At 36.8% G+C, this 130,365-nt stretch overlaps 2 protein-coding genes and 2 non-coding genes across 7 annotated transcripts; all 4 read left to right on the top strand.

Moving 5' to 3' along the window:
• The first annotated feature begins 41,502 nt into the window (after nucleotides 1-41,502).
• PIK3CA (phosphatidylinositol-4,5-bisphosphate 3-kinase catalytic subunit alpha) lies at nucleotides 41,503-128,763 on the top strand. Of its 4 annotated transcripts, XM_088838930.1 has the most exons (23): nucleotides 41,503-41,812; nucleotides 86,728-86,791; nucleotides 90,237-90,378; nucleotides 97,604-98,031; nucleotides 98,534-98,743; nucleotides 100,725-100,975; nucleotides 102,871-103,116; nucleotides 103,864-103,949; nucleotides 107,813-107,918; nucleotides 108,385-108,537; nucleotides 108,636-108,770; nucleotides 115,563-115,687; nucleotides 116,588-116,669; nucleotides 117,433-117,597; nucleotides 117,818-117,921; nucleotides 119,328-119,499; nucleotides 121,266-121,372; nucleotides 121,897-122,018; nucleotides 122,832-122,910; nucleotides 125,961-126,131; nucleotides 126,715-126,832; nucleotides 126,938-127,089; nucleotides 128,207-128,763. In XM_088838930.1, exons 4-23 carry the CDS (start codon nucleotides 97,680-97,682, stop codon nucleotides 128,475-128,477), a joined length of 3,207 nt encoding a protein of 1,068 aa, XP_088695056.1. In that variant the 5' UTR covers nucleotides 41,503-41,812; nucleotides 86,728-86,791; nucleotides 90,237-90,378; nucleotides 97,604-97,679; the 3' UTR covers nucleotides 128,478-128,763. The 4 variants fall into 4 exon arrangements, with proteins under 4 accessions (XP_088695056.1, XP_088695054.1, XP_088695051.1 ...); XM_088838928.1 differs by lacking the exon at nucleotides 90,237-90,378; XM_088838925.1 differs by lacking the exons at nucleotides 86,728-86,791; nucleotides 90,237-90,378.
• LOC148778806 (T-complex protein 1 subunit alpha-like) lies at nucleotides 57,554-86,720 on the top strand. Its single transcript, XM_088838968.1, is given in 2 exon segments — nucleotides 57,554-81,450; nucleotides 81,452-86,720. Coding segments are annotated over 2 exon segments (639 nt in total). The 5' UTR covers nucleotides 57,554-81,223; the 3' UTR covers nucleotides 81,864-86,720.
• LOC148778808 (small nucleolar RNA SNORA20) lies at nucleotides 80,193-80,274 on the top strand. Its single transcript, XR_016038495.1, has one exon. It is a non-coding gene; the product is annotated as a small nucleolar RNA SNORA20 (small nucleolar RNA).
• On the top strand, nucleotides 83,955-84,064 carry LOC148778807 (U6 spliceosomal RNA). The gene has a single exon (XR_016038455.1). It is a non-coding gene; the product is annotated as a U6 spliceosomal RNA (small nuclear RNA).
• Nucleotides 128,764-130,365: the final 1,602 nt, after the last annotated feature.

Raw genomic sequence — 130,365 nt, 5'->3', positions numbered from 1 at the left:
AAAGCTGATCGCCGAAGAATTGATGCTTTTGAACTGTGGTCTTGGAGAACACTCTTGAGAGTCCCTTGGACTGCAAGGAGATCCAACCAGTCCATTCTAAAGGAGATCAATCCTGGGTGTTCATTGGAAGGACTGATGCTAAAGCTGAAACTGCAATACTTTGGCCACCTCATGCGACGAGTTGACTCACTGGAAAAGACTCTGATGCTGGGAGGAATTGGGGGCGGGAGGAGACGGGGACGACAGAGAATGAGATGGATGGATGGCATCACCAACTGGATGGGTATGAGTTTGAGTGAACTCCGGGGGTTGGTGATGGACAGGGAGGCCTGGCATACTGTGATTCATGGGGTCGCAGAGAGTTGGACAGGACTGAGCGACTGAACTGAACTGAGAGACCTTCTCTGACACACCACCACTCCCCACCCCACTCTCAACTTCACCAGCATGACTAGGAAGAGATTGGCTAAGGCTGTAATGTCACGTCCTCTCATAGTCAACCTCAGCACATTCAGGGTTGACAATGAGAGACGAGCTGAGCCAAGTATTAACATTAAAATTCTGTTAACTTGTAAGTTTTTCCTTAGGAATGTTTGGGGGAAAATATTCGTAACCTAAATTTTGACCATTTTTAAGTGTTTAGTTCCGGGCCATGAAGTACATTGACAACACTGTGTGCTTATTTTTTAAGCATTACAGTAAGTCCTCTATATATGAGCCTTCAAGTTGAGAGCTTTCAAAGATGCCAACAGAGATTCCATCAGCCTCAGGTTTGGGTGAAACTGTAGCTTGTGCTCCATCTCCTACTGCCGAGGATCTTTCAGCTCTTCCATCTCCCACCTCCTCTCCCTCCTTTAGTCAGTAACCCTTCTTGTCTGTTCACCGGATGCCAGGCCCTGTATGGATGCTATGATAGTGTACTGCCTTACTTTTCAAGGTACTGTACTGCAAGATGTAAAATGTTTTCTTTATTCTTTGTGTTTATTTTTATGTATTATTAGAAAAGTATTATAAACCTATTACAGTACAGTACTATATAGCTGACCGTGTTCTTTGGGTACCTAGGCTAACTTTGTTGGACTTACAAACTTGCTGTCAGAATGGAACTTGTTCATATGTAGGGGACTTACTGTAATTAAAATGTCAAGAAGACGTATTTATAGCAAGATGTATCCTCAGTTCAGTTCAGTCACTCAGTCGTGTCCAACTCTTTGAGACCCCATGAATCACAGCACTCCAGACCTCCGTGTCCATCACCAACTCCCGGAGTTCACTCAAACTCACATCCATCGAGTCAGTGATACCATCCAGCCATCTCATTCTCTGTTGTCCCCTTCTCCTCCCGGCCCCAATCCCTCCCAGCATCAGAGTCTTTTCCAGTGTGTCAACTCTTCGCATGAGGCAGCCAAAGTATTGGAGTTTCAGCTTTAGCATCAGTCCTTCCAATGAACACCCAGGACTGATCTCCCTTAGAATGGACTGGTTGGATCTCCTTGCAGTCCAAGGGACTCTCAAGAGTCTTCTCCAGAACCACAGTTCAAAAGCATCAATTCTTCGGCGATCAGCTTTCTTCACAGTCCAACTCTCACATCCATACATGACCACGGGGAAAACCATAGCCTTGACTAGATGGACCTTTGTTGGCAAAGTAATGTCTCTGCTTTTTAATATGCTATCTAGGTTGGTCATAACTTTCCTTCCAAGGAGTAAGTGTCTTTCAATTTCATGGCTTCAATCAGCATCTGCAGTGATTTTGGAGCCCAAAAAAATAAAGTCTGAGACTGTTTCCACTGTTTCTCCATCTATTTCCCATAAAGTGATGGGACCAGATGCCATGATCTTCGTTTTCTGAATGTTGAGCTTTAAGCCAACTTTTTCACTCTCCTCTTTCACTTTCATCAAGAGGCTTTTGAGTTCCTCTTCACTTTCTGCCATAAGGCTGGTGTCATCAGCATATCTGAGATTATTGATATTTCTCCCAGCAATCTTGATTCCAGCTTGTGCTTCTTCCAGCCCAGTGTTTCTCATGATGTGCTCTGCATATATGTTAAATAAGCAGGGTGACAATATACAGCCTTGACGCACTCCTTTTCCTATTTGGAACCAGTCTGTTGTTCCATGTCCAGTTCTAACTGTTGCTTCCTGACTTGCATATAGGTTTCTCAAGAGGCAGGTCAGGTGGTCTGGTATTCCCATCTCTTTCAGAATGTTCCACAGTTTATTGTGATCCACACAGTCAAAGGCTTTGGCATAGTCAATAAAGCAGAAATAGACGTTTTTCTGGAACTCTCTTGCTTTTTCCATGATCCAGCGGATGTTGGTCATGAAGATCTTTTTTGTACAGTTCTTCTGTGTATTCTTGCCCCCTCTTCTTAATATCTTCTGCTTCTGTTAGGTCCATACCATTTCAGTCCTTTATCGAGCTCATCTTTGCATGAAATGTTCCCTTGGTATCTCTCATTTTCTTGAAGAGATCTCTAGTCTTTCCTATTCTGTTGTTTTCCTCTATTTCTTTGCATTGATTGCTGAGGAAGGCTTTCTTATCTCTCCTTGCTATTCTTTGGAACTCTGCATTCAGATGCTTATATCTTTCCTTTTCGCTTTTGCTTTTCGCTTCTCTTCTTTTCATAGCTATTTGTAAGGCCTCCCCAGACAGCCATTTTGCTTTTTTGCATTTCTTTTCCAAACCATTCAGTATTACAGTAACCCAAGCCTATGCCCCAACCAGTAACACTGAATAAGTTGAAGTTGAAAGGTTCTATGAAGATCTACAAGAACTTTTAGAACTAACACCCAAAAAAGATGTCCTTTTTATTATAGGGGACTGCAATGCAAAAGTAGGAAGTCAAGAAACACCTGGAGTAACAGGCAACTTTGGCCTTGGAGCACGAAATGAAGCAGGGCAAAGGCTAATAGAGTTTTGCCAAGAGAACGCAGTGGTCATAGCAAACACCCTCTTCCAACAACACAAGAGAAGACTCTACACATGAACATCACCAGATGGTCAACACCAAAATAAAATTGATTATATTCTTTGCAGCCAAAGATGGAGAAGCTCTATACAGTTTAGCAAAAACAAGACCAGGAGCTGACTGTGGCTCAGATCATGAACTCCTTATTGCCAAATTCAGACTTAAATTGAAGAAAATAGGGAAAACCACTAGACCATTCAGATATGACCTAAATCAAATCCCTTATGATTATACAGTGGATGTGAGAAATAGATTTAAGGGACTAGATCTGATAGATAGAGTGCCTGATGAACTATGGATGGAGGTTCGTGACGTTGTACAGGAGACAGGGATCAAGACCATCCCCATGGAAAAGATGTACCCTAGTCGCAGGCAAATACTGCAGGAAATTAAGGCAGTTTCTTTGGCTTAAACACACCATCCAATACTACCAAGGACAAACCAAATTGACTATTTTTAGAAATGACTTAATAAATACAATAGTTGCTTAGCAATCACTCAAAGCTAGTGTATGCAGGCCCTTTGAGGAAAATAACTCATCATTCCTAGGTAGACAACTAACAGTTTTTCTGAATCAATTTTCTGTTTATGCATACATACTTTGAGCTTCTCCAGTGGCTCAGCAGTGAAGAATCTGCCTGCAATGCAGGAGATATGGTTTGATCCCTGAGTGGGGAAGATCCCCTGGGCATGGCAACCTATGCCAGTATTCTCACCTGGCAAATCCCATAATAAAGATTGCATTAAATCTGTAAATTGCATGGGGTAGTATTGTCATTTTAACAATATTGATTCTTTCAATCCATGGACACAGTATATCTTTCCATCTGTTTGTGTTGTCTTCAATTTCTTCCATCACCATCATAGTTAGTTCTGAGTACAAACAAGTCTTTTATTTCATTAGGTAGATTTATGCCTAAGCATTTTATAGTTTGTTTGTTTTTTTTTCAGTAAAAACATTCACAAGCGATCATTTTTACCCTCTTGTTAAACATACTAAGCAAAAAGGCATTTTTTTTTTAGGTGAAATGCTTTCAATAAATGCTGCAGTATTAACTAATAAATTCAGAAAATAAGCACCTTCCAACTTTATATGTGATAGATTTCACCACATTTATTAATCTTTTCAGTTGCTATTCTGTTCACTAAAAACTCTATATCTTGTTGAAAACATTTTTGTACTTTGCAGATAAACATGAATTCACAAACATTGTAAACAAAAATCAGTGAGAGGTTAGATCAATGTTTGTCTTCAACATGTTTGAGGACAAGTTTTGAGCATATAAAAAGGTGTTCTTCAACAGTTTATTTTTAAAAGTTCAATTGTTTCAGCTGGATACCAATTTTTGAGGCAAAACATATTTTAGCAGAATCTACAGTACCAAATCATCATCAAACTTTCTCCTATTCTGTAGCATAATTGTCCACAAGAATTCTGAAATTAATTCCAAGGCAACTTTAATTATTTCATCTTTGTTTACAATTTTTAGTGGTTTTTCTTTACAATTTGTGTGGTTGTTTTCTAAAAACCCCTAAAGGATGGATTATTTTCTGTAGTTATTCAGACTTTATCCCCCTAAATCACACTAAGGTTCAAGCTATTTTTCACCTTCCTAAAAATAAGACATGCTTGAAGAAGCATCAGTGCAAGGTCCTATACTGCTCACCAAACAAGCATGAGCTACTCCACATTTCCTCAGACACTTGCAGTTAAATGAGCCCTTGTGACTGACTTTGGGCTGGGAAAGAAAATAATGTATGTCATTTCTAACTCAAATCTTTTAAGAGCCAGTATGTGATCCTCCAATTTGGAAGCCAGGTTTTGAGAGAACAGTCACAATACAGAAGCAAACTAGATTCTTGAGTCCCTGTTTGGGACAGAGCTAACATGGAAAGTCAGTGGACCCACAATTGACTGATCAAGTGAAAAATAGCCACAGTACTGTTAAGCCACTAAGATTTTGAGGTTAATTTGCTACCATGCATAACCTAGCATCCGAGTACATTCTACGATTTTTGATTACTGCTGAGTCTCACTACTATGATTGCAGTAATGCTCTTATTTTCTGCCAATGAGGTGGTCTTCAGGGACAATACCACTTACTCATAACCTTTGATCAGTTCAGTTATTTTCTTTATTTGAGTGAGAATAATTTACATATTCATAATTTTTTTTTTTTACTTTACAATATTGTATTGGTTTTGCCATACATTGACATGAATCCACCCCGGGTGTACATGTGTTCCCCATCTTGAACCCCCCTCTCACCTCCTTCCCCATACCATCCCTCTGGTTCATCCCAGTGCACCAGCCACGAGCATCTTGTATCATGCATCGAACCTGGACTGGAGATTCGTTTCACATATGATAATATACATGTTTCAATGCCATTCTCCCAAATCATCCCACCCTCGCCCTCTCCCACAGAGTCCAAAAGACTGTTCTATACATCTATGTCTCTTTTGCTGTCTTGTATACAGGGTTATCATTACCATCTTTCTAAATTCCATATATATGTGTTAGTATACTGTACTGGTATTTTTCTTGCTGGCTTACTTCACTCTGTATACATTTTCATAAGTTTTGAGCTTATACATCAAATTTTATTTTGCCAGTTCCAATGGCTGACCCTAATTAAAAATATTATTTTAAAGGTATAATATTACATTTTTATCAAGAAAAAGAGAGGCACTAGAGTAATTTTTAAAGCAGAATTTATTTATATGACAAGGGAACTGACCGCCGTGGAAAGTAAAACTAAGTAAAGTTTCATATTTATAAACAAAAGATTTAATTATGGGAAATTACATTAGAAAGTTGAGCTGATTTGTGAGAAAATTTTTTTCTATAATTAAACGTACATTAATGAACAAATACACAAACAAATGCATGCAAGGATTTGAAAAGAGACCACCTTTTCAAAATAGTATATGTATGAACATCTGCAGGCTGACTGAGAAATCACATGGTCTAGATCTAGGGGGCCAGGGTATGGATGATAGAGAGGAACTGGGTTTACAGCAAAAATGTACACAATTAGGAGGGGGCAAATAGACAAGTTTTCCCTAATGATACAAAAGTCCAAATTTCCCAATAATTACCAGTATATAAAAATATTAAAACATAAAAAATTAAACCTATGTAAAGCATAAAACTGGTAAAAGACAAAACAACACAAAATAACTATTGATTTTTCTTGTGGACTTCTGTGACAAAACATTTCGATAAAAAATATTCATAATTTCCCTCCAAAATCTTCACATAAATTTAATGCTTCAGAAAAATGGGACATGTTAATTCTTTGGTTTCAAGTATCCATAGTTCACTTATATATATATATATATATATATATATATATAAACTCAGAAATAGAATTACCTCAATTTGAGATGCATTACTCCAAGTTCCCTGAGATTATCCTTATATTATGCTGGTACATCTGAACAGTTTCAATTTTGATGGATTATGTTGATTTCTCATTTCAATGCTTTCACTTACTGATATTTTGGTTTTTAGCCATCAGTTTACATTAAGGGGTACCAGTCCAGGGTGCTATAATAAAATATCATAGCCTGGATAGATTAAACAACAGTCCTCTCTCACCGCCTCTCTCAAATCACTCACTCTGAGAAATCCAGCTGCCATGTTATAAGGATACCCAGGCAGCCCTGTGGAGAGACATGATGAAAAGTTAATACCATCTGCCAACATTCAGGAACCAAGACCATCAGCCTTAGCGAACAGCCGCATGATAAGCTATCTTGGAAATGGATCTTGCAGCCCCCATCAAGCCCCCCTTCAAACAACTGCAACCCCAGCTGATATCTTAACTTAGCCTTATGAGAGACCCTGGGCCAAAACCACCCAGCTACACTCCTCCTAGTTTCCTGACCCTCAGAGATAATAAATTCCTGGTATTTTAAGCAACTAAGTTTTGAGGTAATTTGTTAATACAGAATAGATCATTTTTTTATCTGCTTCCCTCTTTCTTTTGACTGTAGGAATCCTAGATTCAAATATGAGGCTCACCTCCAAAATTTATACAGGACATTCAACATTTTTGTGTTCTAACATTATTTTCTTATTTTTATTTTTCTCTTCTCTCAATTTCCTCTTCTTTTTATTTAATTTTATTACAATATTTGCTAAAGCCACCTCAAGTAGCTTTTATGAGAATGACGTAAAGTATTTTTTAATGACAAAATGAAGAAAAATAACCAAAAGAAGATAACAAGATATAAGCAAAAAAGTAAACATTCCATGTTACACCTCAGTTTGAAGCTTTCTTCAACATGGAAGAAGCAAAGTTATTATCTAGACTTTCTTAAAGGATTTGATATAAGTTCTAAGTAGGAAAAAAATAAAAATATTAATCAGAAGTATAAGCTATATGAAATGAACTTTTATGTTTTATCCTCTGAGTAGTAATTACAAATCACTAGTCCATAAAGATAATTTCAACAATCTGCAAGAAAATAGGAAAAAGGAGAGCAATGCAGTCAATTTTCCATTAAATTAATTTAACTTAAATTTGACTGTATTGAGATTATGTTCCTTCTGTGCTGTGCTGTGCTTAGTCTTTCAGTCATGTCCAGTTCTTTTCAACTCACAGATTGTAGCCTGCCAGGCTCCTCCAATCGTGGGCTTCTCCAGGCAAGAATACCAGAGTGGGTTGCCACTCCCTCAGCCTGGATGTTCCTTCTAACCTTGATGTATTTTCTTTTAGGATACAATAATGATGGTGTATTGTGGTTTTTTTAACGTTCTTAATCACACGATTTCCCCATTTCTCCCAACGTGTATGTGTTTTTGTTTGTTTATGTCTTATTAAGTGTTCCCTGTGCATGAAACAACTACATGCAGAAACCACTGCTCCTAGAGAAGTACTGAGGGTTGGTGGGAGAGATGGCAGGGCAATGTGTGAGGGAGAAAAGCATTCATATTTTCAGTATACCCTTGTTTTTATAACATGAACTCCAGAAGATAAAGATCAACCAACATGTATCTCAGGCCCTCTCTCAGCCTCAATCTGGTTGAGTTTCAATGTTCCAAAGCAGTAGACAATTTCCTACCTTTGCCCGTCTGGCCTGTGAAGAGAGTATAAAAATTATGCAACTCTTTTCTCCACTTAACTTTGTCTTTAGTCTGAAGAATGTCTTCAGAAAATATATGTACTGTTTCATTATGCTAGGCATAATGAAACAAATTCCATTTAAAATGGGGCTTTCTGGTGGCTCAGTGGTAAAGAATCTGCCTGTCAATGCAGGAGACATGGGTTTGTCTCCTGATCCAGGAAGGTCCCACATTCTGTGGAACAGCTAAGCCCATTGCCACAACTATTGAGCCTGTGTACTCAAGAGCCCGCAAGCCACAGTAAAGCCCGTGCGCCTAGAGCTGGCACTCTGCAACAAGAGAAGGCACAACGATGAGAAGACCGCACACCACAACTAGAGAGTAGCCCCTCTCGCTGCAACTAAAGAAGAGCCCGTGCAGCAATGAAGACCCAGCCCAGCTAAAAATAAATAAACACATAAATACTTTAAGAATTTCATTAAAAATGGTCTAAATTCATGGCAGGATTTTATACATGTGTCATCTTCTAATTAGTAGATACAAAAATATAATTTCTATGAAATGGACATCATAAATTTTTTATGTTTTTAACAAGGGTCCATTGCAATACTGGGGAACTGGTGCTAGATGATTGTTTTTGGATAGGTTAGAGGAGTGGCTTGAAAGCAGAAAATAGAATAGAAAGAGTGAAGTGCTTGGATCTTCTTTCCCATAATTCAAGCTTCTGGGAAAAATTCTTAACAGTGATAGACTCTCATTCTGACACATAACATTTTATTTTCTTCATAAGGTTAAGCGGTTCCTTGCTGCTATCCCCAAATGAAATAAAAATTGCCACAATTTTGAAGGTGAAATTCTTCCTTTTTAGATTATCTGAAGAATGTGTTTATTAAATCTTATATCTTATTTATGAAATAATATAAATTTATTAATTTTAAACTTATTAATTCAATTTATTAATTAATAAAGTTATGAGATAATTTCTGACTAATAATAATGACTAATTTCTGTAAATCACTCTAGAAAATCAGCTTTTTTTCATAAAAAAAGAGCTCAAGTGTGCACAAGTAATACAAGTAGATATAAGTAGATGCAACTACAGCCTGCAATTGGTCATACAGGAGTCAAGCTATTCTGTATCTCCTGTGTGTTTTGAATATTTAAACATGCCTCCATTACTTAGTATACCATCCATTTCATTTTTATCTCCCCCAGCTTTAGGTTTCTTTATGACAAACTGTATATTGTGAACATATATCTTTCCTAATACCAGATACTGAATCCTTTTAATGATAGAAACACGTGTTCGAACTTAATCTAGCAGGTTTTTTTTTTAATTGTGAGAGGATGAGGTTATGTCTGAAACAATTCTGCTACCTTTTAGCAGATAGACTTAAAAGAAGAATGGCAACCAGCTAACTTTATTTCTCCAAAAATTCTTTCACTATAATCTCCCACCCTTCAGGAATTGTTTTCCAGTCAAGGTTTGCATTCCCCTCAAATCTGGAGTCTAAACAAAGCTCAGCAAAGTAAATAGCAAAAAAAATATTACTGCATCTTAAAGACTGAAAGACCAAAAAAAAAAATAAAAATTCTAAACTCAAGGCTTGAATTTATAAAAGAAGAAAGTAAGGCCCATGTGTCTTGATTAACATCACACAACCACTTCCAAAAGAAGCCAGAATTAGAATCCAAGTCTCCTGGCACTAGCTTAGAGTTTCTCTGTACAGGAATTCATGGTACAATTGGATAGAAAACTGGGGAAAGGGAAGGCGATAATATATTTTAATAAATCATTCCCATTCTAATTTGGTACCTCTCAGAGGAAACTCTAAGGGGCCCTAAGCCTGGAAGGGCAGGAAGTCCTCCTTCCGGAGTCTCTTCCATCACAGCAAGCGCTGGCTTCAAAAACAACTTAATTTTACATTTGGCTTGAAAAATCTAAAAATGACGTCATGACTGACGTACCCAGCCAACTTTTCCTTCAGGGCCATAAGTTTTCTAAAAGTGAAATAAAAACCAAAGCAGTATTTTCCTTTGCACAGAAAGAAAAAGAAAAGGGAGGGGGTGGAGGGAGAGAGAAAAAGAAAGGGGAGGGGGTGGAGGGAGAGAGAATGGCACTACAGTAGGCATGTGACAAAGCCAGTGAATCAATTAAATGGCATTTTCTGACCTTAATTTACTTAGTCTTACTTTAAATATCAAGAAATAAGGCCTATATCATTTTAAACCTTAAAAATCATCTTTAGGAAAGCATTAATGAAATTTAAGCAGCTAGTACTTGAACCCAGGAGAGAGCAACATGGGACAGAGAATATTCCAATTTGCACCACATTCTGTTGCACTACCTTATAGTGTTTTGAAGTTTTAAAATTATGTTACATTTTATACCTGCAATTACTTGAATTTTGTATCAGGTTCTTTCACTGACTTAGCTTTAATCCCACTATTGGTGGGATTGCATACTGGGACAGCCACTACATCAAACAGCATGGAGTACCTTCAAAAAATTAAAAACAGAACCACTGTATGATCCAGCAATTCCACTTCTGGGAATATGTCCAAAGAAAACAAAAACACTAACTCAAAAAGATATCTGCAACCCCACCTTCATAGCAGCATCATTAACAATAGCCAAGACATGGAAACAACCTCAGTGTCCACTGATAGATGAATGGATGTCTTACATATATACACTATGGAATATTATCCAGTCATAAGGGTGGGGGGGATAATTGTCCAGTTTGTGACAAAATGGATGGACCATGAAGGTGTCATACTAAGTAAAATAAGTCAAAGACAAATACTGTACAAGCTTACTTATATGTGGTATCTCCAAAAAACAAATGAAAACCCAAACTCCTAGAAAAAGAGATCGGACTTTAATTTAAACCATAGGTGGAGGTTAATGGGGAAGGGAAATTGGAAGAAGGTGGTCAAAATGTACAAACTTCCAGTTATAAATAAGTACTAAGTGTGTAATATAATACACAACAGGATGACTTTAGCTAACATTGCTGTTCAATATATGACAGTTGTTTAGATAGTAAATTCTAAGAGTTCTCATCACAAGCAGACATTTTTCCTTTTTTCTTTTCTTCTTTCTTTCCTTTTTATTGATTCTGTACAAGAAGACAGCTCACTGAACCTATTGTGGTACTTATTTTACAATATATGTAGTTTAAACCATCATGCTGTATGCCTTAAACTTATACACTGATGTATGTCAATTATTTTTTCAATAATTTGGGGGAAAGAAACATTACAACATCAACTTTATTACACTAGATGGCAGCATATAATTAGAAGGGCCAAATAAAAAACATTTGAGTATCACACAAATATCAAAGCACCAGAATGAGTGGAGACATAGTGGTAATATTTGAGAAAGAAAAACAAAACCTGGCTGACTCATAAACATTTTTCAAGATTTATCATTTACTTATTCCTTCATTCAAAAAACATTAAAAAATTATTAAACAAATACTTATACTACAACAAGTTACTGCTGGAGGACTTGCTCTCTGCTGATTTTATAATTCTTAGAAACCAAAGAGGATTTACTTTGTTGCTCTTGCACAAAGACTCCCTATGTACTACAACTTTGATACATAGAATGTTCTCAGATTTTACTTCAGTTCCTTGCTAGTTTCCAGTCACAACATGAGCTCTCTTATGGCTGTAGTCTTTCATATGTTGTTCTCTTCATCTGGAATTATGCCCAACTCCCCACCACACATACACACACACACCCCTTTGAAGTGTTTTCTCTTTTCCTAACCTTCAGTGACCATCATACACATATCAGAGTTCACTCTTCTAAGTCCCCCCAGCATTCTCAGAACGTCTTTAATAGTGGGGAGTTCTGTGTTATACTTGACTGTCTCCACCACTAGACTGTGTGTTTTATATAGTCTCCCACCATCCAGCACAACTTCTCTCAGACTTCTGTAAAATTTCATTGAGTAATTTAGCTGTGGTACAGGGAATCAAACTTCTATGTTAGAGGTCTGCTTATGACTTACAAATGTAGATGCCAATATCTTATAATTCAGTGTGGTAGCAGATGGATAAGACTTTGTAAAAGTGGTCTATACACCAGAATTCCCTCCAAAATAGATTCAAGTTTCATGATGATGCATTGTTACATAATCCTAATACAGGCACATGTCTGAGATATTGTGGCTTCAGTTCTAGACCAGTGCAATAAAGCAAGTATCACAATAAAATGAGTCATCTGAAATTTTTAGTTTTCCAGCACATGTGAAATTTAGTTTACACATAATGCAATATTATGAGGGCAATAGCATTATGCCTGAAAAAGCAATATGCATATCTTGGGACTTCCCTGGCAGTCTAGGGGCTAAGACTCCACACTCTCAGTGGAGGGGGCCTGGGTTCAATCCCTGGTCAGGGAACTAGATCCCACATGCTGCAATTAAGAGTTCACATGTCACAACTAAAGCTTCCACATAAAGATTCCACATGATGCAATAAAAATATCCCTCATGTTGCAACTAAAAATCCTGCATGCCAATCAAAGATAGAAGATCCCACAATTAATACCTGGCATAGCCAAATATATAAGAAAATATTTTTAAGTAATATTCATAACTTAATTTTAAAATTATTTATTCCTAAAAATTGCTAACCATCATCTGATCCTTCAATGAGTAGTAATCTTTCTGCTGGTGGAGGGTCTTGCCCTGATTTTTTTTTTTTTTTTATAATTTATGTCTGTGCTGGGTCTTCATTGCTGTGCATAGGCTTTCTCTAGTTGCGGCATCCAGGGGCTACTCTCTAGTTAGAGTGCACAGCCTTCTCGTAGCAATGGCTTCTCTTGTTGCGGGGCACAGTCTCTAGGGCACTTGGGCTTCAGTATTTGTGGTCCGTGGGCTCAGTAGTGGCATTTTCCACTACTAGTCTCTAGCGCATAGGCTCAGTATTTGTGGTGCAGGGGCTTAGTTGCTCTGCGACATGTGGGAGCTTCTCAGACCGGGGATCGAACCTGTGTCTCTGACACTGGCAGGGTGATTCCTTACCACTGAGCTACCAGGGAAGCCCCTTGTCCTGATGTTTTGATGGCTGCTACTGATCAAGGTGGTGATAGCTGAAAGTTTCTGTGGTTGTGGCAGTTTCTTAAGACAACAATGAAGTTTGCCACATCTATTGACTCTTCCTTTCACAAATAATTTCTCTGCAGCAGACAATGCTATTTGATAGCATTTTTCCCACAGTAGAACGTCTTTAAAAATTGGACAATCCTTTCAAACCCTGCCACCGCTTTATCAACTAAAGTTATGCAATATCCTAAATCTTTTGTTGTTATTTCAACAATCTTCACAGCATTTTCACTAGGGAGTAGACTCTGTCTCAAGAAGCCACTTTCTTTGCTTATCCATAAAAGGCAGTTCCTCATCCTTTAAGTTTTATCATGACATTGTAGAAATGCAGTCCCATGTTTTGGCTCTACCTCCAATTCAGTTCTCTTGCTATTTTCATCACATCTGTAATTAATTCCTCCTTTGAGGTCCAGGGTTCCTCCTGGACCCCTCAAAGTCATTCATAAGAGTCGGAATCAACTTTTTCCAAACTCCTACTAACGTTGATATTTTGATCTCTTCTGATGAATCACAAATGTTCATAATGGCATCTAGAATGATGAATCTTTCCCAGAAGATTTTCCATTTATTTTGTTCAGATCCATCCCAGGAATCACTATCTATGGCAGCTATAGACTTTATAAAATATATTTCTTAAATAATAGGATTTGAAAGCTGAAATTACTCCTTGATCCAAGGGCTGCAGAACAGATGTTGTGTTAACAGGTATGGAAACACTACTCTCTTGTATATCTCCACTGGAGTGCTTGGGTGATCAAGTGCATTGCCAATGAGCAGCAATATTTTGAAAGAATTTTTTTTTTTCTGAACAGCTTGTCTAAAAAGTAGGTTTTAAATATTCAGCAAACCGTGTCATAAACAGATCTGCAGTCATGCAGGCTTTGTTGTTCTACTTATAGAGCACAGGCAGAGTAGATTTAGCATAATTTTTAAGGGCCCTAGGATTTGGGGAATGGTAAATGAGCATTAGCTTCAATTTAACGTTATCAACTACATAGTCCCTAACAAGAGACTCATCCTGTCATTTGATGCTTTGAAGCCCGACACTGACTTCTCCTCTTATGCCTTGAAAGTCCTAGCTGGCATCACCTTTCAATGTAAGGCTGTGTGATCTATGAACCAACCTCTTCTAGTTTCGGACTTTTTTTCCGCAGCTTCCTCACCTCTCTCAGCCTTCACAGAATTGAAGAGAGCTGGGCCTTACTCTGGATTAACCTTTGGCTTAAGGGAATGTTGTGGCTGTTTTGATCTTCTGTCCATACTGTTCAAACTTTCCCCATATTAGCAATAAGACTGTTTTCCTTTCTAATTATTCATGTGTTCACTGGAGTAGCACTTTTAATTTCCTTCAAGAACCTTTTTTGCAACTTGGCTAACTGGCACAAGAGGCCTAGCTTTTGACTTAACATGAGAGACGTGCAACTATTCCTTTCATTAGAGACCTTGGTAGGGTTATTAACTGACTTAATTTCAACATTATTGTGTCTCAGAGAATAGAGATGCCTAAGGATTTTTTGGGCTCCAAAATCACTGCAGATGCTGATTGCAGCCAGGAAATTAAAAGACGCTTACTCCTTGGAAGGAAAGTTATGACCAACCTAGATAGCATATCAAAAAGCAGAGACATTACTTTGCCAACAAAGGTCCGTCTAGTCAAGGCTATGGTTTTTCCCGTGGTCATGTATGGATGTGAGAGTTGGACTGTGAAGAAAGCTGATCGCCGAAGAATTGATGCTTTTGAACTGTGGTTCTGGAGAAGACTCTTGAGAGTCCCTTGGACTGCAAGGAGATCCAACCAGTCCATTCTAAAGGAGATCAATCCTGGGTGTTCATTGGAAGGACTGATGCTAAAGCTGAAACACCAATACTTTGGCCACCCCATGAGACATGTTGACTCACTGGAAAAGAGTCTGATGCTAGGAGGGATTGGGGGGTGGGAGGAGACGGGGACGACAGAGAATAAGATGGCTGGATGGCATCACCAACTCGATGGACATGAGTTTGAGTGAACTCTGGGAGTTGGTTATGGACAGGGAGGCCTGGCGTGCTGTGCTTCGTGGGGTTGCAAAGAGTCAGACACGACTGAGCGACTGAACTGAACTGAAGGAGAGAGAACGGAGAAGGCAATGGCAAGCCACTCCAGTACTCTTGCCTGGAAAATCCCACGGATGGAGGAGCCTGGTAGGCTGCAGTCCATGGGGTCGCTAGGGGTCGGACACGACTGAGCGACTTCACTTTCACTTTTCACTTTCACACATTGGAGAAGGAAATGGCAACCCACTCCAGTGTTCTTGCCTGGAGAATCCCAGGGACGGGGGAGCCTGGTGGGCTTCCGTCTATGGGGTCACACAGAGTCGGACACGACTGAAGTGACTTAGCAGCAGCAGCAAGGAGAGAGAGAGAGTGGCTAGAAAATGGTCAGTGCATGGAACAGTCAGAATACACACAATATTTATCCATTAAGTTTGCCATCTTATACAGGCATTTTGGTTTGTGGTCCTCCAAAGCAATTACTATAACATCAAAGATCACAGATTACGGATCACTGCAACAAATATATTAATAATAAAAATAAAATTTCAAATATTGTAAGGATTACCAAAATAACACAGAGACACAGAGTAGACCATTGCTGTTGGAAAAACAGTGCTAAGAGACTTGCTCAACACATGGTGTCACAAACCTTCAATTTGTGAAACAAACAAAAAAACATAATGTCTGAAAAGTGCAATAAAATGAGATATACCTGTAATAAAGAGAAATATAAAGTGGAGAAGGAGAAGCAGAGAAGGAACAAAAAGAATGAGAATAAAGAGAAGTAGGGGAAGCAGATGGAGAAGGAGAGGATGAAAGACAAGGAGGAACTCCCCTTGGTGGTCCAGTGGTTAAGACTGCACTTCCAATGCAAAGTAGGCAGGTTTAATCCCTGGTTTGGGAGCTAAGATCCCGCATGCCTTGTGGCATGACCCCCCCCCCCAAATAAAGGGAACACAGTGCCAGACATTATTCTAAGCAATTTATCTCATTAAATCTTTATAACAACCCCAAGTGGAAAGTGGTAGTCACACAGTCATGTCCAACTCTTTGTGACCCCATGGACTGAAGCCAGCCAGTTTCCTCCGTCCATGGGATCCTCCAGGAAAGAATACTGGAGTGGGTTGCCATTCTCTTCTCTAACAACCCCAAGGTAGGGTCTACTGCGTGTGTGTGTGCATGCTCAGTCGCTCATTCACGGCCAACTCCTTGTGACCCTATGGACTGCTATGATCCATGGAATTTTCCTGGCAAGAATACTGGAGTGGGTTTCCATTTCCTCTTCCAGGGATCTTCCTGACTCAGGGATTGAACTGGTCTCTCTTGTGTTCCCTGCATTGGAAGGGAGATTCCTTAACCCAGGCATCATTTGGAAAGGTCAGAGTCTATTATTATTCCCATTTTACAAAAGAGCCTCTTACCACTTGAAAAGCATACTCAAAATGACAAACAGTAGACAAGGTGATGGGGTCTACAGTGATTCCACTGACCTTTAGCTTTGTTTGAAAGCTACCATCAGATAGAAGTTACACATATCTACTAATTACACAAGCAACATGTAGATGTCCTTAACACAGCTGTATAGCACCCTGGTTTGTCTATCATGCAGATTTAGGAACAGAAGAATTCAATTCAAGTGAAATAGTATAGAGGCATCATTGAGTACTTCTAACATACTATGTTAGAAATCTTTGTGAGAGATGGTGTGGATTAAGGAACTTGAGTATTGATGATATGATGAGCAAAACAAACTTCTCTAAAATATATTCATACATCTTTTCTCTTATAGGCTATTTAGTTTTTTTTCCTTTTTCTTTACTTTTGATTCCTACAGCAGACATTGTGGTGGTGGTTTAGTCACTAAATCATATCTGACTCTTGTGACCCCATAGACTGTAGCATGCCAGGCTCCTCTGTCCATGGGATTCTCCAAGCAAGAATACTGGAGTTGCCATTTCCTCTCCAGGGGATCCACCCAGCCCAGGAATCAAACCCTTTGGCACTTTGTCACCAATGCTGAATCCAGAAAATAAAACTCAAAGGCATTAGAGACAATGAGGGACTTCCCAGGTGGCATGAGTGGTAAAGAACCCACCTGCCAATAAGGAGACATAAGACATGCCAGTTCAATCCCTCGGTCCAGAAGACCCCCTGGAGGAGGGCATGTCAACCCATTCCAGTATTCTTACCTGGAGAATCCCTATGGACAGAGGAGCCTGGCGGGCTATAGTCCACAAGGTCGCAAAGAGTTGGACACCACTGAAGTGACTGAGCAGAGACAATGAAGTGAGAAAGAAAAAAAAAAGCAAATAAAATTTACTAATGTCCTGTGAAATTACAGAAGATAAGGCATTTGAAACAAGAATAGGATGCAATAAAAAGGAACATTCAGAGACAAGATATGTTAGTTATCTATTGCTGCATGGACTGTAGCCCACAAGGCTCCTCCATCCATGGGATCTTCCAGGCAAGAATACTGGAGTGGGTTGCCATTACTTTCTCCAGGGGATCTTCCCAACCCAGGGATCAAACCCTGGTCTCCAGCATTGCAGGCAGACACTTTACCATCTGAGCCACCAGGGAAGCCCGCATGACAAATTACCCCCAAGCTAAGCAACTTACAAGAAACCTTTACTATCTTACACAATTTCTGTGGGTCTGGGAGCAAATTAGTTGCATGGTTCTAATACCAAGCAGGGCTCTGTGGAGCTTCTGGGCACAAAGCCTTTCTGTACTCCTCTATTTCTTTGATCACATGAAACAGCCTTCATTCAGCCTCCATGACCTTCCCTGAGTTCCAGTGGGCAGATTCAAGCACTTGTTAATTGAGGGAGGGGATACGAGACCAGGGACAAACATTCAAGAGCAGCCCTGGGGGGAGGACCTGTTTCCCCATCAACAGATACACACAACAATGTCTTTGAGCTATTTTGCAGATACTGAAACCCCTTGTAGGTGGGAGAAGTTGAAATGGTGTGCCCACAAGCATGTAGACCCCAGACTAGTTGGAACTGAAGGTTGATGATGTCGACTCTTACTTACCTCACCACCAACCCATCAGGAGAATGCCCATGAGCTGATCACACCCTTCTTTGAACATTTACTATAAACCTTCTCACAATCTTCTTCAAGTTGGGACACACAATTTTGAAGGCATTAGCCGGCTGTGGCCCCCTTTGCCTGGCCAAGCAATAAAGCTATCCTTTTCTACTTCACCCAAAACTCTGTCCCAAAATTCAATGTGGCCCTGGTACACAGAGAAGCTGAGCTTTTGGCATCAGTTTTGGCTCAGAGTCTCTCACGAGATTGTAGTCTAACTATCAGCTAGGGTTGCAGTTTTCTGAAGACTTGACTGGGGCTAAAGGATCCTCTTGCACATGATTTATTACACAGCTGTTGGCAGGAGCCTTTAGTTTCTCAGTCCATAGAATTCTCCATAACACTATTGTGTGTCCTCACAAATGGCCACTGGCTTCCTCTAGAGCAAGTAATCCAAAGAAAGAACAATAAGAAAGCTACATTGCCCTTTATGAACTGGCATCCAAAAGTCACACATTTTCACCTGCACCTTTTTTCCTATTCATTAGAAGCATGTCACAAAGTCCCGCACACACTCAAAGGGAGGATTGTTACACATTAATTTTAGATGGCTGCATTAAGGAATTTGTGGAAATACTTTAACCCACCACAAAAGAAGAAAAATAACTCTAGGAAATTATAAACATGATCAAAGCATGACCATCAGAATAAAAATTTAGTATCCAAGTTAAAAGGTTGAGAATAGTTGACAAAAAGTCAGGGATGGTTCAGTTCAGTTCAGTTCAGTCGCTCAGTCGTGTCCGACTCTCCGCGACCCCATGAATCACAGCACGCCAGGCCTCCCTGTCCATCACCAACTCCCGGAGTACACTCAAACTCATGTCCACAGAGTCGGTGATGCCATCCAGCCATCTCATTCTCCGTCGTCCCCTTCTCCTCCCGCCCCCAACCTTTCCCAGCATCAGAGTCTTTTCCAGTGAGTCAACTCGTCTCATGAGGTGGCCAAAGTATTGGAGTTTCAGCTACTCTCAAAAAAAAAAAAATGGAAAAAAACATAATAAAGCTTTAATCCAGATGCTCAAATTCCCAACTAACTGGAATTTCAGGAAGAGGAAACAAAAAAAGTAAAAGGGGAGATAATTAAAATTTTTCCCATAATTGAAGGACACACATTTCTAACTTTATGAAAGAACTTCCCCACTGCCTAGCACAAAGCATGAAAAACGGCCAAACCAAACCATGATAACACTAGATATAAAGAGAAGATTCCAAAAGCTCCCACAGTGGATTTTTTTTTTTTTTTTAGTTACAAGTTTCCAAGCACCACCAATGTGGTAATCAAATTTCAGTTTTGATTATTTGCATAGGACCAAAAGTCTTTGTATCTATTTAGCTCCCCAAGTGTTTTTTAAATATTAGTCAAATTTAGGGCTTCCCTGGTGGATCAGGGGTGAAGAATCCGCCAGCCAGTGCATGAGACATGGGTTCAATCCTTCATCGTGGAAGATTCCACAAGCCTCAGAGCAACTAAACCCATGCGCCACAACTATTTAGCCTGTGCTCTAGCGCCTGGGAACCACAACTACTGAAGCCTGGTGCCCTAGAGTCTGTGCTCAGCAACAAGAGAAGACACTGCGATGAGAAGCCTGCACACCACAACTGCAGACGAGCCTCCCCACCCTGCTCTCTGCAACTAGAGAAAAGCTCCCACAGCAACGAAGACTCAGCAGAGCCAAAAAAATTAATAATAATAAGTAAATTATTTTTTAAAATTAGTCAAGTTTGGAAATCACTGGTTTAAAGCGTTTTGAGGAGAGTGAGATAAATATTTTCATATTGAAGTATTATTTTTCTCTAAAGTAGTTGGATATATTTTCCCATTATTCTTCTATAAATGAATCCAGTTTTTTGTGGGTGGTAGAATTATCCTCATTTTGTAGTATCATGGTGGAAAGAGGGGGAAAATAATTTCTAAAGCACACGTACAACTAAATTTTAGTTCCATGTAATCTTTTTAAATTTACACACTAGGAATGGAAACCTCTTTTCTAACAGCATTAAAAAGAATAAAAGGAAATGACTTAAACTAAACTACAGCAAAATAGCCTTTAGAGTAAGGAAGTTTCCTGACATTGAGATTTATCAAACACTAACTCGGGTTTCTAGGGATGTAATTAAATATTCACCTTGGAGAGTTGTTAGAAAATGCTTCCATCTGTCTGAGTTTAGAGGATAAACCTGAAGAGAAGAAGATGACCAGGAAAACTAAATAAATTTGTTTACTCAATAAGTTTTTGTTGAACTGCCTCTAAGTGCCTGGTACTATGCTAAATGTTGGGGGGTATTTTTAAGACAGCATTTTTCAAATTTATTTGATTATAGAATACTCCGATGAAAATGTGCAGATAGATCTCCACCAGGAGGAACTTCTAACACATAATGCTTACTTGTATAAAAAGAAGACAAAGAGTCTCACAGATTAATTGCTGCAAGAAAATAAAAAAATAATATTTATTCACAAAATTAATCAAGCTTAAAACAGTTTTCATTTCATATTCTTATTATCAAATGATACACATTTATAAATTACATTTACATAAAATTATCAACTATACTCTTTCAGAACTTGCAATTCATCAGTGTGATCAGTACAAGATAAACACACAAATCTGGTCTTTTCTATAACCAGTTAGAAATATATCTTGTACTGATCACTTTGATAAATGGAGATTGGAAGTTCCAGTATTGTAAAATATCAGTTCCTCTCAATTTAACCTATAAATTCAATGCAATTTTATTGCATATGGATGAGCAGGTGACTTTATACAATATGGAAAACTGATTATAAGTTCATCAAGAAGAATAAATGCATCAAAATAGACACAAATGGATGACTCATTGATCATAGAAGTTAAAGTTCTATTCTTCCAAAGTCCCACCTAAAAATGACATTAAATGAATTCTTGAAAAAGATTATAAATAAAATTCCAGGAAAAAGGAGGGCAATAGGGAAAGTGACAATGGCAAATGTTACCAGCAAATTTTTGCAAGATGGAAAACAAATAGAGATGATAACAGAGAAGAGGATACCGTAAGTTAAGATGCCTCCCAAAGAGAAGCGTGTCAGTTTACCTTACTGAACTCCTGACAGGCTCAAAATATGGATGAATCAGACACTGGTTGTGGGGATGAAAGTCAGGGATGAAAATAGAGAAACTGGTTAAAAGTTTGTATGCTGAATAACTAGAATAGCAGGTTCTCTACGTCTGTGTCTCTACTTCTGCTTTGTAAATAGGACTGTCTATACCAATTTTCCAGATTTCACATATATGCATTAATATACAGTATTTGTTTTTTCTCATTCTGATTTACTTCAGCCAGTAAGACAGCCTCAAATTCCATCCACACCTTGACAAATGACCCAGTTTCGCTCCTTTTATGGCTGAGTAATATTCCATTGTATATATGTACCAAATCTTTTCTATCCATTTCTCTGCTGATGGACATTTAGGTTATTTCAATGCCCTAGCTATTGTAAATTGTTCTGCAATGAACACTGGTATGCATGTGTCATTTTGAATTATGGTTTTCTCTGGGTATATGTCCCATAGTGGGATTGTTGAGTCATATAGTAGTTCTATTTTTAGCTTTTTAAGAAACTTCCATATTGTTCTTCATAGTGGTTGCACCAATTTATGTTCCTGCCAACAGTGCAAGAAGGTTCCCTTTTCTCCACAACCTCTCCAGCATTTATTGTTTGTAGATTTCAGGAGGAAGAGAAGTATGGGATGAATTGGGAGACTGGGATTGACATATATATGCTAATGATACTATGCATAAAATAGGTAACTAATGAGAACCCACTGTACAGGACAGAGAACTCTACTCAATATTTTGCAATGACCTAAATGGGAAGAAAATCCAAAATAAAAAAAGAGGGGATGTATGTATATGTATAGCTGATTCACTTTGCTGTACAGTAGAAACTAACACAGCATTGTAAAACAACTATACTCCAATAAAAATTTTTTTTTAAAAAAAAGTTATTTCCTCACTTCAGCACAGCCAGATCACTATCATCTCAGAAGAAATTGAAATCAGAGGGTCTCTATGCTTAGACAAAGCAGGTACAGCACAGAGTAGGAAAGAAGTACGTTGTAAAAACCCCAGTTCTGAGTAGTGAGGAGCCAGGATCTTTCCTTCATCATAGGAATTCCAAGAATCAGACACATATCTCACATGCAGAAGATTAGAGGATGCTTTTTTTTTTTAAGAAACTAAATAGTCTGGGGACAATTACTTACTAATATTAATATTAATATCTAGGAATTCTAATAGCTGAATCACCCTACTCTGAAGCCTGCCACTCAGCTTTTCTAGCATCTCATTCTAAAATATAAGTTTTATATATTTATATATAAATATATGAGAGGACTTCCCTGGTGGTCCAGTGGTTGAGACTTTGCCTCCTGGATGTGTGGGGTATGCGTTCACGCCTTGGTCAGGCAGCTAAGATCCCACGTGCCTTATAACCAGGGAATCAAGGCATAGAGCAGAAGCAGCATTGTGGCAGTTTCAATAAAGGCTTTAAAAATAGTCCATATCAAAAAAATTAAAACATAGGCACTTCCCTGGTAGTACAAAGGTTAAGAATCTGCCTTGCAATGCAAGGGACATGGGTTCGATCCCTGGCCAGGAAACTAAGGTCCCACATGCTACAGAGGAACTAAGTCTGCATGCCACAACTACTGACCCCATGCGCCACAACTACTGACCCCATGCACCACAATTAGAGACTGCATAGGCTGCAGCAAAAGAGCCTGCAGGCTGCAACAAAGATCCCAAGTGTTGCAACTAAGACTCAACATAGCCAAATAAATAAGTAAAATTTTTGTTAATTAAAATATAAATGGATACTCTGGGTCACTGAACATTTGAGGATACTTTTTCAGTTCAGTCGCTCAGTTATGTCTGACTCTTTGTGACCCCATGAACCGCAGCACGCCAGGCCTCCCCGTCCATCAGCAACTCCTGGAGTCCACCTAAACTCATGTCCATTGAACCTGGATGTCCATCACTAACGCCATCCAACCATCTCATCCTCTGTCGTCCCCTTCTCCTCCTGCCCTCAATCTTTCCCAGCATCAGGGTGTTTTCAAATGAGTCAGCTCTTCACATCAGGTGGCCAAAATATTGGAGTTTCAGCTTCAACATCAGTCCTTTCAATGAACACCCATCAGTTCAATGAACTGATCTCCATTAGGATGGACTGGTTGGATCTCCTTTCAGTCCAAGGGACTCTCAAGAGGATACTTTCTAACAGGTAAAAAATACTGAAATGAACAATACATAGATGTGGGGAGTGAAGGTAGGGGGAAGGAACCCCAATCTAGATGCAAGAAAACATACAGCTGAAAACATTCAGGCAATTTGTTATGATCATTGGTGGGTAAAGGGACAACACTGTGTGTGTGTGTGTGTGTGTGTGTGTGTGTGTGTGATTTTAAAAAAAAAACTTTTTTATTGGAGTAAGTTGATTTACCATGTTATGTTAATTTCAGGTGTACAGCAAAGTGAATCAGTTATACATATCGTATATCCACTCTTTTTTAGATTCTTTTGCCATAGGCCATTAGAGTATTGAGTAGAGTTGCCTATGCTATATAGTAGGTCCTTATTAGTTATCTATGTTATATATAGTAATGTGTGTATGTCAATCCCAATCTTCCAATTTATCCCTTCCTCCTACCCACTTACTCCCTGATAACCAGAAGTTTATGAACAGGGTTGTTTTTTTTTAAGTAACAATCAAAGGACAAGAAATAACTCTGTGAAATTTTAAACATAATCATAAAAACTAAAAATTCAATAGAGGGATAAGATTGATATGTTCCAGATGGTGCAGCAAAGCAAAGATTAAAGAGTCAGACTATAGTATAGATAATATTAAAAATATAGATATTAATAACAAAAATCGGAGACATTACTTTACCAACAAAAGTCTGTACTGTCAAAACTGTATTTTTTCCAGTAGTCATGTATGGATGTGAGATTTGGTTGTAAAGAAAGCTGAGCACTGAAGAACTGATGCTTTTGAACTGTGGTATTGGAGAAGGCTCTTGAGAGTCCCTTGGACAGCAAGATCAATCCAGTCAATCCTAAAGGAAATCAGTCCTGAATATTCATTGGGAGGACTGATGCTGAAGTTGAAGCTCCAATAGTTTGGTCTCTTGATGCAAAGAGCTGACTCATTGGAAAAGACCCTGATGTAGGGAAATATAGAAGGCAGGAGGAGAAGGGAGCAACAGAGGACAAGATGGTTGGATGGCATCATTGACTCAATGGGCAAGAGTTTGAGCAAGCTCTGGGAAATGGTGAAGGACAGGGAAGCCTGGCATGCTGCAGTCCATGGGGTCACAAAGAGTCAGACACGACTGAGTGACTGAACAACAGAAAGAAATATTAACAAAACCGAAACAATAGAATGATACAGGAGGTGTAAATATCTGACTGAAAAAGAATTCCAAAGGAAGAAAATGGAAAAAAGAAAATAGTCAAAATAAGTTTTTCCAATGGACAAGAATTCTCAGATTAAAAGAAGCTACTGAGTACCCAGGAGTGTTAATAAAAGATTACCCCAGTATCATTAAACTCTAGCACCAAAAATCATAAATTATGGTACATTTAGAATAGAGAGTTAAAAGGTTCTCAGGGAGAAAAACAGATCACTTAAAAGAAAATGAAACTATTAATTTAGATCACATTTTAAAATGGTGACAATTAAGCAAGAATTGACAAAAATTCTAAAGCTAGTAGGTGAAGTAATTTGAGAACAGAATAATTATATAATCAAAAATTTCCACATATATCGTTTATTGATTATAAAAGGAAAAATACTAAGTTTTAGTGGAGAGATTCAGAAGATACCATTTTAACCAAGCAATCAAAGTTAATATCACATGGTAGTTGCCAAACAGGAGGGGATTGGGAAAAGGATGGAGTGGGAGGTTGGGGTTAGCAGATGTAAGCTTTTATATAGAGACTGGCCGAACAACAAGGTACTTCTGTATAGCACAGAGAACTACCTTCAATATCCTATGGTAAACCATAATGGGAAAGGATATTTTAAAATGTGTGCATATATATACATATATACACACACACATATATATATACATGCCAGAGTTGTCTCAGTGGTAAAGAATCCTCCTGCAGTGCAGGGGACTCAGGCTCAATCCCTGGGTCAGGAAGACCCCCTGGAGAAGGAAACAGCAACTCACTCCGGTACTCTTGCCTAAGAAATCCCATGGACAGAGGAGCCTACTGGGCTACAGTCCATGGGGTCACAAGAATCAGACATGAATTAGCAACTAAACCACCACCACTGTGTGTGTGTGTCTATAACTGAATCACATTGTTGTATAGCAGTAATTAACACATTGTAAACCAACTATACTTCAATTTTAAAATGTTAATATCACAAGTAATAGGGCAAATTGACAACATGTACCTCCTGATGAAATGTATTAAAAAGAACATTTATGTATTAGGTTGGTACAAAAGTAATTGTGGTTTTTCACTGTTGAAATTTGCTGTTTGATATTGGAATACATTCTTAAATGTGGCTGTCATACATCATTTTAATGCACATTTCCCACTTTACATTTTTTTTTTGCTAATGACTTATTACTTGCTGTTTATTTTATATTTATTTGAGACTATGAAAATGATGTTAGACAAAATGCAGATTCAAGCGATTTTCTTGAGTTCAAAATGGGTCATAAAACAGCAGAGACAAGTTGCAACATCAGCAATGCACTTGGCCCAGTAACTGCTAACCTACATACAGTTTAGTGGTTCAAGAAGCTTTGCAAAGGAGACAAGAACCTTGAAAATGAGGAGTCTAGTGGCCAGCCATTGGAAGTTGACAATGACCAACTGAGATGATCATTGAAGCTGACTCTTTTACAACTAAACGAAAACTTGCTGAAGAACTCAATGTTGATGATTATATAGTCAGTCAGCGTTTGAAGCACATTGGAAAGGTGAAAAAGATCAATAAGAAGGTGCTTCATGAGCTGACCACAAATCAAAAAAAGTCATTTTGAAATTTCATCTTCTCTTATTGTATGCAACAACAATGAACTATTTCTCAAATAGACTGTGACGTGCAATGAAAAGTGGATTTCATACAACAACCATCGATAACCAGCTCAGTAGTTGGACAGAGAAGAAGCTCCAAAGCACTTCCCAAAGGCAAACTTGCTCCAAAAAAAGATCATGGTCACTGTTTGGGGGTCTGCTGTGGTCAGTCACTGGTGGTCAATTTAATCCACTATAGTTTTCCGAATCTTGGTGAAACCATTACATCTGAGAAGTATGCTCAGCAAATTGATGAGATACACCGAAAACTGCAACGCCTGCAGCTGACTTTGATCAACAGAATTCTTCTCCACGACAACATCCAACTGCAAATTGCACAACCAACACTTCAAAAGTTGGACGAATTGGACCACTAAGTTTTGCCTCATCCACCATATTTACCTAACCCCTTGCCAACAGACTACCACTTCTTCAGGCATCTCAACAACTTTTTGCAGGTAAAATGCTTCCACAATCAGCAGGAGCCAGAAAATGCCTTCCAAGAGTTCACTGAAACCCGAAGCATGGATTGTTATGCTACAGGAGTAAACAAACATTTCTCATTAGCAAAAATGTGTTGATTATAACGGTTGCTATTTTGATTAATAAAGTTGTGTTTGAGCCTAGTTATAATGATTTAAAATTCATGGTCAGAAACCACAATTATGTTTGCATCAAACTAACAGTATTCCTGCCAAAAATGTATAACCTGAGTCAAAGTATGATGAAACGTCAGACAACCCCAAATTGAAGGACATTCTACAAAACAACTGATCTATTGTTTTCAAAAATGTCATAAAATACAATGTCAATTTCAATGTTATAAAATAAAAAGAAATGCTAAGGAACTGTTCATTATTAAAGAGACATTAAAAACTTGGAAACCAAATGCAATGTGTGACCCTGGGTTGGATCCTGGTCATTTTAAAAAACGTTACAAAGGACATTAATAGGAATAATTGGTGAAATTTTAATAAAATCTGTAGATAAAAGTATTGTGACAAAGTGAAATTTCCAGATTTCCATAACTTCACTGCTGCTATTTAAGTGAATGTCTTTGTTTTTATGACACACACACTTCAGTATTTAATGGTAAAGGGATGTATTCTATGAAATATACTCACACATGACTCCAAAAGAATGGGGATTAGAATGGTATCTAATTTCATGACAGCAATGTAGTTAGAACCAAATGGAGCATCCTCCTAAAATTCATAGGGAACATGATTTCCCTCCCAGAATACTGTACAAAGCTGTATCATCAGTTTTCTATTGCTGCAGAGCAAATTGCCATAATCTCAGTCACTCATTTATTATCTCATTGTTTCTGTAGGTGAAAAGTCTGAGCACAGAGTAGTTGGGTTTCTTGTTCAGGGTCTTACAAAGCTATAATGAAAGAGTCAGCCGAAGCTCTGCTTTCACCTGAAACTTAAAAGTCCTCTTCCAGTCTCATTTGAGCAATAGGCAGAAGTCGGTTCCTTGACACTGTAGGACCAAAGTCCTTGTTCTGTTACTAGCTGTCAGCCTGGGACTGCTCTTAGCTCCTAATAGCTTTCCCCCATGTCATGCTATATGGCTCCCTCCTCTCGCAGTATAACAATTTGCTTCATCTTCAAGGCCAATAGGAGAACATCTCTCTGAACCTTCTTTTAAAGGACTCACCTAATTAGGTAAGACTCAGTCAGAATAATCCCTCTTTTTATTCACTCCAAGTCAACTTATTAGTAAGTTATTCACGGGAATAATACCCCATCATATGTACTAGTACCATCCATACTCAATACAAAGGTATTATGCATCAGGGGAGGGAAATCTCAAGGACCATCTTAGAATTCAGCCTGCTACATCCACCTAAACCTTCATTTGGAGTTTGAGGGTTTTCAACCCTAGCATCACAATAGAATCTCCTGGGGAAATATTCAATCTTAGTATCAGAATTCTCATTTAGTTGGTCTGAGGCACAATCTGAAAAGATATTACTTTTGTTTTTAAGGTTCTCCCATGTAATTCCAATATGCAACCAGGGATGAAAACCACTATGGTAGAATGAAAACCTTTTCAGATATCCGAGATCTCAAAGAATTTACTTCCAATTTGCCCTTTCTCAGGAAGCTCTGAAATGAGGCTGTAATCAAGGAAAGCACAGGATCCAGGAAACAAGGACTCTAAAACAGGAAATTACAGAGGGAAGTCCCCGGATGACAGACTGCAGGAGCCTAGGAAGTAACCAGTCTGAACTGGAAAAGGAGGGTGAAGGACTTCAGGGTGAGGTCTCAGAAAAAACAAGTGGAGTTAGTAGATTATCTAGATTTTTTTTTAAAGATTTTTAATATGTGTATCATTTAAAAGCTTTACTGAATTTGTTACAGTATTACTTGTGTTTTATGTTTTAGTTTTTTGGCCTTGAGTCATGTAGGATCTTAGTTCCCCAAACGGGGACTGAACCTGCATCCTCTGCCTTGGAAGGTGAAGCCCTAACCACTGGAACACCAGGGAAGCCCCAATCATCAGATATTTCTAATCACTAGATGAAGAGAAGTAGCATTAGGCATATGACAGAACTGATATATAATTGGAAAAAACTGGAAAAATAGGTGCAAAGAAAATTTATACATTTAATAAATTATATAATTATTTTCTTCAAGAAAAAGTATAAGCTTTTCAAGACAGAAAAGTATGTACTACTTGGCAATGCAGTTAACAATATTAATGTGGCCATAATGTAAATATTGATCCTTAAGTTAAAATTATAATTACTTATGTAAAAGAGTTAAATCAATATATTCAAACATTTTTTTAAAAGAAATTGCAAAATAGAGCTATAATACTAATTACAAAGTAAAAGGAATGGGTAACTACTGTTTTATATATAATATTTTCAATATTATATTTTTTAAACTATGTGCATGTTTAAATTGCTAAATGTTTTAAAAAAATAGGAGCAAAAGGAAACTCATGATTAATAATGTTAAAAGAAAATAAATTTATTTTTTTATTCAATTTTTACTCAGTTTTTACTAAATAGATTAGCAAAAGTTAAAAATTCTTACATGAAAAAACTTCTTAAGTGAAAAATTGTTACAAAAGGTAAAGGGTAATTTGCAACTGGTAGGATGGTAAATTGATATAGCAACTGGGGAAAGCAATTAGCAGTTCAGCAAAATTGAAAACATAGGCACACTACTACCTAGAAATTTACATTCATGCATGAGCCTTCGAAGGATATCCAATGCAGTATTTCTTGTAATTTGGAAAAATTGAAAATAACTTGAACATTTATTGATATATCACTAAAGTTCATTGGTTCATTCAGCACATGCTTTATGAAGTGGTTGCTATGTGCCAAGCACTGTTCTTAAAACTAGAAACATAGCAGTAATGGATACAGACTAAAATAGTTTACATTCTAGTAGAAGGAGGCATATAATAAAGAAGTACATAATTTATTGGATGGCAATAAGAGCTATGGAAAAACACAAAGCTGGGGAGGGTAACAGAAGCCCTGGGAAGGAGTGTGTGTTTAACTTTTAAAAGGGTGATCAAGGAAATCGATTGTTGAATAAAGACTTGAAAGTGATCAAGAAAGTCAAATGAATACAGGAGTTGGGAATGTGTCAGGCCTTTAAAATAAATAAGCTAGGTTGCTATATACCAAGACGTACAGCTCTCAAAAAGATAAAGTTGAGTAAAAATGGCTATAAATGTACCAAAACACTATTCTTCAAAATAATTTTAAGATAATAATACTATTCCTTGTTCCCAGATATAGGTAGCTGCTGCTGCTGCTGCTGCTAAGTCGCTTCAGTCGTGTCCGACTCTGTGTGACCCCATAGACAGCAGCCCACCAGGCTCCCCCATCCCTGGGATTCTCCAGGCAAGAATACTGGAGTGAGTTGTCATTTCCTCCTCCAGTGCATGAAAGTGAAAAGTGAAAGTGAAGTCTCTCAGTCATGTCTGACTCTTAGCGACCCCATGGACTGCAGCCTACCAGGCTCCTCCTTCGCCCGTGGGATTTTCCAGGCAAGAGAACTGGAGTGGGGTGCCATTGCCTTCAGAGTGAGGTAAGTCAGAAAGAAAAAAACAAATATATTAACGCATATATAGAATCTAAAAAGATGATACTGATGAACATATCTGCAGGACAGCAATGGAGACACAGACAGAGAACAGACTTGTGGACACAGGTGGGGAAGGAGAGGTGGGATGAATTGAGAGAGCAGCATTGAAACATGTATTTGTTGTTGTTGTTCAGTAATTAAGTCACGTCTGACTCTTTGAGACTCCATAGACTGCAGCACACCAGGCTTCGCTGTCCATCACCAACTCCCAGAGCTTGCTCAAACTCATGTCCATCAAGTCAGTGATGCCATCCAACCATCTCATCCTCTGTCACCCTCTTGCCACATCTCATCCTCCAGCCTTCAATCTTTCCCAGCATCAGGGTCTTTTCTAAGGAGTCAGTTCTTCACATCAGGTGGCCAAAGTATTGGAGCTGCAGTTTTGGAATCAGTCCTTCCCATGAATGTTCAGGTTGATTTCCTTCAGGATTGACTGGATTGATCTCCTTGCAGTCCCAGGGACTCTCAAGAGTCTTCTCCAGCACCACAATTTGAAAGCATCCGTTCTGTGGTGATCAGCCTTCTCTATGGTCCAACTCTCACATCTGTGCATGACTACTGGAAAAACCGTAGCTTTGACCAAACAGATCTTTGTCAGCAATGTTTCACGCCTTCATGGACCACAGCCTTGTCGTGGTGAAGGAACTTAAGTAACTCAATGAAGCTATGAGGCCTGTTGTGCAGGGCCACCCAAGGCAGACGGATCATTATGGAGACTTCTGATAAAATGTGATCCATTGGACGAGGGAATGGCAAACCACTCCAGTATTCTTGCCTTGAGAACCCCATGAACAGTATTGAAACATTTCCATATGTAAAATTAGACAGCTGGTAGAAATTTGTTGTATGACACAGGAAGCTCAAATCTGGTGCTCTGTGACAACCTAGAGGGGTGGGTTGGGGTGGGAGGTGGAAGGGATATTCAAGAAGGAAGAAATACACGTCTACCTATGAGTGATTCATGTTGATATATGGCAGAAACCAACACAATATTGTAAAGCAATTATCCTCCAATTAAAAATAAATTTAAATTTAAAAAGAATGGCTTTCCAGCAATCATATAGCCCTTCCCATTGTTCATTTAAAATATTCTGAAATATATAATTATTTTCCAGTTTAAAAAAATAAAATAAAAATAGTGGTTGGTTCTAGGGATGAAAGAATCAGGCTTAGATAGAGGATCAATAATACTTATCTTTATTGTAGTATTTTATTTATTTGAGGTGAAACAATAAATTTCACTCAGATAAAACAGACTGTTAAATAATTGTTAACTCTGGGTAGAAGGAAAATGGGTGTTATACAAATTTTTTTGTATTTTTCTGAATTTAAAACTTCCCAAAAAGATTAACCAATACATTTTTGGAGAGAATAATGAGAGCAAAATTGATGTTTCAGATAACAAAGCTATCATGATTCAAATACTTCCATGCTAGCATAGACAGAGAGATTAATGGAACAGAGTAAAGTTCAGAAATAGATTCAGAGGTATATAGGAATTTTTTATATGATAAATACAGCATTTCAAATAAGTGAAGAGAATAAAAAAATGACCAAGAGGTAGAATAAGTCATTTACCAAAGAACATGAATCTCAATCTTCATTCAAGTTGTGTGTATCAGCAGTTTGTTCCTTTTTATTGCTGATTCATATTACATGTCATGGGTGTACCAGTTTCTTTAACTATGCATTTATTGAAGGACATCTATGGTATTGTGATTTTTGACTATTTATTTTGTAAAACAAGTTTTGTGTATAAGTACATCACAGAAAAAAAAAGACTAACTAAAAAACAAATTTCTGGGAGGTATACCAAAGTAAAAATGACCTTTTTTAATCTTTTAGGGAGACTTAATTTTTTTCCTTTACACATTCCTTTATTATCATTTTTTGTTTTTTGTTTGTTTTTGGCCATGTCACATGGCATGCACGTGGGATTTTAGTTTCCCCACCAGGGATTGATCCATGCATGGTCCCCTGCAGTAGAAATATGCAGTCTTAACCACTGGACTGCCAGGGAAGTCCTATTGTTATGTATCATTTTTAAAGAGTAAAAATAATATTTGAGTGAATCAGTCTTTCAAAAATTACAATTGCCAACATTTAAATGAGAACAGTAGTTTTTGCCTTATTATCATATAGCACCCATGAACTATCAGGAATGATATTGTTGAAATGGATGCCCTTACAGCAAAATTGAGTCTGTTTCAATAATTTGTTTTTATTGTGGCACAATGTAAAAATTTTGTTTCACATGAGAATGGCACACCAAAGTGAAGAAGAAAATGAACTGCATGTTTTTCAACATTCAGGTATTCATAAGTTAGGGTGCACTGAAAATCACTTAGCTATATTAAATGATTTGTCTTACTCAATATTTTAATGTCCCTTATATTAGAACCTCATGATACGAACCTTCTAATACAACCGGTCTGACTAATATAAGGGATTCCTAATACAAACATTCTTGTTGTTTCTTAGGTAGAAACACCTTAACAAAGTAGTCTGCAAATAGTAGATTCTACAATCTGGTCCCATCACTTCATGGGAAATAGATGGGGAAACAGTGGAAACAGTTATAGACTTTATTTTGGGGGGCTCCAAAATCACTGCCGATGGTGACTGCAGCCATGAAATTAAAAGACGCTTACTCCTTGGAAGGAAAGTTATGACCAACCTAGACAGCATATTAAAAAGCAGAGACATTACTTTGCCAACAAAGGTCCATCTAGTCAAGGCTATGGTTTTTCAAGTGGTCATGTATGGATGTGAGAGTTGGACTGTGAAGAAAGCTGAGCACCGAAGAATATATGCTTTTGAACTGTGGTGTTGGAGAAGACTCTTGAGAGCTCCTTGGACTGCAAGGAGATCCAACCAGTTCATTCTAAAGGAGATCAGTCCTGAGTGTTCATTGGAAGGCCTGATGGTAAAGCTGAAACTCCAATACTTTGGCCACCTCATGTGAAGAGTTGACTCATTGGAAAAGATTCTGATGCTGGGAGGGATTGGGGGCAGGAGGAGAAGGGGACAACAGAGGATGAGATGGTTGGATGGCATCACCGACTCAATGGACAAAAGTTTGGGTAAACTCCGGGAGTTGGTGACAGACAGGGAGGCCTGGCATGTTGTGTTTCATGGGGTCGCAAAGAGTCGGCCATGACTGAGCAACTGAACTGAACTGAACAGAACTGAACAATGGCACTGAAAATATCTTTGGCAGCTGCAGAATTTATTTTAATCATAGCTACTGAGTATAAGAAAATTGTTATTCTTTGTGTTCTACATGCAAAATTTGTCTTTCTAACAATGTTTAATTTTTTAATGCTGTAAAACTGATTATTTTTCCCTGAAGAGCTGTTTCTCACTATTGAACTTCAAAAAATACCTGCAAGGCATATTAGTAACTATGCTCCTTACACTTAAGACAAAAATTTGAAATGAATGAGAAGATATAGATTCTTAGCAGAGAAGGAGAAACCATAAAAAGGAGCCAATTAGAAAACTAAAAACTGAAAAATATAATATTGGAAATTTTAAAATTTCCTTGGTGGGCTCAAAAGCAGAAATGAATATAAAAGAGATAAAAGTAAGTGAACTGAAAGACAGATCAATAGAAATTATCCTATATGGACAAGACAGAGAAAAAAGATTGAAACAATGAACAGAGTCTTAGAGAGATGGAGAACAACTTCAAAATGTCTAACATTCTCATCACTGGATTCCCAGAAAAGGCAAAGGAAATTGGCAGGAAAATACATGAAGAAATAACTGCTGAAAACATCCCAAATTTAGTAAAATACATAAATTTTCAAACTCAAGATCTCAGCAAACCCAAATAGAATAAACTCAAACAAAAACAAAACAAACAAGAAAACCCTTCAGCATATCATAATCAAACCAAATCAAAAAATGTAAAATCTTGAAACTATCTAGAGAAAATTTTCTAGACAAATTACATATAAGGGGGAAACAATTGATATCTGAATGACCACACTCATAAGGGGAAAAATCAGAATTCTATAACCAATGAGTATATTCCTCAGGGATAAAAACAAAATAAAAATATTCTCTAGTGAAGGAAAACTAACACAGTGTGTCAAACGGCAGGGCTGCTCTAAAAGAAATACTAAAGTAAATTCATCAGGCTAAAAGTAAAAGTAAAAATTCCAATCCCAAAGAAAGGCAATGCCAAAGAATGCCCAAACTACCACACAATTGCACTTATTTCATACGCTAGCAGAGTAATGCTCAAAATTCTCCAAGCCAGGCTTCAGCAGTACATGAACCGTGAACTTCCAGATGTTCAAGCTGGATTTAGAAAAGGCAGAGGAACCAGAGATCAAATTACAAAATCTGTTGGATCATGTTGAAAGCCAGAGTTCCAGAAAAACATCTACTTCTGCTTTGTTGACTATGACAAAGTCTTTGACTGTGTGGACCACGACAAACTGTGGAAAACTCTTCAAGAGATGGACATACCAGACCACCTGACCTGCCTCTTGAGAAATCTGTATGCAGGGCAGGAAGCAACAGTTAGAACTGGACATGGAACAACAGACTGATTCCAAATTGGAAAAGGAGTATATCAAGGCTGTATATTGTCACCCTGCTTATTTAACTTATATGCAGAGAACATCATGAGAAATGCTGGGCTGGATGAAGCACAAGCTGGAATCAAGATTGCTGGGAGAAATATTAATAACCTCAGATCTGCAGATGACACCACCCTTATGGCAGAAAGGAAAGAACTAAAGAGCCTCCTGATGAAAGTCAAACAGGAAAGTGAAAAAGTTGGCTTAAAACTCAACATTCAGAAAACTAAGATCATGGCATCTGGTCCCATCACTTCATGGCAAATAGATGGGGAAACAGTGGAAACAGTTATAGACTTTATTTTGGGGGGCTCCAAAATCACTGCCGATGGTGACTGCAGCCATGAAATTAAAAGACGCTTACTCTTTGGAAGTAAAGTTATGACCAACCTAGACAGCATATTAAAAAGCAGAGACATTACTTTGCCAAAAAAGGTCCGTCTAGTCAAAGCTATGGTTTTTCCAGTAGTTATGCATGGATGTGAGGGTTGGACTATAAAGAAAGTTGAGCGCAGAAGAATTGATGCTTTGAAACTGTGATGTTGGAGAAGACTCTTGAGAGTTCCTTGCACTGCAAAGAGATACAACCAGTTAATCCTAAAGGAGATCAGTCCTGAATATTCTTTGGAAAGACTGATGCTGAAGCTAAAACTCCAATAGTTTGGCCACCTGATGTGAAGAACTGACTCATCTGAAAAGTCCCTGGTGCTGGGAAAGACTGCAGGCAGGAGGAGAAGGGAACAACAGAGGACAAGATGGTTGGATGGCATCACCGACTAAATGGACATTAGTTTGAGTAAACTCTGGGAGTTGGTGATAGACAGGGAAGCCTGGTGTGCTGCAGTCCATAGGGTCGCAAAGGGTCGGACATGACTTAGTGACTGAACTGACTGAAAAGTAAATAATACCAGAAGAAAACATGGGTTTTCAGGAACAAAATGAGAAATGGAAATGGATGGGTAAGTCAAAAAGATTATTTTTTTCCACACAGGCCTCTAAAATATGTACAGGAATGTCTTAGAGATACTGCAGGTTCAATTCTAAACCACCTCAATAAAGCAAATATCACAATAAAGCAAGTCAAATGAATTTTTTGGTTTCCCACTGCATATTAATGTTCTGTTTACATGAAATATTATAGTTTATTAAATGTGCAATAGCATATCAAAAATGTACTAACGCATACCTTAATTTTAAAATACTTTATTACTGAAATATGCTAACCATCATCTGAGCCTTCTGTGAGAGCAGTAACAACAAAGATCACAGAACACAAATCACAATATAATAATATTGAAAAAGTTTGAAATATCATGAGAATTACCAAAATGTGACACAGAGACATGGAGTAAGCAAATGTTATTGTAAAAATGGCACCAATATACTTGCTCACTCATGGTTATCACAAACCTTCTATTTATTAAAAAAAAAAGGATATATTTGCAAAGTACAATAAAATGAAACATGATAAAATACAGTATGCCTGGCTAACTGTTGAAAGCAAAACTTACAAAATTATCTAACGGGGTTTCCACATATATAAATTTATACATATACCAACTATACCTTAAAGATCAGTGAGTGAGGCAAAGAGGGACTTATGTGACTGCAAGGAGTCTTTCCACATTTTACTTGAAGTGATGTAATATACTCAGTGGACTGTGAACGCTTATGTACACATATTGTAAGCCATAGAGCAACTGGAGAAGGAAATGGCAACCCACTCCAGTATTCTTGCCTGGAAAATCCCATGGATGGACAAGCCTGGTCGGCTACACTCCATGGGGTCACAAAGAGTTGGACACGACTGAGCGACTTTACTTACTTACTTATAGAGCAACTATTAAAAAAAAATACAAAGAGATATATCCAAAAAGGCAATATACCAATTAATTAAAATGTACTATTAAAAATATGCAAATAATCCATAAAAACATAGGAAAGTAGGAATAGAAAAAAATAGAGAACAGAAAATAAACAATAAAATAGTAGGCCTAAATGCAATCTTATCAACAATTATATTAATATTAAAGATAAATAATCTAAATACAGAAATTACAGAGATTGCCAGACTGGATTAAAAAGAGAGACTTATGTGCTGTCTACAAGTAATTCATTTTAAATGTAACAATATAGATAAATAAAAGATAGGAAATACATATATCATGCAAATACTAACCAAAGAAGGTGGAGTGACTACATTAATATTAGAAAAAATAGATTTCAGATCAGGGATATTACAAGAGATTAAGATAGTACATAATGATAAAAAGAGTCAATTAATCAAAAACACATAAGTCTAAATGTGTGTAAAACTAACAACACAGCTTTAAGATATGTAAAGCAAAAATACACATAAGTGAAAGGAGAAATAGACAAAGCCACAATTATAGCTGGAGACATCAATGTTCTTCTCCCAGAAACTGAGAGAACTACTGCAGAAATCCAGTAAGGATATAGAAGACCTAACATTATCAACTAACTTGCCATGATTGACATAGAACATTGCACCCAATAACACACATGAAATATTCTATTATAGGGGTACAAACTTGTGTGCAGATCAAGAAACAATAGCTAGAACCAGACATGAAATAACTGACTGGTACAAAATTGGGAAAGGAGTATGTCAAGACTGTATATTGTTACCCGCCTTGTTTAACTTAGATGTAGGGTACATCATGTGAAATGCCAGGCTGGATGAATCACAAGCAGAAATCAAGATTGCCAGGAGAATATCAGCAACCTCAGATATGCAGATGATACCACCATAATGGCAGAAAGAGAAGAGGAACTAAAGAACCTCTTGATGAAATTGAAAGAGGAAAGCAAAAAAGCTGGCTTAAAAACATTCAAAAAAAACAAGATCATGGCATTCGGTCCCATCACTTCATGGCAATTAGATGGGGAAAAAATGTAAACAGTGGCAGATTTTATTTTCTTGGGCTTCAAAATCACTGTGGATGGTGCCTGCAGCCATGAAATTAAAAGATACTTGCTTCTTGGATGAAAAGCTATGACAAACCTAGACATCATATTAAAAAACAGAGATATCACTTTGCCAACAAAGTCCATATAGTCAAAACTATGGTTTTTATGCTATAAGATGTAAGAGTTGCAGCATAAAGAAGGTTGAGGGCTGAAGAATTGATGCTTTTGAACTGCACTGCTGGAGAAGACTCTCGAGAATCCCTTGGACAGCAAGGAGATCAAATCTGTCAATCCTAAAGGAAATCAAACCCTTAATATTCATTGGAAGGACAGATGCTGATGCTCCAATACTTTGGCAACCTGATGCCAAGAACTGCCTCTTGGAAAAGACCCTGATGCTGGGAAAGATTGAGGGCAGGAGGAGAAGCGGGCAATGGAGGATGAGACAGCTGGATAGTATCACCGACTCAATGGACATGAATTTGAGCAAATTCCCAGAGATAGTTAAAGACAGGGAAGCCTGACGTGCTGCAGTCCATGGAGTCGCAGAGTCAGACATGACTTACTGAGTAAGCAACAAAAGGATATTTACCAAGATACTCAGGAAAAATAAACCTTAACAAACAGAAAAGAACTGAAATCCTTAAAGTATGTTTTCTGATCATAACCAAACTAGTAAGTGCTACATGGTAGTTCATTTTTGTCTTCCTTTGGTGTGTTTTTATTGTTTGACTTGGCAATTTTATAAATCCAGAGTATATTGCTTCATAATCAAGTTGACTTTTGTTTCCAAATGACTTCGAAGCTTAGCTGTAATTTCAGTGTTTGTTACAGAGTATGTTTCAGTGCACAATACACATTTGAGTATCAGTTATCTTTATTTTCAATGGAAATAAAACCAAAAGGAAAGTAACTAATATTAAATACCTCCAATGTGTTAGAATGGAACAACAGTGTCACCTTGGACATTCTACCTCTTGACTTAAGAAAACAGCTCTTTAATTCTAAAGTATTCCATTTTTTTGTTTGTCTTACAGTCTGAGAATCACAATTTCAATTTTTCCTGTAAAACTTTCTTCTTTCAGTCGCAGGACCTTAAGCAACACATTTTATCATATAGATGCCTAACATAAACACTGAAGAACAGTGCAGACACTTTCAGAAGCAAGATAAAGCAGACAACATATCAATGGTCACCATATAAACCAAATACAGCAATTGTGAATTCAGCAGTAAATGTTAATCCTACCATTGAGTAATCATACAAGTACCAGGTATGACATTTTCTGTTGTGACCTGCGTGCATTTTAAGTTGCTTTAGTGGTGGCAGACTCTTTGCGACGCCATGGACTGCAGTCCACCAGGCTCCTCTGTCCATGTGATTCTTCAGGCAAGAATACTGGACCGGATTGCCATGCCTTCCTCCAGGGCATCTCGCTGACCCAGAGATGGAAACTGAGTCTCAAGTCTCCTGCACTGGCAGGCAGGTTCTTTACCACTAGTGCCACCTGGGAAGCATGACACATGTTGTGACACGTGATTTCTTAAAGGCAGATTGAAAAGTGGAAGAGAGTGAAAGTCGCTCAGTCATGTCCGACTCTTTGTGACCCCATGCACTATACAGTCCATGGAATTCTCTAGGCCAGAATACTGGAGAGGGTAGCCTTTCCAGTCTCCAGTGGATCTTCCCAACCCAGGGATCGAACCCAGGTTTCCCGCATTGCAAGTAGATTCTTTACCAGCTGAGCCACAGGGAAGCCCAAGAATACGGGAGTGGGTAGCCTATCCCTTCTCCAGGGGATTTTCCTGACCAAGGAATCTAAACAATGTCTCCTGCATTGCGGGCGGATTCTTTACCAACTGAGGTATCAGGGAAGCCCAAAAGGCAGGTTATCACATAACAAAAATCACATAATGCATGTATCATCTTTCTATTAAAATAAATTTTAGAAAAAAACATGTATTTACCATAATTTTTCCCCACTAAGGACCACCTGTTAAGATCTCACTAAACTCTGGGCCTGGGAACACAAATTTGGGAAATGCTGCCTTAAGGTTTCCTTTGACTAGTAATTCAATATCATTGCTTTTTTTTGTTTGTTTAAATTCCTTTCTCTTGAGTAACACAGTGTTCTGAAAGTGCTGAAAAACACTGGTTCAAGAAAAATATTTAGAAACTTAGACCCCTGAAATATGAGATGAAAACCAGAGCTTAAGAAAAGAGAGAAAGCACAGGAAATACACAGAAACACAGTCAAATGAAACTATGACCACATAAAGGGATGGTTCTTTTTTAGGATTGGTAAGGATGTGTGGTGTTTGAGCAAAACTGGTTATCGGTCAGCTTTCTGCACTGAATGACAAGCTGGACTGTAACATCTCCAGGGCGGGTCACTTTCAAGTCCTCTACTCCTTAAAACGCAAGAGAGGGCCCTAGTTTGAGGACTTGTATTGCAGATTTCAGCTAATCACTGCTTCTACTTCTTTTTAATACAATGAAAGGCCACTAGGGGGAGAAACACGCCGAAAACCTGACCCTTATCAGTAGTGATCTCAAAACGTAACAGATCCTATTACTCTCCAGCAAAAAGAAACTTCTTTGGTACGCAGGATCAAACTACCACCCTGCATCTAATCTGGAACCAAAATGGTTTTTCTAAAGTCTCCGTGGGCACTACGCGAAAAAAGCACGTGTTCTGAATAGTCAGAATGGAATCCTACAAGCTGATTCAGATCTGAAAAAAGGGCATTGCAAAAGGTCTCCCTGAGTGAGTCAAAGTATTGCAGAGGGCTGTGGCAGTGCATTCCTCTTTCGGGATGGGCTACAACTTAACCTTACGTTGGCAAAAGGACGGGAAGCAACGTTTTGTAAAAGGCCTTCTTTCTAGTATCGGTATCCATTTCTGGTTAGCCACTGACAGAGGCGGTTAGCCACTACGTCCCCTCCCCTCGCCCCTATACGAGAGTAAATCTCATTTCCTCTATGGGCGTAAAAGTGAATGGACCCGCTTGTTCCCGATATGCCTTTCTATATCTCAACCCAGCCCTGCAGCTCGTAGAAACAGATGGGCGCATCCCTTATGTTCGTACACCTATGCCTCCACAGGATGACAATACAGCCTCACTACTGCAAAAGACAACAGCGTTAAATACCAGCGCGGCACGAAAATGAGCCACAAGGCCACTCAAACTTCGGGCACGAAACCAAGGCGCAGGCGCACTAGCACACTGTTACCCGACCTGCCCACTTCCCCCTCCTGGTCTCCGCAGTTTCACTTCCCCTGGCTTGGTGCTCTGCTTCCGGGGCACAGTAGGCTCGGCCCCTCCTCAGCTCTTTCCCTCCTCTGCCCGAGGAGGGGGGAGTCGAGGGGGTGGGGAAGAGTTCGTTGTTTGTTTACACGATGTGAGCGGAAAAAGAGACCAATAAAGTTTATTCTGGAAACAAAAGAAAAAAAAAAAAACAGGGGTGACAGAGAAAGGAGACGGGGGCGGGGGCGTGTGGCGGGGGCTAGCTAGGAGAGGCAGCGAGGAGGAGAAAGCGGCAGTTCCGGTGCCGCCGCTGCGGCCGCTGAGGTCTCGGGCTGCTGCCGCCGCGGCCGCTGGGGCTGGGGCCGCCGGCGAGGCAGGGCTCGGGCCCGGCCGGGCAGCTCCGGAGCGGCGGGGGAGAGGGGCCGGGAGGCGGGGGCTGTGCCGCCCGCTCTCCTCTCCCTCGGCGCCGCCGCCGCCGCCGCCCGCGGGGCTGGGACCCGATGCGGTTAGAGCCGCGGAGCCTCGACGAGCCCCGAGCGTGAGTAGAACGCGGGCAGGCCGGGAGCGGGCGCGGTCGGGATGGGGCCGGGTGGGTGCCGGGGACTCTCGGGCGCGCCCGCCGCCTGGGGCGGGGGCTGCCCGCCGGTCGTCTCTCCCAGCTGCGGCCCGCAGGAGAGTTCGCCTGCGATCCCCGCTCTCCTCCGCCTGCCGCTGGCCTCACCCAGATGCAGAGGCGAGGGCTCGCCGCTCCCTCTTTTCTCCCTCTGGTCGCCGCCTCACTCCTCGTTTCCTTCCTCTCCCATTTTTGGGGATGGGGCGGCTAGAGACTGAGGAAGTGCGCCCAGGGCCGCCGCCCCGGCCGCGGAGGCTCGGTCCCCCGCGCCCTTGCACATCCACCCGACCCGCGAGCCCCGCGGCGTGAGCGATCCCGGGTGCCAGACCGCGAGCTCTTCCTGAGGGGCTGTCACGCCCAAGGACTCCGACCGCGCCAGCCCGGCGACCCTGCGTTTGCCTCATACTGGGTTTAAATCGCCCGGCTGGGGCTTGGAAGGCTACATCCCCGTAGCCCGTAATTCCTCTCCCACCCTTCCTCTCGAAGTTGTTTTTTTCCTTTTAACCGAGACAGTCAAACGTATTGGATTTTTCATTCATAGACCCGAGACATTGTCTCGCGATTTGTGTCTTTAGTAAGTCTAATACGTGATGCCTGCTTCATAGCTCCTAAGTGGCTCGGAAAGGTAGGGTAGCGCCCAGAATTGGACTGTGTAAACACCAGACGTTCAGCCAGTGTGTTTTGATCGCTGCTTGAGGGGTTTATTTTAGGATGCTAAAGGAATAGTGGCGATGATGGCTAGTTACCAGGCTTAGGAATCGAAAGCTGTTTTGGATGTCAGTAATTAGGAAGCTGTTTACGTAGTTATATAAAGGGTAAGGGGAGCGCAATAAGAGGGGCTTCTGTGAAAAACAACCTTCATATTTTTTAATGAAGTAGAGTTGTGATTTCGTTTGGTGAAGCTTCCTCATTCCAGCACTGCGCCTTTGGGCACATTCAGGACATGGGTTTGCGAGATGATGTTTTGAATCGTAGTTTGTGAGGCCTGGGAGAACCCCTGGAAAACTTGGGTAGGTAAACTTCTGTTAACTCAAGTCATCGGGTAATTACTGTGGCAACATTTGAACCACTGTGTGCGATACCGGTCGCATGTTTTCCTGCTCAGAAGCTGGGTTCTCTGGGTATTTGCTTACATTGCACTGTACAAAATTTATGTACTGTATTGCGTGTTGTTAAGGAAAGACCTACAAAATACTTAAGAGACCACGTTGCTAATTTAATTTGTATAAATCACAGCACGTCTTTATTAATGGATCCTAGAAGCAACTGTAGTGTAAGAATTTGTTAATATGTCTGTATTCAAGTTTTAGCATTTTTTAAGACTGAATCATTGAATTCTGGTTGAGAGCATAGATCTCTATCTAAACATCACATGTTCTGGAAAATTTTAATTATCAGATTAACAGTTCTGCAGTGTCATCAGCCAAAATTATCTGAAGAGGGCCCAGTGGGGGTGTGTGGGGGGGTGGGTAGGGTGGAGGGTATTTTGTTTGGTTTTCTGAGTTTTCTCATCTCACCTTTTTGGATAAAATTAAATTTCATCTGTAAGTTTTTTCAAAAGTTTCTTATAGGTTTTTCCATCATTGTAAAAGACTGCTTTCCTATGAAAATCACGAAATAGATGATTGAAAGAAGTGATAGCACATGGTAACAGTCGTAGCATCATGGGGGAAATAAAAAGAAAATGAATGAATATTAACTTAATAGTTTATCATTGATTTTATGAATATAAAGTTTGAAAGACATTCCTATCAGTTTAGTTCAAGAATTAAAAATGAACCACATATAAATGCAGAACAGTGTTTTTATATGTCTAAAGTTTTTTTTCTTAATTTTTAGTAAGTTAGATATAGCGTTAAGGATATGTCACTGAGTACAAATGCTGTAAACCCAAAAATTGCTGCGTGAAAGTGTATCTTCTCATGAACTAGATATATGTGAAAGGAGGACTGTAAAAGAGCAATGGCTTTGCCTGGCTTTGGATGGAACAACCCCTTCTTATAGCAGAGCTTCCTTCCTGTCAGGATAAGATCCTCTCCATCCCAAATAAGTATTGCCTTAAAAAAAAAAAAAGGTAAATTTACAAGTAAAATACTTAAATGATAAGATAGGTCATACATTTCCTAAAAGAGTTCACTTGTTTCCTTTATTGAATTAAGAGTTTTTAACATTTACTATTAACCATTTAAAAGGCATTTGCTCTGTTGATCTGTTTATTTGAAAAGGGCTAACTTAATCCCATTTGATCTCTTTAGCAACAAAAATAGCATTAAAAGGATCACTTCTCTATTTTATTATTTAAATATCTTGAATTTCAAGGGAGGGGTGATTCTGTAAATGAAATATGTTTCTTAAGCATCATAAAAGATTTTATCTCTGAAAATATTTATGATCTTTAAATTTGTGCAAGTTTAGAAGCATAAATCTTGGAAAAATCAAGGTTATATTAGTATAGTTATTGAGCTGTTTTTTTAAAGTATGTTTATCTTGAGCTACAAAACAATCCTGTAGAGAAGGCAGTATTACTGTCTCTGAGAAATGACATTTTAATCTAAGGTCAGGCAAGTATCAGGTGACAGACTCATTGACAAAATGAATGCTTTGTGACTTCTTTCGTTTTATTATGCTACCTCTAACTTGCTCCAGCCTGCTTTTTTTTTTTTCCAGCCTGCTTTTTTATAAAGAAACTAGAGCCCATAGATCACCTTTTCCCTTATTTATAGTAATAAATGGATGTGTTTAATTCCCCCTATAACTTTAACAGTGGTTTTTGATCCTGGCCACACATTAGAAACATCTAGTTAGCTTTTTAAAAATATCAGTGCCAGGGTCTCATTCCTGGAGATTCTGGTTTAATTGGTTTGAGATGGAGCCCAGACATCTGTTTAAGTTCCCCAGGTAATTCTAATAGACACGATTGTAAAGCCCTTGCTTTCTAAGACCTGTATGATTTGTTTCTTTTCTTCTAATTTCATCTCTTTTTCTTCCTACAGCTTCCTTGGCCTTTTCCTGCTTCTTGTGCCAGTGCTATTTGCTTTTCATGAAACATTTGCACACCTCCATACCCCTTGTTTAACTGGCTGACTCCTACTCATTTTTCATATCAGTTCCTTTGAAAAGTCTAGTCTGGGTCAGGTGCCCTTGCTTCCTGTTCCCATAACATCTTGTGCTCCTACTGTCAGAGCATCGACTCAGTGCATTGGCAATTGCTAATTTGTCTGTATCTTCCACCAAGATGTAAACTTCATGAGAACGCTAGGGGTTTTATCTTAGACAGTTATGTTCTCATTGTCAAGCACAGTAGCCAGTACATAATAGAGTTATTCACTGAATAAATAAATAAATTGACAACAGACTTCTTTACAACATTAATAATTTACAAATGCCTATTGAGTTTTTATACTATATTTGTTCACTAAAAATATACATCCCTAACTTGCCACACATATGTATTTTATTTGGAGATATTTGGGATGTTCTAAAGTACATATAAATTATATCAAGAGTGACACTCAACCCCTCCCCCCACACACACACAAATAATTAAACACAGAACTGTGCTAGAAATCAGGAGATGTGAATTCAGATCCTAACCTCACCACAAGAGTGTGTCCTTGGGCAAGCCTCAATCTTTTGGGGCCTCCGTTTCCTCATCTGTAATAGAGGAATTGTACTGAATGCTCTACATGGTACTACTCAGTGCTTTAGCCTTAAAAACCTATGAGTACTAAAAATACTGACTTTGGAAAATCTGAACCTCCTTGGTTCAAACCCTGGCTTCTATGCTTACTGGCAGAATTACTTTGGACAGATTTCTTAATATGTATAATGAGAGTAATTACTACTCAACAGAGTTGTTATTGTTTTTGTTTTTGTTGAATTAAATTAGTGTAGATCCAGGAAAGTTTTGGCCAGGATCAGAAGCCTAATACATGATCATTTCCTTTCCCCTTTGAAAGTGTTAGCTGTCATGAGTGGACTTATCTGAGATAAGAAAAAAGATAGTTTATGTAGTACATCCTGTTTTCCACTTTGCTGACTACTAACTTTACAGGTGTGACTAGGGTCCAAGAACCACGTGGCTTTAGTTTCGTTTTCTTAGAACCCTATTCCACTGTCAAACACCCAGGTGTTAGTTAACCTGCCTGGGAAATAATTATGCCTTGAAGTTTGAACCATGACAGGAGCTTCCCTGGTAGTCGGTAAAGAATCTCCCTGTAGTTCAGGAGACCCAGGTTCGATCCCTGGGTGGGGGAGCTCCCCTGGAGAAGGAAATGATAAACCACTTCAGTATTCTTGCCTGGAAAAATCCCATGGACAGAGGAGCCTGGCGGGCTACAGTCCATGGGTCCCAAGAGTCAGACACGACTTAGCGACAAAGCCACCATGACAGGATAGCAAGTATCAAGCTATTTATATATCATAATACATAATATGGAATAAGGGAGAATCTGAACTGATGACCTTATACCATCGCCAAATATCAGTAAAATCAGACTTGACCATTCCAAAAAAATGAAACAGATTAAAACTAAGGATGATTTACAAAAAAGACTCAGAGATTTTGGCAAAGTCTTTGTTTGCCAGGCCTTAAAATTCAGGGAGTTTTTTTATTTAGTAAATTTTAGTAAAAATTATTTTGTAAATAGTAATTTTATTTAGTAATTTCCAGGAGATGTAGGAAGTATACCTCTGGTCAGGACCAATTGAAGAAGATTGTTCTCGATATCAGATTAGCAGTTACAGGTATCAGCAAACTGAAGTTACTGATATTTTTCTCTGGGAGCTTTGTATCTTAATTTTATGTGTTTATTTTAACCTTTATTTGGTAACCTTTATTTATTTATTTTGTAACTCAGTGTAACAATATCTCTGCTGAAGTTTCTTAATGCCAATCTTATTTTTGTATAAATCAAATTGACTTGTCTGAGTTTTCCCTTAAGCTTATGTCTTTGTTTTGTTTTTAATTTTTTAATGACTTTAGCGTATTATTTATATATTTATTTTTATTTGTTGGCCACACCTCAGGGCATGTGGGATCTCACAACCCCAATCAGGGATCAGACCCACACCCCCTGCAGTGGAAGCACAGAATCTTAATCACTGGACCACCGGGGAAGTCCCGTAAGCTTATGTTTAAAGTGAACTTTATTAATTATCTTTTAAGAAATGATACTGTAATAAAAATTAAAAATAGTGGTTAGGAGAAACTGAAGTCTTAAGGGTGTAAAAAAGAAGCATGAGGCAGCACATAGTGAAGTCTAAGGATTCGACTTAAAGGCTTGTGGTTTCCATTGTTCAGAAAGGTTATTCAGCCTTAGATAAACTGATAATGTTTTATAGCCACTTATGTTATTCGTATTTAATCCTTTATTAATATGAATCAGTTGATACTGGTTAAGAAATTTTTATGTTCTCTCTCCCTCTCCTCAACTATACAATTTAATGTTAAAATACTTTAATAAAGTTTCTAAGTTTATAATAAAAGTGGTGGCTTAGAGCTTTTTCTTCAAGTTTAATGTTTCTTACAGTGAAACTGTTTTGAATATGGATTATAGTGCTCTGGTTTGGATGGCTGAAAGACCAAATTCCAATCCCAAACTGCTACTTTGTATTTGTCTATAGGGGAAAGGAGGCAGACCTTATCACATCTTTGCCACTGTTTAACATGCTACTTGCTAGTAACTCATATAATTAATGAGATAATTTAAGTAATCTAAGTTCTATACAATTATTTAAAAGAAAATGTATACATACTAATTATTTTAAATTTATACCTAGTATAGGAATAACACACTTCAGCATTTGGTCTGACAATTAAACATTCATCTCTTCATATCGTTTTGCTAGTTAGCTTGATAGTTTATCTAAATTACACTCATTTATAAGATGTTAAGTTTTAGTATCTTTTAGTATTAATATTAATTGGAATTGTTACAAAGGAGTCACTGTGTTAGAGCCAGCATTACCATTTGAAATAAGTGTGGGATTTTAAAAAAGGTAGAAGTATTCTTACAGACCATGCTTATCTGGTACACTTCAGTTTTTAAATATTTTTGTAGTGGAAACCAAGGAAGTCAGTGTTGTGATGTAAAAATAGCTGCATTAGGATAGAAACATTCTGTTCTGATCATAATTCTCTTGCCAAACTCAGCAGGAGTTTGTAAAATTCTGTAGAGAGATGCATCTTATAAAGCACTATAGAGATTTAAAGAAATATTATGAGGATAATTTTAAGCATAAATTTTTTTTTAACAGGAGGAGACTATGTTTGTGTTCATTCTTGTATCCTTAGCACCTAGCATAGTAGCCACCAGTAGGTGGTCAGTAAGTGATATTTTTGCAATAGAATCATAATTGGGGATCAAAACACTTATTTTTCTATCAGTTAGTAGCTGTATACTTTAGACTATCTGAAAATTAATAAATTGCTGTGTGTCAGTCTTAGTTGATCATTTACTGTGTATAGATTCGAATTATAGGAGATATTTTTCTATCAGTAAACTAGTTGCATATTTCGATAGATGTTTGTAGACATTTTTAACACAGATTGATAGGTTAGGAATAGCTATTTCCTAGAAGAACACTGAATCAGGAGTCTGAGAATCTAGGTTCTATCTAGCTCTTTGGTCTTAGATCCTGACCTTTTAGCACTTATTTGATTCCTAGCATTTTAAAGCCTATTCTTGATTTCAGGGAAGTGTAAGTAAGCCATTCCCTCGAGGGAAGATGGCCTAGCTCACTTTATTGTTATCTTCAGAAGAGAAAATCTCTTTTATCTACTTTTTTATAAATTTGCACATATTTGAAGGCCCTTCTGTGAAATTCTGACAGAAAAAAACTGCCATCAGACAAGAAGGAACTGGAAAGATTTTTTTCTTTCTCTCCAAAACTGTCTCCAAAACTTGGGAGGACCAAACATAGAGCAGGCGTGCCCTTTTTGGTTGCTGGCACTGAGAGCAGTTAAGTTTCTGACAGACATTGAGAGTAGATCACTCTGAAGCGCTCCAGTCGCCAGGGTTTTGAAGGCTCGCAAACCTGTCTCAGCACCCTTAATAGCCATTGGCAATCTTCCTTACTTTAGTTAAAGACTTCTAGGAAAATATGTCCCATAATTTCCTTTGGTAACCCATCCCACTAGTTGGTTTTCAGAAAATACGTTCTAATCTTAGAAACATAATTCCAGAGGCATAGTAAGGCTCTTTTTTCTAGATGTGTCCTCTGTTGTGCATAAAAATACATGAAAAGATGACAAACTTAATTGTCCTTAATCAGGAAACAGTGATGTGTATGCTATTGATTTGTTGTTTCTATAAATGTTCAAATCACTTTCAACTTTTGAATAGGTTTTAACCAGCAAACCATTCAGGTAATGAGATATTATGTAGTTATTTTGATTATGTACTTCAGTTTTCAACAAGCTAAGCAGATTTCTGTTGCTTTTCTTTGACAGATCATGCTTTTCCAAGTGCTTTTCTGATGGACTTACTGCAGGTCTAGACCTGAAAGTATGATTGCATTTTGAAACAATTGATTGCCTTTAGCCTGAAAGCAAGTGAACTGTGTGTGTTTTGGGTTTTTTCCATAGGAGGCTAACCTCTTGACAGGTACAAAATCCTTCCAGTTTTCTGCCAAATAAGCTACTATTCTGGAGTATAGATTTATGGAACATGTCATCAAAAGTAAATCAGCATTAAAGGGCAAAATTATTGGGAAAAAGATTGAAATCAGGCACTATTGTAAAGTCAGTATGAAATCAAACTACATACAACAGCAAAGAAAGGAAAAGTTATATTTTCACATTGTCATTTTATACTTATTGTAAAGATTAATAGTAACATCATTTTATTTTCCATATGAAAATTTCCTTAAAATCTAGTGGCTTCTTTTTTTTTTTTGCGATTGATACCTCGATAGGCAGCATCTTAAAGTATTTATGAAAGTGATATTTGTATTCTTTTTCTATATACCAATTGTAAAAGTTGGACATGACTTTATCAAAGCAGTTTCTGTACTTGATAATTAACAGTGGTAGTAAAATTCGAAACAGTTTATAGTATTAGTAATGTTATGGTTCAGAGACTGGTAGTTTGTTTTCTCTTCAGTATAAGGGACCAACTTTCAGCTTTCTTAGTGATATTGTAGGACTTAAGATTTACTCAAAATCACTGTGAATAATTTTGACTGTTTCAATGCAGTGAGAGCCTAAAGCCTTGTGTTGTTCACAGACACAACTAATATACAGCTAAATTATCTACTTATGTGCAGTGACTAAAGCACAGCTAAATGTGTCATGTGATGGTGTTTTGTTGAGTTTAGATATCAGATACATAAATCTGTTGAGTACATTCCTCTTGCAGGTAATATTTTTCCTCAGTCAAAATGGGGTCAAGCTGTCTTAAAAACTGTACAAAATATTTAAAGTCAGAGCAGTCTTAGAAAATCCATAAAATATGGTCAGTGTGTATAGGCTTCTTTAATTTTTCTTTTCCTAAATATATGTTACAGTGGCTAAGAGCATGTGCTCTGAAACCAGACTATCAAAATTACTAGTTTTGTAATTAAGAGCAAAGTTATTTACCTGTCTAGGTTAAATAGTCTCTTGTTCATTCACCAAGCTGTATCTGACTCTTTGCAACTTCATGGACTGCAGCATGCCAGGCCTCTCTGGGTTAAAACATGATTCCTTATTTGTAGAAGAGGGATAATAACAGTACCTACATCATAATATAATAATGAAGGTTAAATGCCAAATACATGAAAGCATTTCGAATAATGCCTAGTACATAGTAAGCACTCAGCAAATATCTGTATGCTGCTTAAGAGCACTAACCATGTCATGTTCATTGGTTCATTTTGGGGCTTTAACATTTTGTAGTGAATTGAATCTTGGCCATTTTGAGAATTTACTAGTGGATCCTATCTCTGAAGAATGAGTGATAAGGTTCCTGTCTAACAAACTTCCGGAGAAGGCAATGGCACCCCACTCCAGTACTCTAGCCTGGAAAATACCATGGACGGAGGAGCCTGGTGGGCTGCAGTCCATGGAGTAGCTAAGAGTCAGACATAAATGAGCGACTTCACTTTCATGCATTGGAGAAGGAAATGGCAACCCACTCCAGTTTTCTTGCCTGGAGAATCCCAGGGACAGGGGAGCCTGGTGGGCTACCGTCTATGGGGTCGCACAGAGTTGGACATGACTGAAATGACTTAGCAGCAGCAGCAGCTAACAAACTTCTTGACATTACTGCTTGCTTTTTGTTCTATTATAGTTTTTTAAAGTTTCATACTTGCTCTGAGAATTTGAATTCTATTTCATACCTGAAAGAAGTTAGCATATAGAGATTTCGCTTGATTGGAATGAGGGATTTGTGGACAGAAAGGAACTAAGTAAATGGACGTACATTTTTCACATCTAATCTGAGCTTCCTTGGATTAATTTTCCCTGTCCATTCTTAGAATCTCAGAATCCCCAATAGATATCTTTTTTCTTTTTTTATTGAAGTATGACTGATTTACAATATTAAATTAGTTTCAGGTGAACAACATAGAAATTCAGTATTTTTCTAGATTATACCCCATTTAAAGTTTTTATAAAATATTGGCTATCTTCATATGCTGAACAGTATGTCCTTATAACCTGTTTATTTTATTTTATTTATTTATTTATTTTTTTCAGAGGAAAATTTATGCGTCGAACCTGGACTGGTCACTTATGATAATATACATGCTACAATTCCATTCTCTCCAATCATTCCACCTTCACCCTCTCCCACAGAGTCCCAAAGACTGTTCTAAATGCCTATGTTTATTTTATATTTATTAATTTGTAGCTCTTGACTTCCTACCCCTATATTTCTCCTCCACTTCCTTCTTCCCCACTGGTAGCCACTAGTTCTCAATATTTGTGAGTCTGTTTCTGTTCTGTTATATTCTGGCATTTATTTTTTAGATTCCATGTGTAAGTGATAATATAGAATATTTTTTTCTCTTTCTGACTTATTTCACCAAGCATAATACTCTTGAGGTTCATCCATGTTGTTGCAGATAGCAAAATTTCATTCTCTCTATGGCTGAGTAATATTCCATTGTGTGCATGCATACCACATCTTCATCCGCTCATCTGTTGGTGGACACTTAAGCTGCTTCCATCTCTTGGCAGTTATAAATAATGGTGGTATGACCCTGATGGCTCAGCCGGTAAAGAATCTGCCTGCAATGCAGGAGACACAGGAGATGTGGGATCAATCCCTGAGTCAGGAAGATCTCCTGGAGGAGGAAAATGGGAGCGCACTCCAGTATTCTTGCCTGAAAAGTCCCATGGACAGAGGATACTGGCAGGCTACAGTCCAAAGGGTCGCAAAGAGTCAGACATGACTGAGTGACTAAGCATGCAATGGTCATGAATGTTAGAATACATGTGTATTTTTGAATTATAGTTTTGTTTTCTTTGGATATATACCCAGGAGAAAAGGAATTGCTGTATCATGTAACAATTCTATTTTTAGTTTTTTGAGGAACCTTCCATACTGTTTTCCACAGTGGCCGCACCAATTAATAGTCCCACCAACAGTGTACAAAGGTTCCCTTTATTCCACATTTGCACAAACATTTGTTATTTGTGGTGTTTTTGATGATAGCCATTCTCACAGGTGTGAGGTAATATCTCAGTTGTGGTTTTAATTTGCATTTCTCTAATGATTAACAAGCTTCAGCATCTTTCTGTGTGCCTGTTGGCTGTCTATGTGTCATCTTTGGGAAAATGTCTGTTCAGGTCTTCTGCACACTTTTTAATTGGGTTGTTTGGTTTCTGGGTTTTTTTGTTTTTTTTTTGGTGTTGAGTTGTGTGAGCTCTTTATATGTTTTGGATGTTACCCCTTATCGGTCATATCATTTGCAGATATTTTCTCCTATTCTTTAGGTTGTCTTTTTGTTTTGTTGATGGTTTGCTTTGCTATGCAAAACTTTTAAGCTTAATTAGGTTTAACTTACTTTTGCTTTTGTTTCCTTTGACTTAGGAGACAGATCCAGAAAACACTGTTACAATTTATGTCAGAGACAGTTATGCCTTTGTGTTCTTCTAGGAGTTTTATGTTTTCCAGTCTTACAGTTTGATCTTTAATTCATCTTAAGTTTATTTTTGCTTATGGTGTGAGAAAATGTTCTAATTTCATTCTTTTGCTGTTCATTTTTCCCAGCACCACTTATTGAAGAGACTGTCTTATCTCTGTTCTATATTCTTGTCTCCTTTTTAATTAACCATAGGTGCATGAATTTATTTCTGGGCTCTTTATTTTCTTTCATGAATCTGTTTTTGTGACAATACCTTGGTGATTTGATAACTGTAACTTTGTAGTGTAATCTTAAGTCAGGGAATGTGATAACTCCAGCTCTGTTATTTTTTCTCAAGATGGTATTGGTTATTTGGGATCTTTTGTGGTTCAATATAAATTTTAAGATTGTTTGTTCTAGTTCTGCAGTTGTCTTGGGTATTTTGACAGGAATTGCTTTAAACTGTAGATTGCTTTCGGTAGTATGGACATTTTAACAACATTAATTCTTCTAGTCCATGAGCATAGGATTTTTTCTATTACTTTGTATTATCTTCAGTATCCTTCATCAGTGTTTTATAGTTTTCAGAATATAGGTCTTTCATCTCCTTGGTTAAATATATTCCTTGATATTTTATTCTTTTTGATGTGATTTTAAATGGGGTTTTTTTTCTTACTTTCTAATAGCTCATTATTAGTGTATTAAAAAAGCAATCGACTCATATAAACTAATCTTGTATCCTGCAACTTTACTGAATTCATGTGCTAATAATTTTTGTGTAGAAACTTTAGCATTTTCTATATACAGTATCATGTCATCTATAAATTGGAGAAGGCAATGGTACCCCACTTCAGTACTCTTGCCCGGAAAATCCCATGGGCGGAGGAGCCTGGTAGGCTGCAGTCCATGGGGTCGAAAAGAGTCGAACACGACTGAGGGACTTCACTTTCACTTTTCGTGCATTGGAGAAGGAAATGGCAACCCACTCCAGTGTTCTTGCCTGGAGAATCCCAGGGACGGGGGAGCCAGATGGGCTGCCATCTATGGGGTCACACAGAATTGGACAGGACTGAAGCGACTTAGCAGCAGCAGCAGCAACTGGATATATATAGTGACAAAATACCAATCTGATAGATCCCTTGTCACTTATTGGTTAAATAAGGTGATTATTATTGGAGCAGGAAATGGCAGCCCACTCCAGTGTTCTTGCCTGGAGTATCCCAGGGACGGCACAGGCTGGTGGGCTCTCACAGAGTCGGACACAACTGAAGCGACTTAGCAGCAGAAGCAGCATCTACAAATAGTGAGTTTTACTTCTTTCCTTGGCTTCTACTTCTTTCTCTTGTCTGATTTCTGTGGCTAGGACTTCCAGTACTGTGTTAAATAGAAATGGCAAGAGTGGGCAGCCTTGTCTTGTTCCTGGTTTTAAAGGAAAAGCTCAAAGCTTTTCACCATTGAGTATATTAGCTGTGGGTTTATCATGCTGCTGCTGCTGTTTTGTCACTAAGTCATGTCCAATCCTTTGCGATCTCATGGACTATAGCCTGCCAGGTAAGAATACTGGAGTGGGTTGGCACTTCCTTCTCCATGGGATCTTCCCAAACCAGGGATCAAACCCATGTTTCCTGCTTGGCAGGTGTATCCTTTACAACTGAACCACCTGGGAAGCCCTGGGTTTGTCATGGATGACCTTTATTATGTTGAGATATGCTCCCACTATACCAACTTTGCTGAGAGTTTTTATCATGAATGGATGCCAGATTTTGTCAGATGCTTTTTCTCCATCTATTGAGATGATCATGTGGTTTTATCCTTTCTTTTGTTAATGTGGGATATCACATTGATTTGCAGATATTAATTATCCTTGCATCCCTGGAATAAAACGCACTTGATCATGGTATATGATCCTTTTGATACATTTGTGAATTCTGTTTGCTAATATTTTGTCAAGGATTTTTGCATCTATATTCATCAGAGATATTGACCTGTAGTTTTCTTTTTTTGCAGTATTATTTGTTTGATTTTGGCTTCAGGGTAACGGTGGCCTTATAGAATGAATTTGAGAGTGTTCCTCCTCTTCAGTGTTTTTTGGAATAGTTTGGGAAGTATGGATATTAGCTTTTCTTTATGTAATTGATAGAACTCCTCTGAAGCCCACTGGTCCTGGACTTTTGTTTGCCCCCCAGCAACTATCTTAATAGCACTCTACCATGGGACTTCCCTGGTGTCTCAGTGGTAAAGAATTTACCTGCCAGTGCAGGAGACATGGGTTTGATCTCTGTCATGAAGATCCCCTGGAGAAGAAAATGGCAACCCACTCCAGTGTGTTTGCCTGGGAAATTCCATGGACAGAGGAGTCTGGCGGGCTACAGTCCATGGGGTCGCAAACAGTTGGACACGACTTAGCAAATAAACAACAAATTGAAGCAGTGATTGTTTCGTGCTACTGGGTATTTCCTTTCCCTGTCTTTCTTCATGCACTGGATGGTGATTGTGTCATATTGTCACATAGCTGTTGTGTTACATGGCTCTTGTAGAATTCTCATGTCATGTTTTAAACCTTCTCCATTATACTTGCTATGAAGTCTTAATGAATACAGATTTAACTCTTGTGAATCATTCTGTTTGTTACCTAGTTTACACTGACTGGACATTGTGTAAACCTTACAAGTCATTTACATGAAAATAAGGAAAGCAGTCATGTGTTCTGAATATTTTCATCAGTTTATCTCTTAAGTCTTTGCCTTAATCACTAAGGTAACTAGTTACCTGGCATCATGGATGGAAGTTTATGTGACATCACCTACCTGGTTTCAATACCATGGTTGGCACCTTATATAAATGAGACTGTTAGTTAGTATTTATGTTTTTGGTAACTCTGTGCGAATTTGTTTTCTTACCTCTTAGCTTTCAACAGTTTTCACTAGACCGCTCTTGATGGTCATACAAGGTAATTTATTTTTCTCAAGTTGATGATCCCATAGTCTGTCTCTCATATAACAGGAAAATAATAGCAGTAAAATCTGCACACTTTAAAAAACTTCATATATTATTGTAATTAATTTATATGGAGATTGCTTTAGAAAGTGTCTATCATTTTTGGCATAATTGTTCAACATTTTTCATTATTACTTGCTCTTAAAGAATTGTTAGCATACTCCCAAGCATTTTTTATGCATGTAAACCTGTATAGAATTTTGTGTCTTTGGGGAGCGGGGGAATGATACGCATAATGAAAAGTTTTTTTTAAAAATAATGGCAGTGGACTGCCCTTGTACTGACAAAGAATTAATTGACAGTCTGTGGGAGAAAATTTCTTTAATTTTCTAAACGTACCTCAGTTCAGTTCAGTTCAGTTCAATCGCTCAGTCGTGTCCGACTCTCCACGACCCCATGAATCACAGCACGCCAGGCCTCCCTATCCATCACCAACTCCCGGAGTACACTCAAACTCATGTCCGCAGAGTCGGTGATGCCATCCAGCCATCTCATTCTCTGTCATCCCCTTCTCCTCCCGCCCCCAACCTTTCCCAGCATCAGAGTCTTTTCCAGTGAGTCAACTCGTCGCATGAGGTGGCCAAAGTATTGCAGTTTCAGCTTTAGCATCAGTCCCTCCAATGAACATCCAGGATTGATCTCCTCTGGAATGGACTGGTTGGATCTCCTTGCAGTATAAGGGACTCTCAAGAGTCTTCTCCAACACCACAGTTCAAAAGCATTGATTCTTCGGCGATCAGCCTTCTTCACAGTCCAACTCTCACATCCATACATGACCACGGGAAAAACCATTGCCTTGACTAGACGGACCTAGGTTGGCATAGTAATGTCTCTGCTTTTTAATATACTATCAAGGTTGGTCATAACTTTCCTTCCAAGGAGCAAGCGTCTTTTAATTTCATGGCTGCAGTCAGCATCTGCAGTGATTTTGGAGCCCAAAAAAACAAAGTCTGACACTGTTTCCACTGTTTTTCCATCTATTTCCCATGAAGTGATGGGACCAGATGCCATGATCTTTGTTTTCTGAATGTTGAGCTTCAAGCCAACCTTTTCACTCTCCTCTTTCACTTTCATCAAGAGGCTTTTGAGTTCCTCTTCACTTTCTGCCATAAGGGTAGTGTCATCTGCATATCTGAGGTTATTGATATTTCTCCCAGCAATCTTGATTCCAGCTTGTGCTTCTTCCAGCCCAGCGTTCCTCATGATGTACTCTGCATATAAGTTAAATAAGCAAGGTGACAATATACAACCTTGACGTACACCTTTTCCTATTTGGAACCAGTCTGTTGTTCCATGTCCAGTTCTAACTGTTGCTTCCTGACCTGCATACAGGTTTCTCAAGAGGCAGGTCAGGTGGTCTGGGATTCCCATCTTTTTCAGAATGTTCCACAGTTTATTGTGATCAACACAGTCAAAGGCTTTGGCATAGTCAATAAAGCAGAAATAGATGTTTTTCTGAAACTCTCTTGCTTTCTCCATGATCCAGCGGATGTTGGCAATTTGATCTCTCGTGCCTCTGCCTTTTCTAAAACCTGCTTGAACATCTGGGAGTTCACGGTTTACATACTGCTGAAGCCTGGCTTGGAGAATTTTGAGCATGACTTTACTAGCGTGTGAGATGAGTGCAATTGTGCGGTAGTTTGAGCATTCTTTGGCATTGCCTTTCTTTGGGATTGGAATGAAGACTGACCTCTTCCAGTCCTGTGGCCACTGCTGAGTTTTCCAAATCTGCTGGCATATTGAGTGCAGCACTTTCACAGCATCATCTTTCAAGACTTGAAAAAGCTCAACTGGAATTCCAACACCTCCACTAGCTTTGTTAGTAGTGATGCTTTCTAAGGCCCACTTGACTTCACATTCCAAGATGTCTGGCTCTAGGTCAGTGATCACATTATCGTGACTATCTTGGTCGTGAAGATCTTTTTTGTACAGTTCTTCTGTGTATTCTTGCCACCTCTTCTTAATATCTTCTGCTTCTGTTAGGTCCATACCATTTCTGTCCTTTATCGAGCCCATCTTTGCATGAAATGTTCCCTTGGAATCTCTAATTTTCTTGAAGAGGTCTCTTGTTTTTCCTATTCTGTTGTTTTCCTCTATTTCTTTGCATTGATCACTGAGGAAGTCTTTCTTATCTCTCCTTGCTATTCTTTGGAACTCTGCATTCAGATGCTTATATCTTTCCTTTGCTTTTCGCCTCTCTTCTTTTCACAGCTATTTGTAAGGCCTCCTCAGACAGCCATTTCACTCTTTTGCATTTCTTTTCCATGGGGATGGTCTTGGTCCCTGTCTCCTGTACAATGTCACGAACCTCCGTCCAGAGTTCATCAGGCACTCTATCAATCAGATCTAGTCCCTTAAATCTATTTCTCACTTCCACTGTATAATCATAAGGGATTTGATTGAGGTCATATCTGAATGGTCTAGTGGTTTTCCCTACTTTCTTCAATTTAAGTCTGAACTTTGCAATAAGGAGTTCATGATCTGAGCCACAGTCAGCTCCTGGTCTTGTTTTCGCTAACTGTATACAGCTTCTCCATCTTTGGTTGCAAAGAATATAATCAATCTGATTTCGGTGTTGACCATCTGGTGATGTCCATGTGTAGACGTACCTATTAATATATAAATTTTTTAAGTTACCTCAAACCCAGCAGCAGCAAACTTTAATATCATGAATCTGGGAAAGGGGAATGTTACGGACTTTATGCATGTTATCTCCCTTAATCTTCACAGTAGCACTTCAGTACACATCCTCTCTTCATTTCATAGGTTAGGAAACTGAAGTTCCACATCTAATCAGTACAGTGGAGTTGCATCACGTTCAATTTACAAGAATTCAGTTATACATATTAATACTAAGCCAAAAGTAAAGCATGATGAAAGCAGTCATTTAAATATTGTAGTCACATTCCACTACTGAGCTTTTGCTTAAAGTAGACATGAAATTAAAGATATGATTTTGCTGTTACCTCAGACTGGTTTCAGTGTGTAGGTATGGACTCACTGTGTTGAATGTGATTCTGTTATTCGGACATGTGTGATGTTCATGCATTATGGCCTCTAATACCAGTTCTCTAGTGCAGAACTAAAGAAACAGCAACATGTTCCAGTGTTGAAAGAGAAACTATTGTTTTAGACTTGCTGAGCAATTGTGTTGGTTTCTAAGGTGGCCTATAGACATGACCACAGCAAACTATCATCTCTCTGGTACATGCATGGACATGCGGAAATCCACACCATTTTAAATACTAGATATATTTTATATATTCTGTATATAATTGTATGTTCTAAATTGATGTATATATTAATATATTATTATCTTTACACAAAACATATTTTTGTACAAGGTGGTATACAAAAACGTACATTGTAACTTATTGGGGATTGAAGAGACTTTTTTTTCAGGAAAATGTTGACTCTAAATCCACAGAATATGTATGTGATGTTTGCTGCTATACACCCAGGACCTAGCATGTTACCAAGTACCAGGTTTATTGAATAAATAGGGAAAAGATGTTTAATCATTCAGCAACTTACGTTTTTTTAAATACAAATATACATATGGTGATCACATTTTCTCAGCCCAGATTTTGAAGGCACTTTTGAAAAATCTGCTTTATCCCCCAGATGGATTAGTCTTAAATCATATTAGAACAGTAAGAAAATAGAATATTAGAAATTACAACTGTCTCACAACATCTGGTCCTAATATGACCACTAGACTTACTGTTATTTATGTTTCTTTCCTTTCTTCCATCTGTTCTTTTATATGCATATGAATTTGCTGAAGGAAGTACAACCATACTAGACAGAGTTTATTTTATGAAAACCTAAATGGGTTTCTGCTCTTTCACCTAGAAAAATGGAAAGACCAGAGGATAGAAAATATAAATAAGGTGACAAATCTATGTGTTATTCTTACCTCCTTATGTAATATTTATTCTCTTTGTACAACCCCTTCTTGAATTCCCATCTGGTCTTTGAAGGGAAGAAGAACTTCCCCTCAGTCCCTTGAAAGAGCTGAGCTGCCAGATACTATTCTTTTTTAGCTGGTCCAGAAGACATGTCTCCTGGGCCATGAAGACATGATCTCTTTCTTACATTGGCAGGGGAGGAAAGGCTTGATACAGTGAAATTGGACATTTGCTTGTAATTCTAGATCAGAACCAGAATATCTAACCTGCCTGCTAATTGCATGACATTGAATAAGCCACTAATGTTTCATATGCCTGAACAGTTGATGCTGTGTAGCTAGTGACTGAAGAGGTATTTTCAGGGTAGTACTATGTTCCAGACAGAGAAGGAAATGGCAACCCACTCCAGTACTCTTGCCCGGAAAATTCCATGGATGGAGGAGCCTGGTAGGCTATAGTCCATGGGGTCACAAAGAGTCGGACATGACTGAGTAATTTCCCTTTTTTTCTTTCTATAGTTTCTTTTGGAGAAGGAAATGGCAGCCCACTCCAGTGTTCTTGCCTGGAGAATCCCATGGAAGGAGGGGCCTGGTGGGCTGTGATCTATGGGGTTGCAAAGAGTTGGACATGACTAAGCGACTAACACACACACACACACACACACACACACACACTATGTTCCAGAAGTGAGCTTATGCAAACAAACTTTAAGGATGTAGAAGTAGCTCAGTCGTGTCTGACTCTGCAATCCCATAGACTGTTGCCTACTAGGCTCCTCCGTCCAAGTGGGTTTCCATTTCCTTCTCCAGGGGATCTTCCCAACCCAGGGATCAAACCTGGGTCTCCCGCATTGCAGGCAGACATTTTACCATCTGAGCCACCAGGGAAGCCCCAAGGATGTAGAACTCAAAAGAAATAGCAACTCTAAATAAAATAGGAGGGAAAGTAAGTCAACAATATATAAAGTCTATTTTATAATTACCAAATAGAAATTATTCTAAAAATGCAGAGGTGGCTTAATATGAAATTTTTTAATTCATAGATCAATAAATCCAATATGGGAAGTAAAGATCATATCAATAAATATGGAAAAGAAAGTAATAATTTCCTTTCGTTTCTTTAAAAACCAGGAACAAAGAGAAGTTTTAACAAGATATATCAAACTGAAAGCTGAAATAATGGTTAATGGTGAAACACTAGAGAAGTAACCATTTTTTAAAATTTGGAAACCCATTATTATTATATTATTACATAACATTGTTCTGGAAGTTCTAACCAATACAGTAAGACTTGAAATAGAAACAAGAGGTGTAAATACTAAAGAAGCCACACAGTCCCATTTTCAGTATGATATAGTTGCATTTGTAAGAAAACTAATTGAGAAATTACTAGACTTAATAAGAAAAGAATATAGAGTAAATAGATTTAAGACAAATAGTTTAAAATTAGTAGTTCTCCTTTATGGTAGCAATAATTATTTAGAAAATTTATATTAAATTTATATTTAATATAAAAGAAATTATTTTTAACAGTATACAAAAGAGGGTTAAATTATGTTCATAAGAAATATATGAACTCATGTGGAGAAACCTGAAAACTAATGAAATATAGACAGAGTATGGGTACAATGAGCAGAGTGTCATTGCAACTGTTATAAGTACCAGTTGTCTCAAGCACACCTATGAATTTAACATAATCCTAATTTTTCAAAATGTGAGAAATTAACAAGACACTAAACAGGTAAAATGAAATAAATTCTAAGTGAAAAATGAAGAACAATGTCAAAGAGCTACTCCTATCGCCCTGTCAGATATGAAAATATACTATAAAATGCTAATAGTAAATCAAGGACTTGGATACTGGTATAAGCATTGATAGTGAAGTTGGTAAAGGAAATAAAGATCCCAGAAACAGACATTCTGAATGTAAAAAGGGAGTTCAGAAATCAATAGAAAAGGAAGACATTCAATAATTGTTTTTGAGAGCATTAAATAGTTAGAAAAACAAAATCAGTTTGATCTTTATCTCATCTTCTATAACAGAATAAATTCTGGATTAATTGAAGGGTTAAGTGAAATAAATATTTTTATGCTACAATCTTAATGACCCAGATAACCACGAGGGTGTGATCATCTAGAGCCAGACATCCTGGAGTGTGAAGTCAAGTGGGCTTTAGGAAGCATCACTATGAACAAAGCTAGTGGAGGTGATGGAATTCCAGCTGAACTGTTTCAAATCCTAAAAGATGATGCTGTGAAATTGCTGCACTTCATATGCCAGAAAATTTGGAAAACTGAGCAGTGGCCACAGGACTGGAAAAGGTCAGTTTTCATTCCAATCCCAAAGAAAGGCAATGCCAAAAATGCTCAAACTACCGCACAATTGCATTCATCTCACACGCTAGTGAAGTAATGCTCAAAATTCTCCAAGCCAGGCTTCAACAGTATATGAACTGTGAACTTCCAGATGTTCAAGCTGGTTTCAGAAAAGGGAGAGGAACCAGAAATCAAATTGCCAACATCCGTTGGATCATCGAAAAAGAAAGAGAGTTCCAGAAAAACATCTACTTCTGCTTTATTGACCATGCCAAAGCCTTTGACTGTATGGATCACCACAAACGGTGGAAAATTCTGAAAGAGATAGGAATATCAGACCACCTGGCCTGCCTCCTGAGAAATCTGTATGTAGGTCAAGAGGCAACAGTTAGAACTGGACATGGACGAAAGACTGGTTCATAATTGGGAAAGGAGTACATTAGGGCTGTATGTACCCTTCTTATTTAACTTCCATGAAAAGTACATGATGCAAAATGCTAAGGCTAGATGAATCACAAGCTGGATTCAAGATTGCCAGGAGAAATATCAAGAACCTCAGTTATGCAGATGATGCCACCCTTATGGCAGAAAATGAAGAGAAACTAAAGAGCCTTTTGATGAAGAGAATGAAAAAGCTGGCTTAAAATTCAGCATTCAAAAAACTGAGATCATGGCATCTGGTCCCATCACTTCATGGCAAATAGATGGGGAAACAATGCAAACAGTGACAAACTTTTATTTTCTTGGGCTTCAAAATCACTGCCGATGGTGATTGCAGCCATGAAATTAAAAGACACTTGCTCCTTGGAAGGAAAGCTGTGACAAACCTAGACAGCATATTAAAAAGCAGAGACATTACTTTGCTGACAGAAGTCTGTATAGTCAAAGCTATGGTTTTTCCAGTAGTCATGTATGGGAGTGAGAGTAGGATCATAAAGAAGGCTAAGTGTTGAAGAATTGATGCTTTTGAACTGTGGTGTTGGAGAAGATTCGAGAGTCCCTTGGATTGCAAGGAGATCAAACCAGTTTCAGTCCTGAATATTCATTGGAAAGACTGATCTGAAACTGAAGCTCCAGTACTTTGACCACCTGATGCAAAGAGTCAGTTCATTGGAAAAGACCCTGATGCTAGGAAAGATTGAAGGCAGGAGGAGAAGGGGACAACAGTGGATGAGATGGCTGGATCGTATCACCAATTCAATGGTTATGAGTTTGAGCAAGTTCCAGGAGATGGTGGACAGGGAAGCCTGGCATGCTGCAGTCCATGGGATTGCAGAGTCGGACACCACTGAGTGACTGAACAACAATAACAAATCTCATTTAAGAAAGATATTTATCTGGATGGGGAAGTAACTTCCAAACATACAAGAATGAGAGACTCTCAAAGAGAAAGTTTATTACATTTGACTCTCATGTAAAACATTGGCATTTTTCTGTCTTTATCTCCCACCCCCCTCCTATTCCACTTCCCAATACAAGCAAACTAAAAGATGTACAAACTAGGATTAGAAATTTGCAAAACTGTAACATACAGATGTTTAAGGTATTCATACAAATACTTTCAAAAATACCAAGATCCATATAAATGAATGAGCAAAGAACTTGAGAAAAACAGGTTTGTTTACTAAAGAGAAAATAAAAACATGGGAAAATTTTTCCCAGAAAGATAAAGAAATGAAACTGTAAGATACAGTGATATATTTTTAGTTTTTGAATTAGCAAGAAGTTTCTTCAAACGACGTTGTTGCTGGTGAAGGTGCTGGGAAATGTGCTTGCTCATGTATTTCAGTTGGCAGCCTAAATTGATTCAACCCTTTCTGAAAGGAAGTCAGTGATTTTTTTTTCCATTAAAATTAACATACCTTTTGATCCCTTAATTCCATTTGTGGCATTATGATAATAATGTCAATTTTAAAACAGTTGAAGTATTCAAGTAAGCTGTGCTGTATCTTCAATAGAAATAGGCAGTGAGAAGATGACTGTTCGTGAAGAATTTACAGTAATTTGAAGGAATGTTTTCAAAGTGGGGAAAAAGGCAAGATACAAAATTATTAGGCTATTTGAGCACAACTACATAAGCCATGTAGTAAACTACAAAATATGCATATTAAAAAATCTGTAAGAGACTACATTGAAAATGGTAATAATGGTTGTCTCAGGTGCATTTTTCACTGTTTTGTTTTCCTCCTTGATTCATGTACCACTGTATTTTGCATAGATACAGAGCACAGTCCCATGGTCTTAATAGACATTTCAGTCAGTATTTAAGTGAATGAGTATCTCTAATATGCATGGGTTACTTTTACTTTGACAGAAATATGAATACAGTCCACATCTAAGTTAAAGAGAATGTGGAAAGTGTTTTAGAAAGGAACTTGGTTCTATTTTGTGTGATCCTTTTCTGTTAATAATATCACTACTCTCCAAATTAGGAATTTCTGTTCATTTTGGACTCTTATTGGTAATCTCTGACCTATTAAATCCAACTGATCACCAAAATCTTGAATTTTTTTTTTAGAAACGCCTCTTGGTTTCATCTCCATCCATTCTCATAGTCACTGCCTTAGTTTGGTCCTTTCCTTTACCACTGAAGTATCCCAACAAGTCTCTCCACTTTACTACTCCTCTTTTACCGTTACTGCTGCCAGAATTATCAGACATGTAAATAATCAGCAGAATTTTGTTTATGTGGTATAATAGGTTATATGGGAGAAAAGCAGGGGAAATTAACACTGTCAAATACACGTAAAATACAAAATTGATCTGCTTAAAACTTATTCCTTGTGACTCACATTGTTGCTTCTCAAACTTTAGGTGTATTAGAATCACCAGGGGGAACTTGTTAAAAATATGAATTACCCAAGCCTAGAAATTCTGGTTGGGAGAAGGCAATGGCACCCCACTCCAGTAGGCAGTCCATGGGGTCGCTAAGAGTTAGACATGACTGGAGAGACTTCACTTTCATTTTTCACTTGCATGCATTGGAGAAGGAAAATGGCAACCCACTCCAGTGTTCTTACCTGGAGAATCCCAGGGATGGGGGAGCCTGGTGGGCTGCCATCTATGGGATCGCACAGAGTCGGACACGACTGAAGCGACTTAGCAGCAGCAGCAGAAATTCTGGTTAGATGGTTCTTTGGGCCTGGGAACATGCATTTTAACAAGGCTTCCTGCTCTTGAGCATCATCCATGTGATCCCAAGACTAGATATTGAGGAACACTGATGTTAAAGGGCTCTCTTATTCATTTACTATAATTTTCACAGTTTGGCACCAGCACACTTTCTGTACACTTTCTCCACTATCCCTCATGAACACCTTGCAATCTAGCCATCTAGAACTGCCTCAGGGTCACCTAGGCTCTTCTGGACTCCTGTGCTTGTGCTCACACTGTTTCTGCTGCTCAGAGCCTCTTTTGCTATGGCTCTTCCTACCCAGTAACTTGTTGACCTGGCATACTGTCTTCAGCTTCTCTATGAAGTATTCCTGGTCTCAGCTCTCCTAGGCAGAGTAGAGCTCTCTCTCCTTTATAGCCTCTACTTAGGGCTTTCATGCATTGGAGAAGGAAATGGCAACCCACTCTAGTATTCTTGCCTGGAAAATCTCAGGGACGGGGGAGCCTGGCGAGCTGCCGTCTATGGGGTCGCAGAGTCGGACACAACTGAAGCGACTTAGCAGCTGCAGCAGCAGGGCTTCCCAGGTGATGCAGTGGTAAAGAATCCACCTGCCAGTGAAGGAGGCGCAAGAGACGAGTTCAGTCCCTGGGTTGGGAATATCCCCTGGAGTAAGAAATGCACCCCACTGCAGTATTTTTGCCTGGAAATCTCATGGACAGAGGAGCCTAGGGGACTACATTCCAAAGAATCAGACACAACTGAGCACAGCACAGCCTCTATTTATTGTAACACATACATACTAAGTTATACTTACTTATTTATGTATCTGTCTTCCTCAATAGACTATGACCTCTTGAGGTCAGGGATGTCATTTTACTTATCTTGTACCTTTAGCATAAGCCTGGCACACAATTGCTTAATAAATGTTTGTCATATCAATAACAGCTCAATAAAGAAGGCAGGGAAGGAGTGGTTAAGTCCCACTTTTCAGTGAGGAAGATGAGGTCTTAAAAAGTTAAGTATTTGCTTACAATTACCCAGCTCGAAAGTTACTGTTGATTTATTCCATTTCAGGGTAGGGCAAAACAGTACCCCAAAAACAAAACAAAACCACCATGGTGAAGTGAAGATGGTAAACATGTAACTTGGAAAAAAAATAAGCTGATAAAAGTAGAGGTGGTTAACTGTCTTACCATAACATACTTGTAAATTACAGGTGTCTTTTTTAATGTTGCCTAACTTAGAGCTCTCATCATTGTGGCTTTAATGATAGCACTCAACACTGACCCTGAACTTGCAGAGTTTTAAATAATCAGATCTAGTCCTTTTCTCGGAGAAGACAATGGCAAGCCACTCCAGTACTATTGCCTAGAAAATCCCATGGATGGAGGAGCCTGGTAGGCTGCAGTCCGTGGGGTCGCTAAGGGTCAGACACGACTGAGCGACTTCACTTTCACTTTCACCCAGCTTGTAAGTACTATAGACTTGAGATTAGCCCCTAATTACTTGGCTGCTTTTCTGTTTTTAGTCTAAGGGAAAGGTAGACAGATTATCACTGTAAAATTACACACACACACAGCCTTTTAAGCATTTTTTCCTGTTTATGTATTTGTCATGTTTGGGGGGGGAGGTGTTTTAATAAACTTTTTTTTATCATATTCACAATTTATAAATAATATATATTCCTCTAGTGCAAGAACAGATTAGTGGATATTAAGCTGTTATTGCTTGGTGTTATCCTCTGCTTTGTGATGCTATTTGTATCCCTTTCAGAAACCATAATATAGTACCTAGTGGGGTATCCACAAATACTTGTAATTAAATTCAGCCGATACTTGTGTGCTTACCATTTATTCTGCAATAATTAAGACAAAATTATATATATATATGAATATATACACACACGTATAATACATATATAAGTATTCAAGTGGTTTTGTTTTGTGTTTTTTTCAAGTTCAATTTCCAGAGTTTGGTTGTGTTCAGTGTTGGTACTTCAGTCTTGATGTGTTGATGGAAATCAATGACCAGCTGCAAAGTTCAGATCCAGTGTGCCATAGAATACATCTAGCTATGGCTTAAACCAAATGTTAGCAATGAAATATTTAGTAGCAACTGTTCTTTTAAAAGAAACATTTTAGATAATTAGAGTCATCTTGTAATATCTTTGCACCCAGCTGTCAGCTTTTTACTTTTTCTGCCAATATTTCTGGAACTAAAATCAAGAAAATGGAAATTAGGGTACCACACTTTGAAGTACACGAAACACTTGACAAACTGTTACATCTTATAAAGATTTCCAAGTAGAGTTCTTCAGTCAGTGTCTCAAAAGATTTTGTAAAGAGCAAAAATCTAAATTAACCTCCCAATATTAAGCTGAAATACATTAGCAAATATTAGCATTTGAGAAATTGAACAATTCCCTCTCTTAATAGTCACTGGACATGGAGATTATTAAATTTGAGCATTTAATTTTAAAAATTTCCTGTTACTGTTAATTTTGTTACCATGTTTAATCAGCATCTCACTATCCTTTTGTTCTTTCTTTAGCTTCTGTTATTACTTTCTGCTTTTAATACAGTCAAATGTCCATTTTCTATCACATCAACTTTTAATAATATTCCTCATATCCCACTGTTACACAGTGATAATTGTACCCTATCTTTCCTTTAAATTCTTGTCCCACCTTCCCTAACACAGTATATATGCAGCTACTACATTAATTTGCATGCATGCTGAGTTGCTTCAGTCGTGTCTGACTCTTTGCAACCCTATGGACTATAGCCCACTGGGCTTCTCTATCCATGGGATTCGCCAGGCAAGAATACTGGAATGAGTTGCCATTCTCTTCTCAGAGGATCTTCCTGACTCAGGAATCAAACCCCAGTTTCTTTATATCTCCTGTATTGGCAGGCAGATTCTCTACCACTAGCACCACCTGGTATGATTATATTAAAATGTTTCACTCCACAACCAAATAATAGATTTCTTTTTACCTTCAACATCATGAACCTCACAAAGAATATCCTTTGTACTTAGATCACATGGTTACTCTTTTTATACATGCCACTGGTTGCTCAAAATTGTGCTATTTTCCTTCATATGTTGAGCCTGATTTTATTATACATTTTTGTTGTTTTTTCCTCCCTAAAGTTTCAAATTGCCTTTTATTTCCTATTGTGAAAATAAGCATGTATATTCTTCAATATGCCATTAATACTTTATGATGCCTCATTTCTTTCTGCTGTTTAAAAGCTGTGAGATTCTTTTTTCTGGATACTTTTTACTTTGTCCACATAGATTTCATTCTAGTTTGGGCTTTTTACTATCTGTGATTGGTGTAAAACTTTTCCTGGGATTGCTTTTTCTTAATATAAATAAGATTATTTATAGGAGTCAGCCTGTAAGTCAGTTCTAGCATCTCTGGCATGTATCTTCCTCTTTTTTGGCCTCCATTTTTGGCTGGCTTGAGTAATAACTCATGTGCCTTAGGACTGGGTCATGGGAGGTAAAATCCATGGAAATACTTTATATTTTCTTTACATATGATAATTTGCTGGGTATAAAATTCCTGGTTAGAACATTTTCCAACAGATTTTAATTGCCACCTAGTTTTCACTCCCTCTTTCCCTCCACTCCACAAACTTTAGTAAAGTAGTAATAGAAAGCTGTTCCTTGATATATTAAACAGTAGCTATCCCAAGCCAGAAGTTTCACACAGGCTTAATTACAAAGGATTCACACATTCTATTCACATTATGAATAACATAAGGAACCATCAGCTATTTTCTCACTTTTTTTGTATTGGTATACAATACTGGTACAGTTAAATGAGGGAAAGGAGACAAGTATAATAAAAGAGGATGTAAATTATTATTTGCAAATTTTTTTTGTATTCATTTCTGTCTGTCCTAACCACCCACTCATATCCTGCTCTCCAAAGTGTAGCCATCGTTAGTAACGTGATTGATTTTAAGGGGGAAATGGGAGGGAATACAGGAATATATATTTATGTAAGATATTTTTTAAGCCAGAGTTTTAGTCTTATTAGTATAGAATTATAATCAACATTTTCTTGTTCTTCTGAGTTTGTCATTGTATTCCCCTTTAAATTTTTAATTTTCATCATCAAAATAAATGTATCCTGTAGTAATGACAGTGTGAGGAGGTTGGGTGATTCCCCTTTGTGGAAAACAAGTATAAGAATGCTGAAGTAACTATATTAATATCACCCAATATATTTTAAAGCAAAGAATAATACTAGAGATAAATTATAAAGGAATGAACATAGCAGGGAAATGTGAAATTCTAAATACACATGCACTTACAACGGAGACACAAAATACATGAAGTAACACTGCCAGAATTGAAAGTAGAAATAGGCAGTTAAACATTTAAAGTTGCAATTTTCTGTATTCTTCGTTCAACAACTGTTAGAATAAGTAGACAGAAAAACAGAAGATTTGAATAAGGCAGTCAATCAATTTGACCTGACATCTATAAAATACCATAAACAGCACATTCAAAGTGCATTTGAAACATTCATCAGGATGAGCCATATAAAGGCCCACAAATATAAAGTTTGTTAATAAATATAAAAAGATTGAAATTATGCAGTGTGTTGAATTACATAGTGGCAATTTAAAGGAATTAAAAGTCAGTACAGAAAGAAATAAGGACAATTCCCAATATGTGGAAATTGAATCATATTTCTAAGTAATCTGTGGGTGAAAAAAGAATTCACAGGGGAAATTGGAGAATATTTTTAACTGAATGAAGAAAATATTTTTAGCTGCATGAAAATAAAAATACAGTATATAAAATTTTTGGTATATAGCTAAAGTAGTGCTAAGAAATTATAGCTTTAAATGCTTAATACTAGAAAAGAAGAAAGGTCTGAAATCAGTTGTCTAAGCTGCTTTAAAGAGCTAAAAAAGAAAAGATCAAAGTAAACAGAAGAAAGGAAATAATAAAGATCAGAGAGGATCTATTTCAAGTAAATAAAAACAGAAAAACAATGAGATAAAAATCTCATTCTTTAAGAGCGTCAGTAAAATTGATAAACCTTTAGAATAATTAATAAAAAAGAAGTAAATTAACAATATTAGGAATGAAAGATATCATTACAGATCTATAGCTACTTAAAAAGATAATGAAAGAATATTATGAACAACTTTATACCAATCAGTTTGACAGCTTGGGTGAAATGGACAAGTTCCCTGAAAAATACAAATGACTAAAACTGACTCAAGAAGAAATAGAAAATCTAAATATACTTATATAGAATAAGGAAATTCAGTTAGTAATTAAAAACCTTCCAACAACAACCACATTCAGGCCCCAATGCCATAACTGGTAATTCTGACAAACACTGAAGAAAGAAAAATTATAATTCCTAACCAGCTTTTAAAAAAATATAGATGTAAGGATAACATCACAGCTCATTTTATGAGGCCAGTATTACCCGGATATCAAAGTCAAACAAAGACATCACAAGAAAACTTAACAGTGAACATTCCTCACAAATATAGACACAGAAATTTATAACAAAATATTAGCACATTAAATCTAACAGTATATTGATATGAAAAGGAAAATGTATCATGGTCATCTGGGATTTATCCCAACAATGAAAGACTGGTTTAACTTCTAGAAATCATTCCATGTAATACACAGTGCTAATGAAATAAAATTGAAAAATTGTATGATTATCTCAGTGGATGCAAAAAAAAGTATTTGACAGAAATTCAACACAAATGCATAAAAAGGTCATCAGGCTGGGAATTGCAGGCAACTTTTCCAGTCTGATAAAGACTATTTATGAAAACACAACCAAAATCATACCTCATATCAAATACATATGATAATGTCTTTTCTGGTACAGTTTTTGTTCTTGTTGCTGTTTTAATTAAATAATTAACTTATTTAAAATTTTTGCTTAGTTAAGGTTGCATCTGAGTCTGTCTTCCCAGAGGCATCAAACTATCTTTGTAATAATAACTTTCACCTATAGGATAATTACTTCGATTACTTTTGTAAGATACCTTCATGTGCATACTAAGTCACTTCAGTCGTGTCCAACTCTTTGCAACAGCATGATCTGTGTCTGCCAGGCTCCTCTGTCCATGGGATTCTCCAGGCAAGAGTACTGGAGTGGGTTGCCATGCCTTCCTCCAGGAGATCTTCCCAACCCAGATATCAGACTGCATCTCCTATGTCTCCTTCAATGTCAGATGGGTTCTTTACCAGTAGTCCCACCTGGGAAATGTTCCTAGAGCCTTCAGTTTTTCTGATTTAATCTTGACTATCCCCTAGGTCTGTTTCGCAGCTGTTGCCTTATGGCTTCTTGCTCTTATCCTGGAAATTCCCTTCATCTGCTTCCTGTGTTGAAGCTTTGATTTCCCATGTCTCATACCTTCATGGTGTACTCTCTCATTTATAAGAGCATATTCTTTAGTGGTTTCTTGAAAAAGGATAATTCAGTTTAGTTCAGTTGCTCAGTTGTGTCTGACTCTTTGCAGTCAGACTCCCAGAGCTCGCTCAAACTCATGTACATTGAGTTGGTGATGCCATCCAACCATCTCACCCTCTGTTGTCCTCTGCTCCTCCTGCCTTCAGTCTTTCCCAGCATCAAGGTCTTTTCCAGTTCTTCACATCAGGTGGCCAAAGTATTGGAGTTTCAGCTTCAGCATCAGTCCTTCGAATGAATATTCAGGACTGATTTCCTTTAGGATGGACTGGTTGGATCTCCTTGCAAGGGACTCTTAAGAGTCTTCTCCAACACTACAGTTCAAAAGCATCAATTCTTTGGCGCTCAGCTCTCTTCATGGTCCAACTCTCACATCCATACATGATTACTGGAAAAACCATAGCTTTGACTGGATGTTTCTTTGTCGGTAAAGTAATGTCTGTGCTTTTTAATATGGTGTCTAGGTTTATCATAGCTTTTCTTTCAAATGTCTTTTAATTTCATGGCTGCAGTCACCATCTGCAGTGATCTTGGAGCCCAAGAAAATAAAGTCTGTCAGTTTCCGTTGTTTCCCCATCTATTTGCCATGAAGTAAGTTTGAGTGAACTCCGGGAGTTGGTGATGGACAGGTAGGCGTGGTGTGCTGTGATTCATGGGGTCACAAAGAGTCGGTCACGACTGAGCGACTGAACTGAACTGAACTGAATGGGACCAGATGTCATGATCTTTGATTTTTGAATGTTGAAACAGGATAACTTAGGGGTAAATTTTTTGAGATTTTACATACCTGAATATGTCATAATCTGTTCCTGCAATTATGTGATATTTTAGATGAGTGTACAACTCTATAGATTGAAAATCATTTTACTCAGAATTTTTAAAATATTGCAGCTCTACTGTCTTCTGGCATCCAGTTTTGCTATTGTGTGATCAGGCGCCAAAATGGCTGACTTGAGGGGGGTTGTTTTTGTCTTAGAAGTTATTATTATGTTCTGTTCAGGCCTGGTGTTATGAAATTTTATGGCACTGTCTCTTGGTATGGGTCCTTCCTTTATTGTGTGGTGTACTCAGTAGGTCCTTGCTTTCTGCAGACTTACATCCTTCAGTTCTTGGAAATTTTCTTGCCTTTTTTTATATTTTATCTTCATTTTCATTGTTGTTTCTGGAATTCCTTCAAGTCAGATATTAGACTTCCTGAATTGCTTTTTCTAGTTTTTTACCTTTCCCCCTATTACTCATCTTTCTTTGTATTCTGCCTTCTGGAAAATTGCCTTGACTTTAAATGCCTATTGAATTTTCTTTTCAGCTCGTATTCTCTTTTTTCTTACTGGTTCCTCTTCTTGTTAAATGATGCAATATATTGTCTTTCATGAGGCTATTTTAATTAGTTTCTTCAACATTTTCTTCTGTCCCATCATTCTCAGTGTTTCTCAGCACTCCTGTTTTATCTTGGTCTCTGTCTTTAATATTTGCAGACTTTCCTCAAATACATAAAGATCCTTGTCTGTCATTCATATTTAAAAAGCATTAAAAGCTGATAAAAAGCACTGAGTTTGAGGCAGGGCTCTTGTTTGTTGGTGGACTGTGCTTTAGGAAATACTTAAATGTCATGATCTTTCTCTAGGTTAGTCAGTTTGGGATCCTTCTTTGGAGAAAAATCTATCATCTCTTATGTGGGACAACTTATGTTCTAGAGCTTTACTGAAGAAAAGAACTAAAGAACTTTGAATCTCATTTAAACTTTCACATTATCCTCTGGTTTTATTCACAACTTTACTCTTAGCTATTTCTGTATCTGTTTCAGTCCACAGTCTTTTGGATTTATTTTTTTCCAGAAACTATGCCTTCTTGTTTCAGAAAGATTGGCAAGTCATTGACTACATTAAGTGAAGTTGGAGACCTGAAATTCTAATAGTTCCGGGTATTTCCTATCCTGAACCTTTCTGAGGTTCTGTGAGAATTGGCTTGTTTCTTATCTACAGGCACTTAAATTTAATATTCCTCACCTCACTTATCATTCCTTTTTTCCCTTCTGAGCTATTTGTAAATTACAAAAAAAAAAAAAAAAATTAACCCTTTGTCATATATGTTGCAAACACATCTTCCCAGTTTGCCAGTGGTCTTACAGTTTGGTTTATGGAAGAACTTTCACCAAAAGATCTTTGACTTTTTAGTCATTTTATCCATTTTTTTCTGTATGATTTCTTGGTATCATAACATTAATATATAAATGAACCATAGTTTTATTCTATATGAACAGTAACCAATTATATAATGGAAAAGAAGAATTCATTCACAAAACTTAACAAAAAGATCATTTATCTGCAAATAAACTTAATAAGCCATAACAGAACTTACATAAAGAAATCTTTTAAAACTCTACTGAGGAGGCAAAAATTTCTTAGGCAGAATATGGGAAGCACTGATTATAAAAGAAAGATAAATAGGACTATCAAAGTTAACATTTTTTGCTTATAGAAAGACAATAGGAAGATAAATAGACATACCACACAATGGAAAAAATATTCTTAATATTTATAAGTGACATAAAAAACTTATTTTCAGAATATATAAAGAGTCTGAAATCAACATTTAAAAAAAATCAGCTACATAATATAAAAGTGAAGAAAAGATGCAAAACGTTTCATGGAAGGTATACAAATAGCCAGTAACACATGGAAAGATTTTAAACATCATTTGTCATTGGTAAATGCGAATTAAAATCATTGTGTGTTTATTTGTAGAAATATCACTACCCACTAGATATCAGATACCCACTAGAATAGATAAGATTAAAAACGGGTACTACTAAATATTTATGAGTATGTAGAGCAGCTGGACGGAGAAGGCAATGGCACCCACTCCAGTACTCTTGCCTGGAAAATCCCATGGGCAGAGGAGCCTGGTAGGTACAGTCCATGGGGTCGCGAAGATCGGACGTGACTGAGCGACTTCATTTTCACTTTTATGCATTGGAGAAGGAAATGGCAACCCACTCCAGTGTTCTTGCCTGGAGAATCCCAGGGACGGGGGAACCCGGTGGGCTGCCGTCTATGGGGTCACACAGAGTCGGACATGACTGAAGTGACTTAGCAGCAGCAGCAGAGCAGCTGGAACTCTCTTTTATTGCTGGTGGGAATGCAAAGTGATCAACTACTTTGGAGAACTGGTAGGCAGTTATAAAGTTTAACTTATAAAGTTAAACATAACATTTACCTCCTGTGTCAGGAGTTCACTAAGACCAGGTTCAGTGGTTTTGCTTAGAGGACTCACAGGACTCAACATGTGGTCATACTCATTGCTGTAATTTATTATAGCAAAGGATGCAGAGCTCAGTCAGCAAATGAAAAAGGTACATGGGGAGAAATTCAGGGGAGAGCAGGTAAAGCTTACAAGGGACCTTTCTCAGTGGAGTCATGCAAGGTACATTAATTTCCCCAGTGAAGAGTTGTGACAACACTGAAGTGTATCCAACCAGGAAAGCTTGTTAGAGATTCAGTGCACAGGCATAGCCTTGGAGATTCATCCCTTTACCCAGCACATACCCAAATTCCAGACGGAAAGCAGGTTATTTGATGCAAACCATATAGTTTCCATAAACAGCTCAGACACAGTGAGCCACTCTTACCAGTTAGGGGTTGAGAATAATCCTCTGAGTATCTAAGATCCACTTTCCCAGACGCTCACTACGGGCCACCTTTGTAAGCAGGGCTTTTTAGGGATAAAGAGTCTTGCAGAACCCAACATTTCACTTCTAAGTAGTTACCAAGAGAAATGAAAGTATATGTCCACTAAAACAAAAACAATAAAAAATGATGTAAAAATGTCCATAGCCAAAATTGGAAAAAGCTCATATATTCAACAACTAGAGAATGAACAAACAAGTTCTAGTATATTTTAGAGTACTACTTGGTGATTTAAAAGAACTGACTAGTGATACATTAACAGCATGTCTAAATCTCAAAAATAATATGTTAAGTGAAAGAAGCCAAATACAAGAGAATATACTATGTGATTCAATTTATATGAAGAACCAGAAATACTCATCTGTAATTGGATTAGTAATTGGATTAGTAATCAGTTAATTGATAAAAAATCAAAATGTGATTGGGACAGAGAGAGAATTTACTTGGAAAAGAACATGAGGGGACTTTCTGAGGTTATAGAAATAGTCAATAACTTGTGTGGTGGTTGCATAGATGTAAAAAGTTAAAAATCATCAAACTTAACATTTAAAATACAAGCAGTTCATTGTATGTTAGTTATAATTCAGTTCAAGCTTCCCTGGTGGCTCAGTGGTAAGGAATCTCCCTGCCAATGCAGGAGATTAGAGTTTGACCCCTGAGTCAGGAAGATCCCCTGGAGAAGGAAATGGCAACCCACTACAGTATTCTTGCCTGGAGAGCATCATGGACAGAGGACCCTGGTGAGCTGCAGTCCATGTTGTCATGAAAGAGTCAGTCACAACTTAGCGACTAAACAGCAATCTAATTCAATTTTAAATGTAATTACTGGGGAACACTGAACAGTAGTTAAGTGGAGATACATACTTGTATAGGAAGATTATTTTGTAAAAATGTCAATACTGTCTAAGCATAAATCAAGTATTCATAATCAAAATATGACCAATTTTTGCTTAGAGCTTTGTTTTTGAACTTAACAAAATGATTCTCAAATTCATTTGGGATTGAAAGCCAAGTTTAATGAGACTGTGAGGAACTAGAAAGAAGGCATTTGGGTTGAGTTTAAGCAATAAATTGAAATGCCTATAAATAGACATAGAAGAAAGATCCTGGACTTTATTTACAAATGCAAAGAAAACGGAAGAGAAAAGATTGATCAGTAAGGTTAGAGTTTGGAGGGTGGTTAGAGAGTAGGAGAATAGAGGCAAAGCATTGTTGTAATGATTTGTGAGAATTTGAGTTTGAGCTATATTCTGTAGATACTCAGGATTCATTATATTATTGTAACTGAGTAATTGTATGATTACATGTGTTTTAGGTAGCTAGTGACACTGGGTGATGAATTGGGGAGGGGAGAAATTAAATAGTGTATGCTTTCAGGGCTTTTTGCCTTAGTTCCTACTGCCCACTTAACCTGCTGTGCCCTCTGTACCTGTCAGACATTCTTTTCATCTTAGAAAAAGCACTTGCTTATGAATGCTCATTGAATTATAAATAAGTCATTGTTCCATGTGAAAACCCTTTAGGACCTAATAGTGATAGAAAAAAAAAAAAATCCCATGGACAGAGGAGCCTGGCTGGCTATAGTCCATGGAGTCTCAAAGAGTCAGTCAGAGCAACTGAGCACACACAGTGACAGAGAAGATGGCCAGAAAAACACAAAAGATGGGTTTAAGGACAGTTTAGTGGGTGGAAGTGGCATCAAGCAAGAAACGTCTCCAAAGTTTCTAACCTTGGAGATTGGTAGAGTGGTAATGTCATGAAAAGCCCCTACATTTGCATAGTAAGCTGAGTAAGAGTTACCAATGAAAGAAGCAAACAAAGAGACCAGAATAATATCACAGAAAGATTATTTTGACTTTTTATTGGGGAAATTTGGGGAGAAAACTTTCAGTTCAGTTCAGTTCAGTCGCTCAGTCGTGTCCAACTCTCCGCGACCCCATGAATCACAGCACGCCAGGCCTCCCTGTCCATCACCAAGAAAACTTTAAATCATTTATAATATTAATAGCTTCTTAACTTTGCAATTTTAATCTTCTAATTTTGAAGTTATTTCAAAATGTAACATATGAACCTGGGAACTTTTTGACAATTACCATTGTAGACATAGCAGCTTTTAGAATGTTCTCATACTGTCTTGTAGTAACTGTAATTGATAGTGAGATCTGTTACAGAGTTTCTATGGATAGATAGGTCAATAGTGAGAGAGGTAGAGGATGTATGAGTGAGCACCTGAGTGTATGTGTCTTTTTTTTGTCCTGGGAAATGACATCCTGACAGGAGAGAAGAACAAAAGAACAGGATTGAAAATAGCTAGAGTAAAGGTTGTTTTTTTTCTGTCACTACACAGCAGATACGGAGAATAGTAGAAGCAGACAGATGGACAGTTATGCTAGTTTTGGAGTGTTCTAGTAGAGAAAAGAAACTTTCTGTTCCTTTTATTCAGAAATTGAATTTCTAGACTAACTTACTAGTTTCAGTAATAAGTTTCATATTCTGACCAAAGAAACATTATTTTTTTTTACCCTGGGGATGATGACTCATGCTCTTCTCAGAATTTTGCTTTTGTGGAAACTGAAGTGCAGTCATAAGTATAGCACTGTTATTTGGATCTTAGTGCTAATGATACTATTGTGAGTAGACTGGTGATGGGTAAGAATACTAGTATTGTAAGGTCAGTTGTAACAAAGGAACCCCAGACAGGTTTTAATTAGCTGATTCCTAGAGATATAAAAGTATTTAGATATATTTTTTAAAAATTTATAAGATAGTTACTGTTATTTTGTTGATTATGCTATAAAAATAGAACTTACTTTTATCTTTTTCTTTTTTTTAAAGTACTTCATTGTTTTGAGGACTTTGTGACAGACAAGTAAATTTCTGACCTCCAATAGTGACAGTGGAGAGATTTTAAAGAATTTTTTTCTGTGCATTTTTTCGTATACCACTCAAAATTGGTATGAGACTATCAAGTTATGTAGACCATAAAGCAACTCTCCAATAATAAGATTCTTAGTGTTGCTGGAGATGACTCTTGAGAATCCCTTGGACAGCAAAGAGATCAAACCAGTCAGTCCTAAAGGAAATCAGTCCTGAATATTCATTGGAATGACTGATGCTGAATCTGACGCTCTAATACTTTGGCTACCTGATGCAAAGAGCCTACTCATTGGAAAAGACCCTGATGCTGGGAAAAATTGAGGGCACAAGAAGGGGGCAACGGAGGATCAGATGGTTGGATGGCATCACTGATTCATTGGACATGAGTTTGAGCACACTATGGGAGATACTGAAAGACAGGGAATCCTGGCTAGATGCAGCCCATGGGGTCACAAAGAGTTGGACGTGACTTAGCAATTGTCAAATTCAGACTTAAATTGAAGAAAGTAGGGAAAACCACTAGACCATTCAGGTATGACCTAAATCAAATCCCTTACAGTTATACAATGAAAGTAAGAAATAGATTCAAGGGATTAGATCTGAGTGCCTGATGAACTATGGACGGAGGTTTGTGACATTGTACAGGTGACAGGGATCAAGACCATCTTCAAGAAAAAGAAATGCAAAAAAGCAAAATGGCTGTCTGAGGAGGCCTTGCAAATAACTGTGAAAAGAAGAGAAGTGAAAAGCAAAGAAGAAAAGGAAAGATATACCCATTTGAATGCAGAGATCCAAAGAATAGCAAGGAGAGATAATAAAGCCTTCCTCAGTGATCAATGTAAAGAAATAGAGGGAAACAGTAGAATGGGAAAGACTAGAGATCTCTTCAAGAAAGTGAGAGATTCCAAGGGAACATTTCATTCAAAGATGGGCTCAATAAAGGACAAAAATGGTAGGGACCTAACAGAAGCAGAAGATACTAAGAAGAGATGGCAGCAATACACAGAAGAACTATACGAAAAAGATCTCACGACCCAGATAATCACAATGGTGTGATCACTCACCTAGAGCCAGACATCCTGAAGTAAGAAGTCAAGTGGGCCTTAGGAAGCATCACTATGAACAAAGCTAGTGGAGATGATGGAATCCCAGTTGAGCTATTTCAGTCCTAAAAGATAATGCTTTGAAAGTGGTGGGCTCAGTATGCCAGCAAATTTAGGAAACTCAGCAGTGGCAACAGGGCTGGAAAAGGTCTGTTTTCATTCCAATCCCAAAGAAAGGCAATGCCAAAGAATGCTCAAACTACTGCACAATTGCACTCATCTCACATGCTGGTAAAGTAATGCTCAAAATTCTCCAAGCCAGGCTTCAGCAATAGGTGAGCTGGGAACTTCCAGATGTTCACGCTGGTTTTAGAAAAGGCAGAGGAACCAGAGGTCAAATTGCCAAATCCGCTGGATCATCGAAAAAGAAAAGAGTTCCAGAAAAACATCTATTTCTGCTTTACTGACTATGCCGAAGCCTTGACAGTGTGGATCACAATAAGCTGTGGAAAATTCTGAAAGAAATGGGAATACCAGACCACCTGACCTGCCTCTTGAGAAATCTATATGCAGGTCAGGAAGCAACATTAGAACTGGACGTGGAACCACAGACTGGTTCCAAATTGGGAAAGGAGTACATCAAGGCTGTATATTGTCACCCTGCTTATTTAACTTATATCTAGAGTAAATCATGAGAAACGCTGGGCTGGAAGAAGCACGATCTGGAATCAGGATTGCTGGGAGAAATATCAATAACCTCAGATATGCAGATGACACTACCCTTACGGCAGAAAGTGAAGAACTAAAGAGCCTCTTGATGAAAGTGAAAAAGTTGGCTTACTTCCCATTTATTTGCTGCTATAGTCCTTCAGTGATATGAGCAGTTATATGCATGGGATAAAACAATACTGCTAAGTCACTTCAGTCGTGTCCGACTCTGTGTGACCCCATAGATGGAAGCCCACCAGGCTCCCCTGTCCCTGGGATTCTCCAGGCAAGAACACTGGAGTGGGTTGCCATTTCCTTCTCCAAAACAATACTGGGCTTCTGTAAATGGAGGTGAATTTGCCATTTCTTCTCTTCTCCATGGTCTAGACATTGCTTCCCTGTCTAAATGTCCTGTGTAAGTAGAAGTGAATTTCTTCATGGACTTACTACTGTTGAATTGATATAAGACTGTCCCTATTGTTTTATGTGGCATCTGATCCCATCACTTCATGGGAAATAGATGGGGAAACAGTGTCAAACGTTGTTTTTCTGGGCTCCAAAATCACTGCAGATGGTGATTGCAGCCATGAAATTAAAAGACGCTTTCTCCTTGGAAGGAAAGTTATGACCAGCCTAGATAGCATATTAAAAAGCAGAGACATTACTTTGCCAACAAAGGTCCTTCTAGTCAAGGCTATGGTTTTTCCAGTGGTCATGTATGGATGTGAGAGTTGGACTGTGAAGAAAGCTGAGCACCGAAGAATTGATGCTTTTGAACTGTGGTGTTGGAGAAGACTCTTGAGAGTCCCTTGGACTGCAAGGCGATCCATCCAGTCCATTCTAAAGGAGATCAATCCTGGATGTTCATTGGAAGGACTGATGTTGAAGCTGAAACTCCAGTACTTTGGCCACCTCATGAGAAGAGACTCTGATGCTGGGAGGGATTGGGGGCAGGAGGAGAAGGGGACAACAGAGGATGAGATGGCTGGATGGCATCACCGACTTGATGGACATGAGTTTGAGTGAACTCTGAGAGTTGATGATGGACAGGGAGGCCTGGTGTGCTGTGATTCATGGGGTTGCAAAGAGTTGGACACGACTGAGCAACTGAACTGAAGGCTCGTACCTCTGCATCGGTCATCTTACGTGGGGCAAATGATTTCATGTGTGGTGAGATGGAGCGCTCCTTACACAATGCCCTTTGTGTGGTGAAGAGAGTTTTGGGGTCAAAGTCTGTGGTCCCAGGTCGGGGTGCTGTAGAGGCGACCCTTTCTATTTACCTTGAGAACTATGCAACCAGCATGGACTCCCGGGATCAACTCGCTATTGCGGAGTTTGCAAGATCTCTTCTTGTTATTCCTAATACTCTGGCAGTTAATGCTGCCCAAGACCCCAGATCTGGTTTCAAAATTAAGAGCTTTTCATAATGAGGCTCAGGTTAACCCAGAACGAAAAAATGTAAAATGGATTGGTCTTGACTTGGTCGATGATAAACCCTGTGACAACAAACAAGCAGGGCTGTTTGCACCAACCATAGTTAAAGTTAAGAGCTTGAAATTTTCAACTAAAGCTGTAATTACCATTCTTCGAATTGGTGATCTTATTAAATTATACCCAGAAAGCAAAGATGATAAGCATGGAGGTTATGAAGATGCTGTTCACTCTGGAGCCTTTGATGACAGATCTGTTTTATTTATAACAATGTTAGATGCAGCTTGCTTGTATCTCAAATATTACACATTAAAAGTACAACATGCTGCCGAAAAAAAAATTTGTCTTAAAGCTCAACATTCAGAAAATTAAGATCATGGCATCTCGTCCTATCACTTCATGGCAAATAGATGGGGAAACAGTAACAGAATTTATTTTGGGGGCCTCCAAAATCACTGCAGATGGTGACTGCAGCCATGAAATTAAAATACACTTGCTCCTTGGAAGAAAAGTTATGACCAACCTAGGCAGCATATTAAAAAGCAGAGCCATTACTTTGCCAACAAAGGTCCGTCTAGTCAAGGCTATGGTTTTTCCAGTGGTCACGAATGGATGTGAGAGTAGACTATAAAGAAAGCTGAGCACCGAAGAATTGATGCTTTTGAACTGTGGTATTGGAGAAGACTCTTGATAGTCCCTTGGACTGCAAGGAGATCCAACCAGTCCATCCTAAAGGAAATCAGTCCTGAATATTCATTGGAAAGACTGATGTTGAAGCTGAAACTCGAATACTTTGGCCACCTGATACGAAAAACTGACTCATTTGAAAAGACCCTGATGCTGGGAAAGATTGAAGGCCAGAGAAGGGGACAACAGAGTATGAGATGATTGGATGGCATCACTCGGTGGACATGAGTTTGAGTAAACTCCGGGAGTTGGGATACACAGGGAGGCCTGGTGTGCTGCAGTCCATGGGTCGCAAAGAGTCAGACATGACTGAGCGACTAAACTGAACTAGCAACTGAACAGCAACAAGATGAAGTTAAAGTTTATGTTTAAAGATGAAGTTTAACCTCAGTCTTTCAGTTTAAGAAATAGAGGTTTAAATGTGCTATTTATGTTCCATAATAGATGCTGTTATGCTGAATTTTCACCACAGCAGGATTCTCCATCAAGGTATCCATTCTTGGCACATATACATAAGTCTCTGTTAATATCTCCTATGGTGGCTCTCTTTAACCTAGGAAGTTTCCCTTATCTCTTCCCTGTAAACTTTGCAATCATTCCTTTTCTTGAGATAATATACTCCCTAGTGAAGGTTTAGAGTTTTAGCTAAGTTCCCTTTTTCAAACTTTCTTTTATCTGTGCATTTGTTTTAATTTCAGGAAAATTAACTAATGAATCATAATGTGGGAAGCAGTTGTTTGATAATAATTTAATGACTTACGTTAAATAGTTTTAAAGGTTTTGTCAGTTGATACAGATTTAAAAAGTGCTTTAACTTTTTGAATTATATGTTAATTTATTGTTTAACTTTATTTGTCAGGGAGTTGACTGGTGACATACTAAGCAGCAATGAATAAAATGGAAATATTCTACTTACTGATCCCTTATGTTGCCGTTTATACACAGTCACACCCACTTCAGTTTGTCATTCTCATTGCTCTCATTTTAAAGTATAGCAACTATGATTTCCCAACTACTTGGTACATTGTACTGTATCAAGTATAAATGAATAGTAAATACTTGAAAGAGCAAAGTGAAACGCATCTACTAATATAATCCATCATTAAATGGATTCTAAGATATCTTACCTATATTGTGTTGCCTGAAAAGTTGAGTTTTTAAAAAACAAATCTGTGCTTACATGACTCCACATTGTTGTTGCTGTCATTCATAGGACTGCTTGTCTTTACATCTTGTCTAGGGGATGCTTGTGCTGAAATTAAGCTACCTTCTCTGATTGCACACTGAAAGATCTGTATTCCTTTGCTTGCCAGGCAGCTCTCCTGCATTACTCCAAATCTTGCTTTAGTGAAGTAGCCTTTATACTAAGAGCAAATACTGAAGTCTGATAAATCACTACTAACTTGGTTAATAATTGCTTGCAGGGGAGTTTTTCTGCATTACTAGTGTAATACTGAAGTATTCTGTTATTGCCAGAAAATGGACCAGATGGCAAGCAGTTACACCATAGTATTATTATTTGGTCTTTATCATTGAAAAAGGACACTTAAAATCAAGTGTCTGCTGTATTTTATGTCTTCCATCCAGTGTTGTAGCATTCCTCTTGAACTGTATTGTTATCTGTAGATAGACTTGGGTAGTATTCAGTAAACAAATAATACCTGTCTTAACGTTTTTTTAGAGTTTAGTTTGTAATACAAACATTGGGGAGTATGCCTTGAGATGAAAGAAGCTAATGGTAAGGTCTTCCTAGTATTTTTAATAAAAGTTCATTAAATTATACCTATTTCCACAGAATATATACTAAAATTAGAATGACAGCAGAAGACTAGTCCTGGTCCCTGTGTAAGACTGATACACATATTCAAGAAGTACTCCGTAGTTTTACATTAATGTTTTTATTTGATTCACTTACCAGCAGGCTCTTTTCCTGCCATAAAGGAAATTGGCAGAGTCCATTTGTTCTTTCTTCTTGGCCTGTGAGTACTAGCAGAATCGCCACCATTATCATTGCAGTGCATGCTAGACCTTGTCATTTGATTTTGAAAATATTTTCCTTGCAACAACCAGTTATAGCAATGATATATAAATATATGCTTTGTTCGTCATTTGTGCGTGGTAGTATATGATAATAGACACAAATACCATAGCTGAAGTTTTACGACACTGCATAAAACTCAGCAGATAGAGAAATCCATTGGAAACTGTAGACCATGATGAAGCTTTATGATTGGCCTCTCATTCTCTCTTCTAGATAAGTTTGGGCTTGTGACAGATAGTATAAATCTGTAAAATTTGAATAAATTTTGAGTTGACCAAAAATGAAAATAATGCTGTGCAGAGACTTTCAATGAGATATATCTGGAAGCATTTAGGTGAATATATTGTCTGCTAGTATTCCCAGTCAAAATTGCTAGCTCCAACTTTATTGGATCAAACTAGAGTGAAAATTTACCATTTGGGGATTTAAGTTTCTCTCTCTCTCTCTCTGTGGACACAAAGAGCTTCCCTGGTGGCTCAGACAAGAAAGAATCTGCCTGCTGTTGGTTCTTGATAAAGAGAAGAAAAGACAAAGAGGGACAGTGTGAAGCAGATGTTTTCCAGAACTTCATCCATCCTCACCCGTAGTAGCAGGAGAACTTGAAAGACTGTTGAGATATTTAAAGCTATGGAAAGTCTAAAGGCATTATGCTAAACCAGAAAGAAACAAAAATGAAAGAGGAAAAACCAGTTGATAAACTTTAGAAAGAGAAGTTCTCATTCCTGATGACTTATGGAAACATCTTGCCTTCAGCTTATTACAGGTCTTTAAAAAGAATCAAGTCAACACATTGCCAGTGTTACCTTTTACTAGATGTTTTAATTTGATTAAGATGTTTACTCAGAACATTCTTAAACTCTTTAATGAATTTCTCTGGATGGGCCCTGGATGATGTACTCTTGTCTCTTCAAAAGACTATATCCGAGTCCTGGATAGGTGTTAGCTTCATTAGAATAATAGAGTGAAGTTATTTTTGGTAAAGCACCCAGGCTTTTGAGAGAAAAACGGGAGAGTAGAGCCCTTTTATACTTTTTGAAGTGAACCCATCAATCAAGAAAGGAATGGTGTGTGGTTAGCATCATCCAAATAATGCCAAGTAATAAATAGATTATCTTCCTTAAATATATGGGACATGAGTCTCATTTGAAAAGGGAAATTAGAGTCTGTGGCCATACCACCCTGAATGTGTCCGATCTTGTCTGAAAAGAGAAATTAGAAAGTACTGGGAACCCCATTTTTTTGTTATCATCAGTAGTAAGTTTGGTTATAAACCTTGACTTGGTGTAAAAGATTACACTTTTAGGACCTTTTCTCTTCATCTTTCATAGGCTAAAATTTTTGCTTAGTAGAAAATTGGAGTAACATTTCTAGAACCCCTCCATATTTTGCATTTTCTTTTAGTGGGTCATGCTTCCTTACTGGGCTGGTCTCTTCACTGATCTCATATTGGTTGAATTTTCATGGAGGTATTCATGCATGATTAGGCTTCTATTTTCACTGTTGCGTTGGAGTATACTCTAAACCCTTAAATGGAGATATAGCTGTCAAACTTAAATATCATAGAGCTGTTTCTCTCTTTATATAAAAGATAACTACTTTTTAACCATTTTTCAAGGAAAGTATCTTTTTTTCTCATTAAAAAATCACCCTGTATATTATACCAAATTTCCTTTACGTATTGCTTCTGTGAACTAAATAGTATCTTAATAAATGTACATAAGCTGTATTGTTGATTTTTAACCCAAAAGATCACCGTCATCCCTGCTTATTTCCAGTCAATTCAGATATGATTAAAAGGCATTTATTTTAGCATGAAGAGAAATTTGATAGTGTAGTCTATTTCATTCCTCTTTACTACTTGCTTTTCCTCACTGGTCATTATTTTTTTTCAGTTCTAAAAGCTAAAAATATTTGTTACCATGAGTTTGCATTTTTATTTCTATTACTCATTGCAATTTTTCCCTTTTCTTTAAATAAGAAAACCAATATAATTTCATGTATAAACTTAAAGAAATAGATTTTACAAATAATGTATAGTATAATTCTAAAATAACAGTTTTTTCTATTTCCATCTGCTTTTTTAGAATAATCTCTTTTGTTTTGTCATTGTTGGAATGTGTCAGATGACCATTTGATGCTTATGCTCTGCTGAGAGTGTACAGACTGAATTACACAGATATAGGCTTCATCCATTAGGGATTTCATGTTTGAATAAGAATACAGAGACAAATATAAAGATGAGGGCAGAGACATCTATTCAGATATCAAATAATAAAAATATTTTTTAAAATATCTATCATCTTCTTACACTAGACCTGAAACAATAAAGTTCTGTCCCTTTCTGGATATGGCATTGATAGCATTGATCTTATAGATAAGAGAGAGGGAAAACTTTATTGAATTTTTATCTTCCAAGCACTATGCTAAGGACTTTTTAACATGTATTATCTTATTTAATTATTACAACATCACTATGAGGTAGTAACCTTTTTTTTTTTTTTCACTTAGTGCTAATAAGGAACTGCCTGAAATTTCCTGAGGAAGTCTTAGTAATTACAGAGTTCTCCATAAGGTCAGTAATGCTGAGGGTGATGGAGTAGTGCTCTGAACCAAAGCAAAACCCTCAGTTTAGACCATTTCTGCTCTGCTGTTAGAACAAGACTGGTTTCATATATGTTCTCTTTGCTACTAAATACTGAATAATAGCATAATTGAAAAAATGTAGAGGTTTCTGTTTCTGGTCCCTTCATTACTCATTTGCTACAGGTGTTAAGATGTTAAGGCTTGAGTCATGATTAGGTTCTCTGTATGGAAAGGTTAGCTTTGCTCTTCCCTTTGGGCAAAAGGAGATACCCCTAATGCTGTCCACCTGTCTTACCAGTGCTTGCTATTAGTCACAAGGTAGCCTGGTTGATAAAGAGGAATCAAAGAATTAGAATTTACTATTTTCTACAACTAGAAAAACAAGGCAAACAATGTATTTTTTATTTGAAGTATTAGTCATTCTTTTAGTTCTATATTTCAAAATCGTAATTTAACCAAATACAGTTATCTTCATCTGAAAAGTAAGTGGGATTTATAGAGTTACCTGATTTGCAGTTTACTTCTGACTGCCTGCTGCTTGTTTTATGTGAAGCTATGATAATCTGTTTTGAGTTCCTCACAAAGATAAGAAAAATATTTCCTGGAAAGCTACGTCACTATGGAATCATTTGTCCTATTAAACTGTGTGTTACTATGAAATATCTCTTATTGTATATTTCACATTGTTTAACTATGTTACTTCATAATCTTGTCCTTCTGATTTTCACCTCTGTTAATTAATATTTAGTTCCTTTTGAGCTTAAATTTTAAGCAATTTTAATTTGTCCTGTCACATAAAAATTTGAATTTTCGTCAGTTCAGATTAGGGAAATCAGTACTGTATTTTGAGATTTGTTATGTTTTCTTCATTTATCTGTATAAAATTTGAAAATTCATAATTCAATAATCTGAGATCAAGTTCTTAGATTTCAAGACTTATTAATCTATATTTCACCTTATTAATGCCTTTTATGTTTATCACATTTGATTCTGCCTCTCACACTGGATTCTTTTAACCACTTTAAAGTTCTTGTTCATTTTTATTGATGATCAAAAGTTTGTATCAGTATAGATATTCTTGACCTTGATGTTGTCATTATTTTAGAAATCCATTAGCAAAACCCTTCCTAAACCTGTTTGTGGACCTCGTGTTAGGGAATGCTTATCTTATATAATGGACTTCCCTGGTGGCTCAATCGGTAAGGAATTCGCCTGCAGTGTGGGAAACCTAGGTTCGATCCCAGGAAGACCTGGGATCTTCCCCTGGGTTGGGAAGATCCCCTGGAGAAGGAAACAGATACCCCCTCCAGTATTCTGGCCTGGAGAATTCGCTGGTAGCTCAGACGGTAAAAAATCCACCTGCAATGTAGGAGACCTGGGTTCAATCCCTGGGTTGGGAAGATACCCTGGAGAAGGGCAAGGCAACCCACTCCAGTATTCTGGCCTGGAAAATCCCCATGGACAGAGGAGCCTGGCGGGCTGCAGTCCATGGGGTTGCAGAGTCGGACACAACTTATCAACTAAGCACATTTTATATAATGCATTAAATCTCTGAAATGTAGTGTTATAACACCTTTTTTATAGCACTACATATTTAATAGTGAAAATGAATTGCATCCTCTTCTAAAGGAATTTAAATTTTCTATATCCTGGTCATGAGAACTTGATTTCCAACCTGATTTTCTCTTAATCACTAAAAGAATGTTAGATTTGTTTTCTCATGATCTGCATATAAAGGTCAATGAAGGATAGCACTTTGAAAGAAATGGCTTATGTGCATCCTTTCAGAGCTAGTGTATATTACAGCTGTGCCTTTGGACTCACTTCAACAACAGTTCAGTGACTCTTAGAGGAAGAGAATTTTACGAGGCCCTAACTGGGACTCAGAATAATTGTACTAAAAGACACTTGCTTCCTTCCCGTGCCTCCGTAACCTCTGCAGTGAAATGTTTAAAATTACTCTTCTTATCCCTCAAATCCAATTGGTCTCTCAGTTCTTTTGATTTTCCTTAACAAGGTATTCATCTTTCTCTTTTTTGCCTTTTACTAATTGCTACCACTTTTTTGTTCAGGCCCTTGTTACATTTTCCTTGGGATAATTTCAACATATTAGTTTTCCTACTTACTCATTTATGCTCTAGGATTATAGTGACCCAAAAAAACCCTATCCTGGAAAAGTTCACAGTCTATCAGGAAGTCTAACATGGATGTAGATAATTTTAATAATAACATATTAAGGTACAATTACAGAAATACATGTAAGAAGCTGACTAACATTAAGAAAGGAAGTAATTAACCCTGAAAGTAAATATTAAAGAGAGTAATAAGACCATGAGATTTTGGTCATGTTGTTTCTGTAGCAAGTGTAGAGCCCAGTTTTTGTTCTCTTATTCTAAATAAATTAAAGATTCATTTGTAATTTTTTAAAAACAGAAAAGCTTATTTTCCAGTTTATGAGCAAATAGATGCAACTAAGATGCAACTTTGGCAACTGAGTTAGCCACAAAACTAATGTTTCTCTATTGACTTATCTGAGAATGGAGTGGAAAATATCTTGTCAGTATATGTTTAAGTAGATACATATTTGTTAATGTGTTAGTTAAATCAGATAACATGTTAAATCTATCAGTTATAAAAATTGTAAAACCTTTTGTCATTCAGCATTTGTGCAGCTTCTGTATTTGCGGAACATGTATATAAATCTATAAAATATGAGGTGCCTGGTGCCTGTTGTAGCAGACTGTGGCTGTTTGGGCTTCTCAGGTGGCTCATTGGTAAAGAATCCACCTGCCAATTTGCCAGAGCCACAGGAGATGTGGGTTCAATCCCTGGGTGGGAAAGATCCCCTGAAGAAGGAAATGGCAACCTACTCCAGTATTCTTGCCTGGGAAATCCCATGGACAGAGGAGCCTGGCAGGCCACAATCCAGGGGGTTACAAAGAATCAGACACAACTGAGCGACCAAACACACATAAGGTGATTAAGCTACAGTACAGTCAGTATCGGAGAAGGCAATGGCTACCCACTCCAGTATTCTTGCCTGGAAAATCCCATGGACGGAGGAGCCTGGTAGGCTGCAGTCCATGGACACGACTGAGTGACTTCACTTTCACTTTTCACTTTCATGCGTTGGAGAAGGAAATGGCAACCCACTCCAGTATTCTTGCCTGGAGAATCCCAGGGATGGCAGAGCCTGCTGGGCTGCCGTCTGTGGGGTCGCACAGAGTCGGACACGACTGACGCGATTTAGCAGCAGCAGCAGCAGAGTCAGTATAGATATCCCCTCAATTTGCATGTGTATACTTCAAGATAGCTTTCTTTTTTTTTTTTTTAACTCTTTATTTTGTATTGGGGTATAACAGACTGATTCCAAATAGGAAAAGGAGTACGTCAAGGCTGTATATTGTCACCCTGCTTATTTAACTTATATGCAGAGTACATCATGAGAAATGCTGGGCTGGAAGAAGCACAAGCTGGAATCAAGATTGCTGGGAGAAATATCAATAACCTCAGATATGCAGATGACACCACCCTTATGGCAGAAAGTGAAGAGGAACTAAAAGCGTCCTGATGAAGGTGAAAGAGGAGAGTGAAAAAGTTGGCTTAAAGTTCAATCAACATTCAGAAAACTAAGATCATGGCATCTGGTCCCATCACTTCATGGCATATAGATGGGGAAACAGTGGAAACAGTGTCAGACTTTATTTTTTTGGGCTTCAAAATCACTGCAGCTGGTGATTGCAGCCATGAAATTAAAAGACGCTTAACTCCTTGAAAGGAGAATTATGACTATCCTAGATAGCATATTTAAAAGCAGATATATTACTTTGCCAACAAAGGTCCTTCTAGCCATGACTATGGTCATGTATGCATGTGAGAGTTGGACTGTGAAGAAAGCTGAGTGCTGAAGAATTGATGCTTTTGAACTGTGGTGTTGGAGAAGACCCTTGAGAGTCCCTTGAACTGCAAGGCGATCCAACCAGTCCATCCTAAAGGAGATCAGTCCTGGGTGTTCATTGGAAGGGCTGATGTTGAGACTGAAACTCCAGTACTTTGGCCACCTCATGCAAAGAGATGACTCATTGGAAAAGACCCGATGCGGAGGGATTGGGGGCAGGAGGAGAAGGGGACGACAGAGAATGAGATGGCTAGATGGCATCACCGACTCAATGGACATGAGTTTGGGTAAAGTCTGAGAGTTGGTGATGGACAGGGAGGCCTGGCGTGCTGAGATTCATGGGGTTGCAAAGAGTCAGACACAACTGAGCAACTGAACTGAACTGAACTGAAAGACAGTTAACAATGTTGTAATAGTTTCAGGTGAACAGCAGAGGGACTCAGCCATATCCATTCTCCCCCAAACCCTTCTCCCATCCAGGCTGACCACGTAACATTGAACAGAGTTCCATGTGCTATACAGTGGATCCTTGTTGGTTATCCATTTTAAATATAGCAGTGCGTACATGTCCATCCCAAAGTCCCTATCTCTTTCCACTGACAAGCAGAATTTTGTTCTTGAAATCTGTCTCTTTCAGTTTTGTAAGTTCATTTGTATCATTTCTTTTTCAATTCCACATATAAGGGATGTCACACAATATTTCTCCTTCTCTGACTTGACTTCACTCAGAATGACACTCGCGGTCCGTCCATCTTGCTGCGAATGGCATTATTTCATTCTTTTTAATGTCTGAGTGATATTCCATTGTATATATTTCACATCTTCTTCATCCATTTCTCTGTCCAACCCAAATGGACATTTAGGTTGCTTCCATGCCTTGGCTATTGGCTATTGTTAACAGTGCTACAATAAACAATGGCGTGCATGCATCCATATCCCACTTTTCTCCGGATATATGCCCAGGAGTGGGATTGCAGGGTCATATGGTAGCTCTATCTTTAGTTTCTTAAGGAACCTCTATACTGTTCTCCATAATGACTCTACCAGTAAAATAGCTTTCTTATTTTTAGTGACTTTCTGATGTAGATGTAACATTGATATTTTAGAAACAAATAATTTTTAAACATAATATACTTCTGAAATTAAAATTTAAAATATATAAGATACGCTTTATGTATATTTTAAGTTAGAAAGTCTCTGCTGTCTTAGCCAGTGTATATAGACTTATAATCCACAGTCAACTAACAGTTATCTGTACTCTGCCTTAATGATATTGACTGTAGAGTATTGTACTAGATGTTAGTTGCTGCATTTCGAGGTGAATATTAATCAGCCAAAGAATACATCCAGTGATGGCAAAGAAGACAACAAGCTATCTCACTTGAATTATGGTTAAAGGAATTGGGGTTAAAAGAACTGCGGAAAATTTTTAGTCTTTGTCAATATTTGAAGAGATAGAAGGCAGACTGTTGGAATAAAGAAGTGTAAGAATAACAACCTTTAGGAATAACTTTAGAAGTGCTTCACAAAAACTTTCTATTATCAGATAGGTGAGCTCCTAACAAACTGAAAATTGCTACTGAACTTTAATTAGGTGACTTATAAGGTACTTTAGTGTTTTAAGATTTTAACTTGACTGGCTTAACATTAATCTCTTTGTTTTCAAAATATTTAGATTGAAAGTGTGGGATTGAGGTTGCAAAGGCAGGGTTGGGATGACTTATTATCCAGTGTATATTTAGAAAATTCTCTAGTTGATATCAAGTAATTCTGACATGTTTTCAGAGGTAGCAGACTTTTTCTATAAAAGGCCAGATAGTAAATATTTTAGATTTTGCAGGCCACATGGTCTCTGTAGCACCTGCTCAACTCTTCTGTTTTTATGTGAAAGCATCATTAATGGTACGTTAACATGGTTTCTTGGCTGTGTTTCAGTTGAACTTTATTTACAAAAGCAGGTGGTTAGCTGGGTTTAGCCTGTGGGCCATAGTTGGATAACTCTTGCCTTAAATGATAAAATCTGGAAATAACACTCTAATATAAATGGAGAAAGGCTTTCAGTTAAGGAGTTAAAAACCAAATTGTCAAAATGTCATTGTCTTTTTGGCTGGAAGAGTGCACATCTGGTGTTCCAAATACTGAATTGCCCATTGACTTAAGAAACCTTTTGCTATAAAAGTCAAGTGACAATGGAGAGTCTAAGACTATTTTCTGCTGTTCATTTCTGCTGCATATTTTGTCCTTAAAGGTGTGTTTTTACACCTTGGTTTACTGTTTATTTGATTATATCATTTATTTGAAAACAAAACTTTTAAGAAATCTGAATTTAAAAATCATGAAAAAATGTCATGTTATTCTTTTGTTCAAAATACTTAGAGACTGCCTTTTACTTAGAGTATACTACATAGAATTCAAACTCCTTAACTTGGAGTCTATCTACTTTTCTTGCCCCTGTGTATCTCTCAGTCCTCCTTCATTATCACATATCCTACCTATTCCCATGCATTTCATACTCAAGTAGTAAAAAAAAAAATCAAACTTGTATTGCTGGTAAAGGCTGCATTTTTTTCATGGTCTTTGAACACACACTTTTATAGCTATCTAAAACTCCCTCTTCACCTAGCTGCCCCATGTCCAAGCCATTTCTCTGCAAAATCCCTATTAATCTGTAATGCTGTACATAAACTTCCCTGATGACTTCCCTAGCCTCTTCACGCAGTTGGAGATTTCTTGTGACTTTTCCAAAGTTCCTATTCTGCCTTATAACAATTTTCCATTGTTAAAGTTGTTCCTGGGTCTTGTCTTTCCCCAACAAACTCAACAACCAAAGAGAAAGCATCTATTTACCATTGTTTTCATACTACTTAACCTAGAACCTGGCACAAACAAGTATTTCTCCAAAAAGGGCGATTAAGCCAGGGATTCCTCACACCTAAACTGTAAATAGCTGTACTAATTAAATAGGGATACACAGGGTCTGGGGAGCAAGCCACAGTTGCAAAAATCCCAGCATTTGAGCCACTTGGTACTGTTCCAAATTCGTCTTTGAGTCTTGCAGTTCCGGCTCTGCCTTCAGGCTTCAGCACTCGACTCTGATACTGCTTTGTGAAGCTGAAACTCCTTGTTTACTTGCCCCCCTCTGTAAAAAGAACCCAGTCCTCTTTTTCCTATTACTAACTGATGCCATTCTTGAATAATTCATAAAAACTTGAAAAGATACTATGGGTATACTTGACAGGTTTGTTAATTATATTTAACATTTTTTGAGTGCTTACAGTATGCCAGTCTCTTTGCTTACATGTTTTTCATATATTACCTCATCAATACCATGGTCTGATGAAGTATATGCTATTATCCCAACTTAAATTGGGGCAGGAGGCCAGGGTGGTGGTGGTGGTGGTGGTGGTGATATAAGGTTTGGTGAGATGAATTGAACTGCTTAAGGCCATACAACTATTAACTAAGGCAGACAGAATCTGAATCCAGTGTAACTTCAGAGCGCGTTCTTTCATTCACCGTTATTCACCACCAGTGAATATTCCTGCCATAACTGAAGTCCAAATAACAGTATGGTTATAATGTACACTTTGAAATTGTGTAGACCTGGATTCAAAATATTTAATATTTACTGGTGGCAAATAACTTTACTTCTCTGACCCTCAGTTTTCTCATATATAAAATGTTTATTCAGTTCAGTTCAGTCTCTCAGTCGTGTCCAACTCTTACCCCAAAAGGGTTACTGCATGCATAACTGCAAGATATCTACTAAATAGTGTTAGCTCCATTTGTCTCTTCTACACTTCTGTTCTTGTGAGCTCTGAGGTGATGGTTTGAACAGAATAAGGCCTGGGGTAAGAGGACAAATAAGAAAGTTAGCTTCCTCTCCCTCCTGTAGAGTACTACCAGTGTGTACCAGTGCCTTCTTCCCAGGATCTCCCAGTATTTTATGGCTATGATCACATTTATTCTCTTAATGAGAAGGATGTGTCTCAAGTATTTCATAGTTGTTCATTTCCCATAAATATACTAAAGTAGAATAAGGATTAGAATCAGTGATTTCTTGGATAGTAGACTTCCCTTTCGCTAATTCTTAAGAAACATATGGGACTTTGGGAGTTGTTATTTATTATATAAAATAGTTACCCTCATGATTCCATAACATAGACCTGTTAGTGCCATTCAACAAAGAAAACTATAAACACAGTTCCTGTTTTGGTATGGTTTGTGGTTTGGTTTTGTTTTTATTTGAACTTTTTTCTGCAGGCAGATCATCACTTAAAAGTAATCATTTGGCATTTCCCCTTGCATTCTTCAAATTTTTTTTGTATGTTTTTTAAAAACGTAGCCTAACTCATTTCTGTAATTATGCTCTCAGATTGATCCATCTGGTTTTTTTTACTAGCCAATGAATTTTCTTTTAAAAGTATAGAGAATAGGATAATTATATTTTAAATCCTGTAACTTCAGTGAGTCTTATAAATTTGAAGAAGATATTTTCAAGTATTAAAAAAAATTGTACATTCCTTATTGTCTTTGAACTGATCTCTGTATTTCCAGAGGTAGGGAGAGGGCTTGAAATTCCTGCTATTTTACTCCTCATCTCCTTCATGTGTTAAAACTCTGAAGCATACCATAAACACTTGTTTGCAACTGAGAATGGGTACTACAAAAACGTCTAATCAAAACAGATCCTATTGCTCTCTCTAGTTTCATAGGCTGTGTGGAGAAAGAGGAATTGTAGAGGGCAAATGTAGATGTAGTAAGACAATTTAGGCCTTTGCAGTGGTCCAGACAAGAAAGAGTAGTGGACTGACCCAAGACATTAAAAAATTCAGGGTACAGAATTAACACAATTTGTTGATGAATTAGATACTGGCTTGTGCGAAATAAAGGAGTCAGAGCCAGTTTCTGGGTTAAGTATATCCTGCTCTTCATCTCTTTCTCACTGTGTTTGTTCCACTCCTGCTTGTCCTTAAAGAATTTAGTTTATGTTACCTTCTATGGAAAACTGTCTCATTCCAACTTCCATTAAGTTAGGTGACCACTGTATGTGCTTTTATAAGCACCTGGTACTTCTTCACGAGAGGTTTGTTGTTTTTTTTTCCGTTTTATACATGTGAATTTTTTACCCCACACCAGGATACACATAACCTTCACACTCTCAATGTTGTCTTGTGAGGGCAGAGGTCAGGCCTGTCTTATTCATCATCATATTCCCAGTACCTATCATGGTCCTGGGGACAGCACCAATACATTGTTGGTGAATAGGGTCATTTAGCTATTGTCTATAGTGCCTGATAGAGTAATCGAATACGGTAAGTTGTCTGGGGTTTTTTGAATCATTCCTCTGGCTTAACTTTTATTTCTTTTTTATTTTCTTAATAGCTCTGACCTTTTTTTTTTTTCTTATAGTTTTATAGTTTAGCTTACTGAATAACAAAATATAAACCACAAGAAATAAAACTGCGCTACATGGGACTCCCTGTAGCTTATACAGTAAAAAGAATATGCCTGCAATGCGGGAGACCCAAGTTCGATCCCTGGGTTGGAAAGATGCTCTGGAGAAGGGAATGGCAACCCACTCCAGTTTTCTTGCCTGGAGAATCCCATGGACAGAGGAGCCTGGCAGACTCCAGTTCATGGGGTCGCAAAGAGTCAGACACGACTGAGCAACTAACACTACTACTTTTTGGTAAAAGGGATGGATCATTGCAAATTAATCATCCTATCTCAAGGAAAATGCATTGATGACACTTTTTATTATACTGAATATATAAGTAAATTATACTTAAAAACAGAATCATCAAAAGTATCACTTAGACAATAATCAATACAAAAAAGGAAATTACAAAGATTTTTCTTTCTTAAGAAAAAAAAATACTAAATTGTGTAAATTCTGGTTACCACAGAGTAGAGGTAGTAGTGTAAAAGGAGAAGGACTTGACTTCTCTAGTCTTTAGTTTGCTCATCTTTAAAATAAAAACAATGGTGGTGGTTTAGTTGCTAAGTCATGTCCAACTCTTGCAACCCCTTGGACTGTAGCCTGCCTGGCTTCTCTGTCCTTGGGATTTTCCAGGCAAGAATGCTAGAGTGGGTTGCCATTTCATTATTCTTGCCTGAAAGCCTTTACTTTACTCATCTTTAAGAACGATGGAACCATGGTTCCATGGTCTAAAAGGTCCTTTCCAGACCAAATTCTGTTGTTTCATAAAATAGAAAAGAATGATATATAATGGGAATTTTGGTTTCAATTACAGCTTACTATTTATTCTCTCCATAGCTCCAGCTCTGTCTTGATAAGATCTGAACTTAAAAATCCATTCAAATAATAATGTTTTATTGAATGAATTTATTAAATGTGATTAAATGCAAGTAATTGTTTTTATTGAGTGAACTCCGGGAGTTGGTGATGGACAGGGAGGCCTGGCGTGCTGTGATTCATGGGGTCGCGGAGAGTCGGACACTACTGAGCGACTGAACTGAACTGAACTGAATTGTTTTTTCTAATTTCAGGTTTGGAATAATTCTTTCAGCCTGTGCTTAGTCGCTCAGTTGTGTCTGACTCTTTGCGACCCCATGGACTGTAGCCCACCAGGCTCTTCTGTCTATGGGGGTTCTCCAGGCAAGAACACTAGAGTGGGTTTCCATGTCCTCCTCCAGGGCATCTTCCCAAACCAGGGATCGAACCCAGGTCTCTCCTGCATTACAGGCAGATTCTTTATTGTCTGGGCTAACAGGGAAGCCATCTTTTAGCCTAATTAGGAACAATAATATAAGATGAACTATAATTACTTATTCTAATCATTTCAAACTACAGAAAATGAAATTTTACATTTAGTAATGCCATAGGCGTATTTTTTGATGGTTCCTCCTTTAACATACTTTTTTCTTTCTTTGATTTAGATTTCTGCTTTGGGACAGCCACATATCTAATTCCTTAAAGAACTTTTATATGTAAAACTTGTAAAGGATCAGAACAATGCCTCCAAGACCATCATCAGGTGAACTGTGGGGCATCCACTTGATGCCCCCAAGAATCCTAGTAGAATGTTTACTACCAAATGGGATGATAGTGACTTTAGAATGCCTCCGTGAGGCTACATTAATAACTATAAAGCATGAACTATTTAAAGAAGCAAGAAAATACCCTCTCCATCAACTTCTTCAAGATGAATCTTCTTACATTTTCGTAAGTGTTACCCAAGAAGCAGAAAGGGAAGAATTTTTTGATGAAACAAGACGACTTTGTGACCTTCGGCTTTTTCAACCCTTTTTAAAAGTAATTGAACCAGTAGGCAACCGTGAAGAAAAGATCCTCAATCGAGAAATTGGTATGATAAAATTTTGAAATGGCATTGTCATCCCATTCTAAATGCAGATAACTATGAAGCTTAACTGTTTTCTCATTAATAAAATATTTTGTCTGAACTGGTTAAATAGATTTCAAAATAAAAACCATTACAATTCTAAAGTAGTTTTTGGCTGTTAGGCTAAGGGACTATTTTTAACACCTTGGTATTATTCTGTAAAACTTTCTTTAAGAAGTATCATATGAGGGAATGAGGGATGATTTATATTTGTTATATCCCAGTTTGTTTTGTTTTCTAAAAAATAGTTGATAATAATGTTTGCTACTTTTGTTCCAAATTTCTTAGCATATCATATTTTATATATTAGACATTTGAGATTTTTGTCAATTCTTACTATATGTATTCATAAAAAATCTTATTAACACAGAAAATTCTTTATTGTGATCGTCCGTATCTACCAAATTCCTTGTTTATAACAAGCATGGTCTTACTGTGTGTTTAACAGAATGTTCTATCCTTTAAGGTTTTGCTATCGGCATGCCAGTGTGTGAATTTGATATGGTTAAAGATCCAGAAGTACAGGACTTTCGAAGAAATATTCTCAATGTTTGTAAAGAAGCTGTGGATCTTAGGGATCTTAATTCACCTCATAGTAGAGCAATGTATGTTTATCCTCCAAATGTAGAATCTTCACCAGAACTGCCAAAGCACATATATAATAAATTGGATAAAGGTAAGAAAATTATCTACCTACCATAAACGGCCACTGTAATGAAAACATCTATCTATACCTATATCATTATACAGGTATAATATATATACCTGTATGTATATACCTTTTTGTCCTAGCTAGATAATAAGCTTCTTGAAGACAGGGACTGCTTATACTGACAAGATATAATTGACCGCCAAGTACACAACTTGTATGCAATAATTATTGATTGAGTGAATGAATATGTGCATGTGGTGCTGATGCCTTGGTGAATTGTTTATCTTAGAATAAAACTGAAAATAAAACATTGAATTTCAAGTTCACTGTTAACAGAATTACAACTAATTATATTTTTACAAATAAAAAACTATAAATAGAAATATTTTATGAAATTATGGAGAAAGTTAACTCATTCTTACTATATACAAAGAAAAAGTAAATGTTAGATGCATTGTTTAACTCTGATCATAATGAGTGATAATAATGACTTGACTATTGACAGTATATCAGTTTCTAGAATTAAGTGAACATGGGAGTATTTAAACTGCGTTGTTTTAGAAATGAAAATATCATTGTATCAGATAAATATTTGTGTTTTTCAAGATAACAAAGTGAAGTTTTTAATGGAAAGTTATAGAATCAGTTCTGTTCAATCGCTCAGTCATGTCCGACTCTTTGCAACCCCGTGAATCACAGCATGCCAGGCCTCCCTGTCCATCACCAACTCCCGGAGTTCACTCAAACTCATGCCTATCGAGTCGGTGATGCTATCCAGCCATCTCATTCTCTGTTGTCCCCTTCTCCTCCTGCCCCCAATCCCTCCTAGCATCAGAATCTTTTCCAGTGAGTCAACTCTTCACATGAGGTGGCCAAAGTATTGGAGTTTCAGCTTTAGCATCAGTCCTTCCAATGAACACCCAGGACTGATCTCCTTTAGAATGGACTGGTTGGATCTCCTTGCAGTCCAAGGGACTCTCAAGAGTCTTCTCCAACACCACAGTTCAAAAGCATCAATTCTTCGGTGCTCAGCTTTCTTCATAGTCCAGCTCTCACATCCATACATGACCACTGGAAAAACCATAGCCTTGACTAGACAGACCTTTGTTGGCAAAGTAATGTCTCTGCTTTTTAATATGCTATCTAGGTTGGTCATAACTTTCCTTCCAAGGAGTAAGCGTCTTTTAACTTCATGGCTGCAGGAATAGGTTTACTTATTAAACATAGTATTCTGTCAATAGAATAAATTAAGGCATCTTAGTACTATTTCAGCCATATTATTCAAAGTAGTTTAATGATTATATAACATAAGATCTTCATTTAAAATTCATTTCTACATTAGCATAGTTTTTAAAATGAAATGATCTTTTCTTTTTTTCCTAATACTCTTTATGAAAATTTTTCAACATATAGAGAATCTGAAAGAATTTTACTGTATATACCTTGGCCACTCCAAGATAGTTTTAATCTTTTCATTTTCATCTTTTTTTCTTGGTCCCCTAGCTTTACACTTCATTAATCTTAAAAGGAAAATAATAGAAAATTTATTTTCTTCCCCTTCCCTCCCCCATCTTTTCTCTCATTCTGATTCAGCATCTTTCTTTAAGTCTCCATGGTTCTTTCCCATAGTTATGAGACACACTTGTACTTAAAGTACTGTTGAACCTTTGATGCCATCATGAATCACTCTTCAGGGGGGTTGTATCTATGAAGTATGTCATGCAGTTTAGAATGGAAATTAGCTTGGTCTCAGATACTTGCAACACACAGTAGTGACAGTTTTGTGTTCTTGCCTTAAAACATGAGGTTGGGGCATGGTTTGTCAGCCCTATCATATTTGAAGGTTTTCTCTTTCTACCTGACATTTACCTGTATTTAATTATGGTTGATTATAAGTTATTTCTGTTTGTGGTTAGAGTAATGATACTGCATACTTTTTGAAACTTGTGTCTTGAAAAATGAAATATATGTGGTGACTGCATCTAATATTATTTTTATATTTTAGGGCAAATAATAGTGGTGATTTGGGTAATAGTTTCTCCAAATAATGACAAACAGAAGTATACTCTGAAAATCAACCATGACTGTGTGCCAGAACAAGTAATTGCTGAAGCAATCAGGAAAAAAACTCGAAGTATGTTGCTATCATCTGAACAACTAAAACTCTGTGTTTTAGAATATCAGGGCAAGTATATTTTAAAAGTGTGTGGATGCGATGAATACTTCCTAGAAAAATATCCTCTGAGTCAGTATAAGGTGAGTAGCAAGTTTTAAAGATATTAATTTTGAATTTAAAAGGTAATAACATTGGGAACTGGTATCTATATTTAGGATGCAGTTTTTGAAAATTTAATTTTTTTTGGCCACACTTCTTGGCTTCCAGAATCTTAGTTCCTTGACCAGGGGTTGAGCCCTGATTTTGGCAGTGAAAATGCCAAGTCCTAATTACTGGACTGCCAGGGAATTCCTAAAACTAAATAGTATTAGTAAATAGCATTAATAAGTTTATTTTTTTATACTATATTTAATTTGAGAGACTGATGAATTTGAGAGGACCAATGCTATTCTTTTAGATTTCATATGATTAATATTTGGGGACCTGACTACATGTATATGGGTAAGCTGAGTAACAGTTTACAGTTGTAACAATAGTTATGTCATTATTTATCATTTCTTGGCCTTTTGGCTAAGATCAAGTGTAATAGTTATGTCATTATTCAGATACAAACATTTGATTTGGTGACGATTTAATTGTTCCATGAGGTAAGATACAGTAATGTTTCAGGTGTTTTACAAAAAAATGCATTATGTGCTTTTTCTGGATAGCTCCAGTTCTATAGTGAAATACTTTTATACCCAATAAGAATTTTAAATAACATGAAGCTTGCCCAAAAGGCTTTTCATGTGCTATACTTTTCAAAAAAGGGCTTGTTGTATTTGAATACGCAGTGTTAGCAATAAAGTAAATGTTCTTTGTCCAAAAAGAAATAAAATTGGCAGTTACACGAACACCCAAATATGGGGCATTTAATGATTTTTATCCCTTTCCAAACAGTGGCACTAGAAGGAATTAAACATTTCAAAATCCATGACCTATAATTAATTAAGATGTACTGTTAATACTTCTCTACTCTATTTTTCTATTCATTAAATAAATACTTATAAGAAGCAACCATATTTGTACCAAGCATTTGTCAAGTACTGATTTACAATACCAAGTAAGACTTGGTCTTGGCTTTTAGTTTGCTTACATTCTACTAGGGCTTATGGGTAAGAAAATAGATTTTTGTACTATGTGTACAGTAGTGCTATGTGTATATGTGCTTGGTCGCTCAGTTGTGTCCGACTCTGTGTGACCCCATGGACTGTAACCCCCCAGGCTCCTCTGTCCATGGAATTTCCCAGGCAAGAATACTGGAGTGAGTTTTCATTTCCTTCTCCAGGGGATCTTCCAGACCTGGGGATCGAACCTGTGTCTTCTGCATTGGCAGGTGAATTCTTCACCTACTGAGCAATTACGGGTGTACAGTAGCATTTATATTAAAAATCTCTATCCTGATTATCATTTTAAAGTTCAAACCAGTGCATTTTAATATTTTTTAAAACATATTTCTTAATTATTAGTCTTCTCTCTTTGTGTGTGTGTGCGTGATTTTTTTTTTTTTTAAGAAATGTTTCTCAAGAAATGTTGGGACGAAAGAACAAGTGGGCAGCAGCTCTTGGATTTTACATCAGTATGATTTAATACGTTGAATGACAGAGGCTTTCTAAATATGTTGCTTTTTCTTTTAACAAGAGCAGTGTTTTCATAATGAGTATGTCCTGATCCTTCTGTTTAATTCTTTCTTCTTTTTTTTCCAGTTGAAGGTAGAACTATAGTCTCAAAAGCTGACCTTGATTTTTCTTTTCTTTTATACAATTTATATGCCAGGAGGTGCTTGGCTTATCTGTGCTGTAACCTAACTCCCAAATGTTAGTATTTTAAATGTTATAAATATAGCAACTGCTAAAACAAAATCTATAATGTTTGATTTGTTTAATCACCTTTGCAGATTAGTATGTAAATTCTCTCATAATACTCTTGCATTTTGCTTTTAAAATGAAAACTTTACAAGGAATGGCTTCTCCCCTCCCACCTTAATCTCTTACAGTATATAAGAAGCTGTATAATGCTTGGGAGGATGCCCAATTTGATGCTGATGGCTAAAGAAAGCCTCTACTCTCAACTGCCAATGGACTGTTTTACAATGCCATCATATTCCAGACGCATCTCCACAGCTACGCCATATATGAATGGAGAAACATCTACAAAATCCCTTTGGGTTATAAATAGTGCACTCAGAATAAAAATTCTTTGTGCAACCTATGTGAATGTAAATATTCGAGACATTGACAAGGTAAGGTCAAGTGTTGCTGTTTATAATTGATATAAATTATTTTATATAAATCTTTTTTTTTAACTATATCATAATCTGTTGACCTGCTGTATGTTTTCAGTTGGCTAGAAAACATCTACCTTTATATAGTCCTTTCCTGTAATTCTAATAATTCTAATATCTGTAATTCTAAGCTCTTAAAACCAAACTTTTATAGAATTCATTTGGCAGGAAAACCTGACCTAATCTGAAGGAAGGTTTTTTATAGTTTTTATTTATCCCACTTAGTGTAAATATCCATATGTTTTGTTGTAGAAATATTAATAATTTCTCTATGAAGTGCTGCTCTAACTGCTAAGAGTACTAAGTAATATTTAGTATATGTACCAATTTATCATTCTGAAATTTGTAAAACTGAATTACATAACTGACCTGAAAATGGATTGTGGGCCTGTGTTGAAGGCAGCAACATATTGGTGAAAAATCTACATCATTTATTAATTTACTATATATGGGAAGAAAAAGAGAACAGAAAAGCTACATCTGAACAAAAACTTTTAGTTGATTCTCTCATTCATATGGGTTAAATTGTTTTGATCATGTACTCCGGGAGTTGGTGATGGATAGGGAGGCCTGGCGTGCTGTGATTCATGGGGTCGCGGAGAGTCGGACACGACTGAGCGACTGAACTGAACTGAATATTGGTCTTGTCTAGTATGTATGTGTGCATGTGTGTATGTGTATACACATAACTTTTTTTCCCTTTAGATTTATGTTCGAACAGGTATCTACCATGGAGGAGAACCCTTATGTGATAATGTGAACACTCAGAGAGTACCTTGTTCCAATCCCAGGTAAGGAAGTATATGAATTTATATTTTCAGAAGTCATATTAGTGTTTAACAGTATAATAAATAAAAGTAGCATATTTTACATTATTAGTTTTATGCAAGTCATATATAATTCCCAGACATTTAATATAGAATATAAGGATATTCCATCAAATAAGTATCCTCATTCTGGGATCACTTTATTTATTTTCTCTAAAATGTTACTGGAACAGTTTTTCTGATTCTCTCTTTCGTTGTGTCGAGGAGAAAACAGAATGTGGTTACAGTTTTGTGCTGATGATTCCTTACAGTAGATCTAAAAACCTTGCATTTTATTCCTTTTTAAACTCCATTTCCATTAAGAAGTGAGAGTTGGCAAATAACTTGAGAGCTGTACTACTCTGAGGCAGTTTCCTTTACAACACTCCCAAGAATACATGTTTATGACATTCAAGTAAAGAATCTTTGGGAACAAACCAATTTCTTAGTGGGAGGGGGAGTTACTGGAAATGTTTAAAAATGATTACTACCTAGATAAAATGAAGAAATAAAAAAGGTAGTATAATTCAGCAACTTTCCATCTTGCCATTTCTTGGCCTTTCTTTATAGAATCACTTGGGAATAAAAGTTTATCCCTGAATATAGTAGTATTTTAAGAGAACTCAAATTGGTTTTAAATGTTAAAGTAGACTTTTTAGACTAGCAGGAGGGCTAACTAATGGATCTTCCAGAAGTAAGTTTCATAATGAATTCAGACTGAGTTCTAGAAAAGTCAGGAATAAGTTCTGGTCTTGTAATGTAATTGCTAGAGGTGCCACCCTTCTAGACCATAGGTAGAGTTCAGAGAGATGGTATCCTTCTCTACCAGGAAGAAGGAATATAATTGCCATTCTACCTGAACCATTATAGGTCAGAAAGCACATCATTCAGGTTAGAAGTTACACTGTGGCAATAGACAACACCAGAATCTTTTAAAATTTTTGTTAGACCAACAAAAGTTTATTTCCCATTCGTACAGCATATCTGTCACAGGTTAAGTGGGTGCTTTTGCAAGGAGCATAAAAAACAATATTTGAGGAAATAATAGCCAGAAATTTCCAAATTTTGGTGAAAACTATAAAACCAACAACCTCAGGGGTTCAACAAACCCAAGGAAGGACCCCAAAATAATGTTAGATAGATTTATCCTAATTCTTTCAAGGAACAAAAATAAACAGACTTTAGAAAAGTAAAAGGTAAATTTATTTAATGATGTCAGATCAAAATGTCAAAATTTAATATATTAAGGTAACTATTTAGAAAGGATTTCTGTTTTATTATCTTTTCTTTAAGAATATCTATAAGGTAAAACCCCTACGGAAGTAGTATAAAGACTTAAGTAAATTTTTGAGCTTTTCTGTACTTAAAAATCAGAGATAAAAGTATATGAAGTTATTAGAAAGTTAGAATCTTAAAAATTCTTACTGAGATTAAATGATTTTTCCAAATCTGTGCTTTCTATATTCTAAATAAATTAGATACTTTATGATTTCCATATAAATGTTACCAGTTATCTCCCAAAATCAGAATAAATTTGGAATATATATATAACCATTGCTTAAAACTAAAGAACTTAATTGGATTGTGTGTGTTTGTGTGGACTTTAGAAGAAGAAAAGAACATGCTTTAGTTGGTTAGCACAGTACTGAACAACTATAATACATTAATGAGACATAGCTCTCTTAAAAAGTGCGTAGAAAATTTTTCATTAAGAGCAATTCAGAAGGTGTCAATGTCATAAAATGTACTAGGTACATTTGAGATACACCATCTAATTTTTCTTGAATTACTATGAACTTAACAAAGCTTACAGTATTTCTTTTCCCTGCATTTGTTGTTTGCTTTCTCTTTAGATTTCCTTCTAGCTGAGTTTCCCTATTTTAAATGTAAGTCTTCTCTGTATAAATGGACACTTGAGCTTTATGGCAAGCCACTCCAGTACTCTTGCCTAGAAAATCCCATGGATGGAGGCCTGGTAGGCTGCAGTCCCTGGGGTCGCTAAGGGTTGGACACGACTGAGCGACTTCACTTTCACTTTTCGCTTTCACACATTGGAGAAGGAAATGGCAACCCACTCCAGTGTTCTTGCCTGGAGAATCCCAGGGACAGGGCAGCCTGGTGGGCTGCCATCTATGGGGTCACACAGAGTCAGACACGACTGAAGTGACTTAGCAGCAGCAGCAGCAGTTACTATTCTAATTCCTTTATGTAATCTTATTTAATTTTCACAACAGCTGTATGAGAGTTGGTGCTGTTGTTAGTCCCATTTCACAGATGAGAAAACAGACAAAGCAAGGGTTACACATTTAGTAAAATAGTAGAAACAAGATTTTACTCCAGACAGTCTGACTTCTGAATTCATATTTTTAGCCATTAATATGTTTTTTAATTAAAAAAAAAAGGGCACATTGTAAATTTCAGTTTTCTAATAAAATTTACAAAAAATAAAAATTTAAAAATAAGAAAAATGTGTTCTCTTAAAATCAGAAAAAAAACCATATATTTAATATAATTAAAGGCCTGTTGATCTATTAGATAATTCTTTGCTCATAGGATTCTGAATTAAAAAAAAAAAGAACTACTTATTGTATTTGGTTCTTTATAAGTATATATACCAAATATAGATATAATTTCACATGTAACAACCAATAAGTTAAAGGGAACTTATGAAAATTTGAATAATTTTTATCACTTTTTGTAGTAACTTTTTTCCTCTCATTATGTCAAGTTTTATTACTTCCTGTGAAGTAGTTACTCTGAAATTTAAATACTTTCTCCTTATGTATCTTTTATTTATCTACTGACTTATTTAAATTAACAGGCTCTTCTGAGTGAAACTATATCATACATGAGTAATTAAATATAATTTTAATCATAATAGGAAATTAATTTTATCTTTCTGTTTTTTAGTTTTTTACTTTTTAGTTTCCTTTTTCTATTTCCATCTTCTATAAGTGAATTTGTTTTTTATTTTACCGAAGTACAGCACAAATGCATAAAATTATACAAATCATGATTGTATAGTTCAGTGAATTATCACAAAATGAATACCTATATAACTATCTGTATAACCACTATGCTGGTCAAGAATTAGAATATTTACCAGCATTCCAAAAACCCCTCCTCATACTCTTTCCCAATCCATTAATCTCTCCTCCGCAAAGGTAACTGTTCTAATGCTATTAGTTTTGGTTGTTTCTAAATTTTATATAAATGGACTCAAGGAGTTGATATTCTTTTGTTCCTAGCTTCTTACAGTCAATATTATGCTTATAAGATTTCATCTATATTGTAAATAACTAGTGTTCATTTCCATTGATATACAGTATGCCATTATATGATCATACTACCATTTATCTATTTACTCTTAGACATTTAGATTTTTTTTGAAGTTTGGAGATAACTGTATATAATTCTGTTAGCATTCTGTTCAGGATTTCATACATTTGTGTGGTTTTATGCCTAGAAATGGAGCCAAGTTATGGATCAGTTTTAGTAGATTATGGTTTCCAAATTGGTTGTACAAATTACACCTCCCCTAGCATGTATGAGGTTTCCTGTTAATATACACCCTTACCACCCCTTAGAATCATCAGTCTTTATCATTTTAGCCATTCTCTTTAATAGTGTTATTTTTTTATTTTTGCATTTTCTGGATGATAGATTATATTGACTACTCTTTCATGTCTAGATTAGCCATTTAGATTTGATCTTGTAAAATTTCTGTTCCACTCTGTCTCTGACCTGGTTTTCGTTTATCTTTCTATTAGTGATTTATAGGAATCATTTATATAGTCTGCATAAAGTCTTTTTTGGTAAATTCTTTTTTTCTTTAAAATTTTTCATAGGTGGAATGAATGGCTGAATTACGATATATACATTCCTGATCTTCCTCGTGCTGCTCGACTTTGCCTTTCCATTTGTTCTGTTAAAGGCCGAAAGGGTGCTAAAGAGGTAAAGTATCGAAAGAATAGTAATATTCACTCCTAAAAACCCCTAAATATACTGCTGATTGAATTTTTCAAGAAATGGATATTTTTTCCCTTACTTAAAAATTAATAAATCAAACATTTAAAAATAATATATTTATTTAAAGAAGAATAACTTAGTAGAGCTTCCAGAAATTATTTTATGATGAATATGTCCTCAGTTCATACTGATAAAACTTTTAATGTGCACAGTGACTACACATAAATATGTCTTACTTGCTTTGATTCATATTTCCCATTTATAATTTTAAAAATATGTGTATTTTCAAATGGGGAAAATGAAACTACACTTGGAAAAAAATTAACATGACTTGTTATAGATACGATTTAAAAGGCAGTTGTTGAATTCTCCTTTCTGGCAAAGAAAATTATTTTGAAATGCGTTTTGTAATTTAATCTACAGAATAGTGAACATTTTTCTATTTCTTAAGGAACATTGTCCATTGGCCTGGGGAAATATAAACTTGTTTGATTACACAGATACTCTAGTATCTGGAAAAATGGCTTTGAATCTTTGGCCAGTACCTCATGGACTAGAAGATTTGCTGAACCCTATTGGTGTTACTGGATCAAACCCAAATAAAGTAAGCTTTTTATTATCATAAATTAGATTTTTTTTTTCTTTTTTGTGTGTGTAATAGGCAAGTATAATATGTATACTAACTTTTGTTCCATTTCTCAGGAAACTCCATGTTTAGAGTTGGAGTTTGACTGGTTCAGCAGTGTGGTAAAGTTTCCAGATATGTCAGTGATTGAAGAACATGCCAATTGGTCTGTATCCCGTGAAGCAGGATTTAGTTATTCGCATGCAGGACTGGTAAGGCAAATCACAGAGTTTTCCTTAAGTATCAGTCATAATCAGTGTATTTGCATACTTACTTTTACTCTTTGAATGGAAAACGTTTAATATGTTTTAGTTACACTGGCATCAATATTACAGGCTCTAGAACAGTATTGCAATAGAATAAAATTCTGTATGCTAATATTTTTTCTGCAGTCTGCTGCTTAGTTTAGCCTGCCTCATTTAACAAATATTTTATTTAATACTGACTACACATATATATTTACTATATAATAGGTTGTTGTTCAGTCAACCAACCATGTCCAACTCTTTGTGACTCCATAGACTGCAGCATGCCAGGTCTCTCTGTCCCTCACCTTCTCCTGAAGCTTATCCAAGTTCAAGTCCCTTGCACTGGTGATGCTGTCCAGCCATCTTATCCTCTGATGCCCTCTTCTCCTTCTGCTCTCAATCTTTCCCATCATCAGGGATTTTTCCAATTAGTCGAATCTTCACATCAGGTGACCAAAATGGTAGAGCTTCATCTTCAGCATCAGTCCTTCCAATGAGTTTTCAGGGTTGATTTCTGTAAGATTGACTGGTTTGATCACCTTGCTGTCCAAGGGACTCTCAGGAGTCGTTTCCAGCACCACAGTTTGAAGACATAATTCTTTGGTGCTCTACCTTCTTTACGGTCCAGCTCTCACAACGGTACATGACCGCTAGGAAACCATAGCCTTGACTAGATGGAACTTTGTCGGCAGAGTGATGTGTCCGCTTTCCAACACACTGTCTAAGTTTATCATAACTTTTCTTCCAGGAGCAAGCATCTTAGTTTCATGGCTGCAGTCACCATCTGCAGTGATTTTGGAGCCCCAAAAAATAATGTCTGTCACTGTTTCCATTGTTGCCCCATCTATTTGTCATGAAGTGATGGGACCAGATGCCATGATCTTAGTTTTCTGAATGTTGAGCTTTAAGCCAACTTTTTCACTCTCCTCTTTCACTTTTATCAAGACGTTCTTTAGTTCTTCTTCACTTTCTGCAATAAGGGTGGTGTCATCTGCAGATCTGAGGTTATTGATATTTCTCCCGGCAATCTTGATTCCAGCTTGTGCTTCATCCAGCCCAGTGTTTCTCATGATATACTCTGCATGTAAGTTAAATAAGCAGGGTGACAATATACTTGGTGATGTACTCCTTTCCCTATTTGGAACCAGTCTGTTATTCCATGTCCAGTTCTTCTGTTGCTTCCTGACCTGCATACAAATTTCTCAAGAGGCAGGTCACGTGGTCTGTTATTCCCATCTCTTGAAGAATTTTCCACAGTTTGTTGTGATCCACACAGTCAAAGGCTTTGGCGTAGTCAATAAAGCAGAAGTAGATGTTTTCTGGAACTCTTGCTTTTTCAATGATCCAACAGATGTTGGCAATTTGATCTCTGGTTCCTCTGTCTTTTCTAAATCCAGCTTGAACATCTGTAAGTTCACAGTTCACGTACTGTTGAAGCCTGACTTGGAGAATTTTGAGCATTACTTTGCTAGTATGTGAGATGAGTGCAATTGTGTGGTAGTTTGAGCATTTTTGGCATTGCCTTTCTTTGGGATTGGAATGAAAACAGACCTTTTCCAGTCCTGTGACCACTGCTGAGTTTTCCAAATTTGCTGGCATATTGAGTCCAGCACTTTCACAGCATCATCTTTCAGGATTTGAAATAGCTCAACTGGAATTCCATCACCTCCACTAGCTTTGTTCGTAGTGATGCTTGCTAAGACCCACTTACTTCACATTCCAGGATGTCTGGCTTTAGGTGAGTGATCACACCATCATGATTATCTGGGTCGTGAAGATCTTTTATGTGTAGTTCTTCTGTGTGTTCTTGCCATCTCTTCTTAATATCTTCTGCTTCTGTTAGGTCCATACCATTTCTGTCCTTTATTGTGCCCGTCTTTGCATGAAATGTTCCCTTGGTATCTCTAATTTTCTTGAAGAGATCTCTAGTCTTTCCTGTTCTGTTGTTTTCCTCTGTTTCTTTGCACTGATCACTGAGGAAAGCTTTCTTATCTCTCCTTGCTATTCTTTGGAACTCTGCATTCAAATGGGTATATCTTTCCTTTTCTCCTTTGCCTTTTGCTTCTCTTCTTTTCACAGCTGTTTGTAAGGCCATCGCATCCACTAGTTTTATTGACCGCAGTGCTTCATCAGGTCCATTTGACTTCACACTTCAGAATGTCTGGCTATGGGTAACAGATCACACCATTGTAGTTATCCGGTTCATTAAGATCTTTCTTGTACAATTCTTCCATGTATTCTTTCCATCTGTACTTGATCTTGACACATTAGGTACCAGGTAATAAAGCTGTGACCTGAAGAGACCTCTACTGTTTGTACAGTGTGCTGGCGAAAATAGGCCTGAGACTGGTAAAAGCGGAGATATAAGATTACAAATTATGCTGAGTGCCATGAAGTAAATAATAGTGTGTCAAGAATGACGAACTGTTTGGGGAGAAATGATAGGGTATCTTGGGTGCAGGAGAGACCTCTCTGGGATAATAACTTTGAACTTGAAACCAAGGTGTATGTGTGTTGTTAACTGGGCCTGGAAGCAGAGGAAATAGCATATCACAATTTTATGCTGGACTTTCCTGGTTGTTCAGTGGTAAAGCACTCAAATGCCAATGTAGGAGATGCAGGTTCGATCTCTGTGTTGGGAAGCTCCCTGGAGAAAGAAATGGCAACTCACTTCAGTTTTCTTGCCTAGGAAATCCCATGGACAAAGGAGCCTGGTGGGCTTAACAATTAAACAACAACAACATAGTCTATGCTAGAAAACAGTATGTATAAAATGGAGTTTAAATATTGATCTGTTTGCCTGATCTTGGCTGTAGTTTTAGAACCACAGTGTAACTGGGTTCAAGGATTGTAAACTCTCCCTTATTTTTCAAGGCAAAAGTGTCAGTACTGAGAGAAGAGAGTATTTTTGTTCTTTGCTGTCTCTTTTCCTAGGTTCCTAATTTGTCACCTTTTTCTTTGGCCTAATTATAGATAGACCATTCGATGTGGGTCCTGAAACATGCCTGCCCCCAGTAGTAGTGCACCCAGGGGCAGTCTGGAATCTTACACTTAGAAACTTTATTAGTTTAACTTTATTATTAATAGTTGTGTCCTCAGTAAGGAGTTTACCAAACTTTTGTAAACGGAATAATAATAGTGATAGTAATCTTCCTGCCTGTGTACTTTCAAAACTATGTACAAAATGTTTTTTTAAGTAGAAATTAATTTAAAATCATTTCTGAATTCTGTCATTTATTAAAAGTACAATTAGCTTTAAAAAAGGGATTCTCTTGCTTGAAAAACGTATCCACTACTTTGTACATTTAATTCCTTGTTATATTTAACATGTATTAAGTGCTTACTATGTACTAAATGCCATTACAATTACTTTTCACATACTACCTTGTTTAATCTAAAAAGTAGTCTCAATGAGGGTAGGTGCTATTTTAACTCCTATTTTACCAGAAAAGAAAAGGTTTAAGCAGTTTAAATAAGTTATCCAGTGTCACTGTTACATAAGTATTAAGTCTTTTACTCTTAACCATTCTAACTTGGATAAACAGGATAATAACCTTGATTCCTTAATTTTGAAATTAAGCATTTCTGTAAAATGTCCATAACTCTATCCAATTAGTTATACCTATAAATTAACTGAATTACCAGAATTAGGTCACATACTTCAAAACTCATTTATTTCCTATTTTATTCATATTTTAGTCATTGAACTCAGTTTGCCACAGCCCATTTTAGTTTTTGAGTTTCCTTTTTGAGCAGTTCTAAGTTTTTTAAGGATTGATATTTTATGACATTTTCTTCCTAGAAGAATTTTTTATTTCAAAGAAAAACTGTTATTTTTTGTAATAGATTAAAACTGATTATCTTTAAATTACCATTGGATCTATTGAAAACTTTCATAAATCTAAGATACAACAATGGGATTCTTCGTTTTCTTGTATCTTAAGACATTTTACTATTTAATCATCATTCATTAATTAATTCCAACTATGATAAAAAAAAGACTAATATAATATGGAAATATAGGAGGATAGAATAACTAGAAGGATGATACAGTAGTGAGGTAAATCATCACTTTTATATCGTCCTTCAGTCTTATTGCAATGCTCAATGTTTTCCATCATCTTTCCAGATGTATAAAGAAGTCTGCAAACACCATCTTTGTAGTTTTTTGTTATGTTAGTTTTTAGGCTTTCACTGAACACTGTTAATGATTTAGAATTTTTCCCTTTCCACTCACAGTGACAAAGAAAAGAAAACTTGACAGAGAAAAATATTTCACAAGTATTAAATCAGAGTATGAATGCAAAGAAATGGATAATAGTGCTTTAAAGCACAGTTTCTGAACCTTAACACTGATGACATTTGGGGCCAAAAATTCCTTTGGAACTGTCCTATTCATTACAGGATGTGTAGCAGCATCCTTGGCCTCTACACACTAGATGCCAGTAATATCATCACCATAGCGTGTAACAATCAAAAATGTGTCCCTACACTATCAATGGTTCCTGGGAGGTATAGATGGGACGAAATCACCCCAGTTGAGAACCACTACTCCAGACTTAAATAATGATGTTAAAATTGATCATATTAAGTGAAACATCAGATGACACTATCTTAGATGAATGACTAACGCAAGTTAGTCATTCTACAAGAATGACTTTATCACGCAATATGTCTTAGTAAGAACCTGGACCACAAAAAAAAAATAAAAAATAAACCTGGACACCACATCTTTTCCAGTATTCTTTTTAACTTTTATGATGTTGTGCACCGAAATTTACTTTGTAAGTGGCTAAATGCTACAGACAGTTGTGTATAAAAATAACTGGAAGGAAAAAAGTAGTGTAGAAAAGTTTTAACTCCTTGGATTGATTATTCTGATTGATATCTGTAAGTATAAAAAATAGAAATGTTTTGCACTTCTGAAGCAAAGAAGATGGTTATCCTCTCTTCAACAAAATTATGAGTCATCAAAGTTTTCAAAAGTATTGTATTTTGAAAATGCAAGTATGAGAAGAAAAACCAAAAGTAATAATAAGCTAGAACTTAGGAGATATGTATTTGAAATCTGGAATGAGTATTCACAAGATGGATATGTTTCAGGCTCACACAGGACAGTTGATTAACAAGTTTGTTGCATTCAATATATGTTGCCCATTTTGGATTATAAATTTGGTTTTACTATGTTTAAATTCTTATTAAGATGTCTGTTAAATTGTGTTTACCATTTTTTATTCTTCTCTATATTATTTTATGTTAAAAACAAAAATAAGTAAAAGAATTCAGAGTCCATTGGAACCCAAATGATTAATGTTAATTACTTCTTTTTCTGATGAGTTGAGGGTTAAGTATTCACTCTTTTTCCTGGACTATTACAGTAGCTTCCTACCTGGTCTCCCACTTATCCCAGAGCAGCCAGAATAATAAAATTATAAAAGATAAATCAAGTATTAATAACAGTATTCATCCTGTAACTTTCACTAAAAGTAAAATCCAAACTTTTTACCCTGACCTGCAAATTGTACATGCTGTGACTATGACTTCTGTCAGTCTTCTCCCTCATCTACTGGACTTCAGATGCACTGATCTTCACCAAACTCTCTCTGTCTGTGGGGCACTTTGACTGTTTCCTTCATCTGCGGTAATCTTTCCCTGGTCTTAGTGTGGATGGTTCCCTCTTGCCATTTGGATCACAAATTAATATGTTCTCAGAGGCCATTTCTGAACACTCAGTCTAAAGCAACCACCCCGTCCTTCTCTGTCACATCACTCACAGCATCTGTCTTTGTTGACTCTCCAATAGCTTTATTTGTTCATTTAATTTTCCATTATAATAGAGTCTCTGTTAATACAGGGTGTTTTTACTATTTTCTGAGCCCAGCAGTAAGAATAGGACCAAATTACACAATACATGTATTAAAGATTTATTGAGCGAATATGTGCCAGTAACATTTTGTTATGCTCTTGGATAAATTTACAATATTTAAACATATAAAAACCAGGGGCTCCCCTGGTGGTTCAGATGATAAAAGAATCTCCCTGCAGTGCAGGAGACAAGACCTGGCTTTAATCCCTGGGGTCAGGAAGGTTCCCTGGAGAAACAAATGGCTACCTACTCCAGTATTCTTGCCTGGGGAATTCTGTGGACAGATGAGCCTGGAAGGCTACAGTCCACAGGATCCAAAGAGTCAGACACAACTGAGTGACTGACACTTTGAGTTTTTAAATAAAAACCAAGTAGCATGGATGTCTGCTTTCATCTTTAGCCATTAGGAAAAAGTATAACTCATCCTAAATGGCATGTGGTTTTCATCATATATTAATGTGTTCATAGTTATTCATTGTGTGGTTAATATCTTTGTATTTAAAGGGAATTAATACATTACTCAGAATCTTGGAATTACACCAAAAGTTATGGTATTTTCATTTTAGTTTCCAAAGTTCAGCGTGCAGTATTTTAAAGTGGGTTGTTGTGTTTGTTTGGTTTTTTTCCTGTTTTCCCCTTATTTTTACTTTTGAAATTGGAAAGCCTTGCAGTGATTATAAGGATATATTTAGGCAAGGGTTATGAAAGAATTTAAACTAGTTCTCACCTATCCCTGAAAATAAAGTCTTATAATGAGAATAAACTTTTTCAACAGTTAATAATCAATGTAAAATTTATTGAAAGTCAATCCTTTTTTGCAGATCACTCATAAATTGAGGGAGAGGGTTAGGAAATATGACCAAAAAATTATATATTACTTTATTTTACAGAGTAACAGGCTAGCTAGAGACAATGAATTAAGAGAAAATGATAAAGAACAGCTCCGAGCAATTTGTACACGAGATCCTCTATCTGAAATCACTGAGCAAGAGAAAGATTTTCTGTGGAGCCACAGGTAAGTGTTAAGATAGAGTCTGTCTGTCTTCTATTTCACAAGAAAGAACTGACTTTGGCTTGATCTTGCCATGTTTCTGCCATTACCTATTAGAGGTAAATAAAGCATAAATAAATAAAGCATAATTTACATGATTTTTTATTATAAGCATTATCCTTTTTTAAACTATGGATGTAGATCAGTATTTCTAGAAAATCATGATTCATTGGTACTAAGCTTGCAGATTGAAGGCTTTTTTAAAATTCTAAATCCTTAACATGACTTTTTCTTAGATTTGGTTTTTTGGTTTTGTTTTCAAATAAAATTTAAGATCCACCCCTCAAAAAAATACCTGTAGTTTTAGACCCATTTAATTGTGATTCAGTTGGCCTGGATATTTTCCATTTTTAAGAGTTCCTTCCATTTTTCATATTTTCTTATGCTTCCTGAAAGAAACAATGTAACGCCCTATTTTTACTTTTGAAGAAATTACCCTACAGCTTGGTATGTGTACACTGGTTTATTTAAATAAAGTTGCAGTGCATTTCTGCATAAAGTCCATTTAAATATAAGTTTTGTCCACTGACTACAGTAGAAGTAGGAACTCTTCCCATGGTTCATGATTAATAATAGAAACTATGTAAAGAATGTTACAAGTTCATAATTTTTCCTGAGTAGTTGTCCTCCATTTGGATTTTCCTTTTGTCTTCCATGCCATTTATAACTGTCTCTAAATATATATAGGTGCGGCTATAGTGTTAAACAAAGATTTGTTTTGATTTTAAGGAAGGCTAGTCATGGTAAGAAATTTTAAAAATGTTTGGAACTTCTTAGAGATTGCATAGTTGAAAATTTAGACATTTAGGTCTTTTGGATAACATGTAAGAATGTTTTTTATTTTGTTTTGTCTTTTCCACATAGACACTATTGTGTAACTATCCCTGAAATTCTACCCAAATTGCTTCTGTCTGTTAAATGGAACTCTAGAGATGAAGTAGCTCAGGTAAATGCATGTTTGAAATTACTGAATAACTGTTGCACAAATTTGGTATGTCGTTCAAATTGTTTTCTCTCAGAAAATCTGCACAAGTGTAAAAGATGAAATAGACTGTGTTTTAAATTAATTAATAATGATAATACAGATGGTCCTCAACTTACCATAGTTCAACTTAAGATTTTTTGACTTTACAGTAGTGAGAAAGTGATATGCATTCAGTGGAAACTGTTTCAAATTTTGTATTTTGATCTTTCCTCAGGTTAGCAATATGTGGTAAAATAGTCTCTCCTGATACAGGGCAGCAGTAGTGAGCCACAGCTTCAGTCAGCCAGGTGATCATGAGGGTAAACAACCAGTATCCTTACAACTAGTCTGTGCCCATACAGCCGTTATAAAATAGGCTTTGTGTTAGATGGTTTTGCCCCACTGTGGGTTAATATAAGTGTTCTGAGAATGTTTAAGGTAGTCTGAGTTAAGCTATGATGTTCAGTAGATTATATACTAAATGCGTTGAGCTATTTTCAACATATGATAAGCTTATCAAGGCATAAGCCCATTGTAAGTCAAGGAAGATCTGTGTAGTAAAGAAAAATACCGTTTATATAACTTTCACTGATAAAATTAATTAGAATTAAACATTTTAAGCACTGAATTCATAAGAGGGGCTTTTATCTAATTTTACAATGAGAAATTAAGACAGTGTCTTAGAGGGTTCATTCACAACTATTTTTGCTTTTTAAATATAATTTATTATCTCACTCATACACAGATGTACTGCTTGGTAAAAGATTGGCCTCCAATCAAGCCTGAACAGGCTATGGAGCTTCTGGACTGCAATTACCCAGATCCTATGGTTCGAGGTTTTGCTGTTCGGTGCTTAGAAAAGTATTTAACAGATGACAAACTTTCTCAGTACCTAATTCAGCTAGTACAGGTAAAATAATGTAAAAGAGAAAAATAATGTTTTATTTTAAATCCATGCAATTTCCAAAAAATGCTGTATTAGCTGGTTTTATACTTTTGTAAAAATCAGTTTTCTTATCAGGAGTATCTATTTTCTTCCTAAAAAATGTTTTCTTTAAATTCAGCCATGAAGAAACTTACACTGATTGATGTGGCTTTGTTTTTAAGTATGTTTGTTTTTACTGACATAGGTACTCAAATATGAACAGTATTTGGATAACCTGCTTGTGAGATTTTTACTCAAAAAAGCGTTAACTAATCAAAGGATCGGTCACTTTTTCTTTTGGCATTTAAAGTAAGTCAAATTATTTTTCCATTTAATTCATATATAAATATTACTTGTATTCTAATGTATAATGTATACATGTATTAATGTATACTTCTGTTTTACTTATCTACTATTGTTTTTGTTTGTCTAGAAGAGTTTTCCATCCTGAAAGTATATTGTACCAGTGAACTTTCTCAGCTTTTTCTCTTTAACATTAAGCAGTAAAATTAAAACTAAATTTTATACAGGAATGAGAGCTGAAATATTTTTAAAGACTTTGATTCTACTTTAAGAAAAGTAAAATTTGCTAGGTCTAGATTAATGTTGCAATTGATTTCATTGTATGTGTGGATTAAGATATTCCTTCAGTTCAGTTCAGTCGCTCAGTCGTGTTCGACTCTTTGTGACCCCATGAATCACAGCATTCCAGGCCTCCCGGTCCATCACCAACTCCCGGAGTTCACTCAAACTCATGTCCATCGAGTTGGTGATGCCATCCAGCCATCTCATTCTCTGTCGTCCCCTTCTCCTCCCACCCCCAACCCCTCCCAGCGTCAGAGTCTTTTCCAGTGTGTCAGCTTGTCGCGTGAGGTGGCCAAAGTATTGGAGTTTCAGTTAGCATCAGTCCTTCCAATGAACACCCAGGACTGATCTCCTTTAGAATGAACTGGTTGGATCTCCTTGCAGTCTAAGGGACTCTCAAGAGTCTTCTCCAACACCACAGTTCGAAAGCATCAATTCTTCGGCAGTCAGCTTTCTTCACAGTCCAACTCTCACATCCATACATGACCACTGGATATTCCTTAACCCCCCAAAAAAATCTTCCCTTGGAATTCAGAACAATAATGATGAAACCTTACTAGAAAATAAGATAATTAAGAACAAAAATATTTTGCAGAATTGTTATATCTAATATACAAAGTTAGAGGTCATAAACCATGCATGTTTTTATAAATTCAGAAACAGATTTATAATTAACATGGTTTTTTTTTGAATCTGGAAGCTAGGTTTAAAATAAATTCAGGCTCAGTACAGAAAAGGGACATATATGTCAGAAGAGTCAAGGAGTGCTCACTGAGCTTTTCATTCCCTCCCTGTTTATTATTTTTCTGCCTGATTTCCTTTTTTCATGTTTATATATTTTGTGCTAAGACAAGTAAATGAAAGGTAGTTGAAATAAACCTAAAATTCTAGATTTTTAAAAATTTATATTTTCAGGAACTACCTGAAACTCTTTGTTTTGTTCCTAAATGATAGGTTTTATAATTAGTTAGTATGATTATATTAGTTAATATGATTATAACATATTTTGAATTTAGAAAATGGGTTTTCTTATTTTCCTACAAAAGGTTCTGTGTATACTCATTTACAATTCTCTTTCTCCCTCCCTCCCTTCCTCTCTTGCTCTCTCGTTGCTTGCACTGGTCTTTTAGGTCTGAGATGCACAATAAAACTGTCAGTCAGAGGTTTGGCCTGCTTTTGGAGTCCTATTGCCGTGCATGTGGGATGTATCTGAAGCACCTTAATAGGCAAGTTGAGGCTATGGAAAAGCTCATTAACTTGACTGACATTCTCAAACAAGAGAAGAAGGATGAAACACAAAAGGTATGTGACTTTAGTGTGTTGTTGAGACTCCTTCATTGCAGTGGAGCAGGGTTATTTGAGAGCCCATTATATATGCCTTAGAATTAGGCAGTTTAAGATTTTGATCCAAGCAATGTCATGTTAGACACATTATTTAGTCTCTTGAGATTAGTTTTCCTCATCTATAAAATGGGACTAATACTTTCTCATAGGGTTGATGTGAAAATTAAATCAAACCAGATACACAAAGTACCTATCACAGTCTGTAGAACATGGAATGTACCCAGTAAATATTAGTTCCTTCCTCTTTACATTCCTTTCTCTTTTATATAGCCCTTTTTAATATTCTTTTCCATTATGGTTTATCACAACATACTGAATATAGTTCCCCATGCAATACATTAGGACCTTGTTGTTTAGCCGTAAGTATTGAAATTGATTTTTCCTTACTCTGTGTCATTTCTTTTCTATTAGTAATGACCCTGAAAATGAGTGAAAAGAAATTTAGTTTCTGTATTTCTAAGTTTAAAATGGACTCAGTCACACAGTGAATAGTTCACACATTCAAGTCATCTGCAATCTAACTTAGTGTAACTTAGTTACATAAGATGTAAAGGTTTTTCATGACCTTTTCCTCCTCCTTATCCATTATTCAGTCCCAACACGTCTACGGTAAAAAGTGAAATTATTCTTCACTTCTAGTGAAATGAAAAAAAGAAAATTACAGTTTATTAGGCGGTCCCCAAAGGACAATGTAAATTAGTAGGAGTGAATAAGTTTTTTCAACGTCATCACTAATATTGCTTGAAAAGAAACAACTTTAAAAGAAAGTTCAGTTCAGTCGCTCAGTCATGTCCGACTCATTGCGACCATGTATTAATCTAAAGATCAGTATGTAACTGAGTTGATTTTATTGAAATTATAGTATGTAAGTTCAAATATAGGTTATTAGAAAATAATTGTACTGCTTCTGCTGCTGGAATTGTGAGAGAGGAAATTAGACTGCTTTGAAGTAATAAAATTTATTATATTGTAACTAAGGTAAGAAAACAGAAATTACATATTAAATTTGTAAATTTAAATGTTTCTTCTAAATTGAAGTTTTCATATGATTGGTTGGCTGTGATACAGTAGACTAAAGAAGTGATTTTAAAAGGATGTTTCTTTCCAGCTATGTACTAGAACTTAGTAGCTTGAGACTTTTCCCAACAATCCCCTAGACCTTCTTTACTGAACAAAGAATGTGGTGTTTTCTGAAAAGCTTAAAAGTCAGACTTAAGCTAAGCTAACATGATGTCTCCATAGTTTTTCCTCTAGAAGAAAGATCTGCAAACTTTTTCTTAAAAAGTCAGATAGTAAATATTTTAGACTTGGCAGGCCACATAGTCTGTTTTAACTACTCAACTCTGCTATTCTAGTGTAAAAGCAACTATCAAAGTGAATAGATGTGACTGTGTTCCAATGCAGTTTGACTTAGAAAAACCGGCAGCTGACTTACAAGCCATAGTTGACCGTGCTTTGATCTAGAGCGAAAACATAGCCTCTGTCAGGATACAGTACATTCTTACAGGAAGGTACACAGTACTGTAACTCTCACCTCTCTGCCTGAGTTGTGCTGCTCTGTGTTATAGAATGTTAATAGAGACCCTTCTAGTTAGAATGCAGCCAGTCCAAGATATGGAATCAAAAATTACACACTAACGAGGTTCCAATGGGTAAAAGATACTAGCAATTAGTTTTACCTTTTATCAAGTCAATTTCTAACCATGAATATGCTTATCTATCAGGTACAGATGAAGTTTTTAGTTGAGCAAATGCGGCGACCAGATTTCATGGATGCTCTTCAGGGCTTTCTGTCTCCTCTAAACCCTGCTCATCAGCTGGGAAATCTCAGGTAAGGAACTTTATAGGCAGTTTTATTGATGTGTTTAAACACATACTTTCTCTGGAGAAAATCTTGAAAAAAGTAAAAATGTCCATAATAATTGTATTCAATAACATATGCATCTCTTTCCTTTACCTACCCTGCAAAACAAGAGTAATAATATTTTCTTAAGTTTGGAACTGCATTTATTCAGAATGAGTTTTTACTGCTTTAACGATAGAATTAAAACTTTCTATGGCCAGAATTTGTGATATCAGTGGATAAGAAACAGAATGTAATATCTGTAAAACTACAGATATATACCTTTATTTGTAGAAAATTCATATTCTATGTAGAAGAAATTTTTAAGCTTTTTGTTATGTATTTTTTCTTTAAATGCCCTTAGAAATTATTTCATACGTAAAACTGAGGAGAAAGTTTAAAATTGCTATAACAGTTCAAAATGCTATACAGTATATGAATTTTGAAATAAATTGAGACTATAAAGAATAACAAAGCTAAGGTGCCGAGTAAAATTTTCAACTCTGTTAAAGGCTTGAAGAGTGTCGAATTATGTCTTCTGCAAAAAGGCCACTGTGGTTGAATTGGGAGAACCCAGACATCATGTCAGAATTGCTCTTTCAGAACAATGAGATCATCTTTAAAAATGGGGATGGTAAGAGTATTAATGGACTTCTGATACATGAACTTAGCTATATTTTTATACACAGGATATTTATGAATCATGAAGATTATTGAAAGCCATTTAAGGAATATGCATGTGGTAAAATATGTGATATTAAGCAGATGTCTTAACCTTTAGAATATGTATTTCTTGAAATGAAAAGATGTATTCGGTTTAGAATCAGAAGGGCTGAAAATCATTTTGCTTAAATGTATATCCATTCACTCCATAAATCTTTGACATGCTAGGCCCTGAGGTGGTAAGAATACACAAAACGGAATCCATGCCTTCTTAAGAGTTTATAGTCTAGCAGGGAAAGAGAGACGTTGAACAAATAACTACAGAAACAAAACTACAACCTGATAGATATAGTCTGCTAAGGAGTCATAAAAGAAGGTCCTAATTCATTTGGAGAATAGGCTGTGGGAGGATATATTTTTATATTCTAAACAAATGTATCATAGATGGGTTTTCATTAGGAAATGACCTTTCAGCCCTGAATTCTGTTAATCCAAATATTTTAATATAAACATGTTCAAATTTAAGGATTCATAAAAATAAGTAATTTATATATTTTAATTTTTTTGTGAAATACATGCCCACTTATCCTACATTGTTACACAGATGTGTTTATGCATATACTTTAGAAATGGGTTAAAAACTCAGATTATTGCTTCCTTACAGATTGTTTTGAAGAGCAAAGATAATTCTATATATTTTCTATTTAAAAACATTGTGATGATGTGATAATCAAATTTGTGCTTGTGGCATTAAGTGGTGCTGTACATATTATTTGAATTTCAGATTTACGGCAAGATATGCTAACCCTTCAGATTATTCGCATTATGGAAAATATCTGGCAAAATCAAGGTCTTGATCTTCGGTAGGTAACCAATAAGGCGACATGTATGTTGAAAGTTATCCTGAAAAAGTAAACCATTAGTAAATATTAATTGTAAGCTATATTAATTAGAAAGAATATAGTCATGTATCTATAAATAATGTACAGAGTAATAACTAACACTAGTTGAGTGCACTGTGGTGCTTTGTATTTGTCCTCTCTTCCTCAGCTCAGAATGGCTAATGAGATTCAGCTAGGTTAGAAGAACTGTCTCTGATAAACTGGTAAAGACTCTGCAGTTGCCTCCAGATTGTCACTAACAGTCTTCCCTTGGTATCTGCAGTGGATTGATTCCCAGACGCCTGCTGATTCCAGAGTCCATAGATGCTCAAGTCCCTATATAAAATAGCATAGTATTTGCATAAAAGCTACACACATCCTCCTGTATACTTTGTCATCTCTAGATTATTTACAATACCTAGTATTAAAGCTGTGTAAATAGTTGCCTGTATGCAACAAATTCAAGTTCTGCTTTTTGGAACTTTCGGGATTTTTTTTTTCACAAATATTTTTCATCTGCAGTTCACTGAAGCCAAGTATCCAGAACCCACAGTTGTGCAGGGCCAATTGTATTTAGAAACAGGGCATAGGAGACATGAGACACAAAAGGCCCCAATTTTCATTCAGAAGTTAAGAATTTAAGTTTCTTTCATGATATTAGTTTCCTAATTCTAAAACTTTATAAACTCTCTAATCTTGAGTCAAATTGCAAATTATTGACTGTGCAAAAAAGCATCTGAAGTTAAGCTAGCTATATTATTGAAAAGTAAGATGGATCTTTGGAAAGTTGTTATGTCTTTTAACTTAAGTAAATTTAAATTTAAAGTTTAATTTTTTAATAATAAGCCTTATAGGATTATGTAACCCTTTAGAAAATCCTTATTGGATTATGTAACCCATAATGTAACTATGAGCATGTTCAATAATAAAATAAGGAAAAATGAGTACCACCTTAAGGAATTCCTGTATTTACCAGAACAGATAGAAGGAAAGATCACAGAAGAAAAATGATCGAAAGGGTAGGAAGACCAGAGTAAGTGATTCACAGATCCCAGAAGAGGGTAGAGAGTTACAGTTTATAGTATCAGTTGCTTCAGGAGTTTAAGAACATAAGGACTATGAAAAAGACTTTGGATTTGATGATTCATGGTTAGTTTTAAGAAGAGTCAGTAAAATGGTAGGCACCAAAATTAGGCTACAAGGAATTAAGTGAGAAAGTGAAAATAAATTTAAACTATTACTCTTTTAGGAATTTAAGAAGTAAAGATGGAAAGTAGCCTATGAGAACAACAAAGCAAGAAAAACCATACTTTAGTACTTATGTGCCAGTTGGCACATTAAATACTTTTTTCATTGTCTCTGTAAATCCTCACATCTCTGTGCTTGAGACTGCTGCTGCTAAGTCACTTCAGTCGTGTCCAACTCTGTGCGACCCCATAGACGGCAGCCCACCACCTCCCCCCGTCCCTGGGATTCTCCAGGCAAGAACACTGGAGTGGGTTGCCATTTCCTTTTATATTCTGTGTGGTGAATGGGAAGTATCCCTAAAGCACTTGTGCTTCACACCAAAGTATGCTTACGTCAAGGAAAAAAGCATTGGTTGGTTATTTGAGCTGTGAGCTAAACTAACTGCTTTTATCCTGTAACATCATTTTGACTTAAAGAACAACTAATAAACAGAATGTGGTTATTCAGACATGGATGTTTGGCAGACATTTTCTTGAGTGTGAAAAGTATTAGACTCTTCAGAGAGAACAACTGACAGCGTTTATTGTCAAGGATCAAATTTGAGCTTTCAAGCAAAAATTAGAATTTTGAGAACCTTGTATCTATTGCTGTGAGCTTCCCCCAAATTAAAGATTTTTCTGATGAGATCAGTGACAATGTTAGCAACTGTGACTTTTTTTCAGTTGATATAATGAAAAAAAGTACCATAATTTGAAACATCTCCATACCTGAGTGAACTAATATCTTCCAAATGACCAATGTAGGATATTATTAAGTCATGTATGGGTAAAAGTTCCATTCAGAGGCAAGATGAACAAATGGGTGGGTCTTCATGTAACAGAGTATGAAAAGTTTACTGATTTGGTTTCACTTTCCATACTGCAACCTGAGAAACTATCTCTTATCAAGTTTTGGAACAGTGTAAAAGAAAAATATGTACAATTATCTGAAAAGGCTATACTACAATACTCCTTTTTCCAACTACATACCTGTGTGAGGCCAGATTTTCTTCATATGCTTCAGTTAAAACTTTGCATAAGATTGAATACAAAAGCATACAGGAGAAGCCAGCTGGGTGCTATTAAGCCAGACATTAACGAAATTTGAAAAAATGAGAAACAATATCACTCTTCAAAGGGCTTTTTGTTTGTTTTGGTTTTTAAGGTTTTTCTTTTGTAAAAGATAGTATTTTTATGTAAAGAAATGTAATTACTTTAGATGAATTATATTGAAATTTTTAAATTTTAATTTCTAGTGTCAGTAGATATAACCCACAAAAGTAAAAGCTCTTTGGTATCCTTGATGATTTTTAAAAGTTTAAAGGAGTCTTGAAACTTAAAAACTTAAGAACTGATACCTTAAGGTATCATTTAGATGTCCATTAAACATCTTTAAGTTCACCCATATTTTTAAAGTCATAAATGTTTATAAACTTTGAGTTGCCACAGTGAACTTCATGCTTTTCTCAAATACGGTTAAATACTTTCACAGTTGAAGGTTATAATAAATGATGGCAGATAATTTGAGGATTTTTCTAGAAATGTTTGTCATTCTGTAATAAAAGAAAATTAAAACTAGATTAAAGGAGTAAGGGTCCCACTTGACAAATTTGCACATAGAATATTCCTTTATTAGCCCATTAAAATACTTGCTGTTTTGGGGAGCACACTTCTGTTTGCTAGATGGAATGCCACTTGATTCATGAATCTCCTAATGAAGCCAATTAGATCTTCACATTAAAAAAATAAATATTTGCTGTTTTAAAATCTCATCAACTAATTGCAAATGTCTTGATCCTTTTTCAGAATGTTACCTTATGGATGTCTGTCAATTGGTGATTGTGTGGGACTTATTGAGGTGGTGAGAAATTCCCACACTATAATGCAGATTCAGTGTAAAGGAGGCCTGAAAGGTGCACTGCAGTTCAATAGCCACACGCTCCATCAGTGGCTCAAAGACAAGAACAAGGGAGAAATGTGAGTTTATTATCCTTTTCTTCTATGTTAATCTAAGTTTTTGATAGATAAGTTTTTTAATGGTTGTATATATTTCAAGTTAGACCAGAAGAAAAAATTGTATTTACTTTGGAAAAAGATATGTTCAGCCTTTGAAATGTTTGAGGTTACTGCATTTAAATGATCAGAATTGCTTATAATTTGGTGAAATCCAAGAATCTAAAGTCTGTTTTAATGCTTATTCTTTTTTTAGAAGTTAATGTTAAATTAACATTAAATTAATAAAAATTAAAATGAAAAATTTTACTCCCAATTCTTTGTTAAAACGATTCAAAAATTTTATTTTAATGACACGCTAAGTATTTTTTCACTATAAGAATTATGCTTTGGTCAGAGAATATCTAGAAGTTTTCTTAGAAACCTTTGATAATTTCAGAATCCTAAAGTTCATCAGACTTTTGAACATAATTACTTTCTTCCCCTAATGTCAGTGATTGTTTTCATTGTTTTAATACAGACTTCACTGGAGACTCTGACCATGTTTTCCCAGTTTGGACTGGATCATTCTGTACTGTCATACTAATGCATGCTTATTTCTCTGTAGATATGATGCAGCCATCGATCTGTTTACACGATCATGTGCTGGATATTGTGTTGCCACCTTCATTTTGGGAATTGGAGATCGTCACAATAGTAATATCATGGTTAAAGATGATGGACAAGTAATAGCTTCCTCTTTTTAAATATGTTGACATTCTTAAATTTACTAATTTGGGACATTGTATTTCTACATTTGTCAAACTAACATAATTTCTTATTTTTGAAAGCTGTTTCATATAGATTTTGGACACTTTTTGGATCACAAGAAGAAAAAATTTGGTTATAAACGAGAGCGCGTGCCATTTGTTTTGACACAAGATTTCTTAATAGTGATTAGTAAAGGAGCCCAGGAATGCACAAAGACAAGAGAATTTGAGAGGTAAGCTGAGGAAATCAAAAGCACAAGCTAAAGAATTCTTGCTAATATGCAATTGTTATTTTTCAAGCAGTTTAAAATAATTGTTAACATTGTAGCATAAACTGAATATTTCATGTGTTTATTGTGTAATGCTGTGAAGGAAATGGAAAGAAAAAACAGTTTAACTTATTGAATTCAGTTCAGTTCAGTTCAGTTCAGTCACTCAGTCGTGTCCGACTCTCCGCGACCCCATGAATCACAGCACGCCAGGCCTCCCTGTCCATCACCAACTCCCGGAGTACACTCAAACTCATGTCCACAGAGTCGGTGATGCCATCCAGCCATCTCATTCTCCGTCGTCCCCTTCTCCTCCCGCCCCCAACCTTTCCCAGCATCAGAGTCTTTTCCAATGAGTCAACTCGTCGCATGAGGTGGCCAAAGTATTGCAGTTTCAGCTTTAGCATCAGTCCCTCCAATGAACATCCAGGATTGATCTCCTTTAGAATGGACTGGTTGGATCTCCTATTGAATTAGTTAAGGCCTAAAAAGGAAGTGATCTTTAAACTTCTTCGTACAGTAAAAGTTTTTCTTTACTGCTGTTTAAAAATTGGAGTCCACCTTCTCTGTATTAACAAATCATGTATAGTGTGCTGCATACAATACTTTTTAGTCATACAGTGTGAGGAATTCAGTCAGCCATGAATACCATGTTTGTTCATAATTTTCTTACCACCTTATGGAGTATCATTAGTCTATCTGAAAACCTTAATGTACTTTTAAAAACCTTTTATAAAATTCTCTTTTATGTATAGCTCAGTCCTGGCCCTAACCTAACCCTAAAGGCTTTAGTATAGACCATTTCATACATTTAATAAATCCTTATTCTTTTCCTAATGTGCCAGGCATTATTTCTGGGGTTGATGACAGCAATAAACAAACTCCTTATGGACTCATAGAGTTCACATTCTAGTGTCAGGTCAGAGAATAGAAAGTGTTGGTAAGAGGAATAGGGAGAAGAATGCTATATGTTACAGTTTTGTCTAAGAAGGCCTCTATAACTATGTGACATTTGAGCAGAGACCTGAAGGTATTAACAGGATTTACTCCATACTGACCAAACTGTTCTTATTACTTGTAGGTTTCAGGAGATGTGTTACAAGGCTTATCTAGCTATTCGGCAGCATGCCAATCTCTTCATAAATCTTTTCTCAATGATGCTTGGCTCTGGAATGCCAGAACTACAATCTTTTGATGATATTGCATACATTCGAAAGACCCTAGCTTTAGATAAAACTGAGCAAGAGGCTTTGGAATATTTCATGAAACAGATGAATGATGCACATCATGGTGGCTGGACAACAAAAATGGATTGGATCTTCCACACAATTAAGCAGCATGCTTTGAACTGAAATGATAACTAAGAAACTAAAAGCTCAGTATCTGGATTCTATACTGCACTGTTAATAACTGTCAACAGGCAAAGACTGATTGCATAGGAATTGCACAATCCATGAACAGCATTAGAATTTACAGCAAGAACAGAAATAAAGTACTATATAATTTAAATAATGTAAACACAAACAGGGTTTGATAGCACTAAACTAGTTCATTTCAAAATTAAGCTTTAGAATTATGCGCAATTTCATGTTATGCCTTAAGTCCAAAAAGGTAAACTTTAAAGATTGTTTGTATCTTTTTTTAAAAAACAAACAAAAAAAAACCACAAAAACCCAAAATATATAGAAATGATGGAGAAGGAAAAAGGATGATGTTCTCTTTTTGTCTTGCAAATGTTTTCTGTTTTGAAATGTGAACACAACAGAATCTATTATTGCATTAGGTCCAAGTAAACTGGAGTTTGATGTTAAATTACTTTAAGATTGGAAAATAATGAAAATTTCTTATTTTTCCATTGCTATTCAATTTATAGTTTGAAGTGGGTTTTTGACTCCTTGTTTGATAAAGAAAAATGCTTGGGGTGTAAGGGACTCTTGAGATTTCAACAGAGACTTTTCTTTTTTAATAAATCAAACCTTTTGATGATTTGGGGTCTTACCTGCAAAGTTTGGGAATCAGTCACAAATGAGACCTGTTATAAGGTGGTATTTTGAGTTGTTGTTTTTTTCCTGGACAGTATTTATAAGAATCTGATTCTTATTTCCCAGGGAAATTCTGGGCTCCCACAAAGTAAAATAATCATCGTAGAGAAAGAATGAGCAGGAATAATTCTTGCTCCAGAATTGTACAGTATTCACCTTAGATTGACTTTTTTTTCTCCTTTTGCAATGAATTGAATACATTTTTCATGCATGTTTTCCAGAAAATAGAAGTGAGTATTAATGTTATTAAAAAGATTATTTTTTTTATTAAAGGCTATTTATATATAGAAACTATCATTAATATATATTCTTTATTTACATGATCTGTCCCATAGTCATGCATTGTTTTGCACCCCAGATTTTTTATTGTTTGTAGCAGCATGGTCAGCTTTTTTCTTGATCTGTGGGTAAGGTTCAGGCACTCTCTCATACCAGTGACTAGTATATAACTACTTAAGGAAAACAGATTTAAAAGTTCTCCTCTTTCCTTTTATTTTCTTCTGTTTTCACTTGAATCACTCATCTTCCATCCTCTTTTACAGTTGAGAATGCCTCAGTCATATGAAATTAGTTGCCAAATTAACACAGTTTAGACTATCTTCCTAATTGCTTCACCCCTCTACCCAAGTATGCTCATGAATAGTACTTTATAATAAGGGGAATAGAAATCATGAACTTTTTACCTTTTAAGGCTATTTACTCAATATCTCCCTAGTAAAATTAGGACCTTAAACCATTTTAAGATCATGTCCCATTTCCGAGTCATCAGGGCTCACTTTCCAACTTTATTAAATAGCATTTGAGCACAAGATACATTCTTAAACATTTTGAAAAACATTAACCCAGGATGTAGGGGCTTAGGCTAGTCATCACTCTACAATCTGATATTTTACTGAGTATTTGAAATGAATGATTAATGCCCTAGGAAATAGCTTTAGCAAATGTCCAGGTGCCACACCAGAAAAAGTGCAATAATTTACTGACAGTTTTCTAGACTAGGCTTATTATTGGAGTACAACTTTATGAAGTGTGCATATTGTATACAGCATCACTTAAAAATATCCATTTATGAAATCAGTTACCTATAGTAGAAGTCTTGGATAGTAAACAGGGACTCTAATACAGATACTCTTAATATTTGGCTATTTTAGAACCCTTGAAGGGCATAATTATTGGAGACTTAGGTACCTCACTAAAG

This window comes from Moschus berezovskii, chromosome 1 (assembly GCF_049115385.1).
Source record: "Moschus berezovskii isolate FMDL1 chromosome 1, NW_MosBer_1.0, whole genome shotgun sequence".
In the NCBI taxonomy this organism is placed as follows: Eukaryota; Metazoa; Chordata; class Mammalia; order Artiodactyla; family Moschidae; genus Moschus; species Moschus berezovskii.
This window is presented reverse-complemented; position numbering and strand designations above follow the sequence as displayed.

Coding starts and splice junctions, on each gene's coding strand:
- PIK3CA (XM_088838925.1), top strand. CDS start 97,680: ATGCCTCCAAGACCATCATCAGGTGAACTGTGGGGCATCCACTTGATG. Junction 100,976..102,870: donor ATCCTCTGAGTCAGTATAAG/GTGAGTAGCAAG, acceptor AATCTCTTACAG/TATATAAGAAGCTGTATAAT. Junction 117,922..119,327: donor TTTTTCTTTTGGCATTTAAA/GTAAGTCAAATT, acceptor CTGGTCTTTTAG/GTCTGAGATGCACAATAAAA.